Here is a 144,179-nt window from a genome sequence, read left to right on the forward strand (position 1 = left end):
ATCCAATCAATAGAACATTACCAGCGGTAAGTAACTTCGAATGGATTGTGTCCTCCCACATATCTTGTGATAGAGTACCAAAGCAGTGACAATGAGGAGGTGGGAGGATCAATCAATTTAATCCTGGACTGAACGGCCTTAGCAAAAAAGTCCTCCTGGAGTGGAGGAAGAATCCAAACAGTAGTGTTTGACAAATGGGTCAATGGATAACCAAGTGGCTGCTGAACAGATTTTATTGGGTCACCCCTTTGAAGAGTCACAGAGGTTGCCAAGCCCCATGTGGAATGAGTCCTTAGCCCTTCCAACAGGTCCTTTCCCGCAAGTCTAAAACATTCTCCAATGGCCAGTATGATCCACCTGGATATATTTTGGTTGGTGACTGCCAAGCCCAATTTGTGGCCATTATATCCAATAAAAAGTTGATCATCCTGGTGAAATTTAGCCATTCTTGAAATGTAAAAGCTTAGAGCCCTTTTTAGGTCTAGCCTATGTAATCTCTCTTACTCTTTGAGCGAGGAGGAGGATAGAAAGTTTGTAGCATTGTCTGTGACAGATGGAAGCCGGAGACTAGCTCCAGTTGGCATGATGGTTTTACCTTTAAGATGACCATCCTATAGAAAGTAATATGAGGAGACTTGCAAGAAAGAGTCTGCAACTCACTTACCCTGCAGGATGATGTCATTGCAAAAAGTAGGACTGTTTTGAATGTTAGGAGCCTTAAAGGACATCAATGTAAAGGCTGGAATGGGTTACATGTCAGGAATTTAATTCGAGGTTTAGGTCCCAAACAGGTACATTAAAATGGGACTTGATGGTACACATTAGTAAGTCCTTCAGAAATTGTACAATCAGGGGGTTTTTAAAGTGCTGTTAGGTATCCTTTTATGGTTCCAATCTGGAGCCCCAGATTGGCTAGATGCAACAGGAAAGAAAGCACCATAGGTGTGCCACATTGGAATAGATCCACATTCTTATCATTGCACAAGTTACTGAATTTATTCCAACACTGTACAAGGATTTGGTTGCTGGCCTTCTGGCCGAGAGAACAATCTCCATTGTGTCATCCGGGAGGTCCCAATCCTGGTCTCTCAGCCCCTCACAAACCATGCGTGAAGGCAGAGTGTGTTGACCTCTGGAGGGAGAACCCAACCTTCCTTTTGCGAGAGAAGATCCTCTTTGTGCAAGACCTATTGGAGGACAGATGGACATGCCCAGAAGGTCCGGGGACCCCATCCTAGTGGCCCAATCCAGAGCAATTAGGATCCTGGATTTCCCAAACTCTCTCAACCTCATGATCACGTGAGGAAATGTGTACAGGAGTGGAAATACCCAGTCCACTGCAAACACGTCCCCTAGAGTTTCTCTTGAGGGAAATTCTCTGGAGCAATACAGTTTGCACTTCCGGTTGCTACCAGTCACTAACAGATCCACTTGTGGGGTTCCCCAAAAGGGTGAAGATCTCTTGAAGGACTTCCTGAGCTAATTTACACTCTTACAAGACTGCTCTGTTTGCTCAGAGCATCTGCTGCCTTGTTCTGTTCTCCGCCTAGGTGAACTGCCGATAGAGATTCCTTCTTGTATTGCCCAGAACCAGAGCTGCATTGCCTCTCTGCACAGTAGTGACCCTACACCACCTCTCTTGTTGAGGCATTACATGGCCAGTGTGTTGTCCTTCATTGTAAGGATGATATTTCCCCATACAGATGGCAGAAAGGCCTTCAGTGCTAGCCTGATCGCCCTCAGCTCCAACAGGTTGATATGTAGTTTGAACTCCGATGAGAGACCAACAACCACCGATTGTCAGTTCTTTGGTGCCAGCTCCACAGCTGTCCGTCACTACCATTATCTCCGGCCATGGTTGTCAAAAAGATTCTCCCTTGAGAATGTTGCGTTTGCAAGCCCACCATAGAAGGTGCTGAGAAACTGTGCTCAGGACCTGCAGTTGGTCTGACATATCCCCTGAGAATTGAAACCACTGAGTCCTGAGAACCCATTGAAGGGACCTCAGTTCTAACCGGGCCTCTGGCACCAGAAAAATGTAGGATGCCATGAGACAGAGCAACCTCTGAAAATCGAAGGCTAGAAGATGCTGGGCATTCTTGAATTTTGTTACCATCTGCTGAATGTGTTGAGCTTTCACCTCGGGTGGGAAGGCTTTCCCCGATGAAGTATCCACGACTGCTCCGTTGAATTGGGAGACTGTGGAAGGGTATCATATGGGACTTCTTGTAATTGAGGGAGAAGCCCAGTCTGTGAAGGGAGTGCCAGGTGATACTGAGATGTTCCTGGGCTCGTTCGGGTGAACGAGCCCTGATCAGCCGATCGTCCAGGTTGGGGTAGACGTGAATCCCCCCTCCCACCCCCCTCATCTCCTGAGACTTGCTCCCACTACCACCATCAACTTGGAGAAAACCCTTGGGGCAGAGGTCAGCCAGAATGGTAGAACTCAAAACTGATAATGAGAACCGCCAATCGCAGATAATTTCTGTGCTCGAGATGGATTGGCTAATGAGAGTAAGCATCCTAAAGGTCCAATGATACCAACCAGTTGGAGAGCCTGAAGGATCTGAGAAAGGGTAACCATCTTGAACTGGTCCTTCCTGAGGAACCTGTTCAAGTTTCTTAAGTCCAAGATGGGTCTCAATTCTCCGTCCTTCTTGGGAATGAGAGAATGGGGGAATAGAAAGCCTTGTTCTTCTTCACTACAGGTACATGTTCTATTGCAACTTTCTCTAGCAGGATTAAAATTTCCTGCACAAGAAGCAGATATGGCAGAGTTGGTTCCCGGTGGATGATCTTTAGACCTTTTTTTTTAAAAAAAGGAAGGCAGGAACCTTGGGCTACTGTTTCCAGTGCCCAAGCATCTGAAGTAATGTCCTGCCATTCGTTCAGATGCTGAGAAAATTCTGCCTCCCCCCAGGGTCTTATGGGTCAAGGCCTAAGAGATTATTAGTTGCGGTTGAGGGTAAAGTTGCCGCTGCTGGAGATGATTTAGCACCCCTTCCTTGTCCACCACAAGGGACTCTGGTTTGTCCAGCCGGTCCTCTTACTCTACCAATTGAGGAATAGAAACAAAAAGAATGACCACCCCCCCCCCATCCAGGAAGATGAGCCTGAATAGGGTTGTTGAATGGAGGCGCTAAGGGAGTTAGCTGCCACCTTGAAGGTCTGCATCTTCTCCAGACTGTCATCCACATTGCTACCAAACAACCTCAAGCCATCAAAGGGCATGATGAGCAGTCTGGTCTGCACATCCGGTGAAAACCCCGACTTTCTCAAGCAGCCATGGATCTGCTGATGCTGTCAGCAGTATCTAATCCCAACTTGAAACTTTCTCCCCATTCCTTCCTTTCCGTCCTGAACTATAGCCAGGAAGCCATCCCTTACTTTGCCTTCCAGGATGTGATCAGCTGCCATATCACAGTCCCACAAGGTATAAGAAAATCTTGAACGAGTACAGGTGACGTTGGTAGATTTCAAGGCCATGCTGCCTGACCAAAAAAAAAAATAAAACCCTTTACGTGCCCAGGCATCTACCTTCTTGTCATCTCTACCTGGGAGGGGATATAGGGGTAAGCTGGTTGATGTGGCAGCCTGCATTACCAAGGTCTCAGGTGTGGGGTGCTTGGTCAGGTATTCTGGATCGATGCTTGAAGGCCTGTACTTCCTTGTAAAGTTTGTTAACTGCATTTACGAACGTGCTAAGGCAGGTGTGCCACAGATTAGACCACTACCTTCACTGTGCCTGCGGTGAATACGAAGTACACGGTTGCACATACGGCAAAGGCTAGTGTCAAAAAGACAAAGTTAGACATTTACTGTAGACAATATATTGTCATTGGTCAACAACACTTGTGGGTTCAGCGGAAAGCAAGCTCATAGCTTGTCCCGTGGCTTTAGCAAAAGCGATTAACAAGACATGATGGATGCCTCTTCGTAACCACGGAATAGCAGTCGCTGGTCTTCAACGACTTAATGCCTTGAAAATACACATGGTCTTGACACCATCATAGTAATAAGCTATGGATGTTCTTTGGGCAAAAAACACTCATTCGCACACAATGCGAGTGTGGCTTTCAAAAGACAGAATCAGACACTAGCTGTAAACTCACAGGCACTTGCTGTTGGGGTCAGCTAAAGGTGAAGTTTCTCCCCCCCCACCGCCTTAAGCCAACCACAAGTATCAGCTTCCTGTTTTAGATGGGCTCATACCAGAAAGCAGCCATAGATAGGAAGCAGGGTACCAAAATACATGTGTCGTTAAAGCGTCCAAAGCAATAGTCACATTTAAACCCCTTCAGAAAATGCATTCGATAGTAGGTCAGGAAAAACACAGCACCTTGCCTGTTCGTAGAATGCCATGCACTTCCATGGAAATAATCAAGAAGCAAAGAAATCACCTTTCACTTGAGTTCTCACATAGGTAAATAATGTGTGAACTGCAAAGCTAAGTGCACAAGCAGGTGCAGACTGTAGACGGTCTTTCCAGGCCAAGGAAGTGACGGACATAGTACATGTAGGCTAAGCCACGCATGTGCATATAAAAAGCACAGACTAAGGCTAAGAAATTCAGCAGCAGGCAGCTACGAGCAGACCACGCGATCCAGGCGGGGGGGAGGGGAGGGCTGCTATCGAGCAGTCGATAGCAGGTCAGAGTAGCAAGCCCAGGAACCAGTGTGTTGGTTGAACCTTTTTTGCAGCGTGCTTTATTATGTCACGCCACTCCGGATCATAGTATAGCTTAGACACACATAACATGAACTCTATGATTGCTCAAGCTGGTGTTTCAAAAAATGATGAATTGTACTATCTTTGTTAAATGCAAATTAGGTTTATAGCTTATGCAATAATGCTGTCCCTATATCTGACAGTATGCTACATTTCTACTGCTCTAATCATACCAAGTGGAATGATGATCAAATCTGGTAGAGATCAGAAATAATATGAAATATATTGACTTGCTACCTTCCAGTGTCAACTTCATATTTGTGAGTAATGCTTCAAAATAAGGTCTTTGAGTCAAAACGAACTACACAGTATTCTCTGGCTGAATTTTGGTCAATTATGACAAGAGGTGCAAACACTCAGGGAAACTGTCAAAGCGCTAGGCTGGAATCCACGAGGCACCTCATCATAACTTAAGATTATTGATTCTGTGCCCATGCTACACAGCCCTACCTAGGGTCGAGGGGGGTGGGCAGGGAATCACGCTCCAAGGGGCAATTAAGTCAGAAGGTCCAGATTCCGGGGATTCCCAATTTGCAGTAGCCTTCCTCTGAAGGGCTTTGTGGAAGGGCAACATTGGGTCCTTCTGAGGGCCTTGGTCTAGGATGTCAGTCATATTAGCCTGTTCATACGCAAGGGAAACTCTGCTCCAACCCATATATTCTGTGACCCTGTTCATGAGATTTCTATGCGGAATCCGCATGTTCAGAAGGGTCAGGCCTACAAAATCCAGTTTTGGTGAGGTGTCACTGACTGGAGAGAGTCCTAAGGACCTCCAATATTGGATTCTTGATTAATGAGCACTTCAGGCGCATTCAGAGTGCCAAATTGTAACCCAAAAGGAGGGGAATCATCTTCAGAGGGCTGTTCCTCCTCATATATTGAAGACAGACAAAGTTTTTTTTTTTTTTCGGGACCGGTTTGTAAACCTTATCCTGAATGGGCAAAGGCCTCGACAAAGTTGAAGTGGCCATCAAAGCTGTTGAAGACGGCTTCCACAACGGCGCCAATTTATTACATCACCTTTGACTTCGGCGTCGAGATGTTTGACTCCGACGGAGTCCACAATGTCGTCAAGGTCTTCGACGATTTGCATTTCTTCAATGGTATCAAAGAAGGACTCTTCCCAAAGTCAGCACTCTTGACGACTTGTCAGGTCGAGCACGCTCTCGACGTATTGCTGGCTTCGAAGTAGTAGCCTTCGACTTCTCCCAAAGGAGCGACCAGAGCATGGCTTTTGTACAATTCTTTCAAGGTGGGTCAAGGCCGCATTCTCAAAAATCTGCATAATTTCCGATCTAACAGCATTCCATTTTCTTGGTGAATCCGATTTTGTTGGGCATGGCATCTCGTCACCTTCTTTGAAGAAGACTGCCTCAATAAACTCCTGGACCGGGCCCTCTTCAATTCATTACACCTGGAGGAGTCTCTTGGCTCGCCAGACTTTTTTACTTTCTTCAAAGAAGACTTGGAAGCCTCCCTCCCCACCACCAGTTTACCTCTGCATTCTGAGTGCACCTTTCTGATAGCAGTGACTGCAATTTGGAAATTAACTTTGTAAGTAAGCTCCACCTTGAAAGGGATCCATGCATTGGCTCGGATCGGTAAACACAATTAATATTTTGAAGGACTGTGTTGACATCACAGCCAGGCGAGGGTACTGACATGTTGGAAAGGGAGTTTAAACACCTTCAATCATGACACTTCTGCACAGAAGAAACCTATACCATATTTTAGAAATAAAGTGGCAGGCAAAGAGGAGATCTCAATATGTGAAGTCACCCATGCCAGAGTACTTATTGCACCCAATTCTCTGGCCCACTTGGTCAGGTAAAAAGGAAGCCCATATTTAAACAGAAAGCTATACAGTCCTTGTGAAATAGTGCACTACCTACTTACCTGCTATATGCTGGACAGGCATCAACTGGTCTACAGCAGTGACCAAAGTCTCAGTGAGTCAAAAGTGATTTTTCCAACCAATTTAGGGGAGTAGGTAAAAAAGGGAAGAGGAAATCATAAGCTTTGTTCTAGCTGACAAACCACAGGACAGTTCAAACAGCATGGCTACTTGAATATCAGAACAAGTTGGAAAGGAGGGAAGAGCATCTTGATGCAAGACCAAGCATCACCTATCCCCCCCCCCCATCCCGCCTTGCCTGCGTCACACAGGACATACATACACTTGCAAACGAGTAGTAATGGTGAGGTTCCTTCTCTGGTTTCACTGGCCACACCATGAAAAGCTGCATGCTATAACTTACAACTGCAAAATGGAGAAGGTTTCAAGTCATGCATCACTCTTGACCAAAGGGTGTACAGATGGGGGGGGGAGAAAAGACGAGAAGGATAAAGAATATATATAATACATTTTAGAAACAATACAAACACAGATCAGTTAAAATCAATCTTTATTAATCAAGGTCATTAAAAGCCGATCAAATTTCCATATAAAAAGGCACAGGGAGAACATTCTCAAAACATTCAATGAAACTATACAAAACACATTTTAATGAGCATACCTCCAAAAACGGGGTCCTCTTAGAAAGCTTACAGTAAAAAACACTTTATGAGCCAAACTGCGTTTGATGCAAATAAAAGTGCATTTATTGCTTTTTACAGTTATTTGCTGTAATTTGATTCTTTTATACATTTTAGAAGCAAATCCAATAGTGAAGGATTAATGAAACATTACAAAAATTGTAACTTTAAATCACATCTTAAGAAAAAGACCTGCTCTGACCAAATCATATCCAGTGGCTTACAAAAGGAATTTCAAAAGAAATATGGACCCAACCTAAAATGTTTTAAATTAAATGTCAAATAACTGTAAAACAAAAAGGTCACCAAAAATAATGAGGTTCAAATAACTACGAAGGGTCTGCGTTGAACAATGCATGCCATTAAACTTTGGATAGAGGTCATGGACCTGTTAAGTGCTTTCCAGAAACGACAATACTTCCCAAAGTAAAATAAAGGAGCAATTGAAAATAAAATGTAGTATGCTTCATACATATTCATTGCAATGCAGTTCAATAGTGCAACATACCAGTGAACCAGCTGGCCATCCCACACAAACATGCAAATGCAAGACTGCCTGTCATTATGCAGGGACTGCTCAATGTTTTCAATGCAGTATCACCAAGCTAGAATGCATATGACCAATGCAGAAAAAAGTGCACAAAGAAGAAATTAAGTCATGGGCCCCATTTGGATCTTTCACTTGGTTGTAGGCACCAAGAACAAACATGCCCGTCATCTGTAGTATTTGCAACAATACAATTAATAATCATCCGTTCTCCTAAAGTGGCAAAGTCAGACAAATAGGCTCAAAACACTGCACTAGTCCGGCAGAAAGCAGTCAGAGCAAACTTTGAAACAAAAACATAGGTTTATAAAGATGGAACATGAACACTAGATGGAATGCATCAAACACATGGCAACTACCAATACATTTAGATTTAACAAATTGGAAAAGAGGGTCCTAGCCATTACACGTGCTGAGGAAAATGCAAAACTAAGCTTTACTTTAGGTTATGTAATAAAACCCCTAACAAGACATCGCAGTGCTTTTAACTACTAATTATTGTAGCCTTAAACCAGGCTATTAAAAATAGTCCGGTAGCAAAATGTCCACAAAAATAAAATGCAAACCTGGTCAATATTGGGTAGTGCAATTGTACTAAAGGCATACTCCAAGATTTCAGAACCTTTGGAAATCTCCAACCTACAACCACTTTTCTTCCAAATCTCCATGAAACTAAACACAAAGAACAACCAACCCAAAATGCACCATGGGTGCCCCTCATCAAGGCATGAAAAGGTGCACTTATTCTAGATACAATTTTATCTTTTTCCTGGAATTTGCGATAGCACACACATTTGAAATAGCCGTTATTAACTAGCTTCCTGCTTCTACAATTAAGCCATTATTCCTTTCAGTAAAAGGAATTCATTCATTTGTTCTTCCCATAACATTTCAGAATTGTGCCACAAGAATAGGCCAAAAACAATAACCAGATATACACAAGGTGTTGGCGGCAAGAAAATACCTTTGACTGTGGCCATTAGACAATGGATTCCACTATCAAATAACTGGCAAGAACATGAATTTTGTGGACAACTTTTCTGCATAGTGTTTTTGGATTTACGCTTCCAAGGAGAAAACTAAAATTACATTTCTCAATTGTGTATTGAGATGAAAGGATTTTCCAGCTGTACACTTTAATCTGTTGCTGTTCTCTAGGTTGGCCAGGTATCTCACATTCCCATCAGTTTTTATTCCTGGTACACTAAAGAACAAATGATGGAGGGGTAAAGCTGATCATAGAACTCCCATTAAATCCAGAGGCAAGAGTTAATTGCCGTTTAAATGTAAAGAAAGCTTTCCTAAGCTAATGAAGGTGTGTACTACCAGGCCGTTACATTCTGAGCTTACCGTTGCCCCTATACCAAACAGCACCCAGTAAGAGAATTAACTTAAACCCTTATAAAGTTGTGCAAAGTGGACACAAACTGACCTTGGGTTGAACTTTGTACCAAGACAACTGTGATCCAAAGTGGAAGTATTATACTCCCCAGGTGACCATTTCATAAGCAAGTAAAAATGTTTCTGTAAAAGCAGAAATGTGTCATTATGCCTTTACAACTAGTTATTCATGTACATGATCAGGCAGTAAGTTTCTTCCTGCAGCACTATTCGTCCAAATGTATCCATGGAGCAGTCTGGGTGAAAGCAAAGGGACAGAATGGGTGTGCACTTCCTTATTTCATCCATCCAGAGTCCGTAAGAATCGCAAGGTTATCAAAGTGACAGGTTATTTGAAAGTTCAATATGACATTGTAGTGATGTGCAACTGCAAAGTGCATTCCCCACATTTCAAAGGGGCATCATGCAAAGTGCATTCCCCACATTTCAAAGGGGCATCAGCCTTGAAACAAGTCAACAAGCAGAAATCCAGAGCTTGCTTTGAAAAAAATGTAAATACATTTAAAAAAAATAATCCATCAAGAAATACAATCACATCCTGGGCCCCCCCACCTAGCTTCACTTTTCAACTTCTTCCTCGAAACTGGCTCCACCGCCCCCACCATGGAGGAATCGGCCATAGTTTTGATTCCAAAACCAGGAGCAAACCTAGATCTCTGAGAGTCATTCCACCCAATTGCTCTACTGAATGTAGACTCCAAAATCTTCTCGAAGTTACTGGAATGCAGGCTCGCCGGGCTCCTCCCAGACCTCATTCACCCAGACCAAACTAGTTTCATTCCCAGGCGCAACACCTCAGACAACATCAGCCGTGCCTTAAACATCATTAAGACAGCCAATAGAACTGGAGAAGAGCTAGTGGTCGCCACGCACACAAGGCCTTCGACATGCTGGACTGGGGCTATATGAGGGAGACACTGTATCACTAACTAGCAGCAGCCCACCACAACCCTGAGGATCAATGGCACCAGATCCCCAAGAATCAAAGTCACTAGAGGCACACGCCAAGGCTGCCCCTTATCGCCTCATGTCTTCGCCATGTCACTGGAGGCGTGCGCTTCCAAAATCCGGCAATCCTAGGTCTTAAATTCAAGGACGATACCTACAAAGCAGCCCTATACGCCGACAATGTACTGCTAACACTTACGCAACCAAGCACATCCCTCACTGCACTATGGGAGGAGCCAAGCAGCTTCAAGTCAGCATCAGGGTTCTCAATCAACCTCACGAAGTCCACAGCACTGGGCATTAACATCCCAAGAGCAATGCTGGACTCTACAGCGGCATACCTCCCAATCCCATGGGCCAGATCCCACTTAAATTACCTAGGTGTCCGCCTACCGAAGCTAGCAGAACGCACCTACAAACTAAACCTCCCGCCCCTGCTGAAGGACCTACAGTCGGATATGGTCCGCTGGCAAGATCAGGAAATATCCTGGCTAGGAAGAATCACAGCACTCCAGATGAACTTGGTCCCTAGACTGATCTACCACTGCCAAGCCCTCCCGGTAGCAATACCCAAACAGAAACTGCAAGCAAATATGCTAAAATTTGTTTGGGGGGCAAGTAGCATAGAGTAACCAGGAAAGTCTTACTTAGGAGCCCCGGGTCCGGAGGTCTGGAGTCCCTGAGGTCAAAAGGTACTGCCTAGCAGCCCAGCTCTCTGCAGCATTCATGTGGCAACCTGGCATCAACAAGTCCCGCTGGCTAAAGTTGGAGGAGGACTGGAGCAAATACCCACTGGGATCCCTCCCACACATCACATGGCACCAAAAATCCCCCTAACGCCGGGCCCCTCTCGACCAACAGGAACACGGTAAGCAGCTGGAAACAGGCAGCAAGGAGGTGGAACTGCAGGAGCACGGTGGGTCCACTCTATCCGATCGGGAGAACCTGGACTTCACCCAAGGGCAAAACGTTTTTCTAAGTGCATAGCTGACTTCTACGAAGGAGACCCTCTACTCACCTTCGAGGATTGCAAGAGAAAATTCCAGGTACCAGAAACCGAGAGGTTTCACTACACCCAGCTCCGACATTGGTTGTCTCATGACTCAATGAGAATACATGGGCGCAGAGAACGGTCAGCACTGGAGCCCACACTAACGACAACCACACCAAGGGGGAAGATTTCCACCCTGTACAGGCTGCTGGACAGGGCAGACCCCGACTCTAAGGAGCCCTACATGACACGGTGGGAGAGAGACCTAGGCCGGGAACTAGACCGGACCAGCTGGGAACGCATCTGGAGAACAACCCACAAGACCTCTAAATGCGTAACGAACAGAGGGAGCCAGTAAGGTTTGTTACAGGTGGTACATGACACTAGAAATCCTTCACAAATGCAACCACGCTATCCCGCCACACTGTTGGAGGGGCTGCACGGACACAGGAACGCTGTTCCACCTCCTCTGGGAATGCCCGAAGGCTGAGAAGTTCTGGAGGGAGGACCTAGAGCAAATCCAACAGATCACAGGCCTATCAATACCGTGGGACCCTGGGATTGTCTGACTGGGAGACACGGGAGAAGGACAGTTCCCGATGACCGGCAACCAGGCAAACCTCTGCACACACCTACTGACCACAGCCAAGATTTCAACCGCCAAGCTGTGGAAACTTCAGGAAGGCCCAGCAATCCCTGTGTGGTGGGTCAAATGTTGGGACATCACTGCAGCAGAGAAAATCACTGCCATCCGCCTGGGCAACCAAAACAAGTTCCACAGCACCTGGGGCCCATTCCTGGACTTTGTGGAAAAATTACCAGGAGTGGCGAGACAACCTCCATCTCTCTGCTGGCTAACTAAAATGGACTAACATCCTAGCGGCCCCCTGGACCGACACACATGGCTGCCTACCCTATCGCAACCACAGCACCGATACCCTGTAACTTCGATCTGAGACTGACGCGACCCCCTCCCCTGGACCACCCCGGAATTCACCCCCACCATGCTTTTCTCCCCTTTCGTTTTATCTTTGTTCCTTTTTTCCTCAGTTGAGGCATGGTTTCTTTTTCTTGTTTACTATGTTTCACTCAAAAGCATGTCACAAAGAATAATCAAGCCTCCATTTATAAATGCCAATAAAATGTTACACTGAAGAAAAGAAAAAAAAAAATCCATGACTTCCACACTAAAACTCCCATTTACACTTTTGGATTTTGAGATGCATGTATTGCTTCATAAGGATGGGTGCTGCAGACCTACGTGGTCTAATGGGGTGCATGTGATCATGCATTCCTCAACATGGTGTTACCTTTTTTCAAGTCCAAGGACAAACTAATGGTCAACCCTGAGGCAAACTTACAAAGGAGCCATCTCAGATGGACGGCTGCCAATATTAGAAAGTAGATTAGAGTCCTTTATGCTTCAGTAATTTACTCACATTCTAGGGGCTTTATTTTTATACTATTAATTTTGTAATTTTCTTTTTATTTATATTCTTTATTTGCATTTGCTCACCTTTATTCACCTCAACTCCCACCTTTCTCTGTCATTTGTAGATTGGACTGTTATGATGTAAATGTTACTCTATACATTAGAATGATTGTATTTTGTTGTTTATGTAAGTATTAAATGAATAAATACAACTTTGAAGAAGAAACATGACGAAAGGAAAATACAGTGGCCAGCAATGAGAAACCACCAATGGAGAGGTTAGTGGCAAATGATTGGCAATTAGACAGTGGAGAGAATGTTTGGTTGTGTTCCAGGAAGACATCTTCTACGATGTAGATTTAGCCACATAGCTGGCTAAATCAATGACGTGTAAATCACAAAAATGAAAGGGGGCGGTGTGAACAAAATAAAGCTCTGTGACAGATACAAAGAAATTACATCTTGGATGTGGTTGAAAGCAGCGACGGGGTTCACCATATTAAGAATTCACTTTAAGCAGTGGTTGTGTAGCTATCGATGCGATACCACCAACACAAATTGGGATTACACCAATATGATTACTACAAGTTCTGGCATGTAATCCACTTTGCCATGGCTGGATCCACTACAAATGAAATCACTTATATCGCAGAGGGGTCTGGGCATCGCATATCAAAAACATCTACTGGGAACCCAAAGAGGCTCTTCATACAATCCCAAAGAAATCAATGATTGGCACAGGGGCATGGCATTCATTTAAATAAATATATTACGAGGCATTCATTCGTAAAATTAAACCTTTCTGGACTGTAGGGGCAGATGGCATAAGTAATTTGTCAGCAAAGAGGACTCTGTGCTGTGGGCCAGTTTACTCCATCTTTCTTTCTCCCATGTCTGTGAAACTGGTGTAACACCAGGGATATGGGCTCACTTGGTGCTGGTTCCAGTACACATAAACAGGCCCACGTGACATCCCAATGAATTATTGTGCGCTCGCCATGTTGAACATGGCATAAAAAAAAGTTTAAAAGCGTATTGTTGACAACTTGGGGTCTGAAATGAGGGGCCTTCTTCACTTCACCCAAACCAGTTTTAGGAAGAACTATAATACCACCCACCTGATTTGGGTCATACGCACTTGGCATTACCCAGTTTCTCAATTGTATGTTTTGTGGATTACTCTGGCATTTGACAGTATCGTAAGAAGTAGCCTCAAAGCTAAGCATTTGGTGCATCAATCCCTCACTGCTTTATTTGCTTAAGTTACTATACTCAGACACCAATATTAGAATTCACTTATCTCAGAATTCACTTATCTCAGGAGGGTGTTCTATTTGAATTTTATCCAACGACTAAAAAAGGTTAAAATGGGGGTGTGTTCTAGCACCCATATTGTATAAATTGTATTTGAAATCTCCAATTTCCTTAAACATCTTGAATTGGTCGGAAATAAACACCCTTCTAGTTAGGTAAAAGACATTTACCACTGTCTCACTTAGGCGCACAGCTATTTTTGCCAGACCCCCAATTGAACTGCACCATTAATGGTATTGCAACAATATGCTAAAATAAAATGGTCTTGCGATCAATGTCCACAAAACCTGGCAGGGGGACTCTCAAATCAGACAAACCAGTGAGTATAAATATATAGGCAAAACAATTATGCCTCCATGCATTTGTCAGGAAGTATCTCACCCAAGTCTTGGAAGAAGTGGCTGGTCTTGACGACTGACAAGAGGGGGCGGGGAGGAGGCTCCATTGAGGCAAAGGTACATGCATATAAGAGCTCAATTATACCAACTATCCAATATGCGCTGGAGGTATACCCCAGATGCTCTATGAAGTGGTTGACGTCTCAAGGCAAAAAAACTAAACTAAGTTAGATTGTGGAGTTGTGTCTGCCATCAATACGCTCTTGTTGGAAAATTGCTGTGTGCAGACTACAGGCCAACATTACATTTTCAGATGAATCCAGCAATCCATTGTGGAGGTCAGTCATGACTCTTCAGACAAGACGATGTCAAAAAACCTGGTTTGCAGACCTGGGACAGCATGGTTAAAAAACACTATCTAAAAAGAGGCCTTGTTGGACTTAAACCAAACATCTACTTAAGTGTCATTCTCCCCCTTAATACAATTTATCTGACATTTGAGACTTGTGTTACTACCAGTCTTATGTTAATACTTGAGCTTGGACTGGTATTTCAAGGGAGGATCGACTGTAAAAGGCATATACACACCTCCAGACATTGTTCAGATCAATTCTGAAGCTCCATATACAGTGCTGAATCTTGGGTGATTACAGCAGCAAGTCACATTTGGAATAGGATTAAGGACAGGTTGAAATAATGGAGTGATCATAACATTTCTATTTGCTTGGTCCCCATATATTGATTATTTTTCCTCAGACCCACTCGATAACTATCAATTTTAACTAATGAATATATTTATTAAAATGTTTTAACAGGTTTGTGTAAGACATAATAAAGTATTGTTCTTAACACTTTTTAATCTTGATAGTTTCTTATTTTGTGTATTTATGCATGAGGTTGTCTTTATAAATGACTGTCAATTGGAACTGGTGGATATTGAGGTTTCCCTTTTTAATGAATCTCATGCAGTTTGTCCTACGGTGTGACATGTTAATGTGTCAAAGGTTGTATAACCAAATGCACAAGAAAACTCCCCTTGGGATACATTTTATTCGTATTCAAGTTGTAATTGGATAATGCAGCATTGTGCCCTTGTGGCATTTCTTTGTACACAAAACATACATCAGCATGTAGATAATAGAGACAGGATCTAGTGGACTATGTGCAACACTTGAATTCTGAAGCAGACTACATCGGCACCTTATTTACAATGCACATCCACCCAGCCCTGTTACCGGGGTGTTTGAGTAGGGCATAATACATTTTACACAATGCAGACAAGCAACAGTAGTTCGTAGACCATGATGCTTTATTTCAGATGGCTAGTAAAATGAACTTCAGTCCTTCTGAAAAGCAACTTAAAGTGCCTGCTTCAAAGAGTCATTTAATTTCAGCTTATCGCTGGAGGCAATAAACTATGGTAGTTGAGGTTTTTCAGGGTGTACAGTCATCATGCCAGCCTGGAGTGCACCAATACAATTTGGGTTCAAAAACATAAGGTTTGTCAGTTTCACAGATACAGGTAGAACAGTCCCATCAATGGAGTACTTTGGTTTAAATGCAGATTTCCCCCATCGTTTTCAATATTCTGCCAGTGTTACATTTTGCTCCCGCTCCCAGGAGGTACCTTGCAGCAGCAGCAACGAGGCAGAATCTATGAAAACTTAAGTCAAGCCACTTCCGGACTGCACACCTTACACATTTCTCTTTCAGATAAGTCAGTTCCTGGCCGCTATATAAATGGCAGCAGTATAAAGCCCAGTAACATCAAAAGTAGTCAGGAGCCGAAATCTATGCTGCCCACTTCTGGGAGCACTTTTCTTCAAAAAAGCCCCTGCAAGCATGATCTGAGCAATCACATAAATGCCCTTCCTCATTCCTAAAACATAGCACAGTAGTCTGCTCCTGTAGTGGTAGGAGGAGAAAAGTTGTCTAGATTGGGTCAGGGCAAGGGATGGATAAGAAGCTCAGGCAGGCATGAGAAGGAAAGGTATAGGAACCTTGTGTTCAATTGGACCAAATTTGTAGTGGGACGCTATTGTATTCTATGGGGTGCAGCGCCAAAAGGAGAGCTAGCCAGAGGAGTTTGCCCTGTTCGTTTATCATGATGCTTCAAATGAGCCAAACAGTGTTACTTAACGGGAAAAAAAGTAAACAATATTCAATTTGTCAAGAGTTGCTTTATATTCTAGACATTTTAATCCAATGTGTATTACATAGAGCACAAACGTTTTAAAAGTGTCACTGCACGGTGACCTAGAACCACCTTTATTAAATTTGGCTCAAGATAGAGAAAAGTCTTGGAGTTATTGACTTTTCTATTATTCCCATTTGGGGAAAAAGTCACAAGACAAATGGGCTACATTACATAAGAATGTTAATAACATAAGAATGTTAATGACCCCAATTCAGCAATTCCTACTTCCTGGAAAGGACATTTCGATTTTTTGTTGGGAATATTATTTGTAACTAAGGATTGGAATACATTTCATTCTATGACCTTCTGACATAATTTAAGAAGGAACCAAGGATATGCATAAACTAACCATTTTATCAGTCAGACGTGTACATTAATTCTCCTATGCAGTGTTCTGTGAAATCTTCCAGCATTACTACTTTATTTGACCACGGCCTCAGACTATCAGAGTTTCAAAACGAAAGGGTGAACGCTCAGTGTATATTACGTGCAGAAGAAAGGTCAAATTGTAGGCGATACCTAGTTACAGAAACACATAATGCAAAGGAGTCTTGTATGGCATGAATTCTGCCATTTTGGCAGCATATTGGTGGTAGTGAGACAGCATAAGCATTGGGTAGAGGTGTGCTAACAGGTATGCAAGGTTCAACATGAATGTGTACACCTGTGGCTAAAGCTTCCATATCACAAGAGTAACCAGACCCCACCCCTTCACCTGGATAAAACAAAAACACATGTTATGCACCGTGAATATTCTCAGAACACTTCCCCGCCCCCGCCACATATTGCCGTTATGGTTTGCTTACTTTCAAAGACAAAGTTGTCAGTTACACGTTCATTCGGAGTTGGCATGTGTCAAGAATTTTTGCAGCAATACGCTTTTGTTAATTAAACTCTAAACTTGTACTGCTTGAAGTAGAAAACGAAACAAATAGTGAGGGCGGGGATGAAGTCCTATCAAGTATGTCAAAGTCCACAATTGCACATGGAGGACAGTTTTGGTTTGCTGGGTCGCTTGAATGTTTAGGACTATGAAGTCCTCCATATCCACTCAGTAGCATGCAGCAACTCCAGGTGAAAGGAACCTTTACTTACCCATGAAATTTATTTCAGCTTTGTGAGTTACAGAATCCCATTCTGTACATAATTTAGAGGCTGCTTACAACAACTGTTAGTTTCAGCAAAAAGAAAGCGACATCGGTCAGTTATCAGTACAGCCTACAAATTGCCACAAACTTGCTAAAACACCAGTATACACTTATTTCACATATAGAAGAGGCTTTCCAAGACGCGTTGCACGTAATCTATAAATACATCAAACTGCTGAACTATTTTAGTGACGAGTAACATTCAGAATTGCATCCGGTATGAACTATGTTATGCAGAAAGTACCTCAGGGGAGTCATGTTGCAGTATTGGTCAAAATTAGCACACTTATCTGGCTTCCGGCGTGCATTTCCTTCAATAAAATGAAGGAAACAAAATATTCCCATAATTGATTGTGCCTTAGGTATACCATCATTTGGGATCCAATCACATTTGCCTATGCATGCAACTATCCATTAATTGCCAGTAGCCCGCCAGAGAACCAGCTTGCCTGCCATTTTACTCACTCAAAGTGGAGGGGAAATTAACAAAGCAAGATGAGCAGGTGTCATCCACTTTTTGTCGCCCAGCACCACTAGGTTTGAATGTATTCAGAGCAAAGGCTTCAGAAACGTTTGCCAAACAGAAGACCTCTTTTTTACGGATATGAAGAGTACTCAAAATATTTGTATAAGGCACAACAATACTTTGTAAAAATGCCAAGGTTTTGCTTTAAATTTGAATGCATTTGTACTCGTCTAAAGTACTAGTAGACAAAGAAATATGTATTTGCTAATTTAGTGCTTGCTCTGAGCCAATAATCTGGAGCCCGATTGCCCGTGATTTCTTAAGTACACTCCCATACACATAGCCTGCATATTCTGTGTGCCTGAAACAGAGAACCGTTCAAATCCTTACTTCTCTAAAGCAAGATGAATAGTTGTTCTAATAAGCAAGTTATCTAAATGTCACGATGGCAGTGATGCACCTTGTGTGTGAAGGGAGGAGTGGGGGGGGGTATGGTTATTAAACACTTGAAGCTTGCAGACTACAGGTCAAAGTACTTGTTGCAATGGAGCCAACATGGTAGGTGGTCTGGGTTCCAATGGTACTAGACCGCAAGCATTGAACACCATATAGAGTTACCAAACAGTCAGTGGCTACCTTTATTATATACAGCCCTATGACACAGTTAGGTCTTGAGTAGAACCTTTCTGTGTGCTCACAAATCTAGTGTTGGTGGTGCGCAATAATGCTATGGGAATGTAAATTCGTGTTTCCCCCTTTTCAAATACAGGGTGCTGTAGTCAACTATAAAGGAAAACCTACCTTTGCTAGGATGCCATCTCATTCTGGTGCACCAGGCCACTCCCGAAAAATTGGTCAATAGAAGCTGCCAAGAATGCCAGAAACGCTTGCATGCTTTACTGAGCAAAATGAGAAATTAGTTGGGCCCAAATAGTGCAATTGTTAGACCGCCTGCAAAGTTACAAGGGAGAGAATGATAACACTCCCAGTTCACCTTCCCTGGGGAATACAACCTTCCCAAAGAAGCCCAACCTGAATTCAAATGCAGAATATGTCTTGCATGAACTTAACTCATCAAACTGGCAGCTCTACATTGCTTCAAGTGTTCTTCTGCAGCAGCTAGAGTCATAACAAATATTACTGTAGAAAAAATAATTAAATGCAACCCAAATTCAAAAACTCAACAGTACCTTTCTGGTAAAAGTAAATTGACAAGTAACTGTCTGATCAAACATAAAGATGCTGAAAGGAAAACTGTTCTAGCGTTGGTCCAATTGAGTGCCTCCTTTAAAACAAAAAAGCAAGAGACAAAAAAAGGGAATTAAAGTTAACCAATTAGTAGGTCTCAGTAGAAGTAACAAGTGTACTGTTTAATGTAACTTAGCTCAATCAGGTGGACAATGTTTGCCAAAAAGAACCCATACAGTTTGCATTAATATTGACACAAGACCATATTAGCTGGAATGATATTAACAGAATGCAAGTAATTTTGATGTACATACATGTCCATTACAGTTTTAAAACAAACAGAAGAAAGGGCACCAAAAATAAAAAAGGCCTTTAAAACAGGCCATCCATCTAACTTGACAATCCAAGTAGAGGTATTAGCTTCACAAAATAGTTATCAATGTAGTGCTATGTCAAGTATCATTTGATACAGTAAGCAAGTCAAGTTTCCATACGTCTGGAGTTTCCAGACTCCATAGTGTGTTGAACCTTGATAAAATCAAGGAGCAGTCAGCAGATCAACTGAGTGTACATACCATATTTGTAGTGAAGCAGATTATCTCCCCCAAACTAATTATTGTTTATAGTTCTAGTTCACATAATTTCTTGAATATATTATATCGCTGTAAAAAACCCAAGTACCATCTCACCCCACGTTCCTCTTCAAAGTAGATTTGATAGTTAAGCAAGGTACACTTTTGGACTACCTCGCATTACTAGTAAACTGTGAAAGGTATTCACGCAACTCTTTTGCCGCTTGAAATCTGCCATATCGTTTCTTTGGGTTGGCACACTCATCCAGTAAAGCCTCCAGACGGCCATCTTTGGTGATTTCTGCCGGAGGATCATGAAGAAGTCCTCCAGATGTGCCACGCCAGGTGGCATGTCTAGATAAGAGGTTCTGACAAACTGCATAGTAGTTGTGGTCCACGGTAGTACGAGAACACAGAATTTCTTTAGAAAATGAAAGGCAAGCTTCTTTATCACAGTCATCAAACTTGCTTTCGTACCAAACATCCCAATTTTCAGGTTTATCTGTAAAAAGGCAAAAGAAAGGTGTAAACAGGAAAAGTGGACAAAATATTGATTGTGGGCATTTTAGGTCAAAATGATAATGTTTAAGCAGTTGTGTATCATATTTTGTAGTTCTTGGATAGCTTTGTTAACGTATACAAGCACAAAATAAAAGCTGTGCAGTTAAGTCATTAAACATTCACAATCACGTGGCCCCCCCCCCTCCCCCACACTTCTCTGCAGAGCCAGCTCCGGTTGCCAAGCTCACAGTGTGCTGGGCTGCTGCAGATCTAGAAACAAAATGATACTCATGTCCTTTTTCTACTTCAGTACGCCATTTTTTGGATGGGAGATGGGACACGGATACAGCCAAACCCCCCAAAAAATGTAACCTTTTTAAACAAAATCACAACAAAGGCCCAGGTGCAAATCGCCATCACCCCACACCCCCTTGAGGATAGGGGCTGGCAGTAACAGTTACGATGGATTTGTGAACTCTGACCTGGTGGGCAGCTGTTCAGAAGGCCAGCCTAGTTTCTTGGAACAGCGTAACCTTCTGGACAAGCCAGACCAATCAGGGTAGCATTGGCGGCAGTCAAGACTAGGGCTTAGGAGGGGTGAAGGGGAAATCTAATGTCCACAATGAGCACACAGTAAACAACACTAAGTAAACACCACAAATTAATCAGTCGGTGTATATCAAAATTACATATACATTAACAAACTTTCAAATCAAAGACAAGGTGAAACCATAGCAATATTAACAATACTAATACAACACTATACTAGGAAACATACTGTAACAATTGGCCTAAAGGAATATTAAACAAGGGCAGATCCACCACCTGTAACAGAAGAGGGTCAGTCAGTGATAATATACTTCGAGTCTCAACCCTAACTAATAGGCAGTCCAATCCCTATGAAGTGTTGAGTTTTGTGCACATTCAAAAGCACATTCAGCGGAGCAGCACTCAATTGTGTGTTAAAGTACACAAGGGGTCTCTTCAAGGGGCTGTAGTGTCGCAGGACGGTGAGTAAGGCGATGAAGAATAGAGTTCCACTATTCAAGGAGGGTCTCCACAAGAGGGCAGAGCAATTTCCAAGAATCAGGAATAGGATGGCAGCACAGGCTACCCTAACAAAGAAGAGGGACCCTTGGGGGACACTCATCGCATAAAAGTCTATGAATGTGCCAGGAGGCCACCGGTAAATGATGCAAGTATACACCGACCCTAGACACTCGGACCAAACTTCGCCAATCAAGTCCAGTGCGCTTGCAGGTTGGTCCAGCAGTTGCATGCCTCTCCATCTTTCAGGGGCTGCAATCCAGGACCTCAGTCCATGGCAGGACAGTGGCGATTTTTCTGTTGCTGGTGAAGATCAGCCAATTACACAGCAGCAAGGCACCCACAAAGCTCGTCACCGAAGCAGGGTATCACTGGCACCACGTGGACTTTCCAATTCCACAAATAGGAACGCTAGGTGTACGAAACTCAGCGGGAGCGTGCCTTCTACCAAGAGCTTACGGTTCCCAAGTCGCACCTCGAGACGGTGGTTCCAAGGCAAAGGTCCCCTATGAGCGGGTCAGTTCACTGGGCGGTACAGGAACACTTCTGAAAAGGCTAGTGCAAGTTAGTCCCACTACTCCAATGGGTCAAAGCGCCCTTGCAGACCTTCTGTGATCGATGAGAAACGGGGCTGCTGACAGGACAACAGCAAGGTCAGGGTGCCAAACCTTCCAGCGGGTCACCAGCATTTCCACAGCTCTGCTTCTTCGGTTCAGGATACATGGAAGTTTACTAAATTCGCTGTGGACTCAGATCGACCTGGAATAAGTTCAGAGTACCTTCTCTTATCCAGAATCTCCTTTGTGCCAAAACTAAGAACCCAATAAGAGATCTGCTCACGTTCAACCATTCCAGACTGGACCCATCACAGACCAGAGTGGTCCAAGTCACCCCAGCACACTAGACATCCCGGCACCCAGGATGTGTATTGGAATTGGACAGCTCCAGCCCACATCCTGGGCATGAAGAAGCCTGTGAAAGCTCGATTTGCATGACCAAATAAGGAATTTTCCAGGTCTGCTCAACCTGGGGAAGCCAAAGGGACAAAATGGTTAAAGGTCAGAACAAAGGACTCCATGGCATGGCCATTTCAGGCACTAGCCACTGTCCTGGGCCAAACACGCTTTGGACCATAGAAAAGAGTCAAAAATGCTAGTAACTGCTGCCACAAGCTTTGTCCTGGGCACACTTGTACATTCACCAAAAATCCTTCAAGGGTGTCAAGGGCCTTAAAAATGAAAGACCCCCAGCAAAATGTACTGTTAAGGTACATTGTGCACTAAAAATGTTACCAACAAATGGCAAAAAAGTGAAAGGGAAACGAAGCCTCCCAGTACCGACAGTCTGAAGGGCATGTCAGTTTCCACATAACAAGATGGGGAGAAGCCCAGTGGAGTACAGCAGAAGGCTGGGCTCTACTGGTAAAAGTCAGGCTAGGATGGTCAGACAACAGCAACAAGTTGGTGGAGTGCGGGGTGTGTGGGGGCTTTACAACTGGAGGGAAAATCTTCCAACAATAACGGACCTCACTTCACGTAAGCCTATGTAGGCTCTGGCTGTCAAATGTGAGGGGCGATTGCTATAGTATAAGCAAACGGAGAAGCCCAAGAGTACAACTCAGGTAGACAAACACAGCTCAAACAGGTCCGAGAAAGAAAGTATTTTATTACCATCATTGGTAATAAATATATATTTGTACCCTTTGACTAAAACACAAATAACTAACAATGCAAACATTCACCATTGTTAAAACATCATCAGCGTGGAAAGTAACTCAGGCTAGATTGACAACTAGGTGGCAACATAGCATGGAGGCAGGGGTGGGTCGTAGGTGGGCAACATGGCATTGAGGGATGCTCTTTTGCAAAGAACTGCATCTATGCTTTTAAATTCAAGCTCATTTACTAATCTACATATGCAATTCATGCATCCAAAGTAGAAGGTTACATACATACTTTCCCAATGAAGGATGGCGCAACTGTAAAACTACATAGGGTTACCAGAAATAGTAGGGCAGACCATAAGCATGTCCTTGACCAGCTCATCAGATGTACCTACATAACAATGACCTCTAACTTGGTAATCAGAATTATGTTGGATTTTTGGAGTGATCATTACAAATATTTTTACCATAATAGTTTTTTGCAGCTTGTACTGCTTTTAGTCAACCAGGGTTGTTTCATCAGGAATTTGCTTGAAGGACTCTCATAGGTATACCTCTGACCTATTGAGTGCGACAGAGTTCTGCACTTCAACACTAACTTCTGTAACACTCCCAACCCCCAGCTGCCTTCACTGGTGTCCAAAACCAAGCCAAATAAGGAATAGAAATAAGGAATTAAAAGGCTGAATTGGTTAATAAAGCCAGTTTGGCCTGGAAGAACTGCAATCCCTCCTCGCACCAACCCCCTACCCCAATAGCTGCAGGACTGGGGGGTGGCTCCCTTTCCCATGAAAGTGAGAACACTGGCTTTGAAGCTGACCAAATTGCTCCCCATTTACAGCTTCCATCTGTCTCGGAGCTTAGGCTAAAAATCCTTAAATATATAAGAACTAGGCTCTCTGCAGCAGTCCTTCCACATAATTCGATATTGAGCATCCAGTTCCTTCCTGGAAAAGGAATCGTACCTTTGGAGAATGGATGCCTGACAAGGGGCAGGCAGACACTGGAATCACTCAAGGGGGGGGCGGGACTGGGTCAAATGGCCAAACCAGAAACGAACATCAAAGAGCCATCTGACAACGGTCCGGAGGGTACACTGTCAGGACGTCTAATTACCAGCTCTCAGCTTGAAAAAGGACCCGACAGGAAAGGATACCATGTTGCTATGTAATATCGGAGAGAAAAAGACAGCCTTTTCAATTTGACATATGGAATCATATGTCTCTTAATCTTTGGACAAAAGATCATAGGGAGTTTCCCTATCAGCTGAATGTAAAACTTATATTTTCACACACAAACTGTGCCAGAAATACATAAATCCTGCATGTTCGCTCTGGTGAGGCAGGTATTATGCACTGGGAGTGTGTAAGTATTTATCAAAAAGCTAAACATAAATCTCTACCTGACATCCCAGGTAGTGCAGAGATGAAAATTAATCTCTACCCGACATCCCAGGTAGTGCAGAGATGAAAATTATATGGATTCTCCTGAGTGAGTGCAGCAATCTGAACACATCGATCACATGAGGAACAGGTTTCAGAAAATTGCAAAACGGACCAAGTAGAAACTTCCAAGATATCACATCAAGCGGGAGGGGAAAATGGATTTAGAAGTCACTCCCATTAGAATGCCCTCTTCATAAAAATTCCCAATGAGTCAGAGGGAGGTGAGGGCTAGTGTGGGTGCTCAAACCGATCCCAGAGAGTCACTTTTCACTCACTGCACAGCTGATTGATGCTAAGGCAAGAAAGGAGAGTTGAAAAGAAGAGCACCAGAAGCGAGGCCGGGCCCAATACAGAAGGAGGGTAACCAGGGCGAGAAGGGAAGCAGACACCATCTTGCTGACTGTCCTAGAGGAGGAGAATTGAAACAGTCCTTTAGAGGGTGCCCACTTGTCTGCAAGACCACCAAAAGAAATTACTATGCAATTATAATATTAAGGGGAATAATCCTGAGGGGCTATACTGTAAAGGGGAATGATTAAATCCTATAAAGTACTGAGGGTCAGCAGTTATGTAAATGGTCTATACATCCTGAGAAATAATATTATAGATTTGTGCGCAAGAGCACAGATACCCTGCCTTTTCTGTGTAATGAGCAAACAAAGTGATTCAGAGTCTTTCTAGAAGGGGAAGGCAAGACCAAATGCAGGGCTAGACAGATTTGGGGTGGGGGGGCAGGGGAGGGCCTGGTCCCCTGTAACAATCTGAAGAACCAGGCAGCCAGTGAAGAGGTCAAGGAGGAGGGGAAAAAAAAAAAAGAAAAAAAAAAACGAGAAGGAAGGAGGGGCCTTGAGAAGCTTCTGGAATTTAAGGAGATCCGACTCAAGTCTGAGAGGGAAAAGGTAAAGAGAGAAAGATCAACCAACCCCCCCCCCCCCCACTCTCTGCTTGGAGAAGTGTTTGATCAGCAGGGGGGTCTAGCTAGAAGACCAAAGGGCTCTAGCAGGGAGGTATTTGGGGAGAGCAAGTTGGATTTAGCAGGATCCCAGGCTCAAGAAAGCCTTGTAGATGATGCAGAGGATTTTGAACTTTATGCTCGCAGCAAGCACGTGCCAGTGTAGAGATTTTAGGGCTGAGATGCAGTCCCTGGACTTGAGGCGATTAGACAGTCTATTCTGGATTAGTTGAAGGTAGGAAGAGGCGGTCACATTAATACAGCCGGGAGAGAACCAGAGCTCTGTAGACATTGAGCTTCTGGGGGGAACGTGTGGCATGGGAGAATGCGTCTGAGGAGGTGAAGCTGGAAGTGAGCCTTCTTGGCAAGGTCTGCGATGTCAGGAGAGAAGTAGATGAGGCGAAGATGATACCAAGGTGATTTGCCTCACAGGAGGGTGAAGGGAGTGAGTCCCATGAAGGGCAGCCAGAGTGTAAAGGGAAAGGAGGGAGGATCTTCGTCTTACTGGCATGAAGGCAGAGATAGTTAGCAGTGCACCATACCTGAAGTAGTTAGACAGCGGTAGGAGAGGAAAAAGAAGAGGAAGGAAGGAAACTTGAAGGAGAGTTGCACATCGTCCCCATTACACTGGAGGTAGGAGAGAAGGCAGAAATCAAATGGGCTAGGGGGGACAAGGTAGATGTTGAAAAGCCAAGGTGAGAGAATAAAGCTAAGGGTCACCACTGGTGGAGAAGGAGAGGGAGAGAAAAAGGGCCCAGTTGAACCCCATAAAGGTCGTTCAGAGAGAAAGGAGGTCAGCCAGTCCAGAGGCAGGTCCTTGATGCCAAGGGTATCACTGAGCTGATTTAGAAGGGTGGCATGATTGACTGTATCAAAGGCAAGGGAGAGGTCAAGAAGGATGAGAACGGAAGGAGAGTTGGAGTCAAGATTAGAGAGCAAGTCTTAACGGGTGTTCAGTAGCCAGACTGGTGGTTGTGAAGCAAACCAACAGTTCAGTGTGGAGGATTATCTGTGAGATGGCCGTGAGATGGCCACCTTCTCCAAGAGATTACAAAGAAGGGAATAAGCGAGAGAAGGTGATAATCAGCTGGACCGGAATGGTAAGCAGAAGGCATTATGAGAAGGTGCACAAGGGAGTTTGAGGGATAGGAAGGATCCAGTGGCAAAGAAGTGTGAACATATAGTCCTAATCAGTAACCGGTCATACATGGATGGGATGCAGAGTAACTCTTACACCAAATAATCAGACCGACTCAGGAAGTTGGCAAAAGTCTCATCCAACTGTTTTAATATCAATTGTCTAAAACAGGGAGTTAAAACGGACATCAACGGACATTCGCTCAAGCGCTGAACACAAATCACATACACTTTCTTCAAGTACTAAAAATCCATCATAAGTGTGGTCATACTATGTGGCAAATAAAAGAAAGGTACAGGGGATTGTGGTTGGCAAAAGGGGAACATCCAAGGATACTTTCTATAAGGGATCAGGTTGTGATAGGACAGCTACTGTCAGGTGGACAACTTAAGACTGCCTCTAGCGCAAGTCATCCTCAACACATGTGCACAAAATACGATTGGTTCTTGAACTAAGACCCTTCGTTATACAGCCCTCTATAACTGGTTGGCACGCTCATTCTAGGTCTGGAACATTTGGCTCCTCAGCAGCACAAACTCATACCCAGGTGCCAGGCAGTGGAGATGAAGCTGCCCACCCAATTAGCCCCTCATGTCATCGCCCATGCCTTCTGCCATGCAGAATGTCTGAATTTGGCCTTGCAGTAGATTCTCTTCTCTTGGTAATACTAGGGAGTACAGGCACATGCTTATCACAGTTCTGGTCAGCATGCCCAATTTCCATCCTTGGCTCACGTGACGAGAGACCACAATTCGGTTCATTTTCTAGCCTTTAATTGTCTTGAATAAACCTGAACTCATGGTGGTTTGTCCTTACACCATAACAAGGGATAATTCAGCTTCTCATGTTCACTGTTCATGGATAGATAACCAATTCACTTTGATACCAGGCCAAACAGCTTCACCCTTCAAGTCTGCGATCTTCCAGCTAATTCAGACTTACTGCAGAGGCATTTGGCTGCCCCTCTACATGGACGAGCAAAGAAGACAATGTTGTCCTTGATAGTTCGAGAAACAGGGAAGCATCCGTTTGGATGAGACTTTCATGAAGCAGACTGGTCTAGAGACCGCATTAAGTGATATGGGAGAGTAAGAGGAGAGTAGGCAGGAAGGGGGGCTGAGAGCAGAGAAGGTAAGGGAGAAGGGTTTGGTGTAGAGGAAAGGGCACAATAGCATTTCAGAGAGGCCTGGTCAGCGTCATACCAGGAGTTGCACTTGAAGGCAGGTTTTCATGCGGACGCTCATGACAGGGGCAAGGATGTCCAGAGTGCTGGAAATGGAGTTGAAGGTTTGTAAGGGCTGTGTCAGAGTGAGTCCATGGCAGGAGTGGGAGGGGTGAAGGTGGCGGCAAATGCAGCAACCGGCACTTGCTTCTTTGGTCAAATGACTGAGAAGGAGACCGGCAGTGCAGGCGGGGGCACCCAGGAGGTCCAGGTGAAGGAACAGGAGCGAACACTCAGACCAAGAGAGGGGAGCAAAAAGAGGGTTGAAGACGTCTGCAGAGATGAGAGCATCCACAGTGTGAGTCAGATGGAGGGGAAAGAGTCAGAGCGGTTGCAAAAAAAAGTGCAGAGGCTGCATCAGGTAGTCGAGCGGAATATTGAAGTCTGAGGAGAAGCTTAGGGGTAGAAGGCAGGAGAGAAGATGTGATGTCAGCCCACTGAGAGGAAGAGTGTGACCTGGCCAAGAGGCCTGTAGATGGCAGACCGAAAGGTCAGGAGAGACACCAAGACTGCAGACAATGCATGAAAGAGGAGTAGGCCTGGATGGGTGTGATCGTAGCAGGGATCCCACTCAGGGCCGCCCACACAGGTTAGGCCTGGGTTTAGAGAGGCTCCCATAGCCCTCAGGGAGGCATGTGTGAAAAATGGCAGAGGTGGCATTGAACTATGTCTTGGTGAGAGAGATGGCGTTGAGGTCAGATGTCCGGAGTGTTTGACAGCAGAGCAAGCAAAAGCAGCTAAGTGGAGCAGGTAGCCACTTTTGAAGGTCTTCCGAGGAGGGGTACAGGAGTGTGGTACACCTGTCGGAGGTGGCAGAGGGACCAGAGGGGAGGCAGAAGGAAGTTGATGAGACAGAAGACACCCATCAAGAAGAGGTTGGGCTGAGAGCCCTAGACCAGGACAGTGCCATGATGGCTCTAGATGAAAGGAAGGATGCCAGGAGTACTTCTGAACAGGTGCCGCCTTTAAAGGGAGAGGAAGAAAAAGGGGAGAGCACTGACCATATGGGGAATCCAAATGCCAGGAGAGGGGACAACATAGAGGATGTCAGTCAAAGTCTGGCTGGAAGAATAGTTGACATGGGTGTCAGCAATGGGCAGGCCTGGATTGGAGACCAGGAGATCATTCTTGAATTTTTCCTTCCAGACTTCGAGAGAGGGATAGGATAGGAGATAGAATAGCAGTTAGAGAATATAGGGAAGAGCCATTGTGGAAAAAGGAAGGGATGAAGAGGGAGGGACAACCTGCAGTGCACAAAACTGAAGTGCACCAGCCAGCAAAGTAACAATCAAGAATCCAGTGTCCAGAAGCGGGCAGGGGGAGAGGGTGGGTGGGGGAGGAGCATAGGTTACAGCATACAGCAGAAAAGCAGGAGACCTGGGAGAGTTAGCAGGGAAAAAAATAAACTTTTTAAAAACCCAGCAGCAGATGGAAAAACAGATTCCACTGTCCAGAAAAGGGGTAACCCCCTCTCCACCCCCCCGCCCCCCACCAACAACTGAATAAATTCACCTAGGGCCAGAAACTGAGGTGCATCAAACTGCAAACTTAGCTAATAGGCGCAATAAGAGGGGGGACAGATAAATAGTGAGCCACAATAGCTGCTCCCCCTAGCCACACTTCAGTCACTGCTGGTTGACGTCTGCGCTGCATGCTCCCACGGCGAACACCTTCTGGAGCTGCTACTGTGAGAGCTGCCCTTTGCCTCAGGGGCCTTCACAGAGGGGTATGCCACAGGTAGTGGGGCTGCCTTGAGGGCTTCAGTAAAACACGGCCTCGGGCCCAATCACGGATCAGAAGGAGGGTGCGAGGAAGAACAGGAAGAAGGGATGCGTTGCACACCTGCAGTGGTCAGGCAAACCCAATAATCACAATATGGGCAATAAGGAGCAGGAGATGGATGCCGGCAGCAAGGCACTAGCACTCACCACAAGAGGACGACACTGGGTCTAGATTCATCTAGATGTATTGCAAACTATTGTAAAGTGAGAGCACAACTGTGGTTCATTAAATTGTAGTGCAATGTAAATCAATGTTCTTGTTAAATTTAAAGGGTTTAAAATAGACATTGTATATTCAGGCGTTCCTCCTGTGCCAAAGATTATTCGCGCTAGTGCAGGGCTCTGCAAACTTTGGACCTCCAGATGTTAAGAATACAACTCCCATCATCCCTAGCTAGCAGAGTTATTGGCAAGGGTTTATGGAATTTGTAGTCCAAACACATTACAGCAACAGTTACCGACCCCTGCACTAGTGGAACACATTTTCTTTGACAATTCAGGATTATTCAGGGTCTAGAAGGAGAACTTAATCCAAAAGTATACTGGTCTAAGAAAATCCCATTTAATAAATACTTTTCTTATGATAAACCCAATAAACGTTGGTGTCTCTTTGGGACCGGTACTTTTGCCACACGATTTTCCAAATATACCAGTTGCCTATGGTCAGGAATAATGAAGGTACACATCAATTCCTGACGATTAACCACTAAGTGAACAAACAAGAATAGCAAGGGACTCTTATCAAGTAGAGTATTTACAAAAGGAGTAAAGCCAGCACACATTTACAACGATCTGCCAACACACTTAACCATCTCGGTGCAAAGGTTACCCCCAAACTGGAAGACTACGGACTGAAAACTGCACCCATTTGAAAAGGTAGACATTCCGTATCTTGGATGTATTCAGATATGAAAAGTATCCTTGAGCTAGATCGTGGTCATGTAATTGCCCTAATGCAGCAGTGTCATGAATTCTTCTATATTTGGCATCCAAAGGGTTTGTTTTCTTAAACCTGTTCAGAGGATTCAAGTGCTGAATGGGTAAGGCCTCCATCATTCCTGGAAAAGAACAAGTCAACGGAAGAAAAGCAAGTCTTTTTGCATCTTGAATCAGTTTAATTCGCATGATATGCGTGGAGTGTCTGCCCTCTAGCGTTTGTGCTGGGCAATAACGAGTTTATCAATGATCAGCATTGATATTTGAGGGTGCAGGGGGCATTTGGCAGTGTGAATCCCCGTAACGTGATTAACTAAATTGTATGTTCTACCCCATAATTCTTTTTCCAGTAGACGCCGTCAGTTTATTGGCGTCTGGAAGTAAAATATCGAGTGACACTTGTATGCAGTTACGTATTTTATGCAAGTAATTTCACTACAGCCATCAAGACCAAGGAATATTTCACTGAAAACGTTATAGTAAATCCATGTTCTGTAGAAATACCTTCAGTGTACCCCATGCGGTTAATGTTAGGTCAGGCACTACCGACTTTAAAATGGATACAAGAAGAAAACGTGCTCTTTTTCCAAGATTGGGAACCAGATTCCTAAGCTATGCACATTAAGGTACAGTATTAAAGAAATGTCAACGGTTCAAATTCGGAGACTGCAAGGGTCAATGCCATAGTGATTTTTTAAAGTAGGCATACAACGCCAAGTTACTGCCTTGCACAGGTCCCCAATTATATATGTTAGATTGAAAAACCAAGTGTAGCTAAAGTTGCCCTGGTGGAATGGTATTTTGGTTTTGAAAATGGACGTTTGCTAGCTCGGACCATCATTTGTTTAACTACCACCATTCTTGAGACCACCCCTACCTACCTGCAATGTATAACGATAAAAGTTGTCCCTTTTTTTTTTTGCAATGGTAAGTTATGCTAGGGTACAGAAGACATTGGTTTTCAAACGTTAAGAATTTAAATCCAGAGTCAGCCGCTCACTACGAGTACCAGGAAACGTAATTGCCAATCCGTGTTGGGCTTGCATGCCTGCTGCAAACTTCCTATAGCGCTGAAGATGTTTTGAATGCCCACATTACACGTACATGAGCAAGCCACCACGTTTGGCATGTGATCATTTGGATGTAGGTTATTGGTTGAATAGACCAAAAAAGCCATGAAAAAGCTTGGATAATATACTTGTCTTGCCCACAATAGCGCTATTTGGCTTAGTTTGTGCCGAATAGTTGTCTGGTGTTGACCCTACTTGCAAGTATTGTTGCATTGCTGCAGAGATCGACTGCCAGGAAATTCAGCATGCATGCTGTACCATTAAGGTTCACCCCAATACCACTACCAAATGCGTTGCGCTATTTAAGATTTATTCTCTGATGGTGTGCCTCTCCTCGGTTTCAAAAGTTGTATTCTCAATCCACCACGTTCCCACAAGAACTTCCAATGCACCCCCTCAGCTTTTGACCATTGTCCATAAACTCCCTGGTGTGGGCTTCAAGAGTAGGCCTGCATTTGGCACTATGTAATTACATGGGACCACCATCCAACAGTTATATTACAGTCCTGTCACACTTTGGGATGCAACCTTATCCAGAGAAGCCTATCCAATCCAGTGAAGGAAGCGCCAGTCCAAGTTGTGAAGTCCATTGCTCTCTGAAATTTTTGGGATGGTTGGTGTCAAAGTAACTAGCCCTCAACCGATTGTGAATGCAAAATACTGTACTGTGAGATACAACAGCTTCTGGCACCGAAAAGCATGGTTTCTTTACGAGTGGCTCGGTACTGGCAGTACATTTTCTCCATTATCCAAGTAGATGTGCTGCGAACACCATTTTTGGTCAAGTTCTTTCAAACGTTCTTCCTTTAAACAGATTGGAGAGTCTCGTATTGTCTGGAGTTTGAGGTCTACTGCAACATGATTTTGCTTCGGACTATTGCTTGGTACTATTCAATAGGCCACTGTTCAGGTCTTCCGCAGACTCTGGGGGGTGAGGGGCTGGCGTGGTGGTATAGTCTTTGCATTTGTGGGCATGTGTTATATTACTCATCTCCTCCCCTTCACTGGGCAAGAACTGTACCAATCATGTCACAGTAACCGATTTAAAGCAGGACTTCACCTTGAAGGATGACCCCACTCACTCCAATCCACCATTTCCATGATCTGCTATTTGAGCAATACAGTCCTTTTTAGGACATTTTCTTTGCCCGGAAAAGGACGCCACTTCTCTGAATGCCTTAGATAGCCTTCAAAAATAGGTTTACCTTTTCAGGCTGCTAAAAAGCATCACCTACTTTTCTCCTAAACAGGACTTCCTCCCTAAAGGGAATATGAATGCGGGTTGACTGCAATTCCAACCACCATCTATGCAAACAATCTCTCCAGCAGCCAGCAAACAATCTCTCCAGCACCCAGCTAGAGGCGAGGCTTGCCTTGACCTATTCCATTTTGCAGTGACTCAATCGTTTTTGATGAAACCGGTCTTTCTCTGACTGTGCAAGGGCTTCATCTAGTAAAACTAAGAAGGTTGTCATTTGAAACGGATATTACCCCAATAATGCAGTAGAATTTCAGATATAGGTGCCATTTTCCCGCTGTTGGCCTTCATGCACCTACTCTCAAACAGTGTCTTTGGATGTACAAGTGACAGATCTACCTTGCTGCTGACCAAATAGTAACCCTTGCCCCATAATATCATAACAAGAACTAGTTCTGCCTCATTTTGTTGAGGGGTAATAAAGATTTTCCATAATAACTTAATAGAAAGTCTTAAAAGACACAGAAGCGAGCATTATGCTCCTCTTTCTTTATTATTCCATATAAGGAAAAGCTCAGCAGCAAGATATTTTTGCGCACCTTACATATCAACATACTTATAATGAAGGTGCGTCAAACATAATAAAAACACCATAAAATGAATCCAAAGTACATAACAGTTCCTTAATGGTAAAACTAATTTCCCCAAGATGCTCACCGAGTTCATCTAGTGCCCATGGCCATGTGCTCCCTGTCTTCCAATGGGCATGCATGTATCCCTATAAACAGTCTTGAACCTCTTTGAGGCTGCGAACTTGGCGGTCCTTTCATAACAAGTAGAAACACAACTGCGGTCAACCAGAAGAGGTGTCGAACTGTTGATTAGCCAGACTTGTCTGTAGCCGCTGTCAAGAAAAAAATACAGAACTATAATTACTTCATGCATATGCTAACCTCAGTTACCTTGTGGGGTGGGAAAGAAAAGATCATTGTATTAGAATATGACCATGCATGGTCATTTAACAATAGTCTGTTGCAATGCTTAATAAAATACTCTAGAGCGATGCAAACCTTTTCCTTCGCTGGGTGGGATAATGCTCACATCCGTGTCTTTAATAAAATTAAGACTTTCTAGTAAGTTATTATGGAAAATCTTTATTCTATGTCAAGACCAGAGGCTCACATTATGCTAGTTCAAAGCTTACTTACCACAATCGAAGCAGGCTGTTAATTCTTTGAATATTGACTCTCCTGCTCAATCTGCCATCCATGTCCTCTAAGCGAACACCAACCTGGAAGGCTCTGGAGGCCATGGTTCCTCTAACAGAATGGGTGCCGAATTGAAGAGCATTTATCACCGCTTGTGCTAGGGTCCAGCGCACCCAGCGTGCTAAAGTAGGGGCGGATGCTACTTTGTGGGGTTTGCAAATGGCTATAAGAAGCTGGCCATTAGACGAGGTTCTGAGTGAAGCGGTCACCTTTTCGTAGGTTTTCAAACATTGCACCAAACAAAGCTTGGGTTGCTCCCTGAAAGCTGGGTAGGAAATCACTCGAGTTGCACTTAGTTCTTTGTATGTGAAAAACAATACTGTGTGGGGAAAAAGACCTGCCTGCTAGGTCTAGAGCTCTGACATCCGAAACTCTCCTACGAGAAACTAGAGAAAGCAAGGTAGTAAGCTTGCCAGAGAGCTGTACATGATAGCTTTTCAAGAAAAAGATGGAGTACTTCGTTAACGTCCACAGTTTATCATAAACAGACAGGGACTGTAAACCGGACGCTTTTAAGCAATCTGCAAACAAGGTGATGCTCTCCGGCTGGGGCCCCCTGTGTGAGGTTGTGACCTGCGGAAATTGCTGAGCGATATGCGTTCACGGTTCTGTACGCCAGCCCTCTTTCCACTAAAGAGGATAAGAAATTAAGAATCAATTCTAATGGTGCAGAAACTGGGTAAAAACACTGGTCCTGACACCAGATCCTCCAGGCACTCCAGGAATTGGAATACCTCTTGAGAGTTGCTGGGGCCCAGCTCTCAATGAGATGGACTGCTTTGGAGAGACATGCCCAGAGTTCTCCATCTCACCCCGAAATCATCCAGGCTGCCAGAGTCAGAGACCCAGAGAGGAGCAGGGGGTGAGGTTGTTTCCACAGATTGGGGTAGAAGGATTGGAGAATCCATAGAAAGTTCCAGAAGAACTGGATACGAAGTCTGAGAAGTCCAGACTGGGGCTATGAGGACTAGCCCTGCTTGGTCCCGATGGGCCTTCGCCAGGGTCCTCGCCATCAGTGATAAGGGGGCGGGGGTTAGAGAAGAGGGAAAAAAAAAAAAAAAAAAAAGCGTAGTGGACCCCTTGCGTCCAGGGTTGGAAAAACGCCATCTGTCGCTGGGGCTACTGGGTCGGGTCTCCAGCTGTAGAACACCGGAAGCTGCGTGTTGAGATGAGAGGCTAAGAGATCTTTGGGCATTGGACCCCAGATCTGTTGTAGGCGAGAAAAACTCCTCTGTCGAGTGTCCAGTCGCTGGAATCAGCGTAATGGCGAGAATGCCAGTCGCTATCAAACTCCGGAGGCCCAGAAGATATTCCGCCCTGACGGAAATTTGGTGATCCAGGCAGAAATGCCAGAAGTCTTTGGCTAGTTCTGATAGTGGACGAGATCTGGTACCGCCCAGATGATTGATGTATCTCACTGTGGATATGTTGTCCATCTTCAGTAAGATACAGCAACTCACTTTGTTCCTGGCAAAGGAGCATACTGCGAATGAGCCCACAAGAAGCTCTAGGCAGTTTATATGCATTTCCAACTCCTGTGGTGACCGAGTCCCTCCTGTGGCTACTGAGCCACATCTCGCTCCCCAACCAGAACAACTGCCATCTCGATGATGATATCCGGAGTGGAACCGAAGATGGCTGCCGTTCCAGGCCTCCATGTGCGTGAGCCACCAATTGAGTTCTGTTCTAGCCTGAGGGGACAGAGTCAGGCATTGAGAGTAAGAGACTGCGTCTCAGGTGTTGGCCCTTCAGTCTTTGTTGTTCTCGATAATGAAGGGGACCAGGAAATCTCGCTTGGATAGAAGTCCTATCCCCCTTGCTAGCTCCTGTAGAGAGATCTGATCCCTCTGTAAAAGCCTGCGAATCTCCCGCTTGGTGGAATGTATTTTGGCAGCTGGGAGACAAAGTTGTGCATTTTGGGTACCACTACGAATCCCAGAAATTCTAGGTTCTTGGAAGGACAAAGGACCGACTACACCCAATTGATAAAAAAGCCAAGACTGTGCAGCAGATCTATAGTTAGCCTGTCTTGTTCTTGTAATAGCTCCTGAGACTGAGCCAAAAGAATGTCGTCCAGGTACACTATTAGTCGGATGCCCTGTTCTCTGAGACGAGCCACCACTGGTTTTAGCAGCTTGGTAAAGGCCCAAGGTGCTGAAGAGAATCCAAAGGGAAGGCTCGTGAACTCCCAATCTTGAAGATTCCAAGAGAACCTTAGGTAACTCATGTATACCTGATGAATGGGCACTGCGAGATAGGCATCCTTTAAATCCAGACGCATGAGCCAATAGGTTGGCCTCAGGATGTCCGAGCATGTGGATGCTTTCCATCTTGAAATGACAGTAGATTATAAACTCCTTGAGCACACTGATTTATTACAGGCCTTGTCTTTCCTGCGCACCAGAAAAATTGGGCTGAAGAAACTGCCCGGACGCGAGCAGGGGCGAATTGCGTTCTTTTGATATAGGCTGTGAATCTCACCGTCTAGCGCACTCCGATCTATTTCGGACAGAGCGGGCCGACTGACCTGAAAGGGCTAGGCGAAAAAAAAACTCGAGGCGTATGCTGCGTACTGCGTCCCTGACCCAGGCGTCCCCTGATAAGACATCCCAGGCATCCGTAAAGAGCGTTAGCCTCCCCCAATGGGTGCATGTGGCGCTGGTACGAGCAGATTGACCTGTTGGTTGATGTTAGGTTGTGTGTTCTTAGGGGCTCTCCAGGAGCGCCCTCTGCCTCGTCCTCTAGACGGGAAGAAGGTATCGGTGTGCTCTTCCAAGCATTGTGTTGCTCCCTTTGGTATTGAGGTCTTCTGTCAAAGGAATAGCAGCCGGACGAGCGACCTCGACCAGCCCTGAAGAAAATTTGTGATGCAAAGAACCTCTTGATGGAGGCTTGGGTTTTGTCTAATGCAGTAAAGGTACCGACAAACAACCATTTCCTTGACGAAAGAATCTCTAAAGAGTAAGCCTTGAGCAGCAGCACCAGACTTGGCGTTTGCTAGCTCAGTTAGCTTCTAGTCGATCTTGAAGAGTATGCCCTTCCGACCTTACGTGGAAATAGCGCAGCTTGCATTAACCAGTAGACAGATTGCTCTCTGGGCCCAACCAGAGAGGATCACTGCGTCAATAGGGTCTGAAGAGTTAGAGGCTTCTTCCGCCAGGTCTAGGATCTTTGCAAGTGGACCAGTGATGTCCAGAAGCTTATCCTGGCAAGACTTCCAGGCTCGGTTGATGCCTTTTCTGGGATCTTTCACGTGCTTGCCCAAGAATGTAATCATTTTTTAATAGCGTTCTGGAGTCAGAGCCACTGTCTGGTATTTCAGGACATGGACATTCTGCCCGTAGCCTTGCCCTGATCGCTTTGTCAAGAGGCTTGCGTAGCCTATGAAAAATGTAATCTGTTCTGGACGATGGATCCCAGTCAGAGGATCTGGGGTGTACCAAGTCTTCAGGAACGAACATCCCCTTCTCAGAGGGCTATTCCCCGGAGCCTCTCCCGAGGATGGGGGCTGCTGCAATCCCTGAGGTTGAGGGGTTTAAACCCCATATCTGGGTAGCCTCATCTGAGAAAGAGTGCGATAGATCTTCATATATTCCTGCACTTTGGTCGTCTTCCATGCCTTGTCCATCTCCCTCTGGGCTGGAGGGTCTTGTACCCCTGTTTTCCTCCTGAGTTAGAGGCTCCTTCAAGGGAAGGGGTTACCTTTCGACTCAAAAGCTTTTTTCAGCATGGAGAAGGCGTCGGATACGGCAGGAATCGATTGGCTCGGGGGGGGGGGGGGGGGGGGGGGGGGGGGGGGTCAGAGAGCTTCTGCTCTTGTGAGCCGGACTCCATCCCCCTTGTGTAAGGTGCTTCCTCTTCTGGGTCTTCTTTACCCTCGCATGCTCTCCTGCAGGTTATCTAGGCGTTGTTGTATTGGCAGGAGCATGCCTGATACAGCCTTTTTAATGCGGTTTTCAACAGTAAATCCCAATGCCTTTCGAAGGCTTTTCTCCAGAGCCACCTCCTCAATATAACATGAATCCTCCTCACCTTCGGACCAAGCCTGATCCATTGATGGGAATACTGCACTGCCATGATAATTATAAGCACCTTCTTTATTCCTTTCCTTTCCGTTTTCTCTGGGCTCACGCCTTCTCTCAAAGCCCAGTGATTGTGATATAGCACTCAATTCTACTCCCGTCTGCTCCTGAGCGTGCTCCCTTACGAGGCTGGAGCAGCAAAAGTCAGAGGTTTTCCTTCTTTCATGACTTTCCCCCTTTTGTTTTTAATGAGGAATCAATGAAAACTGATGCCAAAGACTCCGGCGCTCGCGTTCAGCAATCGTTATTCCAAATGAAGTGCTCACGCGAGCGCTGGAACCCTAAGGAAAGGACCAGGGAGAGCAGGAGCTCCCCCTGGTAGCTCGCGAGTGGCACCGCTACCGTGAGAGGCTGTGCTGCCTTCCCCAGAGCCCGCGTTAAACTCTTTCAGGGTGGGTAAGCAGCACGGCCTCCGCAGTACCCGCTGCAGCGTTTGGGAAGATCGCTGCAAACAGGCACACGCGAACCGAAAAACTCACTGAAAAAGGTTTCCGATGCCAACAGGAAGCAGCTGGCGTCAGCAGCAACAAGGCATCTATGCCTAGCAAGAAAGGAGACTGTAAACAATAATACGCTACGTGGTAATAAAGATTCAATAATACAATAAGCAAATCAAAAAAACATTAAAGGATAAATATGCTCAAATAACCACATAACAGAATTGGAAAAAGAAGTAAACTGCTCTTGCTGTGAGCAGCAAAGAAAGAAGTTATTTCTTGTTCAAGACTGTTTATGGGGATACATGCACACCCATTGGAGGACAGGGAGGCCATGGACACTAGATTACCTCGGGGAGCATCATGGGAAATTTTCCATTGCGTAACGGTTATGGACTTGGGATTCATTTTATGGTGTTTTTATTATGACGCACCTTCATAAGTATGTTTACCTGCAAGGTGCACAAAAATATCTTGCTGCTGAGCTTTTCCTTATATGGAATAATGAAGGAAGAGAAGCATAATGTGAGCCTCCGGTCTCAACATAGAATTAAGGTTCCCCTTTATCTGACAAGCCCATAGACATCATTCCACACACTCCTCACCGGCTCGTACAAATTATCCTCTGGGAAGCTTTCTAATCCTGTACCATAGGACTAGACTCTTGCATGGTGGAGTGTTTTAGATGGATCAGCCAATTTATTGTCCTGCACTTACCGCTAGCTAAACTTTCATAAAGCTGTTCTCATTTTCTAGTGACTGATGGGGATGGTAACAAGTTGAGCTACTACCAAACCCGCTTAGCCTGTTCACTATATAAAACACTACTTTGCTTGACTAAAAGCGGGAGGGCATGCAAGGTCCTAGTTGGAGCACAACTTCGGCCCAAATAGACACAGAAAAACTAATTAGAAACGGTCAAGTTGGCCACTGCGCTCTACCCACCAACACGTTTGTAAAAGCACATCTCATTGAGGAGATGATCACAAAATCATCATTTCATAATACTAAATGAATATTTAATGAGCAGTCAACACATCGACCAAATATATGGTCTTCCTGCTGGCTGTGTCATGTAAATATGCACAATGTTATTAAACCAACTGAAATAACGTGATCAAAAATCATGTCAAAACAATGAGACGGGACAATTGCAAAAATAAAAACCAAATGATGCATCATAACCGCAGTTTACCACAATTTACATAAATTCACTCTACACAAGGATAAATATGAAAATAAATTAAAATTATATTCCATTCACAGCGAGGGCAGAAGGAAGAAATGGGGCAGTAGTGTGGCGTTGCCCCGTGAGGGCCTGCGCACGCGGCGGCGTGACGTTGCACGTCGCCGCGTGCGGCTTAAATAAACGGGGCGTTCCCGGCCGCCGCAGAGCGACCGGGGAGCCCGAACCACACAGACGTGTGCCGAGTGAGGTCTGTGGGTTGAGGGGCTCACGGGCACGCATGGGGGGTGCTGATTAACCATCAACAGTGGCGACGAGTGGTACTGGATGCCCAGGCCCGGCGGTGAGAGCCATCCCGGAATTTTTCTTCATACGGCGGAACATCCGCGGATGTTTCGTCTCACGCCGTGGCCGCGGACCATACACGGGGCTGGCGGCCATTTTGCACACGTGGTTGCGGAACTTCCAAGAGCTCCGGTTTGGAGTCGGAAGGTGATCCGAGCCCAATTTTTGGACATGCTGACTGCAGGCAGCCTAACCTGCAGGCCCATGCCTGGGTTTTGACGTTTTGACCAGTTGTGGATCTCTGACGTCGTGTGATAGCTGGGAGAAGGGCTGAGGTGGCTGGGCCTTCTCAGCCCACTCCAACTTTGAGCTTAATTTTTGGAACATCTTTATCAAGGAGGTCTGCGGCGGTTCTTGGCTGGCGCATTTTTCTTCAGCCCCTTCATCATCACGAGGGTGGTGGCAGTGAAGGATCTGGTGGGTCCACGTGGCACGGTCTGCTGACTAGTCTTAATGCGGGGAGGGGACTGAGTTGCGGCCCTCATAACTGGAAGGAGGGTGCCTGTGCGCTCGGTCCTATGAGTGACATCGGCGCCCTGGAGGGTGCGTCGGCCACGACCTCAGAGGATTCACAGGACGAGGGCTTGGCAGATCTATTTCGGCAGAATCCCCAGCAGCCACTACTACCTGCGACATCTGGACTGCCGAGACCCACGGTAGGTGCCACCGTTCCCCCGAATCAGCGAGGACCTGGGGTTTTGCAGGGCGCTCAACCAACTCCTCTGGCCATGGCCCAAGCCAGGGCACAGGCAGCCCTGCAGCCCATTCCAGAATTTGACACCACGGGTCCCCCGTCCAGCCTGGGCCCCCGGTGGAGAAGATGGATCGGACGCCTGGACATGTATTTCAGGGCCGCCCAAGTGACGGACAATGACAGTATGACAGCCACTATGTTATACTCAGCGGGAGCCTCTGTCCAGGAGATATTTGAGTCGTTGACTCCGGTGGCCAACTCCTACGACCAAGCCAAAGCCGCTCTCCTCGCACACTTCCTTCCACTTGCCAACGTGGACTACGAGAGATTTGTCATGCTGTCGGCCAGGCAAAAGGATGATGAAAACTCTGGACACCTCTTATGGTCGCCTGCGCCGCCTCTCCCAAGGGTGTGCGTGGGGGGATGCTGAGGACATGATGCGGACCATGCTAATCCAGGCTTGCTCATCTGGCAAGTTGAGGCGACAGGTCCTGAGAGAGCCCGGACTCACTCTACCCCGCATTCTTCAGCTTGGGCGGTGTCATGAGGTAGCCGAGACCCGAGCTAACAAAATGGAAGCCAGATCCCGCGCCGCGCGGCCTGAAGAGGTGTGCGCTGTCTGGCGGGGCGGTAGAGGGGTGCGAAGGCCCGGTGGAACAGCCAGAGACAGAGCGGGAAAGCCCGTGGAGTCATGCCAGAAGTGCAGATATGACCTCCCCACTCATCTGAATGTATGGCAATAGGGAAGATCTGTGGCCGCTGTGGGGTACCCGACCATTTCTCGAGGGTATGTCGGGCGGCCCTACCAGTACTGACTCCGAGAGGACAACCCCGGCCTTGGACTCCTCGCCAGAATCGGCCACCCAATGTGGCTCAAGTGGAGCAAGCGGAAGAGGATGCTCCGGCGGAGGACGCTGAGGAGGAGAACATCTTCTTCGTCTCCAGCATGGAAGTCCTAAAAAGGGAAGAGCAGGAGACAACCGAGATGCGTCGTGGAAGTGAACTGCTCGCCTGTCCCGGTGCTGGTCGACACTGGGGCATCAGTCAACGTAATGGCGAGAGGGCACTATGCCGCGCTTAAGCCACCACCGAGTCTGGCGACGCCGAAGGCCCGCATCTTTGCATTTGGTGGGCGGGAGCCCTTACCACTGGACGGTGCATTCGTTGCAAAGGTAGAGCATGACGGGTCCATGATCAAGGCCAGCTTCTACGTGACTCCAGTGAGCAGCAACACCCTGTTGAGTTGTGCGGCGGCGGAGGCTCTTGGCATCGTGAATTTCGCATACTCAGTTTACTTAGAAGACATAAACGACCTGTTGGACAAGTATGCTTCCATCTTCAAGGGCATTGCAAGGATGAATGGCGACCCGGTGAGGCTCCACATTGATGAGTCGGTGCAGCCGGTGGCTCTGAAGCACAGGAGGATCCCTTTCCACCAAGGGACCAGGTTGACAAGGAACTAGACAACCTGGTGAACCTGGACATAATCGAGAAGGTGGAGGGCCCAACACCCTGGGTGTCCCCCATCGTGGTTGCGAGGAAACCAAAACAGCCAGACTCTGTCCGGATCTGTGTGGACATGAGGCTGCCCAACAAGGCCATCAGGAGGGAACGGCACTTGACCCCGACCATCGATGACATAATTGCAGAAGTTCAGGGGGCAAGGTTCTTCTCTAAATTGGACCTACGAGCAGGATACCATCAAGTTGTCCTCCACCCGGAGTCCCGCTATATCACGACCTTCACCACTCACCGGGGACTTTATCGGTACAAGCGGTTGAGCTTCGGAGTATCGTCAGCAGCCGAGGTGTTTCAGAACATAATTCGAGGCGCCCTCGCAGATCTGGAGGGTGTCCTCAATATTAGTGACGATATTCTGGTCTTCGCCAAGACTGAGCTGGAACATCTAAAACGCCTTGCCAGGACCCTCGAGAGGCTACAGTCGCTGGGACTCACCCTCCACAAGGACAAATGCGAGTTCCTGCGCCCGACCATTGAGTTTTTTGGGTTCGTATTCAAGGAGGGCGGTGTGTCACCGGACCCGAGGAAAGTCTGTGACATCAAGACGGCACAACCGCCTGAATCAGCATCAGACGTGCGAAGCTTCCTGGGTATGGTGACATACTGCGGGCGCTTCATCCAGAACGTGGCCTCGAGGTCGGAGCCACTCAGGGCCCTGACAAAGAAAGAAACAGCTTGGCAGTGGGGTCCGTTGGAGCAGTCGGCATTTGAGGACATTAAGGGTGCCCTGACGGCAGAGGACACCATGGCTTTCTTCGACCCGGCTCTCGAGTCGGAAATTGTTGTGGACGCAAGCCCATTCTCAGGTGGGCCGAGATGGAAGGATCAGACCAGTGGCCTACGCCAGCAAAGCCCTCTCCGAAACAGAACAGAGGTATTCCCAGATAGAACGCGAAGCACTGGCTGTCCTTTGGGGCTGTTGGCATTTTCGTCTGTACGTGCTGGGAAGACCTGCAACGGTGGTGACTGACCATAAGCCGCTGCTCCCGATCATGGCTGGATCATCATCGAAGCCGCCGGCCAGAATCGAGAGGTGGATGCTTGCCCTTTTGGAATATAGCGTCACCCTGATTTACCGGCCGGGTGCCAACAACGCGGCTGACTACCTGTCCCGACACCCGGGAGGGAGTGGAGGTCCAGTGCAAGACACCTGCGCCGAAGAAGCCGATGACCACATCAGGATGGTGGTAGAGGGTGCCACTCCCAACGCGATGCCGCTGCCAGAACTGGAGGCGGCTGCGGCTGACGACGAGTGCTTCCGAATATTGAGGAGCTCGATGCGGTCGGGATCCTGGAAGTCCGTGCTGGAGTTGGTGGCAGGGCGCACTCAAGAGGCCAAAGTGACCCTAGAACAACTCTGGAAAGTGAAGGACGAGCTGTCCTTCTTGGAGTCAGGCCTTCTGCTGCGGGGCGATCGCCTGGTGGTGCCGGGTTCCAAAGTCAATGAAGTAATCAATCTGGCACACCAGGGACACCAAGGAGCCGCCAAGACGAAGGCGAGGCTGAGGCTGAAGGTGTGGTTCCCCGAGCTAGAGCGGAAGGTGGACGACTTTGTGGCGGCCTGCGTGTGGTGCCAGGCGGCCTCCCCGGTGCAGCGTGAACCTGAGATCGAGGTGATGCCACGAGGGACCCGGCTGTGGGAGATCGTACATGCGGATTTTGGATCCACAGCAGGGGGCACCCACTTCCTGGCCATAGTGGACGAGTACTCCCGGTACCCCGAAGTAGAGTTCGTTGAGTCAGTGGCATTTGAGCACGTGGTGGGAGCAGTGGAGAAGATCTTTGCCACCCATGGTTTTCCGGTGACTCTATGCTCAGACAATGGGTCCCCATTCCAGAGTGCACGGTTCTCGGAGTTCCTGGAGAGCTGCGGAGTGATACACAGGAAGGTCTCCCCGCTGTGCCGCCGTGCGAACGGGGACGCGGAACGGCTGATGAGGACACTGAATAAAACATTCCGGATAGACCAAGGGCAGGGCCAGCCCCTCCAGCGGGCACTATATCAATTCCTGAGGGTATATCGCACCACCCCACACGCCTCGACTGGGGTTGCCCCAGCTGAAGTCGTATTCCGACGATGCCCCCGAGGCCTCCTGCCGGAGGTACAAGAAAAGGAGCCAGGCGTGATAGACGATCAACAGGTGGAGGCTGAGCGACAGACACAGACAAGTCAGGAGAATCTGCGGCGGGGTCTCCGCCCGCAGCGCCTAGAGCCGGGTGACGAGGTACTGATCCGGAATCGACATCCTCATGGCAAGCTCTCGCTCCCGTACGAACCGGAGCCACTGGACGTAGTAGCTGTAAAAGGGTCAATGGTGACGGCATCGGATGGGAAATCGGCCGTCACTCGGAATGTGAGTTTCTTTAAGAAGCTGGGTGACTCTCGAGCTGAGCTCCCGCCGGACCCGGATGGGGTGGACCTCCCGGATGAAGACACACCCCGGGGTGTAATCCCGGTGTCGCCAGATCGAGGGACTGGAACGCTGGGAAGCCCTGCGGTGGAGGTAGGTGGGAGGTACCCCCAGAGGGCTGGGCGAGGGAAACCTGCCTACCTCGGTGACTATGTGCTAGGACCGATTGTGTGCATTCCGGAGTGAGGGGATCCGGGTGGCTGCTATTAAAGGGGCATGGGCTCTAAGTTGTCAGTTGTTGTTTTGTGTGCAGTGCAATATTTAGAAGTGTGTGTTATTGCTGTTCCTCCCAAAAAAGGAGGAGTGTGGCGTTGCCCCGTGAGGGCCTGCGCACGCGGCGGCGTGACGTTGCACGTCGCCGCGTGCGGCTTAAATAAACGGGGCGTTCCCGGCCGCCACAGAGCGACCGGGGAGCCCGAACCACACAGACGTGTGCCGAGTGAGGTCTGTGGGTTGAGGGGCTCACGGGCACGCATGGGGGTGCTGATCGACCCTTAACAAGTGGGAGAGAGCAGGACAGTATTGGATTACATCCAAATACAGATACCGGAACCACCCCATTCTGCTAGCTGGACAATGTAGCCAGTCTATTAACCACCACCATGTGCCAATGTCCATTTGAGTGATGAAATATTAAGTCATGCCATTACAACTGAATTACCCTTTCTTAAATCCCACCACGTTGCGACACCACAAAATGGATAGTTATATTCACCAGGCCCCATTTCTGAAACCTCAGCAAGTGTTGAAAGGCATACAAACTCTTTCATGGATTGACGGATCTTGAAAACGATTTGTGACTGTATTAGCAAGGCCATTTACTGCCTTCAATAGGTTACAGATTCATTAATCTAACTTGTTTGAAGGCTACTTTCGCCTCTAGAATGTAAAGAGAATACCTTTATATACTAGCTTGAATGCCAAAACATTCTGTCTCTGCCGTTGTACTGTGGGAACCATATCCACAGTAGCAACTACGTCAGACCTAATCACCATAGGCCCCTTTTAACCAACTGCTTTGCACTAAAAACATTTTCTGACCTATGTGCAGGCGAGAAGTAGGCTCCATTGTAGAATGTCCCAAAAAACTTCAATGTTCAAGTTAACGGTCTGGGACAAGTCTAGTTACCCCTTAGAAACCGGTCTCCCAAATATTAGCCGGCATTGAGGTTTAGGTTTTCGCGGTCTGTGTGTACATTGTGCGCCATTTCGCGTTTCTACAACAGCAGATCGAGCCTATGTTCGTCCAGTGTGTATACATTTGTTGGGACTTCTCATGGATTTCATGTGATCCAATAACGTGTGTCAACTAGACTACATTTTTACATGTACTGTCATCGTGCAACAGACAGTATAGCTCAGTGGCAACGCACTCGTCTTGGTAATAACACAATGCAGAGCAACACTGGTTCGAATCCGCACTTAGAAAGCACTTCCATAAGCGGGTTAATTTTTTTTTTTAAATAAATTTCTTTTAGGGCCTTCATGGCCTCTGAAGAGACCATTAGTGTGATGAGCGTCATGCGGGCGATTTCTTCCTGACTCGTTTACCATATGTCCTTCCAGCAAACCTGCTTTCTTGACAAGTTTAAGTAGCAGACCCAACTCCTTCCATAAAAGGATTCCCAGTGCTTCTTCCTTACAGCTTTAATGTTCGGTGCAACACCACCATTACAGACCTTCGGGTTGATCAATGCAAATAGAAAATGACAGACTTATTCCAGGAGGTTTAAACATTACAAATCGAGTTTAAAATCGCATCAAATATTCTCTTACAACCTGCCCTACCCAAGCACTGTAGAAAATTGTCCCGATACTGCATAAAGGATACCTGCTTCATTTGTTCAGCCAGCGTCCAGTGGAGAACTAAACTAAGCCATGCATCAACTGGCAAGGTCTATTGTGGTTAACAAGCCCACCTACATCAATCTTACTACTGTGACTGCACATGATTAGTTAATTTTCAAACAAGGTGTAGTTACTGCACATAGCATGAGAGCATGAGACCAACAGATTAACAAGCTGAAAATACAAACGTTAAACTTTTTTTCCACGGGGACAGCACAAAAACATTCAGAACTCCCTTTAACTAAAGAAAAGATGGAATTATTACGTTGTCAAATTCAGGACCAGGTACTCCTGCAGCGACTAATGTCCATTTACTGCAGTCCCTTTTCGTTCATGTATACATACATTCATTTCTAGGAAGGCCCTACCAGAGTCTTAACAGGAAAGCCCCCCTCCCCCCACCATTAAAATGTTCGTGTCAGGGGGCACTAGAAAGCCCGCAGCTAAGATGGCCACCACCTTTTGAGCTGCAATAGGACCCGCTGGAGGGGGGAGCCCGAAAACACATCCACCGGTCTAAAGAAAATGATACAACTGCAGGGAGGTGGGGGGGCGATGCTCTTTGCCATAAACCAGCTTTTGGCAACATTTGGAACCCATTGGTGCTCGGGAGGGGGCCCCCCCCCCCATGATAAAAAGGTGCAAGACAAGGCTGGGTGGGGTGTGCCCATCACCATCAGGAGCCGGAAAGCAGTGAACTGGGAACACCTCAGCGCAGACCAGCGACACAACAGTAGAGGCTGTGGCTGTACTGCACACAGGGCATGGAGCAGACGTGATTCCCCTGCAGCTGCCCACTTTGCGTAAGGAGAGGCAGGGGAAGCGGTGACACCAACAATTGCGAACCAAGAGGTGCAAAACTATTCCAACTGAGGCCCCACTACCCCGACAGAGCTGCTGCAACAATGTGACCCCAGAAAGATTGCCCGCAGCGAACGAGGTGAGCTGGGGGGGGGGGGAAAGAAGAGGGGGGGTGAACTGGTCAAGTCTGTGCCAGAAACTACAAAGTGCTTGGGTCCCACTGAGGGAGTGCGGAACTGGTGTGCACAGGGCATTCTGCAGCAGCCGAAATCCAGGATAGGCAGCCAGCCTGGTAGATTTGACCCAGCTCAGCCCACAAGGGAGCAGGCTGATAGTACACCCTCACACTGCAGGGCGCAGCCATGGGGTGCGCCAGCAGAGCTTGCTGGAGTTTTGAGGAGGGCCCCGACCCAGCCCCTTGAACACAAGAGTAGGTATCATCGGGGAGTCCAGGGGTCTGGAAGTGAGGAGCAGGTACCGTGGGTCCCGGGAAGTTAACAGAGGGTAAGGGTGGCTCCCATCCCGCACCCTTCACGGCTTGGACTGTTGGCTAATTTAACTGTAGATCTGGCCTGGAGCTCGGGCCAGCTCAGTGAGGCCCTGGTGCTCATCGTCTCCCATGGGGATGGTGGAAACCGCGAAGCACCCTCCAGCAGGGAGAATCCATCGGCTGAGAGCTGCTTACTGAGGATATCCATCATCTGAACTAGACACTGATATTGCCCCGCCAAACACAGCAGCACCCATCCTATGCTTTGCGCGCACTACTTGTGCCTGCCGTGGCCGCTCACAAACCCTATCAGCTACTAGTGTCACGTATGGAGGTCCATAGACACCTCCCCCTCAATCCCCCCAGAGCTAATATAGCCCGAACTGGAGGAGAACAATCACTTGCCCATATAGCGCTTAGCAGATTGATCTCTACAATAGCCCCAACTCCCAGCAGGTCCTGATTTTCAATGGAGGCGGCTTCAGTCTCCAGATGAATCTGCGTGCGATTTATATCTACGCCTTAACTATTGGTGAACTGTCTCACTGCTACAACTAAAAACGGGGAAGAGAGCGGGTGCACCCCTGCTAACAAAGTTGCCCTGCTGCCCACCTGGGGCACTGGAACCCACTGCTCCCGAGTGGACTGGAGGCAACGCTGCCGGGCACTGGTGGTCAAGACTCCGGGAGTACCGGAGGTGATACTGGGAGGTGGTTGCCCTGTGGGCAGCTGTCTGAGGCGGTGAGGGTGGTGGGAAGCCGCATGTCCAAGGACAACAAGCAGCAATCCAGAATGCAGTTTACACAGAAAGAGGGCCTCAGTGGTGGAGGTGAGACGATGCTGGCGCAACCAGACAGATAAGACCGGCCTACCGCACTAAGGCAAGGCCCCCCTCGGCATCCATCGCAGGGGCATCAGCCCCAGACCTGATACTGACCGAAATGAGATACGGTTTTTGGAGTCACTGGTGAAAAGGTCCCAGGGGTTCCTTCATGCCTGCTGGTCTGGGATCTCAATATTGTGCTACATCCGCAGAGAGATCTGCTGCAGGGGACTGACTGCACTCAAAGGCAGTGGAAGTAGTTCTGGTGGAGGGAGGGGGGGGGTATGAAGGTGCTGGAACTCAGCAACGTGTGGCGGTTGCAACAAACAGGAGGCGAGTACTCATTCCACTCTAGAGGACACAGAACCTCCTCACGACTGGACTACATATTGGCCGCCCACTTTGTCACACCAGATGCTCGAGTGCATCCTCTTCCCCAGAAGACTATCTGACCACTCACTGTTTCTCTGGTCATTGAGCCCGGAAGAGGAGGGAGCGAGAGTGCAGCACTCCTTTTGGAGGTTTAAATCAGCAGCATTGTCAGACGCAGTGTAGTGCATGACCTGATAAAACATACTTCAGTGCAAACCTACAGGAAGAGCTGTACAAATTTAGCGAGTTAGCAGAGGGAAGTTGGTACTTCGCACACCTGGCAATGGGCCGCAGATATGGGGAGGAAGGAAGGCCAGGGAAACTGCTGGCAATGATGGTCAATCATGAGAGGGAGTACAGACATAGCAGCGAGGGGAGAACGACGACTGGGGCTGTAGTTGTAAAGCAGGTAGATCTCGCAGACACCATCCACCAGTTTTATGAGAATTGGTCTGCATCTAAGGGGACCATGCCCAGGGAGGAGATGGAAGGTTATATCAGGGATGCAGACATCCCTATGCTGAGCGTGGAGGCAGTGGCAGCACTGGCTGCCCCCATTGCAGTAGGTGAGGTCCTCTTACCGATCCAAGCCCTGCCAACATCCAAGGCACCTGGCACAGATGGGATCACAGCTCAATTCTAAGGAGTGGGGGCCTGAGGCGGCACAACAGACTAAAGACGTGAGAGGAAGGCATGAGAGAAGAGAACCCCCCCCCCCACAACAATGTGTGAAGCTGTAATCACAATCCCGAAACAAGATAAGGACCCTTTAGAATGCTCCTTATACCGCCTGATTTCGCTGCTGAACTTGGATACAAACATCTTTCCTAGGATTCTAGCAGACCAGCTGCTCCCATACATATCCCATCATACATGTAGGCAACTCTGGCTTCATACCCGAAGGTAGACTTCATCTAACCTGAACAGGCTTTTTGCGATCTTGGCCCAGGTGCAAGCGGCATCCATACTGCTCAACATGGGACTCCAGAGAGTGGAGTATCTGTTTGAGGTGCTGCATCAGCTGGGGACCCCGCCATATTACCTGGGGCCAGTAAAACTGCTGTTTGTGGGATTAAAGGCCTGCATAGTGATAAGAGGCATGTGGTCTGAGCACTTTGCGCTGGGGACCAGACAAGACTGCCCGCTCTCGCCCTTTGCCGCCACAATAGAGGTGATGGCCGCCCGACTGCAGAAATATCAAGGGACTAGAGGTCTTGCCCTGGGAGTACCAGGGAACTGGTGTCGTATGCGGATAACGCAATCTTTATCTTAAAGACCCTGCAACTAACCTGGCCCCGATATCAAGGGAAGTGGGGAGGGCTCTGGTCTGTGACTAAACAGGGGCAAGTCCACTCCCACTGAACGAAAATACAGAGAATCCACCTAACAGAGAGGTTTAGGTGGGAGCAGCAGGTCGTCAAATAGCTGGGATTGAGGGTCAGCAGAGACCCAAAGACACTACTGGAGGAAAATCATGTACAGTACTTACAAACTCTGAAAACGAAGGGAGAAAAGTGGTGTAGACGCCCTCTCGCCACTAGGCAGAAAAGCAGTGGCTAAGATGTCGGTGATCCCCCAAACTACTGTACAAATTCCAGAATATCCCTGTGTGGCCAGAGGTTGGATACTTTGTAAAAACTCTCAGATTAAGATGGGCTTCGTCACGCTTTATCTGGGACACACTGACCCTACCTTCGGAGAGGGGTGGCAGGGGGTGGTGCTCCCGATGTGAAATTATATTCCCCGGCTTTCCAATTACACTTCCCCTCAAAACAGATGCCAGGGGACCCAACATCTCCACTCATTTGCGTAGAAAGATGCTCTGTGCAACCGTTCTCCCTGCAGGGGGATCATGATCTCCAAAAGGGTGGCAGACAAATATGAATTTGACCCAGTAGCATTGCACGGGTGGAAGAGCGTCCTAAAGAGACGGAGAGTGGATGTACCCTTTGGCTACAGAAGGTGAAGACGATGGCTCCCACATTACCCGGGAGAGGGGTGGTTCTTTCATTACTCAGGAGCCATTCAAACAATATGGGGGCGGGACTCAAAGATTACAGCATTTCAGATTGAGGGCAGCTTTTAGAGTGGTCTCCTGTGTTTCCAAAATACGGCTTCAGCTGATTAAATAAAAAACATTACACAGTGAATAGGATGCCGGCCCGCATCCACCAATTAGATGGCTCTAAACCAGGCTGTTGCAAGACACGATTACAACCCAGACAATTTTTTGCATAAGATAAAGGATTGCACCAGATTACAGTTATTCTGGAATGAGGTGGTGGACTGTGTCTCTGCAACATTGGGCCAGGTCGTCCATTGTGAACTCTATGCTGCATGCTGGGGTGGGGTGGGCCCCGAGCCTCCCTGGACAGTGCCGGAAATTACTGAAGAATTGTACGATTGTTGCTAGACGTATCCTGCTGAAATGGACTTGTTCAACACCAACCTCCCCCCCTCCTCAAGAGTTAAGATGTGGCTGAAGGACCAACTTGGCATAGCGATACGGACAAGGAATATGGGGGCTTATGTGGGCGGCAAAACAGGCCCAAGGACATTTGGAGCCCCTTCACAGCTTATTTACTGACTCGAAGCTCTGCACCGGGAGAGTGAAGGACCTGGGTCACAGATGACAGGGCCCGGAGCAACAGAGTGCGGGATCTCAAAGTTGGGGGAGTGCGGGCCTATTGGCTGCAGAGATATTGGTATGCTGGACCGTTGACTTTGAGACCCCATAAGTGCAGTATGCTGTTCAGCTTGAGCCCAACATTATGTATTACATTGTACCTCAATTTTACAATGCATGTTTAATGATGTTATGTGACATGAATCAAACACATGTGGAGACGATAACTACTGCAAGTCCTGAAACTGCCTCAATACCTGAATTGGTAAAAATTGATAAAATAACCTACTTTTCTAAAGGGCAGACTGCAACGATTGAAGTCCATCCGATGCTTGAACTATGTGAAAATTTGAATAGAGCATTAGCCTGCACTATGGCAAAATTCGATAAGAACTGTTGAAATTGTGCTATTCCTTGCATGGTGAAAACATGCAGCCTGACGTTGAGCTGGATATTATGGACACTGCCGTTCATGTTGAGGAAAAACATCAACCATACCTTCTGTGAGACTTTATTGACTATTGTTTACTGGGATTATGGATGAAAATAAATCCCAAAACAAGAAATTTGCTTGACTTTACTGAAGTTGCTAGAAGCCAAGCGTGATGCACATAAATTCAGATTTTGTTAATTTACTGCCAAATTCAAAAGAAAGCAAATAGCTTGGCAAACTACTACAAAAATAAATGTATGCATACTGAAATCTCACCGCTAAATCACTCTGAAGAAGAAGTTTTTGCAGCTAGGTCTTGCGACTTGAGGGCCTGGGATTGCCTACCCTCATAGGCGCAGGCAAGCCTCCTCTGGTATTCAAGAGCCAGAACAAGCCTCTCTGGCCTGTAGCATCTAGGAATTCACCAGCTGCCTGTGAAGGACCTAGCTCCCCCAGCACACAAACCCAATGCTGGTGAATTCTTTAAGAGCACATTAACACTTCCATGTGTGAGAGAATATCATCTTTGATCAATTTAGAATGGTGCATCACTACCGATTAGAAACTGCAGGACAACAAATTGTGAAGTCTTATCACTTACGCACGACTCAGGGAATTTTCCCAGGGCCATTGTACTTGGCAGTTTGATAGGACATCGCATATTTAACCAGTCTGTGCAAGTTTCTGAGACTTTGCTCCAGCTATCGGTGGCGTCACACTGTTTATTAGTGTGCATCTGCTTTCCACCGCTGCAGTTTTCCCCAGTTGCCGTTTTCCCTAGAACAGGGGTCTTGCTCATCTCAAAAAGGTGGCAAGACAGGGGGGGGGGGGGGGGGAACATTTTATGGGGTACCCAGGAGCTTTTCCTTTGAGGGTCGGGTCAGGATCTGGCGTAAGGTTGCCTTTAAAACAATCCCCCGACATGACAGGATGAAAGTGACTCTGGTATCCTTCCCCCACACCACCCTCAGTAACAGTATCCTCTGGCTTGCGAAGGCACGAGCCCTGCACTGGCAGTCACGCAAGGTTCCAAGAGTCAGGCAGAGGCCTTCCGCACATTACCTTCCTGGCAGCAGCTGCTCTGCATTGCAAGTAGCATCCCTGCAAAATGTGACCATAGAAAAGGGCAATCTTCAATACTGCATGCACAAACACTGCATAAAAAAAAAGAATTACTTGCGTATGCATTAGAAACTGCAAATGATGCCACACTAAAGTAGATGACAGAATATCTGCTTTAACCTTCACTGTGACAATTAGAAATCTAACAAAGGGTGTTCTCAATGTGAGAAAAGCAGGATAACGGAGCGCTACCTTTCTGAAAGATTCATGACCAAATCATAGTATTGACCAACTCATTGGTTTAAGCACTGGTTCCTAAAAACATGCATATACCCAACTGCTGATGTGTTCATAGTTAACTCACACAGAATTGGCCATTTAGCATGAGTAATTCAGGTAATGCTGCTGTCCTACAAAGTTATTTTAAAAAACATGCACATATGCAAGTTGACTTACTTTGCTTAATCAATCTTTTATCTGCCACCAATACATTTTCAGCATCTACAATTATGACTTTTCCATCTCTTGGACCAACTGCAAAATTATCAAAGCTGACATCAAGGAGGTAGAGCGCAAATTCAAAATCATTATTAGTTAGCTGCTCTGCTATTTCCATTAACTGCCAAGCAAGGTCCACTCGTTTTTCCCACGGTGCATTGTAAAAACTCCACAGCTCCTCTCCAACGTAATTTACAGCAACCATTCTTCCGCATGCTCCCAGGTATTTTGCAAAAGGCCATCCTTCATCAGACGGAAAACTCTACAACAGAAAAAGGACAGCAGTTTTACATTTTAAACAAAAAAATAATTGAAACCAAATATCCCTCTCGTAGCACAATCACATTTGAAGATGGGCACAACCTAATCGAACTGCAAACCTCAGTTTAAGTAAATGTAGACACCAAGGAAATAACCGAATTTACTGTACAGTGCCTGTAAATGCAACACATCGTATGTTGGGCAAGAATGATCAGAACTGTCATACATACAACAAAAAAACAAAACGAATCAATTGAACTCACTGCATCAATGTGCACCATATTCAACAAGGGGTCCATAACAATATATACTTGACAATGCACAGTGATTGAAAGTGCTAACCAGCTCAACAGGAGACATGCCTCATGTGCCACCTTTCACCTTCCTTTCTCCAGATGGATAAGCTGGACTCTACTCAAGATCAGCGTAGAACTCACAAGAAAGGGGTTTGCACCCTTTTGCAATCCTAGATCTCTACTATAGGCAACTTCATTAAACGACCTTGATCTCCAGAGTCCAGGAAAGGGATAGAGATGCTAACAGTGCATGTGTTGCACAATAGCAGCTACTGATGAGTTTGTGCTTGCAATGGTTACAATTCAAGCTCTGGAGAAAAATCTTGGAACAGTGACGAACCTGAAGGAAGCAAAATGGGAGACAAGCTGAGCGTGTACTTGGTAATAGCAAGATCAACAACTGTGCTCACCCCTAAAGGTGAAGGTCAGAGCAAATCCTATGGTGAGCACAAGACGACATACCACTGAGGAAAACAGGGCGGAGAAAGGAGAGCACAGCACATGTAGGGGAGCTACGGAATAAAGCAGTGAACGTGCAGGGGGTGAGCTGATCACAAAGGAGCATGCAGCAGAAGTATCAAACATACCGGAATAGCATGGCAGCTGCCTAATGACTACACAGCTAGACCACTGGCGAAGACCGAAAAGAGATACAGCAGCCATACTGGATACACTGTAAGCCTCTGCCATTAAGAGCAATATAAAAAAAAGCCTGGAGTAAAGCAGATTTGTGAGGACGTTCCTAGAGACAGAACGACCGTCACACGCAAGCAAGACTCATTTAGGATTATGTAACCAAACAGGTGATCAAGGAACAAAAAAAAAACCTGTTCTCCATATTGCAGATAAGGGGAGTTCAGACAGAAGAGTAATGTGGATGCACACATTACTGCAAGTAAGCAGGACAGAAGTGAGGCTGGGATCAATTTCATGGGGCTAGCCTAGACTATTCTTTAACCCATTAAGTCCGAGAAGCACTAGAACATCCATGGGTAAAAGAACATTCTGGAGATCTCTATGTTAGACCTGCTTTTGCAGCAATTCAAGGCACAATGACCGTGATCGACATGAAGGTGATAACGCACTCTGAAGGCCTAGCAGTGAAATCTGACATGAACAAAATCATGGAGAGGCTGTTGGCGGTACAGGAGAGTTTGTGAAGCAGAAGAGACAGTTTACAGGGACATGTATACTTCTATGTAAAAGTGGATTAACTCAATGCTATAAATAAAGGAGCTGGAGGGACTGTTGCAGGAGATGGAATATTCACTTTATTGGATTTCTGAAGAAGGTGGAGAGCCAGATTCATAGATAGCCTGGGCACGAAAGATAACATTTTGAACAGTTGGAGATCCAGAGGGCACACAGGGTCCAAAGAAAGGCCAGCTCCCTTCATGTGGGAGGGGCACAAGATCTCAGCCGACAACGAGGAGAGGATTTCTGACCAAGAGACCCTTAATGAAAAATAGGATACACAAAATGGTCTGAGCCACCACCATGTTGGTCGCAAAAGGATTTCAAGATCCAGGAGAGATTCTTGCAGGAACAGGAAGCAAAATATGGCTACTGTAGCAACACGAAGGAGGCCTGGAAGAAAGATGGAACCTTTCCAAACCAGGGAGGAGAGGATTGAGCTCTGCATAGAGACACCAAACCTGCCAGCGGAATCAGTTGGCTGATCAAGCCATAGCCAGTCTCCAATAAAACCATAAAGAACAAATACAGACAGAAGCAAAGGTCTGCACATCGAGAAGCCTCCCCGCCCAGTCTGATTGGGCAAGAGGACTGGAAGAACCGTTATGAAATCACCTGAAACCAGATAAGTGCTCTAATGCGGTAGCTAGGTCACAAGGAAATTGAAGTCAGGCAATAGGCAGTTGAAACAATAGTTTTGGGGTGCTATTTGGGATGAAGAGGGTTGCAGTAGGGTTGACTGGCCCAGAGGCCAGGACTATGCTTCTCCCAAAGAATGCAATGGACTACAGGAGGAGGGCCCATGACCTCTACTCTATACATAACGGAATACAAGGCAAGAGACACTAAGGGGGATGGTTAAGAGGGTGGGAGGAGTGGGGTCATTTTTAATTGTTGGTAAAAGTGTTTTGTGCAAATGTTTCTGCTTGAGGAGCAATATCATTTCACGGACAGAGTTGCATCGAGGAGTAGATCCAGGGAGAGAACTGGGTCACAGAGGGGAACATGCGCGGGAAGGTGGTCTAAGACAGGCCATACTCAGAAACACCATACACAAGGGAGCCCCATGACCAAAAGGACCACAAAATCCGGTTGCTCAATGGTTTAAAATCACATGAAGTCAAAGCAAGCCCTGCGGTACCTGGTGTACAAATAACCAGAAATTAATTGCACTGTTGCAGGAGACTCATCTTGAAAAAAAGAAGATGCAGATTAACTATGTTGGAATTGTATGAGAAAGTTCTTCCATACTATGGCGAAAGTGAAGAACTGTGGGGCAACTATATTAATTCAGAAACTTTTACCAGTCAGAATAACCAAAGGACGAGGGGGAAGGAATGGCTTGCAACAATCAAGATATAGGGTGTAAAATTTCAAGTTGTTGACCACTAGCCACACGCAAAAATCACCACCAATTGTAGAAGTGTGGTGGAGGAAGAGTTGACAGCTCATGTGGGCCACGAAGCAGCGCAATTTCCGCGCGGGCCATTTTGCCACAGCACTATGGCCACAGAGCCCCTTTTGGCGCAGCAACCAATTCCGGACCCTAAACGCTGACATTAGCAACTGGCTCCAAACAGCCCTTGTGCAAAATGAGCCAGCGTTATGAAGAATGAAAAACTTTTTTGCATGTGCGCGCACGCCTCCGGCAGAATCAGCATTCACAGTTCTACCCACGTGTTGCATTAACATTACACGTTCTTCTTACAGGACTTCTTTGCAAGGCCAACCCATGCCTTCAAGATTCAACAAGGAAGCCAAGATCTAGTGTGTCATGTACACTCCAACTGCAATAATCGAATGGGTCCGCTCGGTTCTTCTGTAAACAGCTGCATGAACATCTCATTTTGTGACTCCCAGCACTCGTGACCCAATTCAATTAATAATCGCTTGTTCAAGAAAGAAACCTTCCCTGGCGGTGGCACTAGCATTGTACTGCCAACAGTGCCAAGATCCTACTTGGCAATAGAACACGCAACAAACTGATGCTCAATACAATGCAATCACAGATTAAGTTCAATATCCGTACCGTGCTAAATAGACACCAGCCCACTGTACCATGGTCAAGAAACGTTTCAATTACCTTCCGAGTCAGTTACAATGTGCGAGGGTGATAAATAAAAAAATTAAAAATCACAGCATGCACAAATATGAGTTTGTGCCAGTGCCTATAGATCTTTCTAGCATTTTCGTATCACATCCCTATTTGTACATAAATCCTAGCCCTTTGGCATCCTTCCCCAGTGTTGAAATATGTCATTCCCCAAGCCAGAGCCAGGAATATGTCCAAGACACACAGGGTCTTATTGGGCCCGTGTCTTCCCAGTAGTAACTAAAATACAGACACATGGACAATGAAAGTATGAAAGTTTCCATTTAGCACCATTTTCCTCCCCTGAAGTAGAAATGTATGTGGAGAAGTGGCGTCTCTCTATACACAGAACTAAAGGCCTGGAGCACTTGGGAATTGAAGGGAGGTGTTTTGCTGAAACTGGCAGTCACCCAAGTCATCCGAGGGGAGTGGTGGCTGCTAAAGCATTAAAACGAAATACCATAATGACCCCGTTTACCATACCATCTGTAATGTAGAAGTACGCGTTTTCCTAGGACCAAAAATACTTACAACAGTGGGGGAAATAATTCTGGACTGTTCAGCAAACAGCAGTTTGTACAAAAAACTGAAAATTATCTAAAATGATACCAATTCACTTGCAGATTACATTTCATGGGGTCGGCAACAATTTGTGATGTATGAATGTTTAACCAATGAGAAGCTGAAAAAACAACATTGGTCCGCCACGTACTTCCTTGTTCGTGAACTTGGCCATGTTCCCCGGTTCAGGTTACTTTGCCATAGTGCGTGTGCCCAGTCTGCTGTGTCCAACTGGTCATAGCAACATGGGATACGAGCCCAAACGGTCACACCAAACCATCTGGTGGCAGAACACCCATGGCAAAATGTTTGGCTTTCCTCGTCTAGTTTCCATTACCTGTTGCCCCACAGCCACCTGGTGGAGCGAATAGATTGCAGAAGACATGCAAACCCATTGGGAAACACTAGGCGCCCTTTCATACTCGCCCCATTCCAATTTTCACTTGCCATTAGAGTTCCTTTTGCGCCATTTGAGAGTTACTTTATGCCTTGAAGGCGCACATCTGGGAAGACAGGTTGTTATGGGGGCTTGCTATGCAGCTTTCCCTATCCTTTTTAGCAGGATTTTCAGACATGACCAACTTTACTGGGAAGGGCCTAGCAGTGTGAAATACTCCGACTCCTTGAAGGTGAGATTAAAATGTACTTTATTACAAGACCCCGTGCCTCGCCTGCATCCATCTGCCTCCCATCCACTCTACAAACTCCACACTCACATTCCGTTTCTAGCGAACCTATTTTTCCAATCTAAACATTCCAGGCACGCAGCTGCAAGTTACAACCTTCCATTCAGTGCTTGTACATATTACCTATTATGAAAACATGAATGTATAGACCAGAATACAACACTACCTCCCCCCTTTTGAACTAACAACAAAGATCAATTGGAAAACCTGAATTTTACAAAACATACATTGCAAAACATGAGTTTAGAGTATAAATGACATGTAAAAAAAATCTATTGATCCATAACAGTCCTTGGTCCATGCTGGACACTTCCCAACTCTTGCCATCAACACAACGATTCTCATCATTTTAATTGCTCATTCACTACAGCATGATCCATGAGCAAATCTGTTAACCCAAACATTTTCCTGCTGTCTTTCCTGCTCATCTGTACACCCATCCCTCCATTGCCCATCCAATTCCACTTACTCAACCTGTCCCTATTCCAAACTGACTCAGCTTGAACCCTAACGGCCCTCCTGAACACCTCTAACTTCACTGGATCAGAGTATTTAGATTCACCTTTCCTCACTGCACGTCCTTTTTTGATGCTAACAAAGTCACCAGGAGCAAATCAATTTGTTCTTCTCTACTTGTTCATGCTTGACAATCTTTTTATTCTTCCTCTAAAGGACCCAACAGGATTGAGCAATGTGTTTGGTACCCTGCGTCTCATCATTTTGAAAGGAGACTTTCCTGTATTCCCTCCTTGTAGAAACTCTGCTACTCCACACCTTTTCTCCGAGTGTCTCTTCTATAGGCATATTCCTTATTGCCTGTTAATAGTCACTACTAAGACTATTGCATCTTTCTACTAAACCATTTGTTTGGGGATGATGATACGATGAAAATCTCCACTCAATCCCCAAATGTTCTGTGAACTCATTTCTTTAGTCTTGAATTGTACCCACAACTTTTGGGTATCCTTCTCTCCTAAACACCTGCAGCAGAAATCATTTGCGTCTACTCTCAACTAATTTAACCTCCATCCATCCAGAATAGTAGTCGACCAAAACAATTAGGGAATTATCCTGCATTATATTTCCATTAGGCCCTATGTCAATTCCTCTTTTCCCATGGCATTTCAACCTTAGACATGCCAATAGGCTCCGCCGTGAACCTTATCGCAATTCTGGCATGGCTAACAATCCCTAACAAATTGTTCAACCAGTAGATCCATGCCAGGCCACCAATACTTTGCTCTTACATTGTTTTTTGTTCCAGTTATACCTGGTTGTCCTGGATGAGCCTTTTCCACCAGATCCATCCTTAAGATTCTGGAGGAATTAGCTTGTCTCCTCTCAGTAATAAATAATCTTCCACAGAAAATTAATCTCTGGTTTCCCAGAATTTTATGCACTCAACATCTAACATTCTTTTATCAGGCCAACCTGACTTTGTAAAATCCATGACTTTAAGGAAAACTTGATCTTCATTTAACCATGCTTCCATTGACGTAACTTCAAATACAATCGCTACCACTTATCCTCATCAGTATTATTGTCATAATCAACTAACGGTAACCTGGACAAAAAGTCATCTATCAAATTTCTTTTCCCCCCCCGTAACATGCTCACCACAAAATGATAATCTTGTGTCCTAAGACTCAATCTAGCTAGTCGGGAGTAGCGCTGCACATACCACGAACCGCAAGTACCTCCCCACAAGTATTTTCTGAAGCAATTTATTGCCCAGACACTAGCTAACATTTCTCTTTCAATAACTGAATATCTACTTTCAGTCTCTGCAATTGCCCTGGACGCGTGATTCATGACCTTTTCTTGACCCTCCTCTGTGACTTGATATACCGCCCCCAAACCACTACCACTGGCATCCACGGTAAATTTAGTCAGTCTTCCAAACACAAATCCCCTAGTTCTACAGCTCTACAAATCCCTTCCTTGATACATCCAGCGGCCACCTTGCATTCATCATCCCAAATAAATTGCACATCCTTTTTCAACAACCTCCCCAGAGGTTCAGCAACACTGGCAACATTCTCTACAAACCTATTTTAATATTCACATAAGACAAGAAATGATCTAAGTTCATCTTTTGTATCAGGGGCATCTCCGATTGCTTTCATGACCTCGACTTTAGGTTTGTACCCTTTTCCATTCACAATGTGTCCTAAACATCCTACTTCTCACTTTAAATTTGCACTTGTTTCGCTCCACTTGCAAACCACTAGCCTCCAATCTAGATAATACTTCTTTCAATCTTTTGCCATGTTCCTCAGCACCTTTGCCATATAAAATTATGTCATCTTGATATACTAAGACTCCAACCAATCCTCTTAACACTTGTGTCATGACTCTTTGAAAAACCTCTGCCACAGAAGCTAATCCAAACGGCATGAGTTTGTATCAATATAAACCAAATGGTGTCACAAAGGCGGTAAGGTCTCTGCAGTCTTCTGTAAGAGCCATCTGGTGATACGCATTTGACAGGTCTAATGTGGTATCTGCTGCTTCAATACAATTCAACATTTCTGAAATTAATGGAAATGTCCACAATGATGTTCTTATTGTCATCTCTCAAATCGACACATATCCTTGGTTTCCCATTTTTCTTTATGGCTACGACAATGGGGCTCACCCATTGTGACGATTCTATTTTCTCTATTACATCCTCAAATTCAAGCCTTTGCAGTTCTTGTTCTACTTCACTGACTAAAGCAAGTGGTATTTGTCTGGCTTTAGGGTCTGTCACAGGTATTGCTACTCGTTTTAGTCTTATTCTGTGGGCAAAATGTTTTAGTTAAACCTAAAGTCACTTGAAAAATATTGTCTGGTTTTGACTTGGTTTTCTCCATGCTGCTGTTCACTATCGTTACTTGTTCTTCTTCACACGGATCCAGTCTTATTCGCAGTGCTGCCTGATCTTTCTGCTACATAGACTTACTTGCGCTCGTCGACTATACTGTAAAACCAACCCTGGATTTGCATCTTTGAGCCTTCAAATCCACCTGCATTCTTTATATCTGGTCGCTTTAAGTTTCATTTGAGGCCCTTGCCATGAGTTTTTGCCACGGCTTCCTTGTGATGATAGCGTAAGGTGAGGCAACTACTTTGACAACTAACTTCCAGTTGTCCAGAATAACCTCACACCTGGACATTTGAATTCTCCAGGCGGTTCATGAATCACAAAAATCCTTTCTTCATCAGACTCCTCGTCCTCTTACGCCTGCAGGTAACTGCAAAATGTCCCTTCATTCCACATTTTTGTCCAATAGCTGGGCAATTTCTGGAATACGCATAGTGGCCCATTTTGCTACAGCTGAAACATCCGTCTCCTTCCTTCATTTGTGGACACATACCGAGTCATTCTTCATCCAAGGCTTCTTATAGTTCATCATCCCTTCTTTATGTTCCGACACTCTAGTTCTGCCATTTCCATTTGAGAGATCTTTAAATCGTTCTTTTGCACGTACTGCATTCACCAATCCTTGTTCCGTTTCTTGTGCATTCTTGTTGTTGATATGCAGTATGTTCTGAGTAGCTTCTTGCTTTTTACATTTCACTTCTTTTGAACATACCTGGCTGTGTTCAATTCCCTTTGCAATCGCAATTTCCGGTAAAGATGGATTCCCCACCATCCATAGCCTGTCTTGTATTAAGGAATCTCTTGTATGAATAAATGGTCTCTAATGAGCTCATCCAATGTAATACCATGTCCAAAACAGCACGTGCGGGCTAAATTCCTCAAAGCCGACACATACTCCTTCATGTTCCCTCTGAACTATCTATTAATTGTTACATTTGTTTCCGGTGTATAATATTCGTCTAATTGCCTTATAGTCCTTTTCATCTGTGTTTCTAACTTAGTGAGACCTAAAACATGTAGTAAAAATCGTTTTTCCTGTGGAGTCAAACCCTGTAATTGGATGTAATTCATCCAAAATTCTTTCCATTCTGACCATTCTACAGCCAGCTGACCTGAAGTTGGCAGAAAACTTGCAGGCGGCTGAATGTTGATGCCTTGCAGCTTTCAACTTGTATCACTTATGTGCAATAAATGTCAAATTCTTTAACTATGTCTGCCTTCGAGTATTGTTTGAATGTAATAAACATTTTTTTATTACTGGGACGAGGAAGAAGTGTATTATTGCTTCCTGCCTGACTTCCCCGAATTAGACAAGAAGGCGGCATGCAAGTGACGGTTTTAGGTTCTTTCCTCTAACGTTTGTTTCCAAACATTGTGCTTCTTGTGTCCAATGTGTCCTTTTAGCATAATGTGTTACTTTAACGCTTACTGGCTCCTTTTCTTGCTTCACTTTGCATGTGAGTATTCCAGGCACGCAGATGCAAGTTACAACCTTCCATACAGCGCTTGTACATATTACCTATTATGAAAACATAAATGTATAGACCAGAATACAACACAGTGCTCCATGATTGATGTGAGGAATTCGGGCATCCCCACAGGTCTCCTGGGCTCGATTTAAAAATTTCGTAACAAAATGGAAAGTTGGGATATCAACTTCCGGAAAATGTGTGGGGCTAATCCACAACACATTTTCCTATGCACTACAAACACATTCACGTGGTCTGTGGGTAGACAGCCTACAGGCGCTGTCTGGTCACATTTAGTTGGAGTGACATTAAGGAGCAAACGAAAGCATCTAAAAAGGGTAGGGCAAAATCTTCCTCCTGCTTTGGGGTCCAATTAAATATCAAAGGCTCCATGGATCCGCCTTGCCCGTGGCAGCACATACTGACGAGTTAATTGAAACAGGTCAGCGAGTGGCCTCGTTACAGAGCTGACAAAGGGGGATAGGAAACCCAACACCTTTTAGATATGCATCTGTGGCAACATGACGTCAGCTCAGGCCCTTTATTATCAAGGGGTAGTGAACTATCATGGCTGGGACAACTGTTTACAGCCCCCTTTCAGAGGGTAGAAGTATGTGATTTGATGGAGCCAGAATATCTTGAAGGGAGACCTGTGCTTAATCAGGAACCACAAATCTCAGTTAACCAGAGAGACTCTTTGATCCACAACAGACAAGAATATGGTTGTGACTTAGTAGTACATGTTCTCACCCCTTTACCTTTCCTGTTGCAAAGCACTCTGCTTAGGTCCTCGCACAACACATGATTGTTGGTGGTGACCCAGGATTGGTTCAAGGTGGTGCCCATGTGGAAGAGTGCTGAGCCCCTCACTTGGCAGATCTTAAGACTTTGCAAGGAGTAACAAAGAGGACTCATCTGGACCCTGGCTGAAGGTACAGTCTACTAACAGCTTCTGCCAGTGAAGGAAGGCCAGCCCCCCTCCCACAACACGCATAAACATCTCCCAGGGAACAGACAGATCAACGGCTCCAGAACGGTATCCAAAAAAGCACACAGAGTGCCCTGCAAGCAAGCTTCAGAGGTGGAAAGTGTCAGTCTGAACCGAAAGAAGGACAAGGCCATTGCCTGCAACACTCTCCTCTGCTTTGGGCCATCCACCTTAAAGGATGGCACAAGCCCAGCGAAGAAGCTACGAGGAGCAGCACCCACCTTAAAGGACATTTGAGGCAGTAGCCCCAAACGACGTGCGCCAATGACTTATCACACCGCAGTCACTCATGCGTCTGAGGCACCTCGACCAGTGCTTCAGACCAACAAACCAGCACCAAAAGGATTCCCAACCACAAGCCGCCATGTAGGCGAGCCTGCAGCCATCCGTCCAGCCTCACGGAACTGCCCGTCACCAACCCGATACCCATAGCAGTCGTCCACCTTTTGTCACAGAAGCTGCAAAGCGCCCTGAAACCAACTCAACCCTGTCGAGCACCAAGAACTACTACAAGCACAAGGTAACATTGTGGTTCTGTCCCCCTGGTCCTTCTCCAAAGGCGCCTAGTGACATTGTATGACCAATTGCTCCCTTTGTGCTGAAACCAAGTATCCTTGAACTATTGAGATTAATTTACCAACTACCCTCCTTCAGTTATCCAGAGTGCATCCCTTTTCCTTCTTGAAACGATGTGTCCTCTGCATTCCTATACAGAGTGGGTAGTATTTTGTAGTGTGCAAGAACGGTCTGTTGTGATAATAAAGTAGATATTTGTTTACAACCTTCACTGGATTTTATCATTGGGTAAGTGTATTTTCGCTGTGTTGCAACTAACCAACGATCCACGACCTTACAGAGATGAGCCTGCTGTTCCGTCCACGTTAACAAAATTGGACAAGGAGGTTGTGTTACCAATCTGTTCAGATCCCTTCTGGTGTACTCGAGGTGTGGGGCCAATGGTTTAGAAACCAATATTCATCCCTGGACCACATGGTGCCCTAGAAGTTGAGTATTTTACTCATTCTTAAACTAAGAGTAATTGCGATTTCAAAGTAGTAAAATAATTGTCCTCCACAAGAGAGTAAAAAGTATGCAAGAATCCAGCCGATTCATCCAAAGAGTTAAAACTTTATGGAAACCATTATGCTGCAGCGGTTCGCTCAATTTCTGACTCGGGCGATAGGTAGAAAAGAAGCAAGGAATTACTTGTCTGGCTTGAGAGAACACTAGTCTGTTAAGGGATGAGGCACTGGGACCCTCAAAAGATCCTGCCCGAAGGGTGGGAACTAGCTCTGTATTCTCCCTGTACCTCAAACCTGTTGGTGGGGGCGGCTCTGTCGTTTTAACAAGCCAATTCATGCACAGCAAATATGTAAAGTCATGTTTGCCGAACTGCAAGACAGGGCTTTTGAAGTCCCACAAGCAGACATTTTCTGATCTGCAGCAACATAAGAGGAATGAAATCCAATGTTGGGATACGATTCACAATGTAATACAGACACAAGCATGCCTTTGTGGCAATAAAAAGCTCTTTGATAACAAGAGTACTTGGAAAGCTGCCAACACATCCACATGAACAAACAAGTTATCCTTGAGTTTGGCTCATGTCCAACTGGCACAAAACAGGCCTTTACATTTTGCCACTGAAACATCTTTGTAGAGGGGGGTAGGAGGAATAAAACTATTGCATTCCATAAACGACCAGGATAAAGCTGGTGGGCTGGACTATTGCAATCCATAAAAACTTTATTTTGCAACATGGTAACATGTGCGGGTCCAAGTAAACCACTTCTAATGCACTAACTAGATTTCCGTATGTAACCTCTAAAATACAAGAAAAGAACTGGCTGCAGTCTTGCATTTAAACTAATAGGGGTCTAAAACCATGTAATTCTGTAGGCTCAAGACAAACCAACCATCACCAGACCATGGCCAGATGTCACCAAGTAGCAATATAGCAAGAATACAAACACAAGACCAAGATTGCAGAGTACACAAAAAAAAGAAACCTGCCAGCGCCACACAAGACAACTCACATCGATGAAATGCATTTATGTAGGGACAACATGGGGAGCTCAGTGTAAATATTACATACAGAAATCTGGATGCTCCTTTGGGTCACTGCTTTACAATACCAAGAGCCTACAATATTGATTGACAAGGCCTCAACATGTATGCATGGTCCCATGTAGTTTTATCAAAGTAAATTACTCGACACATTTACCTGCGCCCTCTCTCCCCCCACCCCCACCCCCATGTAATTCTGGCCCAAGTAAATTACCAAAGAATATTATACTTAAATATAGACACAGTATACTGTCTGCATGACTGGTGAAGGGGGTGGGGATATTTACAGGGTCAACTGAGCCGATCGTCCTCAATTTCAGCAAGATGACTAAGGGAGACAGTCTGCTCACCAACAGATGAGGGTCCCCCCCCCCCCATCCCTTCACCGATGCATCAGTGATTTGAAGCCAGGGTTGCCGATGCAACACACCCTTTAACAGATTAACTGGGGGGTGAGGGGAGGGGAGCATCATGCAAGGTCTTGAGAAATGCATCTTGATGTCTGCTGAAGACCCAACATGTTCCCTGCAATGGAGACCACTGGCTACAGAGAAGCCACGGAAGCAATCTTGTCGGGTCTCCAGGAATATCGGGAGGCCACGAGACCCAACAAGCACAGGAAGGCACCCGTCCCTGGAATTGGAGGACATGTACCATCCGAGAGACGTTCGCAACTCGGGCAGAAAGAACCTGCTCAAGCAAGAGTCAAAGACTGCTCAGAAACCAGAGGGACCAAAATGGCAAAACCTGAGACTTTCTGAAGTTGAGGGAAAGGCCCATGCTGTACAACAGGCTGCACATGCAGATCAGATGCCCAACTCCTGGTCTAGGCAGCGAGATCAATGAGGTGGTCAATCAGGTATGAAGGTATTCTCTCCTGGAGGCGAGCCGCAACCACTGCCAGCAACTGGGGTAAGACTGAACGGTAGGACATGGACCCACAATGAAAGTCCAGTAATTCCTGCGCGTCGCACAATGGCACAAGAAAATTGGTATCCTGAAGTGCCAATGACACCAACCAGTTCTGCACATCTAGGGCTGGTTTCCATGCACAGATACAGTCAGCATGGGACGTAACCCCTGGTCCTCTTTCGGAACCAGAAGAACAAGTTAATTACCCCTGGAACGTTCTTTGGATTGGATGAGACTCACATATTATTCATCTTTTAGATCTCTCCTTCCAGAGTCCGATGCTTCGGGAAAAACATTTCAGCAGAGGGTGCCTTTTGAGTCATTGTCGGCCCATTCCCCTTTGAGGTTGACATCGATAGTATAAAATAGCAAGCACTGCACCAGTTACTTCAGTTCAGATTTTTTGCCTTCTTCCCACAGCATAATCAGCATGTGTGGTCAAACGAGACCAGAAACTAAATAACGCAGGGAAATACTGCAGGGTAGGCAGGGGTGATGAGGAATACGCACCAAGAGCTTCCAGTCGAAAGAACGTTACCAGGGGTAAAAAACGTGTTCTTCAAATGGATTGTTGCCCCTCGTGTATTCCTCATCTTTAGATAGCCTCCAAAAGCAATATGATATTGGAGGGAGTAAGATTTTTCTGAAAGCAATTCAGTGTGCCATGAATGGTGTGGAGGACAGCCTTTCCAAATCTAGAAGCAGCATCTAGCCAATGGTAATTCATGAAGGTCAGACAACCAATTGGCTGCCACATAGATATCCTGAATCGGCACACCTCTGTGAGGCAGATGAAGTAGCCATGCTCCTTCGTGGCTTGCAAACATACATGGGGTTCTCTACCCACCAACCTATAAAATTATGTATTACATAATTATCCACCAGGATAAAGTCTGCTTAGTAACTGCCAGACCCAATTTATGCCCAGTAAACCACTTAGAAAGTAGGTCTAACCCAACACAACCTGGTCTTTGGCTTGCATGATAACACTTGTCGCTTACCCTGAGGACAGGTGTTACAGCCGTTAATAGGATTGTTTTCAGTGTACGTAGCTCAACAGCAAGAGTGTAGGTGCATTGCATGGACCCATATTCTTCTCCCTGTACCAAGAATTCATTCCAAAGGCAGTACAAAGATGGTTGCTGGCCTTCTGGCCAAAAGCAACACCCCAATCACATCTTCTGGGACGTCCCAATTCCTGTATCACAACCTCTCAGAAACCATGTGTGAAGGTTAAGGGTCTTCACCTCTGGATGGAGAACCTGACCCTCCTCACAAGAGAAGGTCCTCTCTTGGACAGGAGGGGGGGGGGGGGGGGGGGAAGAGTTTAGGAGTTTCTCAACTCCTGATTGCAGGAAGGACAGGGACTGGAGGAAAGGGATACAGGACTGGAAATTGCAAGTACAAACGTGTCCCCTAGAGCTCCTTGGAGGACATTCCCTGGAGCAGAACAGCTCACATTTCATGTTGACACTACATGAGAACAGATCTACTTGAGGGGTTCGATCTCTTGGACTTCCTGAGGTAGTTCGCACATGTGGGAGACTGCTCTGCCCGCTTAGAGCATCCGCTGCCGTTTGCCTCTCGGGCTAGGTGAACTGACAATAGGGAGATTCCTTCTTGAAGTGCCCAGAACAGAGCTGCAATGCCTCTTGCAGTTGTAGTGACCCTACACCTCTTCTTGTAGAGGTAGTACATTGCCACTGTGCTGTTCATATTATCTGGACATTCCTTTCGCTGTACAGCTAGAAGGAACGCCTTCAGCGCTAGACCCGTTTCCTTCAACTCCCAGGTTGCTGTGTAGTCTGTAGACCATGGACTGCTGCCCATCAGATAGTTGGCATGGGATCCCAACCCTGTGAGGGAAGCATCCGTATCCCCATCGCCTACCTCTATCCCTGCCCATGGTTGCCAACAAAGTTCCGCCACGCCCCACCCTTCAGAATGAGTCCCACCAGAGGAGATCATGTGCGAGACTGCTCAAAACCTACCTGAAAACAGACCACTGGGACCACCTGAAAACAGACCACCGGAACCCGATGGCTCACTGGAGAAATCAAATTCTCAAAAAAACCTCCGGAACCAGAAAAACACAGGTTGCCATGAGGCAGAGCAACAATCGGAAATCTAAGGCTGGAAGACGCTGGGCATTCTGGAATTTGGTGACCATGTGTTGAGCCCTCACCTCAGGTGACGAGGCCTCCTCAGAGGGTGCACCCAGGACCACTCTGTTGAACCGGAGCTTTTGGGCTGGTATCACTGGCACTTCTTGTAATTGAGGGAGAACCCCAATCTGTGGAGAGAGAGAGGCAAGTAACGTTGAGATGTTCCAGGACCTGTTCGGTAGAACAGGCTCAGGTAAGCTAATCATCCAGGTAAGGGTAGATGTGAATCCTCCCCGCCCCCACCCTCCCCTGAGACTTACTGCCACCAATTTGGCGAACACACACGGGGCAGAGTTCAGCCCGAATGGCAGAACTCAAATTTATGAGAACGGCCAACAGCAAACCTCAAATGCCAATACAACGCCTACCCAAAAAAAGGCACTAGGAGAACAGAAGGGACACATTCTGATCAGGATTTTTCCTTGGAGAAATGGTATTCATAATATTTACTGCCAGGGATTAATTTACATGGGCGTGCGCTCCCCTTTTCACTTCATAATAATTTAGCATTTATATAGCGCTACGAACCACGGCATCTGAGCGCTGCTTATTATTACCCACGGTGTGTGGTGTTCATTTATCGACCTCTGAAGGATGAAAGGCTAAGTTTGGCCCTGCTGGGATTCAAACCTGCGTCAGCAGGCTCTGCACAGGTGTCAAAGCAAGCGATCTACTCGCTGTGCTATCGGACCAGCATGCAGTGGCCATTTTGAGAGTCTAGTGGGTTCTTCTGACAAACCATAAATCTTTTCACTCCAGGTGAGACAAGGCACATCCATGCCAGTCCGACATGAATGTGGTCAATTCAACAAAGAAACAATACATGTGTTAGCTTTAGCTTAGCAATCTCAAGACCCCATTATATGAAATAAGTAATTAATTTCATAGTTTCTAGTGGACAGTGATGCATGCCCAGCTTGTAAGCACCAATACGTGTAAGCTAAAGCCCAAATCATAAAAATTAACTAAGAAAAGTGCACAAGAAGCAAGAAAAAGTTAACACACCAACATGGCCTGGAACAATTCACAAATCATTCAACATAACATCATTAAATGGCGGCTTATGAAGTGAAGGTGATTTTTCGCACATGGTTTCAGATGCTTGTAAAATCAGTGTCTTGGCTGCCGTATAGGTAACTTACCAAGCCCTATTGGCCGATCCTATCCATTGGGACCATGCTAATGACTTCCTCTTGACAATGATGTAATAATGGGCTCAAATAGTTCAGTTTTGATTTGACTGTAGACGGGTTAACATGTTGCAAAATTTAGATGATCATGGATAGTTGATCATGGATTGTTCCATCTCAAGTGTACCGGTGGGTTGCTTCCACCACAATTGACCAATCACTTTGCAAGGTGGTAACAAAAAAAAAATATATACAACATCCTTTCTCATGGGACCCAAAGGTTTGCACCAACTGACCGTTCCTGCCCTTGTGTTTGCTCAACACAGTTCATATTGAGACTTCTTGTTCAAAACATGTTGCCCTTCTCGACCCTTCTCCTTACTTTCCCATGATTGAACTGCATGGCATGTCCTTCTTGGCCTTCTGCTTCGAGATCATATTCACATCTAAACTGTTTATTTGTGGTTGGGTGGGTGTGGGGTCCCAATACTTATGAACACAATTGAATGGTGTCAGGCCGCCTTCTGTATTCCTTATTATATTCCATATAATCCTTAAACTCGATCCTTTCTTGGTTGGGTGCTCAGGTTGCCCAGTATTTGTGATCCCACTCCTTGGTGAAGGTTTTCCTACAGGGGGCAGGGAGCGTCTCATCTTTTTGCACACTCCTGCTCATTACCTCATTCTCACCAGGCTGTGGCCTTCATCTCCTTATTTATTAAACTGGGTGCATTTTTACTGCGAGGACTAATCCATGCATTTGTGGCCTATTAAGCCATTCCTACGAAGCTGATTTTTCTCCAAGACCTACTGATGAATGTCAGATGTGCTTACATTATATTTTTGTGACTACTACCTTCAGCACTTCCAATGAAAGCCATCATTGCTGCTTGGAGTACACTGTCTTAAGCCGGTTTACTCGTGTATTCAGGCCTAATGTTCTATTGCACATTACCCGTATTTGCCATTATTCTATGCAAGCCATATGGTCTATTTCTTCATGGGAGGTTCTCAAATCTATCCCTTTGTCTGCTTGGCCCAGGACCTCCGTTATTTATTGACTAGGTGCCTGGCCTTCTGTGTGGCATCTACCTAGAGGTATAGGGACTTTCTTTAACTTTTATTTTAGCTCACGTTTGGGACATTGGACTTCACCCCAACATGCTTAAAAACACATCATTTTCAGGGCAATGTTTACATGTCTGAGCTATTTCGTAGTATGTCATTTGTAGTGCACAATTTGGGATTATATAACCCAAGTTCTCACATTCTCTCTCCCTCCCCACCCACCCGCGAGTAAAGACTTTTCTGCAATTGCACGCCAATTTGCTTTTCCTGTGTGATTAATGTACCTGATCTACTGTTAAGTGCAACAATTCCTATTTTATTGACTATAGCATTGCTTGCAAGGGAAGCCAAAAGTTAATTTTGTTTGTAAAGAGTTTACTAGCGCATTACTTTATGTAATCAGTTGTGCAAGTCTGTTCATTCACCTTAGTCAGTCATATGTGGCACGGGATTTACAAGTTGCTATATACGCAGGTCCCAGGTCGACATGTATGGGGTGTTGTGAATTTGTTATCCACTAGGTTTTACCCCTGACCAAATCTTTCAGAACGTACAGCGAGTTGTGCTGGAGATTATGGAGACAAAAAATATATGGTGCAGTGTCTTGCTTTTCTCCATGATTTACTGTAAGCAATGGTAAAGAATTGTGTTGCAGATGTTTGCTACAAAAGTAGAAGTTAACTCATCTCCATGATTATCACGAGAAATGTTAGAGAACAGTATGTGTAGTTGTGTCAGGCCTGACTCTGGTGCATATGCATGGCTGAAGTGGTAGTGAGTATTCGTACAGTTATGTGTTTATTTGCCTTATCCTTTCAAGACATTTGTCAAATTCTCATGTAGGTCTACATGTCATTCCAGCAAACTGTTCTTGTGCCACACCTGTGCTGAAGTAATCTTCTGGCCAGTGGTTGATTTTTGATCCTTTTCATCTTAGTAAATGTATGAAAGGAGATGCATCGTTTTGGGTCCATTCACCCATTTCATTGTGGTTTCTGGTTGGTTACCAGCCAGCATAGATTATCAGTTTGGTGAAGTTAGTTGTGCAGTACTGTGCGTTTAATTGGTTGCATAGCGGGCATCAGTCGTTATTGATATTCAGCAAGATTTGTACTTCACAGTGGCAGACAGTCTGGGTGGTGCAGTCATGGACGAAAGAAAGTTGGGCGTATATCTGTGGAATGAATATGTAGAAATGTTTGCTCTGAAAGTTAAGTGGTTCGTACTCACAATGCAGACCAGTGTAGGTTTTCGTCCTAAGCTAGTAGAGGTGCAGCATGGACCGAGCCAGGGCAAGCTCCCACAGACAACTTGCACAGCATAGGCCGCAACAGTGCACGTTCTTTTCTTGTAAAGAACAGGAGGAGCTCAAGAAGCGTGCAGCCCACTAGCTACAATGCATGCTGATATCTCCTCTTATTTGACACTAAAAGCCAAACCAGCAGCTCCTATTAAGCTACTGTATGCTGGCTGGGGAGTGCACTGTGCAAACTTTCTACACCCAGTCGCGTCAATAGCTCACTGGCAGACCTACTTTGTTTTGGGCGGTGTGAAGCACCACACACCGTGGGAAACAAGCAGCGCTCAGATACCCGAGGGTTCGTAGCGCTATATAAATGCACAAACAAGTGGAATAAAGGCATATTTGTACATGCAACTTTATACAGATAAGAATGTAGGTAAGGCGGTTAAATTCACCTTTAGCAACACAGAATAAAGAGAAAAGAACACTTTTGGCTTGTTTGAAAGGATAGCACTAAGGTTAGGATTTCCCCTGCAATATTCCTCAACCCACAAATAAGCAATTCTGAATAGATCTAAGGAAGCGGCAGGTATTTAGGAATAAAGAACAGTAAACAGTATTTAAATACCACATTCCCTGCCCAAGCAAGAGAGAAAAAAAAAAGTTGGAAATCTTTAAAATTACATTAAAAAATGCCTTAGCAAAAACAATGAAGTGTGCAAAAATCCTAAAATCAGTATACATTTCTATGGAAGCAACATTGACAAGATGCTAACAGTCATGAGCTACAGTTTGAGCAAAAGTACTTTGAATCTTAATGGAAGTTAATAGTTCAGAACAGAAATCACACATTTAAAACTTTGGTTCATTTTAGGCGGGAATCCGCGTTTCTGCAAATGGTTTGGGGTGTGAAAAGGAAAACAGAAATCAATCTTTACTAGGATAGTTTTACTCTACACTAGGGCATTCAGGCTAGGTTTCCAGATTGAATCAGTAAGCTCTAGAGTTGATCCGCGGAACCAACACCAGCACCTCTGTGTCCGCCCTGGCAGACTCAGTCTGATGGAGGATGAAGGGTTTTAGGATTTACATAAGAGAACAAATTAAATTAAAGAAGTTGGCAATAAGGATTCTGACAAGGTTACAAGTTCATATGGTAAGGATCGGATGGAACAAGGCAAGGCATGCTATGATTTTCTAGGCTTCCTATTAATACTTAGTCCACTTTAATTTAGGATTTTGGACCGTCAAGGGTTCTGGTCATCACACGGATCAGGTATAATCAAGGACAGCAGGGCACGTCTTGCGGGATAGGGTCAGCGGACTGGTGAGTTTGTAGCAGGCATGCATTTAGTAGTAGCAAGCCAGACGGATCAAAAATACTTCTCTTAGGTTATGGGATTTAAAAAGGAGTCAATGCTTAGGCCTTGGCTTTGTAATGAAATCAGGAACAAAGATGGAGAATTCAGGAACAGCGCAGAAAACCAGGATGAAGTCAGGAATCAGTGCGTTTGTGTGAGGTTCCCTTATTTATCATGCCAAATGACTAAATTAAACGGTAGGGGCAAGACTGCTGTCCACAGCCCTACCGCTAGGATTGGGCAAAATCATAATCTCTGCCTTGCTTTTCACTGATGACAGAAAATGTTTATGGTGTTACTTTTACAAAGTCTAAAAACCTCCCCTAGCTATTGGGACCAAAATCTAACTTTCCCACAAATACATATTTATATAGTTATGACCTCTAAGAAAAATCAGGTGCATAGGTTACATATTTCGTGGGTCACATTTCAATCCAAGTTCCAAATAAGTTCCAAATCTGAGACCTGGTTTTGCTTTTCTGCTACCTTTTGGCAATTTTAACCATGCAAGATTTGGCCTAAAATGTCCCCGTTTTGTACGTAGATGCGCATTTACCCCTGGGATATGTGTACACAATGTTATGTTTGCAACATTAATACTTTCCATGCAATCAGCCCTTCAATCCTGCGAAGCGGGACAAGGCCTTCGTTAATTGAAGTCTCCTGCCACTCCCACTTGAAGGGCGAGTGTCTTAGACTTAGCCTGGGGCAAAGACGAATGTCTAATGTGACTTGAAAAGCCCCATTGTCATGGGGATTCAAAGCCTCCAGCTAGCAATTAGCCTTTTCCTGTTCCAACAGTTTAGTGTCACCCTTTCTCAGGGTCAGCACTGACAGCAGGTTTTTTTTAATATAGTTTGCCAACTCAGATGGGGGTTGAGCTTTGCTTTATACTTTTATATCTTTCCTTTAAACATACACACTTAAAAACTATTATAAATCATTTTACATTTCTTAATTAAGCATTGACAAAACAGTGTACTTTTAAAATAGGAGATTTCCCCCCCCTTCAGCCAGGAAAAAGTTAATTTTACTATTCCTTTAAATTCAGTTTTCATTTGAGCAAATATATGCTTTGTGCAGCTTCTAGTTCTTGTCTTGTGCTAGAATTGTTTTGCAACATGGAAACAGTTACAGACATTTCTTTAAAGTCCCTCTCTGCACAGCTGATACTTGTTGCAAAGTTTTAGCCACGTTTCCCATGGAAAATGAAACCGCCTCTGGTTGACTTTCCAAAGATACATTGGCTTGGAGCTGTCATTCAAAGGAGGCCTGGTTCCTCTGAGCCACAATGAATGATCCTAGGCATTACAGGTCCTTTATAAATCACAGTGGTTTCTGAGAAAAGCGTCATTTTAAAAAGTGTTGTTTAAAGGAGGCATTTTAGGGGTTTTTCAGCACAATGATGCTGCTACGTTAACTTTGCTCCATGTAAACAGTTGCAGAGCCCACTGGCATACTCCTGCAGGGAGCACTCTGTTTCCAACCCACCTGAACGGTGTGTGGCAGGGGGTGTGCAGCCATTTTCTGGTTGGGACACAAACGCAGTTTTAAAGATCTTGGCGTGCGCACAGGAGTCCGCGCGGTCCTTTTGGGCCATTTCTTTCACCATTGCAGTAAAGTGATGTAGTGAGGCACATCCGAGTGGGTCAAAATATCCCACACCTTCCTGTGGTCCCTCGTGCCCTGTGGGTGCTTATAAACAGCATTTTACTTGCTGTATACGCGCCTAGGAAAGATTTCCATGTATGTGTAATTTTCCCTCCAGTTGTGAACCCCCATTTGCCCCCCTCCCCCCCCCCCCCCCCCCAAGTATCTTGAAACTTGGAAGCAGAGGAACCGCTGGAAGGTTTGGCACCCTGGGCCCGCTCCCCCGCCCCTGTTTCCGATCAAACTTGCAGAACGTCTGCAAAGGCGATTCGATCCATGAAAGTGTGTCACCAACTTTTCTCGGCACCTACAACTTAACCTGTAAGCAAGACTTTTCGGAAATGTCCCTGGACCGTAACAGGGAACTGACCAGCTTGCATGCTGCCTTTGCCCTGGAACTGCCACTGTCTCGAGTTGACAAGCATTTGGAGACTAAGTTCTGGGTATAAAACAATCCCACCGAGTTTCGTACACCTAACATTCCTAGGTCTGGAATTAGAAAAAGTACGCCTGAAACCAAGCATACATGGTCCCTATGTCGCCCTGCTGTGGTGGGTGCCTTGCTGCTGTGCCTCCCTGTGCCCTCAGACATGCTGCAGTGGAATTGGCCTGATCCCTTCCATCAAGGATGGAGAGATCATCACTGTCCTGCCACGGAATCATCCCTAGAACACAGCCCCCTTAAAGCTGCAGAACCGCTCAACTGACGTATTCAAACCTGCAACCGAAATGGACTCACGGCTAGTTTGGTACGGAGTGCCCTGGGGATCTGAGTACTTGCAGCCCTTACCAGTGGTCCCTGGCGCATCCATTTTTATGCACGTGTCCTCCAATGCCCACTCTTCTTTGATCGAGGTAGCCTATATGCTACAGAGATATTGCCAACTCTTACATTCTGTTCTGCCCTTTCCTCTTGGGTAGTTCCTTCTCGAATAGTGGGAACGTAATTCTTCACTGCCTCACCTGCCCATCCCGAGCTGCTACAGACCCTGCAAGAGACGCCGTTTTGGCTCAACCGTAGGAGTACAGACTCCACTCATCGTAGGGACTGGACTGCTGCTTAGTTAAAATACTGCTTAAATGTTTGCACCGTTTGCTCCTTTTCTTCACACGTTGTGGACCCTTACTGTATGTATATTTGATAGTGTTGGGTTGATTTAGTTATTACTGCTGATATTTGCTTTGTGTTTGATTAAAAGGCGGTTACCTTTTACCTGCCAGTGCCAAGGCCTTTTTTGGTGATTTCAGTATTTCACCATTCAATGCCTTCTAACGTTTTCAACCCCTTACGTGCCAAGGAATCTCGTCCTTGGCAACAGGGAGGTCATCCCAAGAACGAGATACCTAGTCATTGGCACTTAAGGGTTAATAAATGTATATAATTTAATACATACACCAGACAGATTATAGTGTTTGCTGTATGTGCTCATTGTGGGCTTTTGATCACTCTGACCCCTCCCGAGACCTAGTAATGACCGCTGCCAATGCTACCTTGGTCAGGCTCGACTAGAACCTTAAGCGGTTCCAAGAATCTAGGCTGGCCTTTTGAACTTCTGCCCACCAGGTCAGAGTTGAGTAACAAATGTGGGTAAACTTATTTGCTGTACTTTCATGAGGCCCCTACACCCACACGATCTCCCTCAGGCGCCTACCAGCAAGGTGTACATTGCCTGGCATGTGCTTTGCTGCCAGAAGTTCCACAATAGTTTTACCATGACTAGCCCCGGTGCAAGTGCCCTGATCTGGCCACTTTCTTACTGCTAAGTCACTGTGCTTTTATTTGTGCCAGACTTATGTACTGTGTTGCTCAAATATGTGCCAATAGGCAATAGCTCCGCTTCTGCTGCCATGGTAGACTGCTAAAATGTGAGCACCAATTTGCAGCAGGGCATCCCCCTAATTGCATGAAGACATAATGTAGCTACTTCATTCAAATTGGCTAACATATCTTTTAATTCCTGAAAATAGACAGGAAAATCTTTGGCGCACCTGCCCCCTTTGGAACAGCATTATAGGTAGCTGGCTGTCGGTGCACAAACATACATAGGGCAAGTTAAGTAATGGCATTTTATTTTCAGTGTATGAAAAACCAGGAAAATCTGGTTACTCTGCATGCGAGAAACAAGTGTATGTATAAATACTGTGAAATCATGCTATTCATTTAACTACAAATTTAACGAGCGTGCAAAACTGGTTATGGAACAATAAAGTGTTGCAGAATCCACGCAAAGTCAACCAATTATATGCCTTAATGCTCCTATTCAAGGTGCAGCACCATGCGCTATTAATCGTGAACTTGGCACCATCCAAGTACAAAGTGGTTCAAACGCGTGCATTTGGACCCCAAATGTACCTTGTTATTGGGCTTGTACTAGATATTTCAGGCAAGAGCTTCAAAACATTAAAGTCCAAAACAGTATATATACCACGGCTGCCCCTTTACGTGTGTGCTTCACCAACACTACGGGGAAACAGACCAAGCAGTATTTCAAGAAAAATTTAGTTAAAGAGCTATGGAGACATTGTGACATTCTTCGCGGAAGACACGTGTAGGGAAACTCATGCCCTCTTCAGCAGCCAGAAAGAATAAACCATAATGTACAAGTAATAAAGACAGGAACGCAAGCACGGCATCAGCAGTGAACTCCGAGGAACCTAATAACTAGCAACAAAGTCTCCCAATGACTTGAAGAGACCCAATTATAAAGAAATTAAAAAGCTTTGATATTCTGACTGAGAAAATATGCTGGGACGAAAGAAATGTCCATTTTCGAAGTCCCAAAGACTATACCATCCGATGATGGGAACAGACCACATCTCTCAATATCGCCAGGGAAAGAAATGACGTGCATTTGCATTACTTATTAGTGGAACAATGCATTGATTTCATGCTCAAAACGTATCAAGAAGGCCGGGGGGTAGCCGAAGGGTAGCGTATTCGTCTTGGTAGCAAGACGATGCAGAGCGTCATGGGTTCGAATCAGTCCCTGCACTAAGAGGCTGGTTGGCGCGACTTTAAAAAAGGTGACCATTTTATTTGTTGGCAAACACAAGGGGCCGAGGTAAAATAACGAATGTGTTGGGTTTAGTAGTCACGATTAACGAGCTGCTTTTAATGTACAGGACACCAAAGGTGTACTTGTGGCATTGTTTACTTCTTACTGTTCAGCTCTTTCACGTTGCATAAACTGATGCGACTTTGTTAAACAACCACGTACAATCTGGTCCCTTGTATCCTCGTGGGTAACAAAGTGATGATCAGCATCTGGGCCACTGGCAGTATGCATGATGCATGTATACTACAGGGCCAATACTCGCAAGTGGCCATTAGTCAAAGACCGCCAGTTTTGGCCCATGACAAACAAAAAAGGGCAGAATATAGCGTGTGCTGCTGTTCTCCTAAACAGCTAATCAAAGTGGGCTATCTTCCCTTTCACGTGTCGTTTCTTTTACCTCATGCCTCCCTCAACTGACAAGACAACTACGAATCAATGAGGTATAACTGGGCAAGGACAAATGTAAACTAAACCTGGACAAAAGCATTCATGTGTGCTTGAACAATGGCGGCAAATGATAGTAAACTTTGTTGACATGGGGGAATACCAGTTGGTCCACACGCCTATCAGCTAAAAATTGCCTTGCTTTATACAGGGTTCCAAAATAAGAACCAATAGCACGAGCTAACACCATCTCTTGTCCGAGAACCAGGAGGAGTATCTTTCACATGAGCTCACAAGTTTGTCCATTATAAAGGATTGTGTACTAGATGTATCCCAATTCTTTATTAGCATTCACAAATAATCAAATGTCACGCATGCATGTTTGAAAGGTACACATTGCTTGGGGAGCCAAATGTAGCCGTTTTTCAAACTCACCAGGCACTTGGTTAGGAGTACAAGCTAAAAAGCCCACCCCCCCTCAATTTCGAACCCTGTTTATATAAAAACCAAGACACGAGTAATTTGTAGAAATGACTCGCAGCACATTGGCCAATTGGATCTAGATGATATGGCTACAGAGCGACAATCCCAGGAATACAACTGTGAACAGCTGGCTGGAATGCCATTATAACAATCGTCGGTAGATAAGGAAAGGTTTGCTCTTTTGACACTTCAAATATAGCTATAAAAGCAGGCAGTTTTTTAAAACTGCAACCAGATGAATTGTACAGTTTCGGCCATCACCACAAGAGTGTTAGAATAACCCTTAGTTGTAGAACCCTCTCAGAATACCGATTGTGATCACAACAGAGTGGGAAGGAACATGGACAAAGGATTATAAGCGTTACCCAAACAAGTGTACCTCACGAGTCTTGCCTCACCTTGGAAAGACTTCATTTTGAGGCACCTTATGTAGTGTTCAAAATAATGCTCACCTAGTGTTCAGTTTGTATGCATTTTGTTAAACTGGAATACGTTCATTTGTAGACCAGATGTAAAGCTTCACTGGTAAGAAAGCTCACCAAAATTCATGTTAAATTACCTTTTCACATCCACGCCGTCGTCACGCATTGGCCATTGTGTATTGTAGAGAGCAAGCAAACCAGTTTCGCAATTTGGGAGCAACAAAAAAAAAAAAAACCCAGACTAAAAGTCATCTAATTTACAAAGCTTTCTAAAGTTGCGTCCCTACAAAATGGGTAGGTGAAGCAAAACCTAGAATGGAGCTTAGATAATTCCATTATCTAGCTATGGCCACCGTTCTTAAAACAAGGGATAACTTTCCACATGATCAATGAATCCAAGTGTATCGCAACGCAAAGTTCGTTTCTTGTTAACTTGAGTCAGCCAAAGTCCAGTCAATAGAACATGAAAAACAAAAATTGGACTGGGGACTTATGTGCTTACACCAGTGGTCATCAAACTGGGACTCCTGGGGAGTCGGGGCAAATGATGTCCAGGGGGGCCCGAAGATCTTCGAAAGGGGAGTACGGTCTGCTTGCAATATAGAGCAAGCAGAAATGCCTCGGCGGGGGTACCAGCACAAAAAAAACCACTGGCTTATCACACCGTCCGTAAATGATTTAAAAATGCCATCACTGACAGTGAACGCAGTTTGGACTACATCATAGGCACGGAAAAAAAAACTAAAGTCTACTAAAAATTGATGGAACATGAACAGTTGAAAAGCAGGCGACTAACAAGAAAGTAATGCAGTAATGTACATAGTAATTTTTATATATTTCATCCGGAACGGAAGTAGAAACAGGACCACACAATACAGTCCGAAATCACATTGTGCAGTGGCGCAACGACCATTGGGCAAATAAAAAGTCATGCAATTATTAAGTCGATAGCCGCCCTCCAAAAGGTTCATTTATGAAGGTTAGAGAACAACGGTATGCAAAGAGTTTAGAAACGGCATAAGCACTGACATGGTACAGGAGTTCACGATGCCGCATCTCTGATTTAGATTCACGGAAGTGGGTGTATTTACTGACCCTGGTATTTCTGCGATTTGGTTCAACGTTATTGTTTAGGCTGCTGCGGCTTACCAGCCACCTTAAAATCACCACAAAAAGAACGTGGATCGGACGATCTAACCGGCACATGCACACCACATTGAAAAGTGGTGTGGTTCTGCTTTAAAAATAAACGATCAAAGCCCGCTGTGGCATTTCGCACCAAGACTGCGCGGGCGGCGGCAGCCCACAGTACCAGCATTAACTGACTCCACACGGGAACTGAGCCCGGCAGGGATTTTCAGCCAACACGCTAGTTAATGTCAGACAACCATGGCAGCTGAGCTGCGGTGCAAGGCAGCCAACGTTGGGTGCCCCTGCTATGAGTAGAGGCGAGACCGATGGTGGCACGGTCAGTTTAAAGTTCATACATCCATTTCTTTTACCATTTATTTTCGAAATTAATGAGTCTGCAAAAATGTACAACTCCCTGATGCTTAAAAATGTGTAACCTGCACAAGACAGACAGCTCTGTGTCTTTGTCCTGCTTGTCTTTGCAGCACAGAATGGATGTATACAAGCACCTCCTGAATAAAGTTTGCAAGTGTGGAGTGTCTTTGAAATGCTAATGGCCCTTTCCAGGTGAGCTAAAATAGTGAAAGGGGACATTAGCACTCTCCAATTGACATGTGTCAAAAGATGAAGCATACTTGGGGAATGAGCTGGGGGCCTGTGAAGCCCAGCTATGACTTGACTTTAATACTTCAAAGCCCTTGTTAGTGGCAACCTGCATTACACACAAAAAACCAACCTTTTTATTAGGATTTCAAGGAGGCATACCTTGTTGCACACATCAAAAAAGCAGCCCCTCCCCCCTCCTTTTAGGGGGAGAATGCGTATCACAATTTAAGTGCCACCACCGAGCGGTGTCCACGAGTTTGGATCAGTGCGTGGGTGAGATGGTTTTTTGGGGCCCTCTAACCACATTTTAAGCAGGACTGGGCCTGCGGCGGGGAGCGGGTCAGCAAGGAGTGCGGGTGTCAGCCTGGTTACATGAGCAGCCAGTGACGTTCAGCAATAGTCTTATATTTTGCGGTCTGTGCTAATAGGTTGGCATATTAACATTAACATGTATACTAACTAAACGGATGGCAAACCACAGCCTCGGTTGCAACGGGAGTTTCGGGAGGCACACTGTTGCTTAGGGTCACTCCTTAACACGAGACCTACCTGAAGCACAAGCGGCTCTGGGTTGAAGGCGAGGGTGAGCAGCAGCTGCATGCGTTCGGCGTCCTTGAGGTTGCGCAGCAAGAAACTGCCCGAGTCTTTAGTCTCTGCATACCGCCGCACCAGGCGGTCCAGCAGCCGCTGAGAGGGGCAGTGCACCAGGTCCGACCAGCCCTCCACGGCTTGCGGCGTGAGCAGGCGAACGTCCCCGTTCAGCCTCGCGAACTCTGTGCGGGGCATGGCCTGGAGCAGGTCGCAGCGGGGGCGGCCCCCCGTGGCGCGCCGGCAGATGTCTCGGTCCAGCTCGGCCAGCTCTCGCGCGGAGCCCAGCCGTTTGAGCACCACGCGCCGGCTGCCCTCGCGCGGCTCGCCGTAGCGCGCGAAGTAAACGTTCTTGACGTTGAAGAGGTCGAGCGCGCGCAGCCGGCCCCACGACTCGAACGTCAGCTGCCCGTTGAGGAACTTGCGGCACCAACTGGTGCCGAAGCAGGCCGGGCACTTGTTGAGTGCGAGGAAGCGCCTATCGGCCAGTTCGTTGCGCTGGAAAGAGGCGAGCAGCGAGTGCGTGTTCAGCAGCGTGACGAGTAGAGCCGCGGCGAGCAGCGCCAGCTTCAGCAGCCGGCAGAGGCGGCCCAGCTTCACAGGCAGCGGCCGCAGCATGCTGCGGAGCCCCGCGGGGCGGCCAGCCTCCCTCTTTGAGGCTCTGTGCAGCAGCTTCTATGCTGAGTCCCTACTGTTGTCCAAGCGCAAGCTCCACTGCAACCAAAGGTCCACCAAGTTCCACACTGGGGTTGTGGGGCGGAGCTCCGGGCTCCGCCTCAACGCGAGCACGAGCAGTCGTGTGAAACGGGGAACTCCTTTTTTTACGCCTTCAGAGGGAGGCGGGATCATAATCAACCCAAACACTAGACTGCCCATCCGAGAAAATAGTCATGTTAGTTGTGGGGAAAACCGTCAATGTCTAATAGGGAAGGAGAGCGCAATGATGGCTCATGCCCTCCTCCTATCTCCATCTGGGCATTGATTGGTTGTCCCAAACTTAACATGGCCGCCACAGGGAAGATGCTACTACAGTATGCAAGCTCTTTTGTTCCAAGCAGCTATGGGCGGGGCCGTGCTTTGGGAGACAACATCTGCTGCTACACAAGGAAAGATTCGAGGACTGTTCAGGGGCGTGCTATGTCTAGAGGGGGTCGGATCCCGTGGCAGAAGTAAACAGAGGTGCATCAGAAGTTTTGTTCAGAAGCTGAACTGCTGATCGCCATGTTGGTTTTTATCAAAGGGAACCGTCTTATAGCCTAGTGAGACAAGTCCAGTGATCTGTCAAAGCTATGCTGACAACTATTAGAACTGGAGCACTTACCGTTCGCTGAAAACACCGAGTTGATGTCTTAAAATCCAGCTTGTTGTCACTGATGGGGATTCGTAAAAGACTACCTGAGGGCTGAGGCAGGCTGCCAAAATTATCCCGCACACAGTAAAACCAAAACCGTTTAATCTCACTCGCGGAATGACTTGTTTTAAAAAGCATTGCGAAAAATACACAAGTGCCGATCGTCCCTACGGAATCTCTTTTTTCTGCGTTTCCCAAAGTCCATTGTTCTGTTACCTATCCAAAATGGACACCGCAATACCCCACAATCACCACACTGTTCGTGAACTCCTCCTCCGGAGTCTAATTCGGCGGCCCCACGCAAAAAGGGGTTGGACACGTCTTCCTGCGTCTTATGCCGCTTAAGAAAAAAGTTGACGGTTTCTAAGTTATAGAATGTGGGATGAACAACAGCAGCAGAATATTATGTACGAATGTATCGGTAGAATGAGGGTGGCCGTCTCCAATTACATCCGCTTCATGACAGGCGAATCATGGGAGTTCAGAGGTCTTTCGATATGTTTAGCATCTACCTGTTACCATGGCAACACACAACAGTGAAGGCGGACCTGTATAGAGTCACTAACAGTACATCCACCAACATATTGGCACCAAAAATAAGTAATAGGGTAACTGCGTTCAATGCTACATCTCCACAAAATAACATATTCCTACCCCTGTCTCCTCATCCACCGTCAAGGTCTTCGAACAATGTAGCAGTGTCTTGCATGTTCTGGAATGCAGTATTTGTTGGCGGTCTCCGGATGCCGCCGTCCGTGAGCCCCCCACCCCCTGTGACACAGAGACACGGAGACAGCGGTGTTACCAGTGTGGGCTCCCCGGTGATTGTATCATCACCGGGAACGCCCCGTTTATTTAACTGCGCACGCGACGGAGTGGACGTCACCCCGTTGCGTGCGTACCCTTAAAGGGCCAACGCCACACTCCTCCTTTTCCATAACAACAAATTGGAAACAGGAGGGACTAACTATCACACATTTATAAAGCACACAACTCGGTCAATTCCAAAACCCCCATTTATTCACAGCCACCCTGGATCCCCCACGGGTACCTGTCACGGCCTGACCATTAGCCCCCGGTCAGCCTCCCCAGCTCAGTCCGTCACATAGTCTGTGAGACGGGGAGGTTTCCCACGCCCTGTTCTCAGGGGGTACCTCCTGCCAACGTCCCTGGCCGGTGTCTCTTGACCGGGTCTGCCTCGAGCCGGAGAATCCACGGCGGGGCTTTCACCCCCACCTTCATCTAAGGACCCTCACCCTCTCGGTTGTCTGGGCTGTCCACTCTCGGGTCGCCGATTCTCCTGAAGAACGAAGCATTCCTTGTTACAGACGACGTCCCGTCAGAGGCTGTTACCATAGAACCCTTGACCGCCACGACATCTAGAGGAGCGGGTTCATACGTGAGGGACAACTTTCCTTGTGGGTGGCGATTCCTCACCAGCACCTCATCTCCCAGCGCGATGTGTGGGGGCCTCAGGCCCCTCCGGATGTTTTCCATCTGCGTCCTGACTCGTCTGTCCTCTTCGACCTGTTCATTGTCAATGACGGCAGGGTCCCTGTCCCCCACCTCTGGTATGACGTCTCTCGGGCATCTCTGGAAGAGAGCCTCTGCCGGGGTCACACCCGTTGAGGAGTGAGGTGTGGTTCGATATCCCCGCAGGAAGACGTACAGGGCCCTCTGCAAGCACTCGCCCTTTCCATGGGCGATCCTGAACACTTTGTTGAGGGTGCGCATCATGCGCTCTGCCTCCCCGTTGGCCCGGGGCCACAGTGGGGTTACCCGCCGGTGTTGAATGCCATACTCCCTCATGAGCTCGGCAAAACTCTCGCCTTGGAATGGTGCCCCGTTGTCGGAGCACAGCACGAAGGGCAGGCCATGGGTGGCGAAAATCTTCTCCAGCGCCACCACCACGTTCTCAAATGCGACGGACTCTATGAACTCGACCTCCGGGTATCGAGACCACTCGTCCACCACAACTAGGAAGTGAGTACCTCTCGACGTGGACCCGGAGTCTGCGTGGACTACTTCCCATGGCCGGGTCCCTCTGGGCATCGCTTCAATGGACGGTTCTCGCTGGGCCGGTGCCGCAGCCTGGCACCATACGCACGACGCCCCAAATGCTTCCACCTTCCGTTAGAGTTCCGGGAACCACACCTTCTGGCGGAGGCGAGCTTTGGTTTTGGGCGCCCCTTGGTGACACTGGTGCGCCAAGGCGATGACCTGTGCAATTTTGGCCTGGGGCACCACGATCCTCTCACCCCTCAGTAGCAGCCCCGACTCCGAGAATGTCAGTTCTTCTCTCACTCTCCATAACTGCTCGAGAGCCACTCTGGCTTCACATGTCCTGCGTTCCACGGCCTCCAGTACCGTCTTCCAGGTACCCCTCTGCATGGCTTCCTTCAGGATGGCGAAACATTTGTCGCCTTTTGATGCAACCTCGAGTTCTTCCACCTGCATGGAGTTTGGGGTGGCCGTCTCCACGACCAGGTGGACATGTTCGTCGGCCTCTTCCGCTGATGCAGACTCCTGCGAGTCCCCTCTTGGGTGGTGAGATAGGTAATCCGCCACGTTGTTAGCCCCTGAACGATATGTTAACGACACTCCATACTCGAGCAGGGCGAGCATCCAGCGCTCTATTCTCACTGCTGGACGGGATGATGAGCCCACCATGATCGGCAACAACGGCTTGTGGTCCGTGACCACAGTCACGGGGCGCCCCAGAACGTAGAGGCGAAAATGTCTGCAACCCCACAGTGTCGGAGAGCGCCTTGCTGGCGTATGCTATGGGTCGAATCTCCTGGTCATTCCCCACTTGTGTAAGCAGTGCCCCAGTCCATATGGGTTGGCGTCAACCACGATCTCTGTCTGCAGGCTCGGATCGAAGAACGCCATGGTGTCGTCCGCCGCCAAGGCACCTCTGATGTCGTCGAATGCCGCCTGCTCAAGGGGGCCCCACTGCCAGGCGGTGTCCTTCTTTGTGAGCGATCTAAACGGCTCTGAGCGGGACGCCAGGTTCCTGATGAAACGGCCACAGTAAGTAACCATGCCCAAGAAGCTCCTCACCTCCGCAACATTCTCTGGCGGACGCGCCTCCTTTATGTCTCTCACTTTGCGGGGGTCCGGCGACACCCCATCCGCCTTAAACACGAACCCAAAGAATTCGATCGTTGTTTTCAGAAATTCACACTTGTCCTTGTGCAGGGTGAGTCCCAGCGAGCGCAGGCGTTCAAAGGTCTTGGCCAGGCGTGCCAGATGCTCCGTCTCCGACCTGGCATACACCAAGATGTCGTCGCTGATATTTAGGACTCCATCTAGATCCGCTAGTGCCCCTCTTATGATGTTTTGGAAAACCTCCACCGCGGAAGACACCCCAAAGCTCAACCTCTTGTATCGGTAAAGACCTCCATGAGATGTAAAGGTTGTGATGTAGCGGGACTCGGGGTGCAGGACCACCTGATGATAGCCTGCTCTCAGGTCCAGTTTGGAAAAGAATCTCGCCCCTTGCAGTTCTGCTATGATGTCATCAATGGTAGGGGTCAAGTGTCGCTCCCTCTTTATGGCCTTTTTGGGAAGTCGCATGTCCACACAGATCCTCACCGCATCTGGCTGTTTTGGCTTGCGCGCGATGACAATGGGAGACACCCACGGGGTGGGGCCCTCAACCTTTTCAATGATGTCCAGCCCCACCAGATTGTCCAGTTCTCGAACCACCAGATCCCTGAGATGAAAAGGAACTCGCCGGTGCTTCAGCGCCACTGGTTGGATCGACTCATCGATGTGGAGCCGGACGGGCTCACCCACCAACTGTCCAATGCCTTCAAACAGGGAGCTGTGTTTGGCCAGGAGTACCTGAATGTCGTCTAAGTACACTGAGTATGCGAATGTGACAATTCCCAGCGCCTCAGCCGCAGCACAGCAAAGCAGAGTGTTGTCGCTCACCGGTGTGACATAGAATCTGGCCCGGATGTGTGAGTCACCATATTGAACATCAGCCACGAATACGCCGTCCAGAGGAAGGGGCTGATCGCCGCCGAAAGCAAATATGCGTGCTCTCGGTGCGCTCAGCGTGGGCGGGGCCTGCATGGTATAATAGTGCTGTCTGGCCATCACATTCACGGACGCACCGGTGTCCACTATCATTGGTACAGAGTCTCCATTGACAAGCACGTTGCACCTGGGCTGTCTCTTGGACCGGGATTTCAGCATGCTCACACTGGACACGAAGAAGACGTTTTCCTCGTCCTCTTCCTCCTCCTCCCCTTCCTGAGGGGCCCCCTCGTCACCCTGGTCCACCTGAGCAACGTTGGACGTCCTTTGGGGTCGGAAGAACCCGGCTCGAACAGGCCCCCTAGGCACTACCTTGGGAGCTGCAGATCTGCACATCCTGGCGAAGTGGTCCGCGCCTCCGCACCTACCGCACTTAACCCCAGTCGCAGGGCATTCAGCTGGGTGCGGGAGATCGTACCCACACTTTGGGCATGAGGAAGTCGTCCCAGGCGGGCGCGGGCTCTAAGTGTTCATGGGGCGCCTCGCTCCACGGCCTCTTCCGACCGCGCAGACCTCTTCCCCCTTGCCTGGGCGGGCACCAGCTTCCATTCTGGTCGCCCGCAATTCCGACACTTCGTGGCACCTTCCCAGTTCTAGGATGCGAGGAAGGGTGATGCCAGGCTCGCGCAATATCTGGCGCCTCAGTTTCCCAGAGACACACCCCTGGATGAGTTGGTTGCGAATCATGACTTCAGGGTCGTTCCATGCACATGGCGCCGCCAGTCTCCGCAGCCGCCCATAGAACACATCCAGAGTCTCATCATCCTTCTATCGAGCCGTTCCCATGAGAAAACGTTCATAATCTGCGTTGGCCATTGGCAGAAAATGATTATGGAGTGCATCCTTTGCCGCCGCAAACGACCCATCCGCCGGCTGCAGGGACAGAAACATCTCATGCACTGCTGGGCCAGCAGAGTACAGGAGAGTGGCCAGCTTGCTGTCGTCGCTTGTCTCCATCGTGGCCCTGAAGTACATCTCAAGCCTAACCATCCACATCTTCCACCTCTGTCCCAGGCTTGATGGAGCACCCGAGGTATCAAACTCAGGCATTGGCTTTAGGGACCCAGGTGGTTTCAGCGGGGGAGCAGGCGGAGGCGCAGCAGCAGCAGCAGCTTGACTCATGGTGGATGGTGCATAGGCACCCCCGAAGATATAATTGATGGGGCCGCAACTCACCACCAGCAGTCAGCCTCCAGAGATGGTTTGCATTCTGCCTCTCACCAGGCTCACTCCTCGCAGATGTATCACTCCAGCCAGTAGGCAGACAATGAAGTGTCCAAAAATTGAGCAGGGGGGAAGACCCGTAGTGCATTCAGCAGGCTTCCATAGAGTCTTACCCATCTACTCGGTGAAAAACAGTGAAAATGTCAATGAATCATTCTGAAATTGACATGTGCTGTCTCCAGCGACTGTCCGCCACTGAAATATCCAAAAATGATGTCCGGATGGCTCACCAATGCTTCGTTATGAAGCCGTGAGTCTCCGAGGCCTATTTATCAAGATGGCCGCCGGCCGCGTGTATCTCTTCCTTCTCCGCGGTCAGAATTCGCTGGAGCGTTCACGTAGGATCATCTACGCTCCCAGCGAATGTCTCCGCCTGTTCCAGGAAGTGATCCCGGCACTCGTCGCCACTGTTGGCGGTCTCCGGATGCCGCCGTCCGTGAGCCCCCCACCCCCCGTGACACAGAGACACGGAGACAGCGGTGTTACCAGTGTGGGCTCCCCGGTGATTGTGTCGTCACCGGGAACGCCCCGTTTATTTAACTGCGCACGCGACGGAGTGGACGTCACCCCGTCGCGTGCGTACCCTTAAAGGGCCAACGCCACAGTATTGTTCTCTTCTGGGTACTCTCAGATGACGATGTGTTCTTCTCTTTCTGATTCATCTTTGTCTGCTGAGTATCCTAAAGTCTCTTTTGTGTACTCCTCTTCACTCCATTGCTGACTGAACTGGGGTTTGCCATCCCCAGCCTTTCTGAAAAATGAACTCTTCCTTGTTATGACCCATCCTTCTCTTTCTGCTGTTATCATGGATACTTTAACATGGGAGACGGTCATGGGTCGTGGGTTGAAAGGTGGCATGTCCTTGTGAACTTGAACTTACCGTACTAGGACCTGTTCCCCAACTGCCAATTCTGCAGCCTGTGCCCTTCTGCCTGCATATGTCTTCCTCCTTACCCCAGTCCAGAACCCACTAGGGATGTAACGGTATTACGGTATACCGTTAAAGATACCGTGAACCAATGAATTGAACAATAATAACCGTCACATTGTTTATACCGGTATACCGTTCATACCGTTAAGTGTGCTTTTCAATCTGATTTGGAAAGGCTGCAGTAAGCAAGTGCTGCACAGTCTTGGTCTTGCACTGTTGGATGTGCCGTCTGCCAAGTAGTTTCAGTTTGAGCAGTTTTTAATGCCATTCCATAAACCACACGTGCCTGACACAAAATCAATATGTTAGCAATAGGAAGAATAAATACACTGCCAAGAAGGAAAACGGTTTGCTTTTTTTTTTATTTAAAGCGCTCACACAGCCCGCGGGCATCGCAGCGCTGTTAAAGAAATTGTTTTTGTTTATTTAGTTGCGTAATTGTTTTTGTCTTATTTGCATATTTATAACGCGCTTAAACACCCAGAGATTTCTAAGTGCGAACCCGGGGATCGAACCTGTGTTGCTTCGTGTCGTCTTGCTTCCAAGGAGCGCACGTTGCCGCTGAGCTATCCTCCCGGGACTTTGGGTTGGTGGCTTTGGGGTTTATATATTTACAATGGATAATGTTTTCTAAACATATGACAATGGGGGATTTCCCTGGTTCTATCATTGAATTTACATATAATAAGTCACACTGCGAAATTTACTAATCTCTGTGGGTATTCCCTGCTGCCATACCAAAGGGTAACATGTCCGTGATTACTGAACACCTTTTGGGCCGAAGTAAATTAAAGGCTGTAACGTAAAGAGCGAGTGCGTGTGCATGCGCACAAGCGTATACTACCATCAGACTCCATTGATCTGTGGCATGCAGGTTATCAAGATGGCAACATGTTCATCTTCACCAGTAGCCAGTGGGGGAGCTAAAAGCCTAAATGACCACTTAAGAAAAGCTATTCAGTTTGCTTTGCCAGTCGCAGCAGGGCTCCCCCCCCTTCTCTTCCTCTCCACACGTGTGTTTGGGTTTGGTGGAAGCAAGGGGTGGCATTTCAGTGGAAAGTATGTTGAAAAGCCCAATTCTGGCCCTGGGTGCCTGGTTTTGTTTGTGATGAAAAATCTGACAATTTATGACCTTTTAGAAAATATTTGTGAAGATTAGTTAACTCCACCTGCTATACCGCGATAACCATGATATACCGTCATTTGGCAAGAAGGTTATTGTACCGTCATAAAACTAATACCGTGACACCCCTAGAACCCACAGAACATGCACGAGGAGGACTACAATCGTGCGCATACACGTACCCGTGTGGTGATTGAGCAGACATTTGGCCTCTTGAAGGCACGGTTTCGCTGCCTCAGCAGGTCTGGTGGGTCACTCCTGTACGGCCATGAGAAGGTGGCCAAGATCGTTATGGCATGTGTCATGCGACACAATATGTGCATCAGATGGAATGTGCCTCTGCCCCCTGACGCTGAACTGCAACTACCTGACAATGAGGATGAGGAGGGTGGAGATGGGGCTGCACTTCAGGGAGGTAGCGATGCACAGGAGTGACGTGCCATGCGCCAGACTCTGATCAACCAATGTTTCTAGCACACATGGACGGGGAGTGCGACATGGAGGTGGCACTCAGGGCACTGGGTGTGTCAGGGACATGGACACTGTAGACTGTTCACCAATAAAGCACACGTACACAATAAGCAATGTCCGCACATGTGAATTATGATTTCCCAACAGGTGTATTCAAGAAATATAAAAAAAAGTGCACAAACCCTCCACCCCACACACCCTCTCCCCTCAATTCCCCACACACCCTCTCCCCCTTCACCCCTCAATGCCCCCACACACCCTCTCCACCCTCAACTCCCCCACACACCCCCTCCCCCCTCAACTCCCCCACACACCCTCTCCCCCCTTCTACTCCCCCCTTGACTTCCCCACACATGGTGTGCAGTAGCGTGCACCATTAGTCCACATGGCACCAGTATGCCTGGCTGTACCTACAGCCCTCCCCCTCTTCCAGCACCAGGTGCACCCCTGTCCGATCTGCGCAGGTTCCGGCCAGACCTACGCACGGGGCTGGTCCTGGTTGAGCTTGCATTGGAAGATGTCCCAGGTTGTTCTGGCAACTATGGTGGACGCATGGCCTGCATTGCTGCCACCATTTCGGAGAGGACCTGCTGCACTGCCCCCAATTCGCCGCAAATGTCCTTCGAGGTGGTCTCGATTGCTCTTTTCAGGGATGAAGCAGATTCCCTAATGTCATCCCTTGCCTGGCCACATTCCGTTGTATGCTGTGTTAACAGCCCTGTCAGCTCCTCCTGGCGCTTCTGAATAGCCCCGATCCGCTCTTGGCTGGTTGGAACTATGGTGGATGAGTGAGGGGTTTCCAACATGCTTTGTTCCTCATGCACAGTTGGCGTGGGGCTGGAACTTGCAGGCCATGAATCACCAGGAGACAGCCCGTGCATGCTGCTGTTGTGCACGCTGCATGGGGAGAGTTGTGGTGAATGCAGGGGGCCTATGGCGGTAGTTGCACCATGCAGCTGAACATCTGCCTCATCGTCCGACACGGCTGCTGTGGCAGCTGTCTCACCCACTGTGCTGCTGGCAGCCGATACAGTGCCTTCTGCCACTGGCTCCTGTGTGCTGGTGGCTGGTGTGCGTGCTGTTGTGAGGGCCGTGATGCACATTGGTGCTGTGGCCTCTGGGGTTTTCTTGGCCTTCCGCAGTGGTGCAGGTTGGCCTCCACCCCTTGAAGTCGAGGGGCGGTATTCTCCCTCCTCGCCCCGGCCTTCTTTTGTGGTGTGGCATCATCCTCCCTAGTGTGCTCGTCACCGCTGTCTGAATGCATGCCTGTGGGAGACCAATAGAGGGAGAGGGTTAGTGATGGGTCTACAGGCATCAGGCATGCATTGGGGTGGCTGCATTCATATGGAATGGCAGTTGATTAACGTGGGGGTGACATACGGGTTTCTTGGCTTTTGGGTGGGTGTTGCACGGAAGCGTCTTGGTTGATACACATATGGGGTGCATTATGCATGTGGACAAGATGATGCTGTGTACTGCCTGTAGGAGTCTTGTACATATGTGTCTGGTGGACCCTGCTCTACATCATTGCACTGTCAGTTCTGGTGGACATCATCGTGTTGGTATTAGCATTGTTTCATTTGGGACACCTACCTGCATCGGCCGATGACGGGACTCCTCGCTCCATGTCCCCCACTCCCGCAATTGCCTCCGTCCATATGGTGCTGGCGCAGATCTCCTCCCATGGTTGCAACTTGATGGGGGAGTCTGCACCTCCGCCTGTCGCCATCCCCAGGTTGCGGTTGGCGGAGAGGATGCTCCGCACACATAAACGCAGATCGTCCCAGAGCTTACGGACATCTTTGGGAGTGCGGGTGTGGTGCCAACAGCACTTACTTTCTGGGCAACCTCCGCCCATATCTGTTTCTTGCGCTGCGCTGCAGGGTGGGACATGTGGGAGGAGAAGACAACAACTACATGTTCCTGCAGCGTCTCTGCCAGCATGGTCAACTCCTCTCGGGAGAAGCGCTCCTTGCGCAGGCGATCTGTGATTTTTTTAACAGCTTTCGGCTTGGTGAGATGCAGCAGGTAGTGGTGGAGGTGTGGTAGAGTTCTGGGGCTCAGATGGCTCCTGGTTGTGGTGGATGGCAATGGATTGTGTTTTTAAAGATGGCCGCCGTGCTCTTTCCCGTTCCTGTGCGATGACGCTACTTCCGGTTCCACTTATTAGCGGTGACCGCTAATAGCGGTTACCGCTATTAGAGGTGACCGCTATTAGCAGTCACCGCTAATGCCGATGGCTTGGATGCCGGTGGAGCTATTTGCACTTCGTACGATGCCGGAAGGGGAGATTTTTCACCCTTTTACGGCATGGTGGTGGGGTCATTACCGGCATGGCGCAAAGCTTGTGTCCGTGTACTCGTAATAGGCCACTTATAGCAGTCTATTGCCAGCACGGACACAGTAGTTGCTCCAATGCCGGTAATGACCGGTTCTTACTGCCCGGGTCGTAATGAGGCCCATTGTCTTCATCATTTTCTGGATTAAACGTACAGCAAGAAGACCCGATTTTGGGGGAAACTTCTACTTCCATTGCTGTTAGATCTAAAACATATATATTCTGTAGTGCCATTAACCTCACTGCTCAGAGCTCTTCTTTAATTGCGTTGAACCCCTTGACGGTCAAATGTATTGTCTGCATCAGCTCCCACCTCGTAATCTGGAGCCATTTTGCATTTGTGCTGGCCTGCATTGCTGGAATGATGGATGCAAAGAATATTTCTGTACTGCTAGGCAGTCTATGCTCTGGTGGTATTGAATCCAGAGACTCGTCCTTTTTTGATGATGCAGTTTCCCATCTTCTCTCTTGTCAGCTCTACAGACCTCTTCTTTCCCTTGCTAGAGTCCATCTTGGGGAATCCATCTACCTTGATATCCTTCTGGGTTTCTACCAGCACTGGTGTGTTTATATGGAGCAGTGAGCACGTCACTCCCCAGTTGGGTGGTCGTTTCATGTAGGCTTTTGATCCACAAGCCCAATAGTGGTCCATCAATACTGCTGTTCCAACCTCCATACCTGGAACTTTTACTGTCTCCTTTTATTCCTTGTTTTCTCCAACCTTTACTGGACCATCGTTCTGGAAGCATAAAACTGCTCCTTTAATTGGTATTATGGGAATTGGCCCAGCTTCATTCTCCACCCCTTTTAGTAACTTTGCATTTGCTTCCCATTATTTTAGGCATTTGTCATTTTCCTATTGTACTATTTGAACTGGAACTTTTAGAAGTGCATGTGCCTTGCTCCCCACCACTTCTTTCCAACCGTCAGCTGTGTATACTTGTCCATATACCAGTATTTGTGGTCTTTCCCAGCATCCTGGTTGGTCTCCTATTTATACTGGTCCCCTTTTGGGACATGCCAACTTTGTGTCACTACCCTTGTTACTTCCTTTTGTGGACCTTCGGTTATGTATTCTACAGCCTGATCTTTCTTCCGGTAATCATCCATCATTTCTTGAGTCTTTATATAGTTATCTTCTTATGGGAACGTCTTTTTGGACATCCATCTTAAGATTGCTCTTTTCCCTTGAAATCTTCCTCCTGTGGTGCACAACAATAAATGCATGGGGCATTGTGCCCTTGCTGCTGGGATTTCAGTTGCCACATGATTTGGAGCCACTCATGGCATAGGGGATGAGTGAGCAGACATAACAGCTCTCTTATGTGGTTTGTTTACCTACTTTGGTCATGTGCTAATACCACATGTTATTAGATACCCGGGCCGAATCAGTTAGATATTAATCAACCAGAGTTAAATCTAAGTCTGCACTGCGTCTACTTCTCTTTACTGGTTTGGCAGTGCTTTTCGCCTGACCTCATATGGTGGCCATGCCTGCCTGGATTGGGGTAACATTAGTAGGAGTCCCCGCGTGTACATCTATAAAAAATGATCTTTGTACAATGATGAGGGTAAAGAAGTAGAGACAACACTTCTGAACCTTAGAGCAGAACCTTCCTTTTGGACCTTCAGAACAAAAACAAAGTCCTGGCTCGCCAACAAGAATTCCACCTCATTCTGACACACCACTTAATGTACTCATTTCCTTTGTCGACCATCATGTAACTTGGTCAACTGCACTTACTGTTATTTTATTGTATGTCTATACTCTGCTGTAACCTCCTCTAAGTCATCGGCGCCCAGTTACCTCAGGTTTTGGCGCGCAGTATAAATAAAGAAAGTAAACTAAACTAAACACAAGGCAAAAAATATCACAATTGCACTTTTAATAAAGGTACCCATAACTTGCTCCTCTTAGTTATCTTGTGGTGCTCCGAATGTGATGAAAACCCTGCCTGAAATTGCATGATTATGCTGTTAATATATGTAAGTTCATGCTCTGTGGGTGTAGTATTCTGCAAGTGCAATGAAGAACAGTCGTTCTCACACTATACAGATTCTGGTGTCACTGGGCACTTCTATGACAGATGGATTTTCGCAATTAAGTCGTGGATAAGTTTAGGCCAAATAAAACAAAAAGTCATGGAAGTATAGACCTGGAGGCATTATTCTCTCTGATTCAGATTGTATAACAACTTGTACAAAGTAATCCTGAAAGGTTAGGGGCCTCTGGGAAACCATGGAACACAGAAATAACAGTCACTACTTTCACAACGAATAGTTATTTGTAAGGAAAAGACAGGGGGACTCATTACAAGAATGCCGGTAAGAAATCCAAGTTTTTGACATGCCGGTGCCACCGTGTCCAGCAACTCGTGATGCCGGAATCTCCGGATGATTACATGTTGTCATGCACGTGCATTCCGGCATGACAGAAACGGCAGTAGTGGCATGTCGGAAACACCATCCAAACACCCCAAAAATGCCAACACTGTCGTCCTCTGTGCCGGGGACTCCGAATCCAGCAACTCCCTCCCAGAGCCACCGGTAACAGTGGTCCCGCAAATACCGTGACCGCAAACAAAGTGATCGCCGGAACAGGAAATCTGCTGGTGGACATTAAAATAACACAGTACGTTGCAATCCTGAAAGCACAGGGACATCCCCCACTCCTGACTACAGAAACTCCACTTTGACCATGACATCAAGAGGCTGTAAGTCCTGAAAGCGCTATCCACGCTTCAGTGAGGCAGAGTTGAACCTGCTAGTAGACACCATTTTCCAGCATGCTGCTCTTCTCAAACAACCAGCGCAGGCATCCCCAGCTGCGCAAGAAGAGCATCTGAGAGAAGGTGGACCAGAAGGTCTCTGCAGTCGGCACATCCCCCTGCACGGTGCGAGACTGCCACAAGATGTGGGATGACCGGCGATTGAGGGTGCACAACCTCCTCTCGGTCCAGCGTAGACGGGACATGGCCACAGGTGGTGGGAGCGCATCCCCAATATGCCTGCTGCCCTGGTAGGAGACGTGTAGCAGTGTGCTGCACTTCAAGGCCATCGAAGGGGTCAGTGCTCGGGAGGCCAGAGCCGGGACACCTGAAGAGTCTGGTGAGTACACGTAACCCCAATGTAATGTCCACCATGCACCCACTACTCTAGCAACATATTTCATGAATGTCAAGTGCATCATCCTCAACACCAAAAACTTGCATGCCCCTCCCCCCCCTAAAGAGACCAGCAACCTGGGCACATACACTGACATACACCCTGTCCGCCAAAACATGACACATACCACTAATACACCTACAACACAGCACATGCACCCTGTACTGCCAACAGAACATGCTTCTGCTTCCACACAGACACGCATCACCCTGCCACAGCTTAATGCATGTGTGCCCGCCATGCTTCACCTGGCACAAAGTCACATCGATGCTAAGCCCCATCTCCACTCACAAATGACCAGCGTCACACACAAAGGCAACATGTGTCTCCCTCGTCCCAGCCAGCCTGACCCATGAGCATAAATGCCCACCTAGCTCTGTAAGTACTACAGCACATGCCAACCTCATCCATACCACACCCCTCCCCAACCCAGCACCCCACAGCGTGAAGGTCACACCCCAACACTGTTCCCAACAATTATCAGTATACCACGACAGTCTCTCCGTCCCACCACTCTACCATGTACGAACATCACACATCCACCCGCACAGTACGCATGACACAAGCATGTGTGCACCATGCCATGTACTGCGCCATGTTCCCGACACAGTACAGGAACAACCAAGATAATGCATGTATCTGTGCCTCATCAATCCACACTGTTCACTGACAACCTGCCTTTCTGACTCCCTCGTTCACATCATTTGACAATGAACAGGCCCAGCCAAGCACCTCAAGGGACACCAGCCGTCGATGCCGCAGGACCAAATGGATCACCACCCCCACCCAGGCCACCACAGCCTCAATAGGCATAACTGCCACTGCCACCCAGCTGCACCCACTGAGGCATCACAGTCACCCCAACTGCACCCGTTGAGGCAGCACTGGTCACCCCAGATGCACCCATCCAGGCAGCACTGATCACCCCAGCTGCACCCATCCAGCCAACACCGGTCACCCCAGCTGCACTCATCCAGGCAGCACCAGTTGCCCCAGCTGCACCCATACAGACCGCCTCAGCTGCTGCAGTACCACCACCACCACCGCAGCCACATGCACGTTTGCATGTGTCCAGTGCAGAGGACATAGCAGATGACGGCGGAGTGGACACAAGGGAGACCACCAACCACAGCACTGATGAGCCATTGCTATTCAGCCCCATGGCCCCAATGAGACCACAACGCCCACCCTTTCCCAGTGTGAGGAAAATGGATGGCAAACTCAGGCGAATGGAGGAACACCAGGATGCCTTGACTTCCTTTGTGCAGTAGCACCTCCAGGAGGCGCAGTTGATGCAGGAAAGTGTGCAGGCTAGTGGGTGTCGGAATGCTTGTGCACTTGGCCATTGTATGAATGCTGTAGTTCAGATGTCCAGGAACGTACAGTAGGGGAATAGTGTGATGTCATCAATTGCTGAGACAATAGCTATGTTCCTCCAGGTATTCCTAGACATACGGCCCACAGAACTGGCCCACGCTCCAACCACCAGTTCAACGCCTGCTAGTTCCATGCCCAGCAGCCCAAGGCGGTGTTCATTGCGGCTGTCCAGCTCAGCACACAGCTACACACAAAAAGGGACGTAAATAAGCCCAGGACACACATGTGCCCTGCCTGATTTGTGCAAGTACTCCTTGCAGAACATGACATGAGTTGTGCAGAGACAGTTGGGGAGGGAGAGTGGGGAGGGATAGTTGGGGAGGGATAGTTTTGCCAGTTATTGTTTTTCCACATTTGTAAATCATTTCATTATACACATTTGCAGTTGGTGTTGCATTGAAATCATGACTGGACATTGCTTTTTTAGTGTAAGTGAGTGATTTATTTACTGTGCAGTGCCTACTGTGTTAGCTGGCCTGTGCCACGTGCGTGCGTGAAGTGCTCAGGAATAGTGGTAATTCATTTCATTGCGTGCAACACGGTCATCCATGGCATCCCTGTGATGTGCCAATGGCAGTTCATCATCACTATCATCCTGCTCCGCCTCTGGTGTGTGCATGTCCATGTCGGGGGCAGTGTGATATTGGGCCTGATACACATGTTGTGCAACATGGCACAGGCCAGGACTATCTTGCCCAGCTTTACAGGGCTGTACATAAGTGCGCCCCCTGATCTGTTCAGGCAGCAGAACTTTAGCTTTAACAGAACAAATGTCTGCTCAATCGTACAGATATGAGCACGGTTGTATCCCTGCTCATGCAGGTTCTGTCATTGCCTCACGGGGGTCATCAGCCATGGCATCAGGGGATATCCAACACCACCTGCACGGGAGCGACAGAAAGGGTAGAAGGTCATTGTTGTGCCTCTATCATGTTGGTACAGTCTGTATAGTGTTCACTAAGCAAGGGAAAATTACACATGCTAATTCATGGTCAGTGTGAATGGATGTCCATGCATTGTATGGACCATTTGGCGTAGGATCAGGGTGATATAGGGATTTATGTCTGCAGTCATCAATGTAATGACACGTTCTAAATACAATTGTGGCATGTCCGGGTGTAATTGTGCCGGTACCATCACCAGGTAGCAATGTTTCTCAGCCGTCAAAATAGTATTCGGCCTGACACAGCTGGTGTTCCCGACATAGCAGACCCTGCCGGGGGCCGCAGACCTGGTAGGCAAGGCTGACACAGGTAAAGACGTTAATCTGCGTTAATATTAGATTTAATATATTTTTGGGATTCAGTACATGCCTGAAAAGCGTACTAGCATTCTGATATACATGACGTGCTGCTTGGGAGTGGTTGAACAGCATCAAAGATTATGGCTAAATGATGGATGTGGATATATTCACAGAGAGATACCATACGAGCAATTGAATGGATGGGGAAGGTGATGACAGCCTAATAATTGCCAACACGCCAATACGCCTTGTCAATATGCGTGGTGGGTGTGTGGTTTGCTGTCGCTTTTCCATGGCCCATTCACACCCACCTTGACCTCTGACCCTTTCACTACAACACACACAAATTAGACTGATGTGTGTTCTTATTGTGTTCCAATTCTATAGTCCTTTGATGAGCATATCACACATTCATAGATATGTCTAGCTATGTGTTTGTGCTTCAGGTCACTTGCATATGTGTATGTGCACTTGAAACAGGCAGGGGGCCTGGCTACCTGGTGTGCGGAATGCTAGTGTTATGGAGGTGGGGTGTTGTGATATAAGAATGATTAGTCTGTTGGCGTGGGTTGTGCTGGGCGTTTGGACATTGGTGTGATGCATTCTGGTACATGTAGTGCTTTTGATGTTGCAGTACAGATTTGATGTTATGCATGCGCATGATCTGCTTGGACAATTGACACACGCCAGTCAAGGCCTTGAACTCAGACACAATATTTCTGTGCTTGACATTGCATTGCACACATGCACTGCTGATAGGTGTTGTACATCCCACCATTCAACAGTGCACATGCTTTGGTAGATACACTCACCCAACAGCCAGGTACGCTATGGCGTATCCTACCCCACCCCCCCATTCAACAGTGCACATGCTTTGGTAGATACACTCACCAAAAAGCCAGGTACGCTCTCTGCTGTGACGTGCCATGTGCCCTGGCAGCATGGAGATCTGCAGCACCATGGAGTTGTGGGTTGAACCAGGGAATCTGGCACCACAGTGGGTGATGAGGTGGTGGGCATCACATACCATCTGCACATTGAGTGGTAGAGTTTTGGTTCCTGTACAGTGCCTCAACGGCATGCCTGGCCACCAGCTCCACATGTCTGCAGTCCAATGCACCTAACACATTTGGATATGGAATGTGATTTTCGTGGCATTGACCTGGTCAGCTGTTCTGGGTAGGCCTATGTGATCTGCCAAGTGCTGCAGGAGTGCATCAATAACCTGAAACAGGACACACAAGAAACAGGGTTGCGATAGGCCATGCAGTTCACCCAGAGTGTGTTGGTAGGTGCCCGTGGCTTGAAAGTGTAGCACAGACACTACTTTCAGCAAGGGGGGGATGGCTGTATGGATCTGTATGAGGCTGACCAGGTCATCACGGATCAAGTCCACTTTAGATGTGATGGTGTGCCTGTCTAGCCGGTACAGGGTGTGGATATGGGTTTGGCTCAGGTTGAAGAGTGTGGCCCTTATATGTCGTATAGGTGCCTGCCTGCGGGCTGCAACCTGCTGGATATTTTTATTTTGCAGGGCCATGATGGCCCTCCTCCACCAGTGCCTCCACCACATCCTCTGCGTCCTTGCTTCTTCAAGTAGTATGTCTGGATGCAGGGCCTCCAGCTCCGGTACTGCTACTGCTAGCATGATAGTGTTGGGAGGGGTGTGGGGTGTGAGAGTGGTCCTTTTGTGCTGTTGCAGTGCTCATTGGGGCCACCTGTCTGATTTTGGCCACCCATGGGCTGTTTCTGCACGTCTGACTCTAGTTAATGCATGGTGCGCATGTTTCCGGCACAGAATTCACTGTGCTACCGGCATGTCCATGCCAGTGTTTCTGTGTATGTGGTGCTCGGAATGTGCATGTACTAACGCCATGCCGGTCTCTCAGGCATGGCCGACCTGTTTTGCTGCAGATTCTGGTCTCAGTGTTGTTGGATACGTTAGGTCACTTGCGGTGACAGTGTTAGCAGCATCGCAACTGAGAGTATGCAAGACCAGAAAAAGGTGCTGGTACGGAGTGGCTGGCACCACTCTTTCCAGACCAGCATACTTGTAATGAGGTCCAATGGGCCTAATCTAGGTGTATGGGAAGTTCTTGACCTATTTCTCTTGCTCTAGAGCGTGTGAGCTTTAGCTGCAAGTCCTCTGCTTGTCTTTGTCTTGGCCTGGTATTTGGTCCTTCCCCATGCTTCGAATCGCCTTATTCTTCTTCACGGCAGGGAGAGGTCTCTGCTCAACAGGATTTCACGTCTCCAATGTAGTTCTGAGCACTTTTGCCTAGCATCTTCACTGTTCGATTGGTTGCTTTTTCCACGGTATAAGGGCCACTAAACCTCGGCTTATACCCAGTCTGGGTAAAATTCCATGCAGTATAGAGTTCCCCAGGGTAAAGCAGTGGTGGTGTTAAGCGATTTTTGCTGGCCTCTGGAATGTTGTCCTCCTCGCTCTTCTTAACCTCTCCCGCTGTGCCTGCAGTTGGTGAGAAATAAAAGATTCACTAGCCATTAAAGAAACCACATATTCATACATTTCTTTACCGAAAACATCAGAAACAGAATTGGCATCTGTCAAAGCCCTACTTGGAGGAGCCAGGGGTAGTCGCATGCACTGTCCGTTTACCATCTCAGTGGCTTTAAATGGAGGTTAGACCCAGGCTGGTTGTGCAACTCTTATTTAGAGTTGCTTTTATTTTAGCTATTTTTTCTTTCAATAGGCTGTTCAGGTGTTTGCATACCCCATTCGCTTGTGGGTGATTAGCACACGAAAACTTATGTAAAGTAAGGGCAATTGTCAGACCGCAGGACTTCACACACCCCCAGCGTGGTAAAACCTCTCTAATCAGGAACCTTGCAGCTCTGAGAGCATCAGAGTGTGAACATGGACCAGCCTTGATCCATCGGAAAAATGGGCACACAACCACTATTATATAGCGGTAGTCCTGACAAACTTGGATCATGTCAATATAATCTACATGGAGGTGTTGAAACAGACCCAGTGGATGAGGTATGGGTCCTTGCACTACCCTCAAAGTATGCCCTGCAGTAAAAGGTTTACAGGTTATACAATTTTCTACAAAGGCGGTCACATACTCTGCTAGATTGGGACCAAACCACTCTTCCCCAACGGGAGCAGCAAGTACATCCTTCATCGTGTGGGTAGGATGGTGTAGTTGTGTGAGTGAAGTCTGTAATAATGATAGTGGAATCACCAGCTTGCCTGTACTTTCCTGTCACCATATGGCATCTGACGGATATATAGAGCATCCCCTTCTTACCCATAATTATTTTTCTTCCCTTGGTGCACTTCCCTGTAACTCCATTATCTGTGTCACAGCTAACGCGCTGTACTCTTCCTGTAACACCATTGTGTGCACATGAATACTTGTGTGCGATGGATTATCAAAATCCATAATATCAACAAAATATGCAGCACGCTTTGCTTCTGTATCTGCTGCGTTGTTTCCCCTGGAGACGAACACCTCCCCCTCATGTGGGCTTGGCACTTCACAACCGCTATGCCTACTGGGAGTTGAAGCGCAATAGGGGCACGTGCTGCACTGATGTGCCGTCAGCACGTCGGCAGCCCCTCCTCTGCCATCTTGACACACCAGAGTGTACTGTAGACGTCTCATAGGGGGAGTCCGAATAGACTGTCACTTCCTGGTCCTTGCTCTACTCTAATGGCAATATAAGAGCCACTAACTCTGCTGCTTGTGCTGAAAAATGTGATTGTAACCGAGTGCTTGCTCCTACTTCAGCTGTCCCATCTGTCTTTATTCTCACTACTGGCGTCCATGAGTGTCTTTCTCCTGTGATCTGTTCTATCGTCGAAGAACCATCAATGTAAATCACTTCTCACCCTCAAGTGGCTTTTCTGCCTCCTTCAGAAGGTCATCACATTGCTCCATGTATGTGGTGCAATCGTGCATATAGTCTCCCTCCTCTTTTGGTTTGGCTACAAATGTTGCTGGGTTCAAAGACCTGCATTTTACTATCTTTATGGCTGGAATTGATAGTATTACTTTGTATCATGAAGCCCTTTCTGTGGTCAGGGAACTCTTGGACCGTTCAAGTATTGCAAAGAGAGCATACATAAGAACAGAAAGCAGAGATTTCTGGATAGCATTTATTTTCACCACATAAGGCCCTGCTGATGGTGTTGAAAGCCAATGAGAAATCAATGCAAGCCTTTTGTTGTAAAACATCTAGGAAGAAACCATTTAGAGATGTGCCCAATCCTTTTTGAAAACCAGTTTGAAATGTTCTCAAACTCCCTGAAGATACTGCTCAATGCTCTAGTCTCCAGACCACGAATGATGCAAAGATTTTGCTCTCGCATCAAGTAGGGCGATGGGTCGATAATTAAGTGGATTCAAGCAATCTTGCTTTTTATAAATGGGGATCATTTTTTAACATTTCCAGGACTGTGGAGTTAAGTTCATTTTTGCCACATTCAGGAAAAGCAAAAAATAAAATTGCAGTCCACAGATTTACATCACTTTTAAGTATAGAAATAGATAGACAGTTGGGGCCGGCTGCCCTAGAACTAGACTAGAGGCTTACCTAATCACATTGGCTGCCACCTCAATTGAAAGATCCAGAGACCATGGTTGTGAAAATTAAAAATCCAAACAGGCCCATTCTGACAGTTATACAAGATCTAGAAATGGGTGACCCATAGTTCTAAAATGGGATTGCATGTCAAGCTCGTCGTCAGAAAATGCCTCCCCCCAACTCCTCACCTGTGTCGGCGGAGCTAGTGGGAGTCTTGCGTCTTCGCCGGTGATCCTTCTTTTCATGAAGATATGGTCTACCCCGGGTGTTCGCCACCGTGAGTACTTCTGGGACAAGTAGTATGGTGGCGAATCTACAAGAATAGCCATAAGGGGAAAAAGCCGATCAGGCACAAAAAACCCCTGAAGATGTTCGTGATGGATGGAAAGGTGGACTCCGGACAGATTTTCCAGTTAAGGTAAGCCTGAAGACTCCGAAGAGAGGAACTCGGAAGAAGGATCCGTTATGCAATGGAGTGAGGAGCAACAACAAGGCACAGAATGCCTCAGCAGGGTAAGTAGGACCCAAACAGGAACAATTGCTGGTCCAGGAGAGGATGGGCATATAAGCAGAGACACCAGGGTAAGTAGGTAAAGGTAGGAGAGAACTCCGGGATACGAGAGAGAGGCAAAGAGAACAGCAGGGTGACAAGAGAGGCGAAGACCGCCGAGCGAAAAGAATGGGAACAGGAGTATAACATGCCAGGAGATAGACGGCTTGACGGGAGAGACAGAAAAAGGGAAACTAATGGGCAAAGAAGCGAAGTACAAACAAACATAGACAAGGAAAACGAAATGCAGGACAGATGGGCTCACCTGAGCCAAGAGGAAATAACAGGAGTGTAAACCCAAAGCACAGAGGGAAAGGGGTTGAAACGCTGCAGACGCCAGTTCCGACTGAATAAAACTCAGACTGGCGGCGGCCATGTTGCAAAATACTAGACTGCAGGTTACGTTTCAGAAGGAATGTAGTGTCTCAATAATGGCGCTTGAAGCGCCATCTATTCCACATTCGCCAGGGCCGGCAGATCGTGACAGTATGCCCCCCTTTATTCTCCGGAATCCCAGGCTTGCCAGGGTGGGTGCGATGAAATTTTCAAACCAGAATAGGAGCATGGACATAGGAACCTGGTTCCCAGGAATCCTCCGATGTAGGGTATCCCTTCCAGTGAACTAAATACTCCACACGGCCTTTATGAAATCTGGAATCCCGTATCTGAGAAAACTCATATTCTTCTTGTTCGTTCGTCTGATCGAAGGACTTGGCTGATATGGGCCTAGGAGCAGTTCTGGAATCAGCCAGATGGAGTGAAGATGAATGAAAGACAGGATGAATCCGACTGAGGCTGGGAGGTAACTTGAGCCGATAGGCCACTGTGTTGATGCGTGACACGAATTTGAAAGGACCTATGTATCTGGGAGAAAGTTTGGATGGGTGTACCATCTGGGTAAGAATTTAGTGAAGAGCCAAACCATGTTGCCTTCTTCCAGAGGTGGACCGAGAGATCGTATGCGATCAGCTTGTTTCTTGATTGAAAGTTGGGTGTCCTTAAGGTTATTCCGAGCCAGATGATGAGCTTCTGTGATGGTGGTTAGAAGCACCTCAAGGCACAGGATGTTAGCAGGAGTGGAATGTAGGGGTAATAGGCTGCGAGGGTGAAGTCCATAAGTACGAAAAAAAGGACTCATTCTTGTGGCGGAGTGGATGGAGTTGTTATAAGAAAATTCCGCTGTGGGTAGAAGGGCTACCCAATTGTCTTGTTGAGAGTTGGCGTAACATCGAAGGTATTGTTGGAGAGTGCTGTTGAGATGTTCAGTCTGACCATTCGTTTGGGGATGAAACCCAGACGATAATGCTCTTTCAGTACCCAGCCGGGCACAAAGGGCGGACCAAAAACGGGAAGTAAATTGGCTTCCTCTGTCAGAGACCACTTTGTCTGGTAGCCCATGTAGACAATAGATGTCCCGTACAAAAACTTTGGCCATTTCAGAGGCAGAAGGTAAACTAGCCAATGGGGAAAAATTGGCTAATTTGGAGAAATAGTCGATATTGACCATGATACAAGAACAACCCTCAGAAATAGGCAGCTCAACAATAAAGTCTGTGGATGTATGACTCCATGGTCGGGAGGGATGAGAGGCTTGTTCTAAAAGTCTGATGGGTCGTTGGGTCCAGTTCTTGCTTCTGGCACAGACTGCGCAGGAGTCGATGTATCTTCTGATGTCAGCTATCATAGTGGGCCAGAAAAAAGAGCGGGATATCAGATCTAATGTGCCTTTTATTCCTCTCTGACCTGCCAAAATGTGGTCATGGCACCAGGAAAGGACTTTAGAAGGAAGGTGGGGGTAGGAAGAAAAAGCTTCTGTTTGATAAATATCAGACCCTTTCTTCTTTCAGTTTCTGAGAGTAAATGGTTAGGAATAGTATCCTTGAAGGCAATAGTGGCTTCTTCCACTTCCTTGATGAAGGAAGATATATGTAGAATGATCCTATTTCTAGGAAATAAAGGATCTGGTAAAAAGTCAGAAGAAGACCCTGGGGAATCTCTCCGGTAAAGGGCATCAGCTAATAAATTCCGAGACCCCGGCAAGTAGGTAATTTCAAAGGAGTATTGTGAAAAAAATGTGCCCACCTGGCTTATCTGGAATTAACACAGTCCAACCGTTGTAAAGTCTTAAGATTCTTGTGATCAGTGCGTATCACAAACGGGTAGGAACTGCCCTGGAGAAGATGTCTCCACTCCTCGCAAGCCCTCTTCTTGGCTAAGAGTTCTCTTTCGATCACTGAATAATTGCATTCCCTGGGAGTGAGTGTCTTAGATAAGTTGCCTCTGGGATGTTCCTTGCCTTCAAATTCTTGAAGCAGGACGGCCCCGATGGCTCTGGCGGACGCATCGGCTTTGATGATGAATCTTTTAGTCTGATCAGGTTGACGGAATATTGGAGCAGAAGAGAACAACTCCTTAAGGAGTAGGAAAGCCTTATTGGCCTCGTCAGACCAAGTGAAAAGACCACTAGTCTTCATTAGTAATCCTGTCAATGGTAACATGATTTCAGAAAAGTGCGGTATGAATTTTCGATAAAAGTTAGCGAAACCCAGAAATCTCTGAATGTCTTTGACTGAAGAAGGAGCCAGCCATCCCATAACAGCCTCCACCTTGCGTGGGCCCATCATGATGCCATCCCTGGATAGGATGAAACCCAGATAGGGAACAGTGGTGACAGCGAATAGACATTTTTCTGATTTGAGCAGTAATTGGTTTTTCTGGAGACGTGTTAGTACAGCATGAAGATTATCTAAATGTTCCTGATCTGAGGCTGAAAAAAACAAGATATTGTCTCGATAGACGATAAACGAATGGAATAACAGGTCGGAAAACAGGTGATCCATAAAGCGCTGGAGTATGGAGGGAGCGTTGGCTAGCCCAAAAGGCATTACTCGATACTCGTAGTGGCCAAAAGGAGTACGGAAAGCCGTCTTCCACTCGTCACCCTCTTTAATTCATAGCAGGTGGTAAGCGCTCCTTAAGTCGAGTTTGGAAAAGACGGTAGCCCTATGCACAGCCTCGAGGATGTCAGAGATGAGGGGCATAGGGTAGCGATCCCTGATGGTAACTTTATTGAGCCCTCTGTAGTTTATACACGGTCTTAGCTCGTGAGAATCTCATTTTGGAACAAAAAATAACAAGGCCCCTGTAGGAGATTGAGAAGACTGGATAAGACCATTTTCCAGGTGGATGCCCTAATATCTTCGAAGAGCTTCTTTCTCTACTAAGGACAAGGAGAACATTCTGCCGAATGGAACTAAGGCATTAGAAACTAAATCGATGGAACAGTCTTTGGGACGATGAGGAGGTAACTCTAATATCTCCTGGTCAGCAAACACCGATTGGAACTCCATCTCCGGAGGTAAACAATGTATATTGCGAGAGGAGACACTATCCATTGTAGTGACCTCTTGATGATTCGGCTCGGGCAAACAACGCTGTTTACAAAATGGAGACTGAAAGTCAAGCACATTGTTGGACCAATTGATAAAAGGGTTGTGCGTCCGCAACCACGAAATTCCCAGGATGATCGAAAGTAAGATCTTCAGAATGTTGCTTGATGTTCACCTGTAGCAAGATAGTGGTGTGCGTAATTGGACCGGAACTAAGGGGAGTGCCGTCCACACCCGCCACTTTCTGATCTTCCTTCTTTTCCAAACGCTGGATACCAAACTTGTCGGTCCATACGGTATCCATAAAATTACCTGCGGCACCACAATCAATCAAGGCTAAAGAGTCGATTTGTCTGTCTTTTAGCTGAATCTGTAAGGCCACAACCATGAGACGCGTGTCTTCCCTCTCCTCAAGACTAGTAACTGTAACTGAAACATAGGGACTCTTTAACGAACCTCGGATACCCGTCCCTTCTAGGACCGAGGCTGTTCGTTTCCTGGCCATCTCGGTGGAACATCCGGACTATCCCTAAGTATGTGATTAGAGGAAGCACAGTAAAGACAAAGACCTCCATTTCTTCTTCTCCTACTTTCCTCTGGGGTTAGTGGTGCTCTTGTGGTCCCGATCTGCATTGGCTCATCTTTAGGAGGCTTAGAACCGGAGGAGGAAGGTGTCACAGCAGGAGCTGAAAATTAAAAGGAGGCCTTCCCTTTCTTTCTTTCCGACCTTCTTTCCCCTATGCGAAAGTCAATCTATAAGACTGCCAAAAACAGATTCGAGAGAGTGGAAGGACGAGGAATCTGTGCCAGTTCGTCCTTCAGATCCTCTCGTAATCCACGTCGGAAGATGGCAAACTGAGCATGTTCAGGCCAGTTAGCCTCAGTTGCTAAACGTTTAAACTGAGTGATGTATGAAAGTAGATCCGATGTATCTTGTTGAACATCCAGCAGGTCTTCGCAAGCACTGAAACTTATCTCTAGCCGTTAAAAAGTCTGTTTCATCAAGGTAAGAAAGGCGTTATAAGCCTGTAAAACAGGATCATTCCGTGTCACGAATGGTGTGGCCCATGCCAAGGCATTGCCTGAAAGATTAGACACCAAAAAACCAACTCGAGCATGTCCGGAAGAATATGTTTGAGGACGAAACGTGAAGTGAACGGAGCCTGCTTCCAAGAATTCCTTTAATCTCTTGGGTGCCCCGTCATATTTGCCAACTGAAAGAGGCATAGGCGGTAATTCAGGTGGGGGAATTTCTCTCACAGTAGTCTGTTGACAGAAATTGTTGAATTCAGTTTTGAGTTTCTGCATCTCAAGAGTCAAATTCTGGACAGCTGCTACCACCTCTTGTAATTGTTCCAATGTGGCCATGCTGATGGTGGGAGGTTCAGGGCGTTTCAAACTGTCGAGCTGGTCGTCAGAAAATGCCTCCCCCGTCTCCTCACCTGTGTCGGCGGAGCTAGTGGTAGTCTTACGTCTTCGCTGGTAATCCTTCTTTTCATGAAGATATGGTCTACCCGGGGAGTTCGCCACCGTGAGTACTTCTGGGACAAGTAGTCCAGTGGCAAATCTGCTGGAATAGCCGAAAGGGGAAAAAGCCAATCAGGCTAAAAAAAACCCTGAAGATGTTCGTGATAGATGGAAAGGTGGACTCCAGACAGATTTTGCAGTTAAGGTAAGCCTGAAGACTCTGAAGAGAGGAACTCAGAAGAAGGATCCGGTAGGCACTGGAGTGAGAAGCAACAACAAGGCACAGAATGCCTCAGCAGGGTAAGTAGGACCCAAACCGGAACAATTGCTGGTCCAGGAGAGGATGGGCATATAGGCACAGACACCAGGGTAAGTAGGTAAAGGGAGGAGAGAACTCCGGGATACGAGACAGAGGGAAAGAGAACACCAGGGTGAAAAGAGAGGCGAAGACCGCCGAGCGGAAAGAATGGGAACAGGAGTATAACACGGCAGGAGATAGAAAGCGCGAGGGGAGAGACAGAAAAAGGGAAACTAATGGGCAAAGAAGTGAAGTCCAAACAAACATAGACAAGGAAAACGAAATGCAGGACAGACGGGCTCACCTGAGCCAAGAGGAAATGACAGGAGCGTAAACCCAAAGCACAGAGCGAAAGGGGTTGAAACGTGGCGAACGCCAGTTCTGACTGAATAAAACTCGGACTGGCTGCGGCCATGTTGGAAAACACTAGACCTCAGGTTACGTTTCAGAAGGAACGTAGTGTCTCAATAATGGCACCTGACGCGCCATCTATTCCACATTCGCCAGGATCGGTGGATCGTGACATTGCACTGAGGTTCACTATTCTGTGAGAACATAGGGCCTCATTCGGAGTATGCCAGTACCGCCAGGATACCAGCATTTAGTACTTACTAATCATACTCAAATGGGCCTTCAACGTCTCATCACCTCTGTTAGCCAATATGCAAAGACTAATGACCTTGTGATTAATACCAATAAGTCCAAGATCATCAGATTCTGCTCTAATCATATGTGGCCATACAGGTTCTCTTGGAAATTGAACGATTCTAGCATTGAACTGGTAAATCAAATTAAATATCTGGGATTCCTCTTAAGGGGCCACACGGAATAAAAGACATTTCCAGGAAAGACTACTGACAAAAGCCACTAATATGAGCTCTCAAATGAAGCAAATTAAGAAAAAAGTATTGTAGATTTTCGCTGATTCCACTGATAAACATTTATAAAGCTAAAGTAATCCCTTTCCTTCTATACAGAATGGACATTTATCATCTATCTTGGGAAGCAGTCATTTTATAAGTAGAAAGTAAGATATGGCAAAAGGGACTTAGCTTGCCAAATTACTTCCCTGTTGTATGTGTGAGGTTTGAGTTGGGCTTGACTTCTCTTTCCGATTGGTTTAAATGGAGATTACTAACATTTTTATAGACTGCTACTTGTTCTTCCTGATAAGCCTTTGTTTTATGATTTACATTGACTTATTTTAGGATTAGGTTTGAACAGATTTTATGTAATATATCGGCGTGAGCAGAAACTCTAATTTTAAATCACATGGCGGTAAAGAAGTATTTGTTCTCATCTGACTGGTGTGAAACCATTGAGAAAATGGTTCAGTATAACATCTGTTATCATGTCCCAAAAATAGCCACCCCCTTGGTCACCTATCAAGATATAGAATGAAATTACCAAATGCAAACTGGAGAGATACATTTTTGAGGTTCAGGCTTAACCTTTTGCCTAATGTTGAAATTCTGGCACTTCATAGGCAGGTGGTTGGCCTGGAATCCCGTGCTTGCTTTTGTAGGATTCCAGTTGCTTTTCAACTGTCCAGATGTCTGATAATGGACTGTTCAAAGTTGCTTGACGATCGGATATTGGTAATGGGGAACTTTGTAACTCGGGTTGAATGGCTAATGATGATTGAATTTTGACAGCGATTGATAAGTGGTAATGAAACACTTCTCACGATAGCAGTGTTAAACATTTTCTTTTTAAATTAACATTATTGATGCCCATATGAGTTGATGGGGTAAGACTGTTTACTTTAAAACAGCTTCCCTTTATTCATTGACAGTGTAATTGTTTCTAACTTCAAAAGTGTAAGTGAATTTGTGAATATGTTTTATTTATTTTAATTGACATGTCAAATGATACTATGTAATTTTTGAATGTGTTTCTTTTATCTGTGTAAGGTTCACCTTTTTGAACCAATATCACAATTATAATTAAAAAAAAGGAATCTTTTCCTCCCACCTACTGCAATGTATCACAATATCATATTGAGTGTAGAGAAGCACCATAGAGGGTTTATTTTAAAAAAGGCTGCTTACTATATGCCCTCCAAATATAGCTATGAGCCAATTTGGCTTACAATTGAGAGGGAGGTATTTTTCCCGTTGGAATTGGATAATATTTATTTGATGGAAAGAATTTCATCAAGACAAGTTAGATTACAAACTATAAATACAGCACGCATGACGTTAATTTCTTGGATGGCAGATAATGATCAGAATATTTATTTGCATTGCAAAGCTTCAATTTGGGGAAATCCTAGTCTTCAGTTGGCAAACAAGACTCTATATTGGAGTAGTTGGATTTCTAAAGGCATTTTAAAGATAGAGGACATTATGCAGGATGGACGGATGGTTCCCTTTTTGGGGTTACAGAGGAAGTATGGTCTGAAGAAGAGAGAATTAGTTAAGTATAACAAGGTTAAGGCGCTTCTCTGTCAAAGGCTAGGAATGCTGTCAAGTTCGCTCGGAACTGAACCGGTGTTATGTGCAGTGCTAAAATCGTTTCCACGTGCAATATCTACTTATGTCAACCTAATGCCTCCGGAGGATGGTACAGTTAAGTCATGGGATAGATTGAAGGAAAAATGGGAAAATGAACTACAATGCTCAATCTCGGAAGATGAATAGGGGAAATTACTACAGATGGGTCATAGAAGTAAATTGGATTAGAATTTACGCCTGGTGCATCAGAAAATACTGTGTGGCCTTTATGGGACACCTGTGCATATGTGTGGATTTGGTCTTCTAAGTAATAATATTTGTTGGGGATGTGGGAGAGGGAGAGGGACTATGGTTCACATGATGTGAAATTGTTCGAGGTCAGTGAGGTTTTGGGGGGATGTGTTGGATAGGTTAGATACAGTATTGTCTATAAACTTTCTGAGAACACCCTTGTCAACAATTCTTTTGTCAGATAGGGGAAGATGTGTGCCTGCTAGAAGGTATAGGTTTTGGATTAATAAAGCTTTAATTGTGGCAGTGAAACACATTTTACGATTGTGGAAAACTAGTAAAAAGCTGCATGTGGAAGATTCGATTAATGATATGTGGTTGTTATCAGATTTTGAAAAATATATGTATTGCAGGAGAAATCAGGAAGGGGTTTATTTGGATATCTGGTCACCTTTTAATGAATTGTATGGTGCATAGAAGCGAGTTTGGTGAATGTTATCAGTTATTTACTTGTAGATGCGGATTATGATGAATATGAGGCATGCTGAGTGTGGGGTGTGTTAGTGTGTTTTGTCTTTTTTTCTTTTTTCTTTTTTTCTTTTTCTTCTTTTTGTGTTTTCTATCTCTTATTTTAGTTTTAGGGCTTGTATGAATTTGCTAGTAATTTATAGAGGGGTGACACCAATAGGGTGTTAATATTGTGTTAGTCTACTCTTTGAATAATTATATTCTTTTAGGAATCACTTGTTAACTCACTGATGCTTCTGTGAAAATTGTGAATATTGATGTTAGGACTTTTGAGATTTATTACCTATTGCTGAGCTTATTATGTGTTTTGTTGAAAAATATAAAGTCTTCAAAAAAATAAAATAATAAAGTGAACTTCTCCAGTAAAGGACATCAAAACAGATGGATTCCAAATCCATGGTATAAAAGAACATAGCTTTATTTACATAGTCACAGGTTCCTGTTACTCTTGTATGTTTGTAGTAGGGGCACACCCACCGGCCATTCTGAGGTATCTCAGCTCAGGGCTCAACTGATACTTCTCAGAACACTAACCTCTTATGATTCATCTAACATTCCTTGAGCTGCCAATCACCCACACTCAGGGCATTCCAACAGCAATAGGAATGGCCAGCAGGAGATCTGCAAAGGGGCATATAATGCATTGCCAAAAAGACAAGACACAACACACAATCTTCCCTTTATATATGAGGCCCATAATAACAATGATACTAGCACGAAGCTGGCACATACATACCGCAAACATAAACATAACAAACTTCTCTTTCTATAACAAATAACAACCATACAACACAAAGACAGAGCACAACACACCTCCTTCTATAACAAATACCAGCCGGACAAGACAAAGACAGAGCACAACAAACCTAGGCTATATACACCATGAAACAACCTGAGTTGTCTAGGAGTGTGCTTAAAAGAATTGTACTATTGTAACCTCAACTCCAAGCCACTTAGCTCCCCCAATGAAGACCAGCTCCATTACATGCACTCCCTAATTGGAGACATAGGACCTCATTACAAGTTTGGTGGTAGCCTTGCCGGTAAAACCAACAGGCTGCCGCCAAACCTGCAAATTTTTACGGCCCCTGGAAATGGGGAAATACCGGGCCATTACAATCCTGGTGGACCCTGTATTTCCCCATTGCCAGAGGCCGGAAACTTTTACTCCCCATTCTCATTTGAGCCCCATAGGGCTCAATGGGAAAGGGGAGGTTGGTAGCACCAGCACCATTCAGAATGGTGCCGGTAGCCGGCAGTGTCTGCTCGCAGGTGCTGGAACGCCCGCCAGGTCAGACCTGGTGGGCGGGAAGGCACCCACGAGCAGAACTCGTAGTTTGCCGGTCCGGTAACAACGATACCGGAAAGCTTACCGGTACCGTTGTTACAAGACCGGCAAACCTGTAATTAGGCCCATACACACCACAAAAAATTCATGCACTGATATACTGCCACTACTCCACTCCCTACTTGGAGTAATACAAACCTATATGCCATACACAATATGCTGGCACTCCTCTGCTCCCTACTTGGAGTAATACAAACCTCAACTCCCTCCTTGAAGTAATACACACCCTCCTGACTCTAAAACTCTGTACCTGGAGTAGAACAAACCAATGTCGCCATGCACTGATATGCCGGCACGCCTCCACTCCCTACTGGAGTAATATGCACTATAGTAAAATCACTGTTGACAACCAACAGTCCTCACACAACTTGTGAGGAAATACCTTGTGGAACTGTACTCCTCCACTCCATGCTTGGAGTAATATGCTACAAGTCACATACTCCAAGAACTCAAGAACTATCTTTAACCTCCGGCAGTCCTTATCTACGAACTCCAGGGACTGCTTTTTACCTACTCAAGCAGAGGCATAGAAAAGGTTGGGCCTGAGCGGGCAAGGCACAACCAACATCTGTGAATGCCCACTCAGCAGCGCTGTGGGGGCATTCACATATTTTAATGTCACTGCAGCGGGCCCAACTAAATTAGTTTCAGGACCCACGTGTTAGACAATCCTGTCTACGCCCCTGTAAGCAACCCTTTTACACACAGCAACTCCTGGGTGTGCTTTTAACTCATGCAAGCCTTATACACACAACTCCAGTGCATGCCTTTTTTTTTAAACTCATGGACCCCTTACAACCTACACCTCCAACGATGCTTTTGACCACTGGCAACCCATATTCTCCAGACTTCCTCTGGCATTTCTTTACTCCTTCCTTGGAGTGCTGCAAACCATCCACAAACAAGGTGCCTCGGGATAACAACCTTACATCATCACTTCCGTTCCTTCCTGGAAGCGTTACTTTAAGACTGAAATCACAACAAGAACATGGGCACTACTCCACCTTGAGTACTCACACGTGCACATAGTAGTCTCTTTCCATACACTCACATGTTGACCTTACATCTTAATATAAACCCAACATTTTAAATCAGTTACTGATAACATAACATTTAGATGCATCTAATAATCTCGGTTTAAGTGCACACTTATCTCCACCTACACTGCCAAAAACATCTTTTGTTTCAGAAAGAAATATGGGCCACAACGTGTACAGACTTAGCAAACAAAACAACGGCCATGAAAGTATTCAACACATTGGCCCTCATTACGAGGTTGCCGGTATAGCCACTGGTACTACCGGCGGTTTACCGGTAACCTCTGCTTACCATTTCTACCACCCGATATCCCGGTATTGCTGGTATATTACGGGTGGGCGGCGGAACAGTAAATTCCCAATCCCATGGAGTCCAAAAGGACTCCATGGGATGGGAACCACTGAAGCACCAGCATCATTGTTAACAGTGCTGGTGCTTCAGTGAATTATCTTCCGGTAGGGGCCTGAACTACCGGCAGGTCAGGCCTTCCGGTAGTTCCCAGCCCTACCAGTAAACACAGAGTGAGCCGGTCCAGAAAAGGTGCTGGTAACCTTAATTCCGGAAGACTCACTTGTAATGACCCTCATAGATTCCGAAAATGTGCACCATTTAATCTTCATCCCCAACCCCTTAACCAACCACAACATTGCAATGAATACCATTAACAACCTCCAACCACTGCATCATTGTTGAAGTTAACCGATTAGCTGTCCATCAGGTTAGTAAAGTAAACCATAACCAAATAATTGTGTCATGAAAATGACCACTTCATGACTGCCATCATCATGAAACATACAGGTTTCATTAAGCCTCTACAGTTTGCCTGATAGTGTGCTTGAAATGAGATGCACAGTAAACCTCCTCCATAAAATTTAGCCTCATGCTTGACTCATACGCTTGTTGCGAGATGCACTAAAAGCACACCCTTCGGTGCTCGTAATTAAGATTGGATAACCAGGCGCTACAAGCAGCACCTGGGTATCCAGCAGTAACCAGTCACCAGGAGCTACGATTGGGGAACTAGGAGCTAGTGCATAGCGTGATGCAAATCTAACTTCCATATAAAATGCAAACATATAATTCTATCCATTATTTCTGATCCCCTTAAACTTTAAATGCCATATAGGTGTGTCCTAATGTTTATTTATAGATTGCCCCAAATGCACAGAGTTAAATTCACATAGTTTTGCTTGTTCGGCATCACTTGGCCTGGGGAGCCAAAAGTAGCTTCTGGTTGTTATGTGTGAGACTCCCGAGTATTGCCGTTTTTAAGATGTGTCATGGCCCAACCTAATAAAAGGAGGCCCTGCATGCACATGCCTCAGAACGGCTGCAGACACTGACAATTGAACTGCTGACTCTATCTCTCATTTGGGGCCTGCAGGCCTACACTGTGTGACATTGGTCCTGCAGCCCTCGCCTGCATGTCCGCACCGTGAGATTATGGTCCTGCAGGTCCCTGCTGGTCTGGGCCCCACAAATCAGCCTGTTGCCCTGGATCCACCTGAGGCACCCTCCATCTCGGATGCTCCCGGCATCCATGGTGCCCCCGGTACCCAGGCCGTGTCCCCATGGTCTATCTTGGTCCTGCCCTGCAACGACCTAGGGTCTGGGTGACCCGCCAATCCAACAGGGTGCTGGGCCCCCCAGCCCCTGTAAAGAATTAAATCATCATACTTGTTCTGCTTTATGAGTCGACGCCATCACAGACAGGTATAGGTGATAGTAGTTTAAATGATACCCACGTGACATTTTAAATCACGCACACTCACTTCAATGTTGTTCCGTTTTAAAATCGGACGCTCACATAAGTCACATGACAGGAGTCAGTTGACAGGTATCACAGAGTGGAGAACCGTTGGATAGGAAAACAACTACGTACAAACGGGTAAGCTCTGTTTCAACTTCGGAGACAGACAGCTTGATTAGGACACGGCATTCAGTAACTTTAATCCAGGGTTACTCTGTGGTAGCTTGCTATTTTGAGACACATGTTGTGGTTGTTGTCGGTAGGAAATAATTACGCCCGTAGAACAAAGGAGGACGCGTGAGAATGCCCAGAAGAGGCGCCATTAGGGAACCGTGGTCAGTTTAAACCCACGCACCTTATGACATTCGCCTGAGGCGAGCAAGACTCGTCTCTTATGAAAACATCATACTCCTACGTCCCGTCCCCTTTCCTCCATACTTGTGGGACATCTCTCCGTCCTGTGGGACGGGACCAGAGCACTTTGTAAAAAGCATCCACATTTTTTTCAAAAATGTGTCCCTTCTCTCTTTCCTGCGCGGGGCCCGGCATGCGGCCATAACCCCGCCAGCCTTGGCTCCGCCCCACGTATCACCCATCAGTCCTTTTTCTCCGCTCGATCGGGCCGGATGCACTTGCATCCTCGGAAGATTTTCTTCCCTTTTTTCCTGTCTGACTCTCGCTAGCGTTCGTTTACTAGTCTGTCTATGTCTTTCAAATTAGACTTTCCAAATTGTTCATCGTGTCACCGTCGCTTCGCGAGGGCGGATCCCCATCCGCTTTGTTTAGAGTGTTTGGTTCCGGAACACCGTTGGGACTCCTATTTTTACTGTGACTCCCTTTCGGTCCGGGCACTTCAACGTCGGTTGGAACGGTGGGAGGAGTTGTTTCGACGAACTCCTCCTTCGCATTTTCAGGCGTTCATCGACGAGAAGAAGAAACGCCCGGTAAATTCTTTACTTTTCAGAGCACCCCGGCCGGGGGATAGCTTTCCGGATTCCTCTCAGTCTGGGAGGGGCGTTGATTGCTCTGTCACCGGGGTTCGCCCTGAGGTGCCCGTTGGGCCTAATAATTCTACCAGAGTTTTCTCCGAGGGTCTCCGTAAGGGGCCTGTGAACACCGGAGTATGCTCCGAGGCCCCTCCTGTGGGGGCTGTTTGTAGACCCAGTTCTACTGAATTGTGGCTCTGAGGCCTCTCTGTCGGTTTCCCTCAAAAACAAGACTGGGTGCGCCCCGAGGGCTTGGCTGGGCTGGTTATTGCCGAACGGATGTTCGAGGCCCGTGCAGATAAGGCTGTTACCGGCCTGGGTCCGAGGTCCCTCGTTCAAAGGCTAAAGGTACCAACAGTTCTGAGAGGCCGGTCAAGGCTTTGTCGGTGAAAGCGGTTGCTCACCGTTCCCGCTCGTGTGGTGATACCAGATCTGTTGAGGGGGAAAAGAAGCAAAGGTCTTCTTTTACCGGCAGTGCCGAGGTCCTTCCTTCGAAGGCTCAGTTGGCGGTTGGTATGTCACCAAAACATTCCAGGCCTCATAGTACCGGCTCGGCCGAGGTTCCTTATGTTAAGGCTAAGATTAAGACCTCTGATTCATCGACGGGGACCCCTGTCTCACTTCCTCACGTGCTGCAGTTCCCCTCAGATGAGGACAAAATGGCGCCTGTTCCCGCCACGACCACGGCGGCCATTTTAGGTGCTACCCCTACAACTACGCCATCGGCCTCTGGTGTAGGGCTCAGTCCCTTGGGTGAACCTAAGGTCCCTTGTGCGCATCCTTACCGGCCGGTTTATGATTGGAATGCGCGGATGCCTGTTCCGCACAATGTTTCTTTGCCCGTGGGGGCGGCTCCTTTGATTTATGTGGATACGTCAGTGGAGGGGCCGGTGTGGCACCCTTCCCCGTTACGTCCCTGGATTTGTCCACCTCATGAGAGGCCTCCTCAGTTCCGAAGCAATCTCCTGAGGACGCCTTTTTCGGTACATTTCAAGCGCTTATGCGCACCGACCCCATGAGGGAATATTTCAAATTGCTTTTCAAGGAGATATGTCCACCTGCGCCTCCGGCTCCACCCGTTCCTCCGGTGGTTCCGCCGGCACCTCCCTTGCCCGTGGTGCCTCCCCCGGCTCTTCCGCCTGTGCCTCCATTATCCCCAGTGGACAAGGCAGTGCCTGACATGGCTCAGCAGGATCCTGACTTGTCAGATGACCCTCAAGGCGATCAGGACAACGAGGACCTTCCCCGCTCTATCAGAGCCTTTTATGACCGAGTACTGGACATGATGAGTTTCTTAGATGTTCCGGTGCCCGAGGCACCCGCTCCCAAGAAGGGCGTGCTTTCTGGGGCGTTCACCCTGTCTCCCTTGGAGCGTACCGGCCTGTTCCTGCAGAAGGACGTTCTGGCCGAGGTCCGAAGAGTCTGGGAAAAGCCACACTCGGGACTTTTTGTCAATAAGAAGATTGACGCGAGGTACAGGCTGCATTCCTCGGAAGAGGTGGCCCTGTCGTCTTGTCCGCCTCCCTCCTCCACAGTGGTGGCTGCAGCTACGTTGCAATCCAGACCTGCAGCATCCTCTTCCACAATGGCTACTCAGGTCTTGGGAAAGGAGGACAAGCTCCTGGATTCCCTAGGGAGGAAAATCTTTGCCAACTCAGCCTTGCAGCTCAAGCAGGCCAACGTTGAGTTGATATTGGCGGGAGCTAACATGCAGATGTGGAAAGGTCTGCCGGAGTTTGAGGAGCACATCCCGTTCGAGAGGTTGGAAGACTTCAAAGGAGGCCTTTCCGATGCCAGGGTCTTGGCCCAGGATCTCCTGGAGGCTGCGGCTCATCACGTAGACACCTCGGCTCAGAACCTGATGCTTGGGGTTGATACCTCAGGGCAGGCGTGGCTGCATGCCACTACATTTTCTAAGGAAGTACAAGACAAGGTGTTGGACCTTCCATTCGATGGTAAGGAGCTTTTTCATTCTACTACTGATGTAGAGCTCACCAAGACCAAGGATAGCACTCAGACGGCTAAATAATTGTCTGTTTTAGTCAAAGCTCCTTTCAAATCCCAGAGACCGTTGTCGCAAAGTCGACCCTCCTCTGGTTTTAGGGGCTCCCTCGACTGCAAATCTCGGAGAGTGGATACTCCTGCAGGGAATAACCGCCGTAGACAACAACACACATGGTTTTTCTCCCGCGACTCAGCCTCCTCATTAGGTTCAGGTGGCAAAAACCTGCTAAAAATGAGGGTTTTCCACGCTCGCACAAGACCCCGGTGGGAGGACGCATTGCGTCTCATTGGGAGGTGTGGCAGACCATCACAGAAGACAGATGGGTCTTGTCAGTCGCTCGAGCGGGCTTCCGCTTACCTTTACCCCCTACCCCACACCTCAACCCTCCTTTTCAGCTGTCGGGCTCACCCTCCCCCAAGGCCGAAGTTCAGAAACTTCTGGACCTCAGAGCTGTGGAACCCATTCCCCTTGGGGAGCGAGGGGAGGGCTTCTACTCCCGGCTGTTTACGGTGCCCAAACCCAAACATGCAGGCCTGCACACCATCCTAGACCTTTCCCAGTTCAATCTTTTCCTACCCCAAGAGAAATTCAAGATGATCATGCCCAGCCAGATACGCTCCTCCTTACAGATGGACGATTGGCTCAGCATTGTGGATCTTCAGGATGCGTATATGCATATCCTGATTTCGAATCCACACAGGAGATATCTCCGCTTCTCTTTGGGAGAGGAGCACTTCCAGTTTCGGGTGCTTCCTTTTGGCCTCCGCTCAGCGCCGCGTGTCTTTGCGAAGATGATGTCAGTGATTGCGGCCTATCTTCGTCTCCAGGGTATCCATGTGTATCCTTATTTGGACGAGTGGCTCTTACGCAGCCCTTGTCCTCTGGCAGCAGCGGGCAACCTCCAGTCTCTCCTTCAGCTCCTGTTCCATCTTGGGCTGTCGGTGAACTGGCGGAAATCCTCCATGATGGTCTCACAGGACCTGATCTTCCTGGGTTTTCGTTGGAACACGATCGACTGCAGAGTGTATCTGACCGAGGACATAATGGCGGATCTGTTAGCCACGTGTCAGATGTTTGCGCAGTCGGAGAGCATGTCGGCCTGATGGTTCCAGAGGATTCTGGGTCTCATGGCCTCGTGTGTGCTGGCACTTCCTCTTGCTCGTCTCAAAATGAGACGGACTCAGATGGCTCTTCGGAGTTCATGGCGTCAGGCAGTGGATCCGGATTCCATGCGGATAATGATTCCAGATTCCACGAGAGTGGACCTGGATTGGTGGTCATCTCTCAGCAATCTGTCTGGGGGCACAGTGTTTCAGGACCCGGTCCCCATGGTGACGATCACGATGGACTCCTCCCTTCTAGGGTGGGGTGGACGTTAGATCTTCTTCAGGTCTCGGACCTCTGGTCGCCTCAGGACAAGCTCCTGCACATAAATCATTTGGAGCTTCTGGCGATCTTCCTAGCGCTCAGGGCGTTCAGACCGCTCATTGTCAACAAGGTTTTCTGCATAAGAACGGACAATGTGGTGTCAATGTATTACATAAACAAGCAAGGGGGAACGAAGTCTCCCCCCCTCGTGGACCTGTCCATCCAGATTTGGGAGTGTGCCGTGCTTCATGGTGTCTGGCTGCTTGTAGTGCACATCCCGGGCCAGCTGAATGTCACAGCGGATGCCCTCAGCCGGTGGACAGTAGTCAGCTATGAGTGGGAATTGAAGGCGGAGGTCCTCTCATGGATTTTCTCACGTTGGGGCACACCGCAGGTGGACCTCTTCGCTACGGCGGTGAACAAGAAGCTTCCTCAGTATGCCTCCAGAGGGGCGCTGGGAGCCTCCTCTCTGGGGGATGCTCTTGAGATTCCATGGCACAACATGAGAGCTTACGCCTTCCCTCCTCTGCCTCTAGTTCACCGTGCAATTTGGAAGTTGAAGGACTCGGCAAACTGTTCCCTTCTACTCATACCTCCGTGGTGGCCGGCCAGGTTTTGGTTCTTAGAACTTCAACACCTGTTGGTGTATCTGCCGATCAGGTTACCAGTAACTCCCGATCTTCTTCACCAAGGTAAACAACAGATGTGGCACCCCTCACCACAATCGCTCAGCTTGGCGGCATGGTGCCTGAGTTCAAGTCTTTAGAGCATCTGAGTTTGTCTGCGGATAACATGCGCATTATCCAGGCAGCCAGGAAACTCTCAGTACAAGAGTAAATGGCTCAGGTTCTGTCATTGGTGTTTGGAGAAGAGGTTGGATCCGAGGGTGGCCACGATTGACACGGTGCTGTCCTTCGTGTCCTCCCTAGCAGAGTCAGGGGTTCATGTTCTGTCATGCAGGACTTATCTCTCAGCGGTTTCCACTTACCTTTCTACAGACCTGTGTTCTTATTCTCTAACTAACCCAGTGGTGAAGAGGCATTTTGCTGGCTTGATACGCCTCTACCCTCCGGTGCCATAAACCCTTTGAACCAATAGCTATGGTGGACCTAAAGTACTTGTCTTGGAAAGTGTCCTTTCTGGTCGCCGTTACGTCAGCAAGGAGAGTGAGTGAGCTCCAGGCATTGTCGGTGGAGCATCCTTTCTTGGTCTTTCACAAGGACAAGGTAGTCCTTCGGACAAACCCGGCTTTTCTACCAAAGGTGGTGACCGAATTCCATCTGAATCAGTCGATCTCCCTTCTGGTCTTTTTTCCGAGCCCTGCCTCAGAGGCTGAAAGGGTTCTACACTGTCTTGATGTCCGAAGAGCTCTTAAGTTCTACTTGGACAGGACTTCTGAGCTTAGGAGTTCTTCTCAACTTTTTGTGACCTTCGGTATCCCTCAGGGCAAGCCAGCGTCTAAGGCAACTATTTCTAGGTGGATCGCCGCCTGCATCACAGAGTCTTTCACCGTCCAAGGGCTGAAACCTCCTAAGGGTATCCATGCACACTTGGTGCGGGGCAAGGCAGCCCCGGTTGCTTTTCAGAAATATGTCCCCTGGGAGTCCATCGCTAGGGCAGCTACTTGGGCCTCCCCATCTGCTTTCTGTAAGCATTACTGTCTCGACATGAGCAGGAAAGAGAGGAGGGACACATTTTTGAAAAAAATGTGGATGCTTTTTACAAAGTGCTCCGGTCCCATCCCACAGGACGGAGAGATGTCCCACAAGTATTGAGGAAAGGGGACTATGGACAAGGGGTAAGGTGGTCACTACGGTGAGTAACCTGGTAATTACTTGTGCCGGTAAGCCTAGCACATACTTGGTAAATAGACAGGTAGTGAGGCTAACCAGTTTTCTACTAATCTTGTCTTAGCGCAGTTAATTATATGCATCTTAATAATATGCATATAATGGTTGTTCTTCCTTAGACAGAGACCCCGCCCGATCACGGATGCTTTCCAAAAGGCACATTAACACGCAGCTCTGAAGAATGTGAACCCTTGTTGAAGTAATTGAAACAACAATCAAATGCGTCCACACCGACGAGGTGAGAGTTCAAAAAGATGTTTTATTCTGTGCTTTACTAAGACAGTTTTAAACTGTTGGGCGAAGTTAGAGGTACAGTTAAAATAACCATTTTCACTTTTCTTTAATGCTTTCTTTACTGAAGTTTGAGAAAGCAAGGCACCACACGGTTTTTGACATCCGTAACTTTAGCAATACATAACTTGACTAGTTTCCGCAACCTGAAATTGGAGATGTTAGGTCCAGCTGCAGAAAATGAACTGGATTTACTAGTTCTAAAGTGGAAGTCTGTGGGCAATATGCCGTTTTCTAATACATAATGATCATAAACTGCTTCCATACGATTCATTTACATATTCAAAAGAAAACAGAGGTTACTAGGGCTTCAGTAGGGATCACATGAAGTATGTAGTTAGAGTCAACTGGAGATTTACAATCTCACAATTTTATTAAATGCACTTTGGGCATATCTTGGACTGTGCCATAAAAGAGACTATGCAGGTGATTCACTTAGGTGCATATTCTTTTCTCACACTATTGTTTGCATTGTTCCCCAGATTCCTGTCTACTAAGAAGACAGCCACACCTGTCCGTATTAAGTACATATTGTTGAAAACATATGGTAAGCCGATTGTTGGTTAATTGATGTAATCCTCTAGGCTGATAGCAGTAATTGAGTAGGATTGATTGTAACTGCTTATCTCTGTTTCCACCCTTAGAGTTTGGACATATGAGATCAGAAGAGAGTTACAGCTTCTGAGTACATTGAATTTTGTGCATAGGATTCTATGTCTGTAGGTCCCCTGAGGAAGTTCTCGGAAATTGGTTTAATTTTTTTGTAGAACGAAACCTGTTGGGTCTAATAACACTGGACTGAAGAGTAGTGTTTCTAAACACATATTGAGTTGTCTAAGAACCTTTCCTTTGAAAGGATTCACCAACTGATGTTTACACATGAAAGTATTAGGAGAGCAGTATTAAGAGTGGTGCCTTTTTTTCAACCAACCTACGTATTTTGAGTATTGTGCACTTTAGACTTGTGTTGGTAGCTTGATAGCCCTTTGAGCTGCAGATGCAAAACATGTTTTATTGTTGTAATATTTACAAATTGTATAGTGTGTTTTTATTGTATATGCAATTGTGCTGAAATGTGATGATGATTTTTTATGTGGTTTTTATTATGATGTATTTAACTATTTTTTTCTTTGTATAATAAAATTGAATATATTTCTATAAGAACAGGTTGATTCAGTTCCTATTTGTTACAAGAAATGAAACGGTACAGTCCTAGATTCTGAGTGAGGAAATAGAGAGACACAATGAATGGTTCTGGAGTCTTAGATTGTCCTTCGCTTTTGTTAGGGTTGTAACCTTGTGTCGGAAAACTACCCCTTGTCTCTAATTTTGTTTTTGGTGCCAGCCGTGCATCCACCACAACCCCCACAATACTGGTAACTGTTTGTTTTAAGCTAACCAGGCTCTTCTAGGCTATAAGGAGGAGCTAAATAGCTCCCATATCCCCCAATTGTGATCCCTGCCCTTAATGGTACAGCTGCCCCAAATTCCAGTGCTTTTGTACTGCGCAAAGAGCTCTTCCTGTAAATCCCGTTAACCAAGTTTGCATGACTGCATTATCATGCAGACGACATCCGGTCCATGCTAGCTAATTGTTAACTTGTGACTCGCCTCCTTCTGCCAAACAGAACCACATTTAAATGTGCATTGCAATGCCTGACAAGGATGACGCACCAGGCACATCATCAATCTGCCGTGGACTCCACAGAGTTAGGAACTCTGAGAGCGGCCACCGTCCCCCACAAACACCATCAGAAACATGAGAAGTAGGAGAAACACTGATCATCATTTTAAAAGAACCTTTGGAATTCAATGTGCTTTATGTGTGGGAAGCGGTTCACCACAGATGCTCTCAGCAATTTCATACCTTTTTCAATGCCGCTCCTTGCTTACACAAGAGCACTTGTTAGTAATTTTTCGATATGGCATATCTGCTACTGCATGGCATATTTGCTCACACGTATGGCTTCTTTCAACTGACATTTTGCTCTCCATTTCTTCCTTTCACATGCTAGCACTTATAGCCTTAAACCGATTTGTGCTCCACTGCAGCTTTATCCCACGGCTGTCACGTTGTGGTTCTTGCACTTCATTCCAAACTCCAACTCCTTCTTCCTTGCTGCAGGGTTAATTAGAAGTGCCTCAAATTCCCAATAGAAACATTTGCTTTCTTTGTCCCACAACATGCTGCAAACGCTCTGACTCTAAATTCAGTTTTTGGTACTCTTTAAAATAGCCTATCTTAAGCACAATGCCACCTCCCTCTTGACTTTAAAACAAGTACATCACCAAGTCCTCCTTACATTAGGATGATACTTCTTACTTTGGTGGATGGTGGGCGTGCCATCTTCACTGTGCCCTCCTCCTTAGCATGTCTAGGGTACTCTGCTTTCCCCTCTTGGCCAGCTTATTGCCAATGTTATAAAGTGAACTTCTCCAAGAAAGGTTGTCTAGGCCGATGGCTTCAGACTCCATGGTCGAAAAGAACATAGCTTTATTTATCTAGTTACAGGTTCCAGTTACTCCTGTTTGCTGGTAGCTGGGGCACACGCACCGGGCATCCTCAGGTATCTCGGCTCAGGTCTCAACTGACACTTCACAGAAAACGAACATGTTATGATTCATCTAATATTCCTTGAGTTGTCAATCACTCACATTCAGGGCATTCCAACAACAATAGGAATGGCCAATAGGGGATCAGCAAAGGGACATATAATGCAGTGCCACAGGACAAAACATTATTTTCTTTGTCTGGTGGGTTCAGGGGGACCTGCTAGTAGCCCATGGTGAGATCTAGGTGGTGCTGTATTTAGCGTTCCCCAACCTCTCTTTTAGTTCATCTATTCTAGACATTGTGTAATTATCGACGACTGAGATAGCATTTATTATTGGAAAATCAATGCAAAAATGCCCAAAACAGTCACGTTTGTCGACAAGCGGAATAGGGGAGGTGTGGGATGTTTCAACCCACTGGTCCAGGCCCTGCAACATTACTGTGCATTGCTGGCAGCAGAAACATCAGAAATGGCCACTGGAAAGCATGCTGCATGCTAAAATCACCCAAAATTGTGCAGTAAAAATCAGAAAAATAGGCCGCCATCCACTTTTGCCTATCTTAGTGAGCACAGGAGACTACTGCCAAAACCCACCATTGGGCTACCCACAAAGTAGCCTGAAACCACTTGAAAAAGCAATGCTGATTGCCAAAAGAAACACAGAGCTGTTTGGAAATCCGTTTTCTTGGTTATCAAATTTGTAAAAATCATGGCTCCCAAACCGCCTAAAAGATCCAACCTCTTTGTTGGGTGTTCCACATTATTCTACTACAAGAATCCACATAAATACAATGTCAGCAAGAATCATATGTCATCAGAACAAAATCCACTTTTAAAGATACTTGATGGAAAGAAATCTGTCAAAATGGGTGCAGTACTGTTACTTGCCTCCGACAGGCGCTGACGATCTCTAAATCTGACAGGAGAAACTTGTGTTTTCAAAGTTAAAGATGCCAAAGAAGGGATTTCCACCAAAATGCTATCCAGAGTGCCACACATTGATTTCATGTGGAAAAAGACTGGAATTAAAGATATGTTTGCTTATTTTAAATTTATAAATGTAATGTTTTCACAAGGAACTATGTTACAATTGACCATAAGGTAACCTGATTTATCTAAAACTTCCAAGAGGCTTTCTTTCCCTGAGAACCTCCCACCTTGTTCATTCCCACCAAAAGGAGAGGATTTCGCATTGGCATGTTAATCAGAAGGGGAGGAGATTTCCTCTGCTGCCCTGAGCAAGAAACAATGGGTTCCTTGAACTGAATAGAAAATGCGAATTTGGGTGTGACTGACAACAACTGCTCTGGCAGGAAGACAAGCCATGTGACCCTCTGACTCAGCCCAGCTTTGGAGGTGGGCCAGACTGAAAATGTGGATTGAACCTGAAGTAAATGTATGTTTTAGAAAAATGCTTATAGCAAATTGTACCGAACTGACACAAATATGAAACCTATAGGTTGTTGAAATGAAAAAATCGCACACTGTTTAAGACTATTCTGGAATCTGTGCGATGTTCTGAGACTGAACCCCGGACATTATTCATATTGTAGCCATTGTGTTTATATTAGGAACATGAAAAATTACAGGAATATGCCCAGATGGGATGTGTATGCATGTATAAAAATTGGTTACAAACTAACATTGAGAAACCCACCAAAAGTGCGAAAAAGTTGTCATTTATGAACTAAAGCTCGCAGGAAGATGAGAGTTGGGCAGCAATGTACCTTAAGCAATCTGTTATGTAATTATGTATTATCAACAAGTTGCGCATCTTGGAAATATGTTTTTTTTGGGGGAAAATAGATTTCCTAAGTAAAAGCAAAGGGGAGGGATTTCCTTTGGACCATAAACACAGTGTCTCTCTGACACATATGACACACTGCTCCTGTCTCAAATCAGGAGAGGGGAACATCTCTGACCTATCAGATCCTTAGAGGGTTGGGCATAGATAATCAGCCTACCCACCCACTTTGGAAATGGATAAATAGGGACTGTTGAGGACCCAGAAAAAGACACACGTTCCACTCATCAACCGATTCCTTGACAAAGCACCCTGCAGGAAGATCCAGACTCCAGACTCTAGAACCAGACCCAGAATCCAGACTCTAGAACTTTGAAGCAGAAAGGCCTAATCCAAAAAGCTGAACCCTTTTCAGCAGGCCTTTAAAATCTAGCAACCTGATTTTAACCCCTAAACTTCCAAGGGGCACCACAAAATGCAACAGCCTGGCTGAGCTGTTTTGCTGTTCTCGCTAAGAACCTCGTGCTAGAACCAAGATCCAGACCCATAGAGCAGAGCTGTACCCAGAACCAAACCATCAGATCCAGTCCAAGAGGCTGCGCAGACCAGAGTGCCTTGCTGAGAGCAGAGTCCAGGTGCCCTGAATCCTGTCCGGTGGCGAGTGAAATCCAAACCTTTGACCAGATCTTTGACGGGTCCATTGCATTCCAAAGCCATAGTTGTAAGTATTTAGTGTAGAACTGTCCATAGTCATCTCGTAGTTTAAAGTAATCCTATTTAATCCATCTCAACCTATCCAGAACTGCATTACAGAATCGTGTGTCCATTCTGAACTCTTCTCATTATATAGTCTGTGATAATTGTAGCGATAATCATCTATGTGCTGATATTTTCTGAAGAAAGTGAAGTGTCCTGGCACACAACAATCAGAGTGGAAGGCGCCCTGTTCTGGTGGTTGTCCCATTGGGTATCTTGCACTTTCATAGCCCATTAGTATAAGTCCATCTTGGTTCCTAATCTTTAAAGCGCATCTTTCATTTTGAATATTGACTCTGTTTCTGAGAAATCTACCTTTGCAAAAAAAAAACCTCTGTAACATTTGAACCGTACATCCATTCTGAAGCTAACATTCTCAGCTTTCAAACGAACCCAAAATGACATTCCAATTCCTTATAGTTTTTCTGCAATCGTGTTTCCCGCACGTGGAAAAGTTGCCGCGATTTGCAATTTGGCTAAATTTCACTCCAGAGAAAAACAGCTATTTCTTGTTTTCAACTTCTGAATTTCGTTTTCCATCTGCTAATCATTCTACAATCATTGCTAGTGTTGACCTGAACCTATCCCAAGCCACTCGCACTAGTTCTGAATCTCATTTAGCAAATTAAAATCATTTTTAGCATTGTTCCCATTCAATTCATATTAGATTTAAAAGCAATTGACCTGTTTTAAAATCATTACTGTTCTCTCTAAGCTTGCTGAGGGAATCAGGATTGAAACTGCAACTGTTGATTGTTATTCCTGATACCTGTGTGCCCTCATTCCATATCTCCATGGTGCATGTTGGGGGGAGTGAGTAACAACAGGGGGAAAGAGTGATCATATTGTCTTTTGATTGAATTCATATCAAGTTTATTTCTGTGTTGCATTCTTTCATCTCATTGCATTTCCTTGAACCCACACAAAGTATTCTCTGCTACATTAATCCTCCTATTCCTACTCCTAATTGATTAAAGAGATTGTTGATATGGTAAGATTACACATTGCCGATCATTGTTCATATTCATAAGTGTGATATTCGGATATTATCCATATTTATAAAATTGTGATATATATATTGTTCAATTCTTCAAATAAATCTTTTAATTTGAAAAACAAACCTATTTGTTGGTTCAGTGAGACCGGGGGAATTCAAAGAGAGGGGTATTATATAAAGGTACAGCATCTAGAATTAAAAGAACTTTGACATCAAAATACAGAAATAAGGGTTTCCATTGGGTATCCCATACTAGGCATTGACTTAGTTGGAGTGCCGGATTGAAATCACTTACAGAGGACAGCTTTAGCATGTGAATGATCTCCTCCTCTATAACCTTCCTTTGTACCTCATGGCTGCGTTAGGGCTTGAGCTTAATGGTGTGCCATGAGGGAGTTGTATGTAATGAAAAAAGTTTCAGACCCTCCCTAGCTCTTCAGAGAAAACTTCAGGTAATTGGTTTAACTGATATTGGAGATCCCTTTTTGTGGTTGGGTTAAATTCAGTCTACTGTGGACTATGGGTTCATTCAGCTTGGTTTGGTGCATTTCTTTCACCCCTTATTGGTGTCTTCAGAGTTTAGTTTATTTTTTTTATTTGTACCGCGTACCAAACCCTCGGGTAACTGGGCGCTTAAAGCTTAAACAGAGGTTACAGATTTCAAAGCAGAGAAATACAGATACAATATTCAGATATACACATAGTAAAACAGCAAAGATAAGTGCAGGTCGATCAGAGGTTACAAAGGTGGTCGTGAATGGGAGAAACAGGTTACAGAGTGAGGCAGGGAGGTTACAGCTGTCCGGGGTGATCAGGCGGGCCAGAAACTGGGCAATCTTGGAACTTCCTGAGGAGCCAACTCTTTACTTTCGCTCTGAATGTCCAGAATGCAGGTTCCGTTCTGAGGCTAAGAGGAAGGGCATTCACTGTTTGGCAGCTAGGATTGGTAAGCTCGCTCCCCCTGTTCTTTTGAGTAGAAATCTTGGAACAGCTAGACAGTGCGAGTAGATTGCTCTAGTTGGTCTGATAGGTTGGTGTAGGTTGAATTTATCAGCTAGGTATTTGGAGGCGGTGTTAGATAGACACTTGTGGGTGATGACAAGAGTGCAGATGGTGATTCTGTCCCGTACTGGAAGCCAGTGGGCATCCTGCCTGAAGCTCAAGATGTGCGCGGATCTCGGTATACTTAACGCTCCTCTTAAGGCGTTGTTTTGAAGGACCTGGAGTTTGTTGAGGTTCCTTTCAGAGGTGCCTAGTTAGAGGGTGTTAAAGTAGTCGATCTTGGATAACACTAGAGCACTGGCTAGTGTGATGCAGCTACTAGGTGGGAGGAATTGCTTGCAAGTATTAATTCGTTTGTTTGTGTAGGCCATGGAAGATGCAGTTGAGTTTACCTGCTTCTTGAGAGACAGTGTGGAGTCTAAGTATACTCCAAGAGTTTTGATCTCTTTGGCCACTTTAATTTGGTTTCCATCGATGTTGATGGAAACATAGCAGAGGTCTATTTTGTTCAGGCGTGCTTGGGAGCCGACGATTAGGAGCTCAGTTTTCTCGTTGTTGAGGCATAGGCATGATCTGCCATCCATACCTGAATTTCCAAGTAAATCTCATTAATTCTTTTACAATCATCTTCATAGCATCCTGAGAGTGTGATGAGAACCTGGGTGTCATCAGCGTAATTAGTGTATGTGACACACAGGTTGTCAAGACGGTCAAAGAGGAGCTTGGTGAAAATGTTGTAGAGCATTGGAGAGATGCACGAGCCTTGTGGTGCGCCGCAGTGGATGGGAATTGGATACGTTGAGGCAGAAGGTGCAAAGACCCTGATGGTAAGGTTGGACAAGAAGGATTGTATCCAGGTAGAGTCTCAGCTCTAGGTTGGCAATGGGCTTGTTAAGGCCATTCAGTATGGTTCCTTCACCCAAGTGTGAGTCTTCAAAGTCTCAGTCCTGGGTGGGCTATGGCTTGTTTAGCCTAGTTCAAATTTTTATTTTATTTATTTTATTGTGCATTTGTAAGGTGCTTATACAACAAGAAATTGTGTTTTAAAGCGCCAACAGGGCAAGCAGGGAGGGAACATGAGAACAGACAGATATAAATAAAACTGTTGAACAGGAAAGAGGCGGTCCTACTAGGCCTTGTGAGCATTCGGAACGTGCAAGTGCCGAAAGTGAGGGGGAGAAGGGAAGGGGATATGTGCTAGGAGATTCCACCGAGGGGGAATTGCCAAGGAGTCAACCAGTTGCAAGGCAACAGGTGAGTGCCTGGCAGAGATTACTTGGTAAACAGTGGTCACCTCCCAATACAGTAAGTGCAGGCCTATAAGTCAATACAGACCAGAGGGTGCCAAAAGGTAAGTGCTGGGAGAGGGCGGAAGCTGAAGGTGTTTAGGTGGATGGCCAGGACACAGAAGGACACATAAGGGCCCAGGCCACCAATCTTAGCGACTGTGGGGTTTAGCATGGGTGGGAAAGGGGGAAGGAGGAAGTGAAGAGGAAAGTCTTGGGGAGCTTCCGGAATTTGAGGAGATCCAGCTAAAGATGGAGAGGAAGGGGGGCTGTTCCAGAGAAGGGAATCAGCTGAGGAAAGAGAACGGCCACCAGCTCACTGCTTAGAGAAACGCTTAACGTGCAGGAGCATAAAGATCTGGAGGAAGAGCATTTAGTGAGAGCAAATTGTAGATAGTGTGATCCCCGGCCCCAGACAGCCTTATGGATGATGCAGATGGATTTTAATTTGATCCTTGCAGAAACCGTGAGCCAATGGAGAGATTTTAGCGCTGGAGAGATACGGTCCCGGGGCTTGAGGCCAAAGATAATCTTGCAGCCCTATTGTGGATAAACTGGAGTGGGTGGGGAGAGGAAGAATGAAGATTAAGGAAGACGCTGTGGCAGTAGTCCAGCCTAGAGCCTTTGCTCTGTTACATTGGATTAGGTCCAATCCCACAGAAATCCCCTAACTGCCTTAGCAGAAATCCTTAAAATTGTCAGAATCCTATGTGCATCCTGTCCTTGATCTCCAAGTGTTAGCGCCATTCTTTTTGACTTAATTCTGTCCTTATGAAAGTCCTTAGTACTATTTCAATTAAATTAATTAATTCTCCCTAAAAGAGGCACACAGCGTGAAGAGGTTAAAACTGCAGCTTAACCTTTCTATTCACGGGTGGAGTTTCTCTTTTCTAGCCACTAAAATCTAGTTTAAGTGAAACTTGTCCTTTCATTTCCAAACCGATTTTCTCTGTCATGTGCTGTTATTTTTAAAACCGAATTTCCTTTCCCACTGAGAATCTCACCCTGTCAGTAATTCAGTCACTCTTTCACTTTCATCTTATCGCTGTGATGTGCATCTGTCAATCAGCATAAAAAACCGCATTCCGATTTTTTTCTATTCAACCTGTTTTTCAAACCGTTTTGACATTTACTGGCTGATTCTTTGAATTATTTGCGCCGAAAAACGGGGATTTGTGCACCACTCTACCCCCAAATCCCCATTTGTTAAACAGGGATTTGCGGGCAGAATGGCACACAAATCCCCCTTTTTCGGCGCAAATAATTCCATTTATCAGCCCCTTAAACCTGTGAAAGTAAGGAAATGCAATTTCTACTCGTGTGATTTGGCTGTACTGTGTTTTCCTTCCCAAGTCGGTTTTCTGGACTGTATGCCTGTTGTTAGGATATTTCTTTGTAGTTTGCTTGTGTTCTTGCGTCTCTGATACTGTCATACTCATTGCTACCTCATTCATTCAACCGCACATGTAAAACAAATATTTGCTAATTCCAAGTGCTATTTTGTGTAATTGCAAAGGTTTTTAAATCCGATTTTGTCTTCCATTTCGTGGGCGAAGGTCGGATTTTAATTCTATTTGTTGCCTAGGATACCTGACTCCTTGCTACTCCTGGCTACCAACACAACATTCGGTTAATAGGGGTTTGAGGGAGTAGTTCAGGGGGAAATCTTAACTGGGGTGCTCTCTACCTGAAAAGTAATATTGCTCTCATTCATTTGTGCTTTGTGTATGTTATATTAGAAGGTCAAACTAAGTGTATTTCATCAATTGACCTTGTAATTATCACCCCATTGGTGATTTCTGCCCAATATTAAATTTGTGTGATTTTATTTGAATTTAAAATAAAAAAATATTGTATTACCACCCACCGGCCTGGTCATCCTCCATTGTGACCCGGGGTATTTGTAAAAGGGGGTGTGAGACAGGTTGGGTTCAATCTCAATCTGAATTTTTAGGAAATAAAGTAAGAGTGTTCTAATTGTGCGCTGCATCCTAGGCCAGTGGCAAGAGTCCTTAGCTGGTGTGTGATGCCCGATTAGAATCCTTAACAGATTGGGGGCTTGTGCCGGGGCTTGAGAAAGTGTTGCCACCCGTGACAGCTTAATACAGCAGGCTAACCTTCAAGGTAATTATACTTTTTGGGAGTAGAACACTGTGTTACACTGTAGAAGTGCCTTCCCAAAACATAGACCCGAAGTATCAGGCCTGTGGTAAATATACATTAAAATCAACTCCGAACTAGACAAAAAGAAAGAAAATATAGGTTACCATTATATAAATGAATCAATAAAGGAACAACACTCTTCATAATGACCACAGTAGAGATAAATATGGCCAGGCAGCACCTTCTGCACAAATTATTTGTCAGAGGGGAACGGGCACACCAAGATGAGGAGGTCTGGCTAGGAGCATTGATGCAACAGGTCACTGCCATGGACATGGATGTGCGGCAAGACAGTAGCCTGTTACATCAAGCTTTAAGTGAGTTCTACATGACTCCAAATATTAAAGAAGAGCAGATTAAAATGGTCAGAATCTCAGCCTATAAATATCTTTATATGGGGATTATGCCAAAAAAACGGAAGAAAATAGAACTCTTGTGCAAAATCAATTTGAACTCTTAACTCAAATCCAGACTGAGCTAATCTAGTGGAAGGGAAATTGCAAAAGAGCCAAGATTCTGAGGTTAAAGTTGAGAACTACATCAAACAGCTAAAAGAGGACTTGGCTCTGCAACAACAAAATAATTCAGACCAAGAGGCCCAATTAAATGCATTAAGAGTGGAGTGTCAAGAAAAGGCTGACTATTTGGAAGAGAGTCAACTGAAATTAAAATAATAAGTGAGATACAATTACGCCAGCATAGAGCAAATGGCCACTTGACAGAATCAGATAAAAAAATTGGAAGATGAAAGTAATAAATTAATTATTTAACAACTCCACTCTCAATCAGAATTTGATGAAGAGCGCCAGAAGTTAGGCGCCATAATGCAACAAAGGGATGACCTGGCTGAACAAATGGGTGCTCTCTATCAGACGAAAGAGGCTCTATACCAGGAAATGTGCAATTCAAAAACCAATCTGGAGAGAAGGGAGTCAGACCTTCAGGGACTGACTGGCATAAAAGAAGAACGTGACAAATTAATGGGACATAGGAGACAAATGGAACTCGAGTTAGAGCAGGTCACAGAGGCTCTAAATGTGCAGAAAAAGGAGGTTCACCTCCGGCAACAGAAATTGTCTCAGTGTTCCCAGATGATACAGGTAGCGCAAAGATACAATGAGGCCCTCTGTAAGGAGAATAATGGACTCCACATGCAGGTGGCAGCTCAAGAGCAGATCATAGAGGCCAGTCAAACCCTGATAGCAGAGCAAAAAGCTCAGACCTTTGCCTAATATCGAGAGGTAGGGGCTGAGAAGGAGAAACTAGAGAGGTTGGAAAAGAGTATGCTAGGCTAAATCCAAACTTGAGGGACCCTGAACAAGTAGAGAGGGACAGGGCTACTCCTGATCACAGTGTGATGCCCTCTGAACTAAGGGACTCAAACCGATTTAATACTTTGTGCACTGCTGACTTCATGTCTACTCGTTCACATGAACCAGAAACCATGAGGCCGTCAGAATTAAATAGGCCTAGCATGATGGAGCTGACAGGTCGGCTTGAAGGACGGGCATCTCCTTATAAATAAAAAAAATATTATGGGTTATGTCTCTGACCAGGAAGCCTCCTATGAGGAGAAAGTCAGGGAATTGGATCTGCAGAAGCACTATCTCCAAAGGGACCATTTGGTTCGATTTGCAGAATAACAGCATGACATTAGGCCACAAAAGAGCATTCGGAAGACCTCTAGCCAATCAGGGTATTGGGGGGATCCTATGCCAACCCTGGAAGCAGGGAGGAGTCAGAAGACTACTCTCCTGTGTGCCACATGGGAGAAGAAACTAGGCCCCACCATTCTGCGAGCCCCTCACAAGCTCACAGAATCAGGGAGCACCTAGAAGATCATGAGGGGACCTCAAACAGTAGCGGCTCTGAGTCTGAGGGCGAGTGCACTCAGGTGATGCGGCAGAAGAAGGCAAATAAACAGAGGAGAGTTCTGGTGAAAGACCCCATTAGGCAGATCAAGGCTATTAGGAATTTCATAACACTATGCCATAAAAATGCAAAATATTCTGTCTGGGAGCATCTGGACAAATAATGGACACTTTTCACATCAAAGATAGCCAGAACTGCATATATTATGCCAAATGGACGTTCTCTCTGGAGTACTCCAGCTTCTTTGCTGGTGTGGAAGATCAAAACCATTCAAGATCGTCCACCTATAAGGTGGCCATCTTGAAACACTTTTCCACCCACAGAAACCACCAGGAGGCTCGCAAAGCGGCCTACAATCTTCAATGCAGAGAGGATCAGGCCCAAGAGAATTTATGCAGGAGCTAAACACGCCTTTGTGCAAACTACCAGGCGGATGCACACTAATTCCAGAGAATTCATAACCACTTATTTTCATGCGCTCCCGAAATACATAATAACCCAGCTGGTGAGGGAGTTTCATGACAAAAGATCCCTGGATTGGGTAATAGAGCAGGCTACCCAGATCTATGAGGTCCAAAAACCTGCAGAAAATAAAAACCAGATCAAAAAAGCCCAAACCAACCAACATCACCGCTGCTGCTAAGGTGGTGGAGGTGAAGGTTGCCCCCATTTTAGACCTAGAAATGGGGGGGTCCTAAAAACAAACCGTCCCAAAATCAGCCAAATCAGATGCAAAGAAGGCCATCTGATCAATCAGCAACAGGTGACAGTCAGGTAGGTAACCCCACCAATCGGACCCCTGACTCTCTAGGTTACATTAGTCACAGACATAAGGGCAACTAACCTATCTTGGGGTATGTATGGACTCCCCCTACTGAAGGGGGGGATCCAACCAGGTTAGTACTGCCCCAGGAAACTTCCCTCCTAACTGCCCTCCAGAGGGCAGCAATCCCCCAAATCCTGGGTTAAGTTTCTTTCCCCGGTATCTACCAAACCCCAACCTGCAGGACAACCCTCCTTTCTTTCCCCGGTTTCAGGAGTCCAGACCACCCAATCTGGGAGAGGGGAGGCCAATGGTGGAGGGTTACCAATATCCCCAATACCCAGGGTACTCCGGGAGAAGGGATAGTTACCCTTCCCGCTAACCACCTAGGTATGAACAAAGACCCTCGTACCAGCCGGAACGGGTGTCCTAACTGGAGTGCCAGGTCCAGAACTTCTCGTAGGATCTGAGTCACATATTGAGGGCTTAGCAGAACCCTCAGATGAACATGGCGGCTCAGAACCCCTCAAACGAAGGGTCTGGTACCCCAGAACAATGACAGGGAGATAACCCTGACAAATCGCCGGTTCCAGGGGAGGAGGCACGGGAGGAAGGGGCAGTGTAATGCCCTAGAGGAAGCTTCCTTCCTCACCCATGAAAAGCCACTAGACACCCCGGAACCAGAACTAAAATCTCCTGCCCCCAAAAATCTGCAATCCAGGGAACAGAGGGTGGGTAGGAGAAATAAAGAAATTAAAAAGGCCCATTTTGTGGAGGAAGTTAGTGTCCTCCAGTTTGAAGGGGAATAATCCTTAGAGGATTCTGGGAAGAGAATCTTCTCCTTCAGGGATGGGGGAATTCCTCCTAAAGAAAAATGTGTCCCAAGAGATCTGAATGAAGACTGGGTAGGTGTGGGAACTGATTCAGAGTCAGCCATCCCTGAACCCCAGAATTGTCATCCTGAGAAAAAAATATTAATTCAGGTATCCTCCCCGCAAACTGGTTTTAGTGACTGCCACTAGGTAAGAGGGGGCAGCACAGAGCTAAGGGAAAGAGGGGATTCTGAAATCCCATCTATTTCAGGATGCAACATTTTTGGTACAGATTCCCAGACTCCGGCACAGAAAATTATCCAAAACTCCACCGTGTCAGAGTCTAAAATAAAGACATTGACCACCCAGCCAAAATGCCCATTACCTCTGCCCACTTGAGGAGATGGAGGGGAGATTCTATGCCCCCGTTCGAGTGCAAGGGCAATGTGCATTTTCAGCACTGGTAGACACTGGATCCCAAGCCACTCTTCTGTCAAAAAAGGGCCTTTGAGCAGCTAAATTCAGGAAGAGGGGAGAGACACCAGATCCCTCTCACCCCTCTTTCTGGACAACTCCAGAACTTCGACCGGAATGAAATTCCTGTCGAGGGGACTGCAGATCTGGAATAAAAATTGGACGACATAAGGTGAAACACCCGGTTATAGTCATGACTCCAAAGGGAACCCCCTGTCTATTAGGGAATGACATCCTTCGCAGGTTTTCTCCCCTAATAGACTGTGTGAACAAGGTCCTCTGAAGTCAGACTAACCGGCCAATAAAATTAAAGCAGAGTGTCAATCATGTTAGTTTAAATGGCACCTGCCACATGGTTGAACAAAAATCTAATCACATTGAGTTTCATTTCCAAAAGAATCAGATACCTGACATTACAGTAATTGCTGTAGGACAACAAACTGGTGATGGGAACTCCTCTCAATTCCTGAAAATCAACCTTCCTTCCAGTTTCAAGTGGCATTCCAGACTACAAGGAAATATTTTGACATTTAATACCAATTCACAATCTGAAAATCCCAATTCTATAGGCAGCAGAGGCAGCAGCATAATCCTGTTGCTCCTGACCCTCTCCCTTTCATGTTTGTGGGTGATTATGAACTCTAAAAAGAAAATTGATTCAGCTGAAAACCCTGTGCCTAAGAAACCAAAATCTGCTTCAGGGATGGAGGAAACACCTAGCACACATGATATATATTCCTTGCTGCTGAAGATGGCCCAGGAACTTGGAAAAGTAGTACAGGATGTGAGTGATGTCAAGTCCACTATGGAGGATGTTTCCTTAAAGATGTCTCAGTTGGATTGCCGGGTATCAGCCTTGGAAAGTGGATCTGAGATGGCTGGTAGATTCAGAGCTTATAACAGCCTGAAGGATGAAGTTCAGAAAGCAAAGGACAAAAACCTTGAACTGGATTTGAAAGTCAGAGCCAGAAATCTGAGGCTGGTTGGTGTGGAGGAAGATGTCTCAGAGGATTCGTTGAAGCTGGTCTTGGACATTTTAATAACTTCCTTTCACTATGATCAGGCTGTACTGGGTGACCTGGATAATGCTTATAGGGTTGGAAGAAAGGACGGGTCTAAATCCAGACAGATCCTCATTTCCTTCACCTACACAAGGATCAAAGAAGAAGTGCTAAGGTTAGCAAGGCTGAAGGGTAAAGCCTAGTATAAGGGGAAGCAGATTTTCCTCTATCCTGATTTTCCCAAAGAAACTCTGGCCATACGGAAATCATTTAAGGAGGTCAAGGAGAAATCCAGGATCGCTGAAGTGAAGGCTTTTCTAAACAGAAATAATATGTTGACACTTGCCCTGCCTGTTGGTGATAAATCCACTTCAGACCACAAGGAGGCGGTTGGTTGGTTGGAGCCATTGCTGAATAGAGACATTTAGTGTGCATTATAAAGTTTATTCTTGGTGTTTTTAATTATTTTGGATTTGTCAATATGGCGCCTCAAGTTGAATACAGTTGAACGTTTTAATTTTTGAAAATAAATGATCTCACTCTGCTCGTGCGTCTCGTCAGCTCGGCCATGGACTTTTGCTGGAGGGTTTTCAAGAAAGGGACCCTGCTGATCATCACAGTCACATGACATGCTGCACGCCACGTGTGACGTCTGAAGCTAGTATAGTGATACGCGGCCTCTCATGTTAGAATGGCGGATGTTTGTGAGGCTTTCGCGGACGTGACTCGTGTTCCTTGCTCACTCAGTGTATGAGGGGCAGAGCAGCGCGTGTTGGCGGCAAGTCCAGGAAGAGGGGGCCCCTCAGCAAGTAAGTGCCGTGGGGGCGTTCATTGGATGTCGTACACTTGATAAGCACCCGTTCCTTCTTTAAGACCATTGGATATTCTCTGTGACCCGCCGGCTTATTTTCCTCCAGCCATTCCCCGGCTCCAAAGGACCTCCACTGTGTAAGCGAAGTAATATGATAAATGCGAGTAGCGGTTCTGAGAGGTGCAATCTTCTGGTTTAAGTGGTGTTGGACAGCCTGTATCTGTCCAATTACGGGTTTCTGTACTTTGCACACTTTGATATGCCCGTGTACCTGCCTAGCTTTGGAAAACTGTGATGTGCGCCCGGTCATATTTGGCGTTGCATACATCTTAATTGGAATCGAGGCAGCGTGGAGAGCCTCAAGTTTATGTGCGAATCAGAGCATGTCAATGAGGATGCAACACAGGGCCATGTAGCAGTTGGAGGATTCACCTTTCGTTCGCCCTGTTCCACAGATCCATTGTATTGCATTGCTGCAGTGCATGACAGTGGTGGCGGCGTGACTCGTTTGTCCTTTTAATATTGTGGTCAACACTTCGGATTTAACTGAACTGATCACTGACATGTTGCAGGTGCGAGTGTCTCAAGGGCATGCAGAATGTGGGCAGACTAATGGAATATGGCAGGACATGGCCTTTTTGTGGAGGATGTGTTGGACCTGGGTTTATTTGTCCAGCCCTTGATTGGAAATAGGTGTTCTGTGGAAGATCTCCAATTGAAATTTTGGATTTGCCTTGAACCCAGCTTGAGAACTTTCCATGTTCGGGAGCTGGCTGTGCTGATGCATGCTTTGCTTCCTTGTCGCTTCTGTTCCTGCTTTGTTCCCGGAACATCTGGGCACCATCATGGATGGCCTAATTGTTTGTTTTTATAGATTGCACATGCTTCCGCGAACTTGGCATCGGGCCTGTGACACATGGCTAAAATGCTGATTTTAATGTGACTATGGAGGGTTTAAATAGTTTTTGTTGTATGGGTTTGGGCGTGTGTCTTTCATGAGTATTAGTTTCTTAAATGGAATATTAACCATACGTGTGGTGTGGTTTTTGAAGCTCATGACCTTGCCATTTGCATTGCCTTTGATGTTTCTGAGTTGCAGGCTCTGTTTTTTTGGGTATGGCTGGGAGGTGCTGATGGGTCCTTGATGCTCTGTCATTTGTCATTTATTATTAAGACCAGATGCTCGACTCTCTGGTGTGTGGGTGGGGAGGGTTGTTTGTTGGACCTTCTTGTGTGATGGTTTGATGTCCATTCATTGCCAGTGTTGATCTTTTAATGGTCTGGATTCAGGATCCCTGGGGCAATATGGGTGTCCTTTTCCCTCCACTGTACAATCTTTGGGGGGTGGGGGGGGGCTGATGGGTGTTGTGGTGGAATTGTACTTAAATTGTACTGAATATTGTATTGGGTTTGAAGGCCCACTATATGGAGGTGTATGGGCGGAGTGAGCTGAGGTTTATACTGTGTATTTAGTGGTGTTTTATAGCATTGGGGGTGTAGCTGGGTGGTAAGTGATGGGGTTTGTGTTCTTATGGGTGAAGCTTGGGTTCATGTTTGATGGGGAGGGGGTTGGGACTTAGGGACTTTAGTATGTGTTTTGTGTATTATTACTTTTTGTGGTTGCTGCTAGCAAACTGCATCTGTTTCAGCGGGGGTGGGTTGGGTGCTCTGGGTGTGGGTGTGTGTATTTTGCCTTGTTCTTTACAGTTGTTTATGGTGGATTTGGTTGTCAGGTGGGGAAATCATACAGTAAGCATGGTGGGTGAGGAGTTGAGGTTGGTGACTTAGAATGTTAACTGTTTCAATAATGTCAAGAAAAGAATGAAGATCTTGCGATTCTTAGATGAACTCAAGGGTGATGTGTGTCTCCGGCAGGAGACTCATTTGGCAAAAGATGAAATTGAGAAATTGAAGAAAGGTTGGGTGGGGCAGGTCTATAGTGCCTCATTTAGTACCAATTCGAGGGGTGTTGTGGTTTTGATCAGGAAAAACGTCCCGGTCATGGTTCTGAGGGAAGTGTCTGACAAAGAGGGGTGGATAATTGCTCTCCTGCTTGATGTGCAAGGCCTTGAGGTGTCCTTGTGTAATATTTATACGCCCTTTGTGGATGACGGATCCTTCTTCAGGAAGGTGGCGCAAATCTTGCAGGATTTGGGATCCAGGAATGCTGTGTTGGGTGGAGATTTTAATATTGTTTTGGATGAGTCAGTGGATAGGAGTGGGAGTCGTTCTAGGGGTGGTGCAGACCGTCAACATTTGGCTTTGGCAGATTTGCTGTTGGAACATAATTTGCAAGACTGTTGGAGACTGGAACATCCCTTGACTAGAGAGTACAGTTTCTACTCGGGTGCACACTCAGTATATTCTAGAATAGATATGTTTTTAACTGCTGGTCGGATGACGGAGTGTTGTGAAACGTGTGTGATTGATAACATACTTATAACTGACCATGCGCATGTGGTTTTGCAATTACGGCTGTGATATGCCCTGAATGTGCATACATTTTGGAGGATGAATGTTTCATTGCTGCAGAAGGATGATGTGTTGGAGGCATTGAGGAAGGAAGTGGACTGTTTTGTGGAGTGTAATCATGATGGAGTGATGCGTCCCAGTGTTGTCTGGGAGGCTTTGAAATGTACGATATGTGGCCACTTAATTGGTGTGTCGAGTAGGCTGAGGAAAATGAGCGTTGATAGGGCGGCTTTGTTGGAAGCTAAACTTACTGAATTGTCGAGGAGAGTGATGTTGGATCCCGTTTGTGGGGAAGCAGTGGGCGAATTTAAAAGAGTGAGGAGAGAGTTGAATTCGCTCATTGATGAACGTAATGATCGGAGTACGTTTTATTTAAAATACGCCTATTATGAGAAGAGTGAAAAATGTGATAAGTGGTTGGCTTATAGGTTGAGGAAGCGGGAGGCTGAGTGGTCTATTCCTTCGATTCGGACTCAGGACGGCAGTTATCATCCGGGTGAGATAAACAAAATTTTCAGAGACTTTTATGCCGACCTTTATAAAAATGAATCGGAGGTGTCAGGTGAAGGTGCAGATTTTCTGGGAAAGGTAGGCCTGCCTAGGATTTAAGTGAATGATTCAGAAGTGTTGGAGGAGGATTTTACATTGGATGAGGTTAAAATTGCGATTGGTAAGCTGAATTCTGGGAAGGCCCCCGGGCCGGATGGGTTCCCGGCGGAGTTTTATAAGGTGCTGCCGGATTCGACTCTCCGATTGTTGCTGGATATGTATGTGGAGTCGTTTACCATCGGATTGCTTCCTGAGTCTACCCGACATGCTCTGATTTCAGTCTTCTTGAAGGGAGGGAGGGACGATACTCTGCCATCAAGTTATAGAACTATTAGTCTTGTTAATGTTGATAATAAGATTCTGGCAAAAATGTTGGCTTGCAGGTTGGAGCGTCTGCTTCCGGCCGTGATACATGTGGACCAATCTGGTTTTGTGAAGGGTAGGAAGACCTCCAGAAACATTAGGAAGATTCTGAATATTGTATCAAAAGCAGGTGGTCAGGAAGGGGATAGTGCTGTTTTATCTTTGGATGCAGAGAAAGCATTTAATAGGGTGAATTGGAATTTCCTCTACACAGTGTTGGACAAGATGGGTTTTGGAGTGAGGTTTATTTCCTGGATCAAGCTGTTATATAGCGAGCCGACTGCAGAGGTTGTCACCAATGGTGTGAGGTCGGAGAGGATTAGAATGGAGAGAGGAACAAGGCAGGGGTGCCCCATGTTACCTCTTTTGTTTGTGTTGGCTTTGGAACCATTGGCCGAGTTTATGAGGAAGGCTGATGATGTAGTTGGTCACTCGTGCTGGGGGATAACGCAGAAGGTTTGGCTGTTTGCGGATGACTTGCTCTTATTCCTTGGTGACCTTAAGAAATCTATACCAGCACTGATGGACGATATGGCTGAATTCCATCTTTATTCTGGATACAAAATTAATTGGTTGAAATCAGAGATTATGCCTTTGACACATTCTGTTGATAGAACGTTTGTGGTGGACTTGAGATTCAGGTGGTGTCCGGATAAATTGCCGTACTTGGGTGTTTGGCTAACCCGGAGATTGGTGACATGGTTAAGGAAAATGCGCGGGTCATGTGTAGTGGTTAGCGGACGGATCTTGAGAGATGGAGCTTTTTGAATCTTTCTTTTTGGTGAAAGGTGAATGCCTTAAAGATGATATCTGCCCCGAGGATTAATTATGTTTTGAGTATGGTCC

General features: G+C 46.5%; 1 protein-coding gene across 2 annotated transcripts; it reads right to left on the minus strand.

Annotated features, from left to right (window-relative positions):
* Window positions 1–19,394: 19,394 nt before the first annotated feature.
* Window positions 19,395–83,925, minus strand: DIPK2A (divergent protein kinase domain 2A). Of its 2 annotated transcripts, none has more exons than XM_069618253.1 (3): window positions 83,656–83,925; window positions 53,614–53,917; window positions 19,395–20,307 (listed from the first exon to the last, which is right to left on the minus strand). In XM_069618253.1, exons 1-3 carry the CDS (start codon window positions 83,821–83,823, stop codon window positions 19,976–19,978), a joined length of 804 nt encoding a protein of 267 aa, XP_069474354.1. In that variant the 5' UTR covers window positions 83,824–83,925; the 3' UTR covers window positions 19,395–19,975. The 2 variants fall into 2 exon arrangements, with proteins under 2 accessions (XP_069474354.1, XP_069474353.1); XM_069618252.1 differs by lacking the exon at window positions 83,656–83,925 and adding an exon at window positions 82,296–83,356.
* Window positions 83,926–144,179: the final 60,254 nt, after the last annotated feature.

Source organism: Ambystoma mexicanum, chromosome 10 (assembly GCF_040938575.1).
Source record: "Ambystoma mexicanum isolate Mex_15411 chromosome 10, UKY_AmexF1_1, whole genome shotgun sequence".
Lineage (NCBI taxonomy): Eukaryota > Metazoa > Chordata > Amphibia > Caudata > Ambystomatidae > Ambystoma > Ambystoma mexicanum.

What these genes read in the sequence shown, in the direction of transcription:
- DIPK2A (XM_069618252.1), bottom strand. Translation starts at nt 82,952, where the DNA reads ATGCTGCGGCCGCTGCCTGTGAAGCTGGGCCGCCTCTGCCGGCTGCTG. An exon ending in CAGAGCCGCTTGTGCTTCAG is followed by an intron (nt 53,918 to 82,295) that starts GTAGGTCTCGTG and finishes TTTCTGTTGTAG; the next exon opens with AGTTTTCCGTCTGATGAAGG. An exon ending in TAAAAGATTGATTAAGCAAA is followed by an intron (nt 20,308 to 53,613) that starts GTAAGTCAACTT and finishes GCCTTTTTACAG; the next exon opens with ATAAACCTGAAAATTGGGAT.